General features: G+C 43.3%; 1 protein-coding gene across 5 annotated transcripts; it reads right to left on the bottom strand.

Annotated features, from left to right (window-relative positions):
* Window positions 1-11,780: 11,780 nt before the first annotated feature.
* Window positions 11,781-101,820, bottom strand: CROCC2 (ciliary rootlet coiled-coil, rootletin family member 2). Of its 5 annotated transcripts, XM_077349013.1 has the most exons (36): window positions 101,655-101,718; window positions 92,027-92,079; window positions 90,241-90,391; window positions 87,411-87,556; window positions 83,485-83,643; window positions 81,385-81,468; window positions 79,684-79,790; window positions 78,650-78,815; window positions 75,052-75,158; window positions 73,812-74,009; window positions 73,276-73,372; window positions 72,988-73,077; window positions 71,120-71,332; window positions 68,641-68,840; window positions 65,624-65,806; window positions 63,817-63,961; window positions 61,346-61,492; window positions 59,526-59,756; window positions 57,670-57,863; window positions 55,609-55,736; window positions 53,516-53,685; window positions 51,469-51,648; window positions 48,663-48,797; window positions 37,772-37,915; window positions 33,092-33,330; window positions 32,805-32,964; window positions 32,031-32,198; window positions 31,083-31,434; window positions 29,902-30,086; window positions 26,481-26,601; window positions 25,178-25,341; window positions 23,271-23,711; window positions 20,380-20,529; window positions 13,787-13,918; window positions 13,138-13,317; window positions 11,781-12,885 (listed from the first exon to the last, which is right to left on the bottom strand). In XM_077349013.1, the coding sequence occupies exons 4-36, from the start codon at window positions 87,525-87,527 to the stop codon at window positions 12,802-12,804; spliced, it is 5,571 nt and encodes a 1,856-aa protein (XP_077205128.1). In that variant the 5' UTR covers window positions 87,528-87,556; window positions 90,241-90,391; window positions 92,027-92,079; window positions 101,655-101,718; the 3' UTR covers window positions 11,781-12,801. The 5 variants fall into 5 exon arrangements, with proteins under 5 accessions (XP_077205128.1, XP_077205126.1, XP_077205127.1 ...); XM_077349011.1 differs by lacking the exon at window positions 92,027-92,079 and having other exon boundaries at window positions 101,655-101,820; XM_077349012.1 differs by lacking the exons at window positions 83,485-83,643; window positions 92,027-92,079 and having other exon boundaries at window positions 101,655-101,820.
* Window positions 101,821-102,259: the final 439 nt, after the last annotated feature.

Raw genomic sequence — 102,259 nt, 5'->3', positions numbered from 1 at the left:
TGAGCTCCCGGACCGTAGTAGCCAACGTCGTGGGGATATGGAGGCAAAAGAGATCCTTATCCCTCAGGGCTAGTGAAGCCATTCAGCTGGAGACACTAGAGGGGACTACTTCCCCTTCCCTGGAGGGAAACTCGCTTCAGATTTGAGGGAAGCTGTGGTCAGGCCTTTCCTGGATTGGCCAAAGGTGATCTGGCCATTCATAGACCTGGTTTGACTCCCCACTTTTTAGGCAAGATGGTTAAGTCAGTGGTGACCTACCAAATGAACACGTACCCCAGACATTTATCTGATGGTGCACCTGTGTGTCAAATGGAGAGTGCTTTAGTTCTGATGTCAGAACTGGATAAAGGCTGATCATAATGGCTAATAATCGCATCTGTCTGCTGCCTTTGATATAGCAGAACATACCATTCTGTTACCATGAATGAAGAGGCTGATAAAAGAAATGGGTCCTTATATAAGTCTTCTTTTAAAATAAAATCTAACCAGCTTCAGAGGGTTATCATTGGACATTTAGCCTTCTGATTGGGATTTAGAATGTGGAATACTGCAGGAAACTCTCATTTCCATCATGCATTTGGGTATCGTCAATATGTTGATGATGATGTTACCAATTCAGTCGATATGTTGACACTCTTTGACTAGTTCTGGAAGCTGCAATTTCCTTTCTTATTCAGTGCCTGGAAAACGAATCCAAACAAGGCTGAAGTGATAGGCAGGGAAGTTAAGTCACCTTGGAGGGGAATGATTTCTGTCTGTGGTGTGAAAGAGAGTATTCTGTTAAGCGATTAGGAATCGTTTAGAACCTTCTTAGTTATTGAACAACCAGGAAGCTTTAAATAGCTCAAAATGTGGCCCACCTGTTAGTATGCTTTAAAATCAGCTACAATAACTTTTTATTTGCTTCCAGAGTCAAATAAAGTTTTTGATTCTTATCATTAAAATCCCACATATTTGACAGACCGTCTCTCCAGTGTGGTGCAGTGGTTAACAGTGGTGGCCTCTAATCTGGAGAACTGAGTTTGATTCCCTATTCCTCCATGTGCAGCCAGCTGCAGTGACCTTGGGCTAGTCACAGTTCTCTCATTCAGCCTCACCTACCTCACAGGGTGCCTGTTGCAGGGAAAGGAAGCCGCTTTGGGACACATTCAAGTAATGAAAATCAGGATATAAAAAAACAGCTCTTCTCTTTGCATGAACCAGTTAGGCATCCAGGTTCTGCAGATAAAAACCTGTTAGTGGTACATTCATTTAGAGTGCTTTGGATGGCCACAGATTTCTCATGTGCCTTTTCTGTAGCAGCTCCACCACTGTGGAATTATTCCCTCTGGAAAGTCTTGAAATTACTTCTGAATTTGAGGAGGTTTGTTAAAATCCCCCCCCCCCCAATTTCAGATGACTGTTTAATTAGCTCTTTGTGAATTTTTTTGATGCATTCAACAGGATTTTATGTAACATGTTTTTAATTTAATGTTTTATTAGCTACCTTGGGCTCTTAAGAGCTAAGGCAGAATATAAACTTATAAAATAAATGAATGTTTCTATGTTCCCACTAGCTTGCTAAATTGGTAGCATGGGAAGCCATTGTGCAGCTGCATACCTTAATCACCATACTCAATCTGAAATCATTCTTAGGGTTTGTTATATAACAAAGCTAACTCTTATAGAGTCCATTATATTTTGCTGGGTAAGGTGGCTGAGTTTTATTCCAGGGGACATTCAGCAGAAATTTATTCAACAGGCTGATTGAGGCACATCACGCGCACAAGGGAGGCAAGCCTCTTTGCTTTAGCACTTTCCCTCTGCTATCATCAGAAACGTAAGCCCCAGAAGAGAAACATGGAGATAATGGATGAGGTTTTTTAGACCATTTCCCTTCTTTGGGGGCTCCTGTTAGAGCAATAGGCCTGTGATAGGTAGTATACATGGCCTAAATTTGAGTCCTGGGTTGTCAAACTAGATGACCCCCCTAGTATTCTTTATATTTGTATGTGTAAATTGTTCATATTTACCAACCAAATGAAGAGCCTCTTGTGGCGCAGAGTGGTAAGGCAGCGACATGCTATCTGAAGCTCCGACCATGAGGCTGGGAGTTTGATCCCAGCAGACGGCTCAAGGTTGACTCAGCCTTCCATCCTTCCGAGGTCGGTAAAATGAGTACCCAGCTTGCTGGGGGGTAAACGGTAATGACTGGGGAAGGCACTGGCAAACCACCCCGTATTGAGTCTGCCATGAAAACGCTAGAGGGCGTCACCCCAAGGGTCAGACATGATTCGGTGCTTGCACAGGGGATATCTTTACCTTTACCTTTACCAACCAAATGCATTCATATTGTTCACATATTCTGGGCCTGCTCAAAGGTGAACTTTCATGTAACCACTGGAATTATCATATGAATTGTGGAAATCTGCCCCTAGGGTTTAATCAGTTAATTGGGTAATGTTCATGCACAAAAGCTCAGGACAAGCACTGCCTTCCTGTGGTTGGGTACAATTATTAAAAGTGGACCAAATTGGTCTCATCCTAACTTCTTGGTTAGTGCTATTTAAATACTGCAATGAACAGCTAAGAAAGATTTACATTGCAACATGCTTGGATTTAACCCGGCTTCGGAATGAAAAGAATACAGATAGTATCTAGTTATAGAAGCTGGACTAGGCCCTATCCTTACAAAATCACACAATTTTCCATGCCTTCTACTAAAACTTCTAAAGGACTATTTAATGGACCAAATGTGGGATAGTCCCAGAAAGTGGTAGCATGATGTTTAAATGCAACAAATGTGCAAATAACAACAACAAACAAATAAACAAAGGAGTCTCTAATTCTTATAGTTCTCCCTTATTGTTCTTGGTGTTCCTGTCTTTAAATATGAGGGCATGTGGGTGCACATGAATACAGTGAAAACTACAACCACAATGTGTGTGTTTATGTGTTTGATTGGTGCTTCTTTTCAAACACCTAAGCTTTGTTTCCTTGGCCAGTTGTCTCCCTGTCATGTTCTCACTCCTCAAGCTTACCATAGACATAGAATACATATTAATTATCCTAAAAGGTTTACTGTTTGCAGAAGGCTGCCAATTTCCATGGCATCATCTGGGAAGGCAGAAACAAACATAGGTGACTAGGGTTGTGTGATGGCTCATGGCATGGAATATATTTAACTGAACAATTTTAGGGTGTTTATCTGAACAATAATCTAACAGCAACCTATTGCTAATTATTAACAATGTTATATAGATATAGTTGCCTAATATAAATGTCTTGTCTGCAAAGCCTATACATTAAACTTCATATAAAATATTCACAAACTAATTAATATGAATAGAGTTTGGAGTCCTGATTATTAGGCAAGAGAACATACCATAGTTTCTTTTCACCCAAATTGGACAAAATGGAAATGCAGAAATCTTTAATCTACACATGAAGGGAAGTGTCAGGGGAATGCAAAAGCCATAAAAACTTGTACCCATAACAGCAAACTGATTTGTTGTGTGTCTAAACCAAGCCTCTGCCTTGGGCCTGTCTCCCATTTCTACTAAAGAACAGATCTTGGCGTAGCTCTTTAGAGAAAATTATAAAATGACAATGAATTTCTATGATGACTTAAAGCACTCTGGCCCACATATGGCAATGTGAATTAGTAGCACAGGACTAGGAATTCTGTGCTTTCTGTTATTCAGTGCTGATTTTTATTGCCTCTTCCATTTTAAAGAAATATTTTGTCAAGTTTATGCTTTGCTTTGAGATGCAAGAAATGGTGTCCTGTTTGCTTCACACATCCTCAAAGGGCAGGTGGGTGGCTAAAGGAGCTGTAAACTAGACAGGAAGCTCAACAAGCTTATCTTAACTGACATGATGCAATTAGAGGCTTCACTCTTGGATCAGGATTAAACAATTTAAAAAAGGATTAACCTATTCAAACCATTTAGTAGCAGATTTCCATAGCTGACTAACAACTTTTAAATCTCATAATACGGGCAAATTATGACTCTGGTTCTTCAAACTATAACCAGCAAACCATAACAAACTATACTAAGTAATACTTTAAAGTGCAAACCAGGTTTCTGGGTTTTGTTTCACATGTTTCTGGAATTTTCCAAAAACCCAAGTCACCCCCCACCCCCGAAATCTTACCTAATCTTCTGAGACTTCCATCCGGAGAAATCTGATTTGCTTATGAGAATAGTGCATATTTATAGAAAAAAATTCAATCTTCTCTTTCTCTAAATTGTTTCTATTATAATAATGTGCTTGCTATCTATATAACTGATTGGATCTTAACTAAATATGAGATAATCAGCACAATTGCAAATAAGTCAATCAGCAAGTGCATATGAATTACATCTGATTTAGCAGGATACGAAGGTGAATCTTAACTCTTAACCTATTAAAAAGCAATTAATCTAACTTTTCGGTAACTGTTTTGATTAACTGCCAAAGAACAGAGTAAAGCAAACAGTTCACTAACAATTGAAGAGTGTACGAATTCTTGGTTAGCATGGAAAATCAGCAAGAAAAGATGATGACAATGATGATTTATTAGACTTATATCTCACCACTTTCCGAAGACTTGTGGTGGCTTACACAACATAAAACTCCCCATAATCCCCACACAAAACTCGTTATACCCAGGGCTCTCAGCCCCCTACAACCACAAAAAATTGACAGCCTAAAAATCCCTCCCTCAAGCAGTAGAGGTGGGGGGTCAAGATGTAATACAACTGAGCCTGAATTGGTGAAGAAATAGTTACCGCTACCATGACTTCCTTTAAAGAACCCTGGAAATTGTTGTTCAGAAAGGATGTTGAGAATTCTGCATTTGTTGTTTTGGCAAGGATGTGGAGATTTCCATCCTCACTCATAAAACTTGAGATGGCAAGCATCCATACACAGAGGAATGGTTGTTAAGCCAGTTTAAGTCTGCAGTTTAATCAGTTTAAATTTCCCTTTAGGAAAACTATGATTTCTACAGGCTTAGGAAAGCCTTACCTACTGCATATCTTCATATTTATAGCTTACAAAGATTAATCAATCAGCTAGCAGAAGTAGCTGTATAAGGATATCACTGGGGAATCCTGTATATACCTTGAGAAGGAGAATAGCATACAAATGAAACAAAATGAAAAGTTAGCATAGTTCTCCAAGGACATACTTAATATTTTTTCTGCCAGGAATCCTACTTCCAATTTGAACATCAAAGATCCTGCCAGAAGAAATTCTATTTATGCTCATCTTAATTATATGTTTCATTGTTCTTCCTCCATGCTCTTTTCCCAGTAGACACCCACCCCAGCTACTGTTAACTCTAGTAAGGAAAAAGATGGGTACCCGACTGAGACTACCTTGAGACATCACAAGAAATAGCAATAATCCAACTATGCACAAGCACAGCAAGCTCCTTCCATTCCCCTCCCCTCCTCCTTTGTGTACAGAGTTTGGTGCAAAACCTCATGGTTTGACAAAGCTACAATTCACAATTATTCAAAGCAACTGCTTTGATAATTTGGAGTTTGTTTTCTCCACACAAACTGGGGACCCAAACTTTAATTTCAATTTACAATCTCAGTTTGTGTGGAATTAACCAAGGCACCTGCATTCCCAGGCAAACTGGACCTTGAACAAACATGGCATCAGACTGCATGTACAAAAGGAGGCAGGAGATCTAAAAGACACACCCGAGTGTAATAGAAATTTGTGCACAATTTGTATTTATAGTTTGTTGTGATCTCTGAATGCAATTTCCCCCTCTTGTGCAGCAACTTCAAGGTGTATATTTATAGGTGAAACAGCATGCAGGAAAGAGTTAACCCATAGCCTGCCCCAGCCTACTGTTTCAATCCCCCCTGCCCTCCCTGCTGGTTTTTTACTTAAGCAAAATGTTGGGTGATCTAATCACTCTAATTTTTGCTTCATGCCTGTGTGTGTTTTAAAAACTGCCAGTGCCAAGTCTGGGTACATAGCAGTTATGTAGCAAGGAATTTTGGGTAGTGGAATTTTGTTCCTTTTTTATTTAAAAAACCCAAAAATGTAGAGGTCATTAAAAAAAAAAACTTAAGGTGCTAAAAATATGACCAGGAAATTCTTTTTAGCAGTGCAGTGGCTTAAGTTACATGTCAAACTCAAGTAGCCCTTTGTCTCAGCTAGTACAAAAATAATGACATTTATCTTAAAAGAAAATTGTTTATCAGGCAGGCTCAAATTATTTTTGCAAAGTCAGCACAAAGGTCCCTAACAGAGCTATGAAAACCCCATGGCACTGTCCAGTATAATATAAATACATTTAAATACAAGTTCAGTTGAGATGGAGTGGTGATTTTGTGCTAAATGCACTCCGTCTGCCTATTGATTTTAAAATATAACCTGAATTGATGTTTAAATATGACACAAAATATAAATAACTACTTTGAAATGATGTCAGATTTATGATGCTATAAAAGAATTTATTCATCAGTACCTAATAAAATCAGTAATTTAGTATATGTGTCACAATTCTTTTAATTTTCATCCTGCTTTTACAGCCATATCCTACAAATAATTATGAACATACCTCATAATTTGAGCAAATCTCATCTACAAATCCCATCTACAAAAAATTGTAACTTATTCATAAGAGTGTTCTACAAGTAATATTTTTCCAGATTTGTGACGGAGAGCCAGTGTGGTGTAGGGCTTAGAGCAGGGATAGTCAAACTGTGGCCCTCCAGATGTCCATGGACTACAATTCCCATGAGCCCCTGCCAGTGCTCACTGGCAGGGGCTCATGGGAATTGTAGTCCATGGACACCTGGAGGGACGCAGTTTGACTATCCCTGGCTTAGAGTGTCAAACTAGGATCTGGGAGAACCCTTTCTGCCATGGAAACTTGATTAGTGACCCTGAGTCAGTTATACATTCTTGGTCTAACCTACCTCATAGGGTTGTGAGGATAAAATCGAGAAGAAAATTATAGAGGCAACTTTGGGTCGTCACTGGGGAGAAAAGTGGGGTTTAAATGAAGTAAATATATAGATAAGGAACACCTGTGCACAGATGCACCAACCAACAAAGAAGGGAGGAGAAACACATCTGGAGGAGTCCCTACCAATAAGAGGGACAACCAGGATTTCTAGAAAATATTGCTTTCAAAGAAAAACTTGCCTCAGACTGTCTCCTGCCCCCAAGTTGCCAAGTATTGAAGGCTACACATGCAAATGCACTTGTGAATTTTGGCAACGAAGAGCAGCACTTGAGTATCAGCCTTCAGCCACCAAGGCACTGGGGCTAAAATGTGGCTTCCATTCAAGGCCCAAATAGTGTGTGTGTGTATGATTGTGAAGGGAGTATTGTGCTTGCAGAGAGAATACACCCTCAAGCATGCCTGCTCAAAATCTAGTGTTTGAGTGTTCAGGCAGTTGGACTCTTTATCTTGAAAACACTTGCAGGGATTTGCTGCCTTCATCAAGGGAGGTCTTATTCCACACCTGGGGCAAATAAAGGCCAAAGCTTCTTACGATGGGTCTTAATGGAAACAGGTACTGTATACCACATGGTTCTCAAACATTGTACAAAAGGTCCCTCTTTCTTCTAACTCTTACCGTTCCCCAACTCATCCCTAGTGGTGAGGGGAACTCTCTTTGCAGGGTCAGCTACTTGGTGCATTCTGTTTAAACCACGCTGCTCAGCAGAATCCCAGACTAGTTCTCCCCGCAATTTCAGTTGCTTGGTGGGCCCATGAGGAGAGTTCTCCCTACAGGATAGGCTGCTTGGTGGGCTCTGTTGGGCAGCCCTGTTTAAACTGGCCTGCCCAACAGAGCCTGTGGGGAGAACTCTCCCTGCAAGATAGCTGCTTGGCCATTAGGTGATATATTAGCTGATTAGATGATATCTTATTAGGTGATTTCTCCAATGAAGGGAAATGACCGGGGATGTTTTTCGTAATAACCAATCTACTTTCAAAGTAGGAGAACACTGGATCTCTCCATAGGCAAGGTGGTGGAAAGTGTCATCAAATCACAGCTAACCTATGGTGACTTTGTTGTTTTCTCTGAAAGCCCTACAAACAGAGATAGTTTGGCATTGCCTGCCTCCGTGGAACAACCCTGGACTTCCTTGGTGGTCTCTCATGGAAGTACTAACCTGGACTGACCCTGTTAGCTTCCAAGATCTGATGAGATCAGGCTAGCCTGATCTATAGAGGTCAGGGCTTCATATGCATAAGTGGTGGAAAAGAAGACAAATTTGAAATGGAGAGCACTAGACAGAGGGGCATATCACTGTGCTGCCTGGAAACATCTTTTAAGGTTCCAAAAGTCCACAGAGTTGGTTTCTGAGAGTCTGGTAAGAGACAATTGTTATATTTCTTGTTCTAGGGATAGATGTTTATTTCCACCATACTCTGTTTATGTATTTGTAAGCAAGTGGATTTCTCACTGGTCAAGAAAGTGGGGAACAATGATCATGAATCTCCAGGAGGTGAGAAAAGCATTTCCCCAAATACATCAGAGAACTTTTGTTGTGGTTACACTTAACAAACAAAATTTTTCTCATTAGTAATTTGGAATCTGGTTAACTGAAGCAACACAATCACTTTCAAACATATGGTGTTGTTGAAGTCAACATTGAAAGGCAAATCCTGACATTCTCTTTTGTGGCTTTATCCCCCAGGGAAAATGGGAGCTCAAATAGTCGACTGTGAAGTCATCTAATTTCCTATGTATATGTATTCCTGGTATACAGCTCTGGTACCATCTGTTTGTTCCTTCATTCTTCCAGCTTTGGAACATTTTTGGGGCCCAAATTTTGCTGCTTGGCTCTCCCTGAGGGTCAAAGCAGAAAAGATGCTAGAAGATCTGTGATCAGATTTTTCCCTGTGATTTTTTTTGAAGTACAGTGTTCGAGGGCCTCAGTCTGGCTAGTAGCCAAAGCACATGGGAAAGAAGGGAATCTACCCTTAGTGAAGCTTGACCTGGATAAATGTTTGGGAATACAGACTCTAATTTAATGTCCAGTCCGCTAGGAGAAAAAAGTGAGCATAGAAAATAAATGAAAAAGTTATATGAGAATAAGCTCTATGTACACGGAGCCCTTAAGTACATGCCTTACTTCCAAAGATTTGACTAATCTTTTACAGCACAATCCTAAATACAGTTACACCCTTCAGTGGACTTAAAAGGGTGTAACTCTGTTTAGGATTGTACTGTTCATTCTTTATTGTGTTTTTTTTTCCTGCCTGTTTTCCTTCTGTTTCTTTCTCTCTGCTGTTTTTTCATTAACCACACTTAGACTGCCTGGACCTTCTCTTTCTTGTTATCTAAATTACATACCCTATTTAGCAAAAGATTCTTAGCTGGTATAATCAGATCAGTTTCACTGATACCATAGCATTGTGCTGATATACAGCAACTAGGGGTTGAGCTAGCTGTTGTGAAAGTGGACTATACAGATCTGTGGAGAGTTCAGACAGTGGTGAAGCAGTTGTGTGCTTGCTGCACTACATGTGACCCGCCATGAATCTATGGGTTTTATGTAACCCACCACGAGTCTACGGAGAGTGGTGGGATATAAACTGAAACAATAACAACAACAACAATAAATAATAATGTCACACATAACAACTTTTCCATGCCAGAATCCAGTTTGGAAGACTAGGAAAAGGAAGCACTGACCTGGATAAGCCAGGCTAGCTGGATCTCTTCAGGGCTTAGAAGCTAAATCAGGGTCACTCCTAGCTACTGTATGGATGGGAGACCTCCAAGGAATACCAAGGTTATGATGCAGAACCAGGCAATAGGAAGCCACCTCTGAACATCTCTCAATTTGAAAACTCTATGAAGTCACCATAAATCAGCTGTGACTTGACAGCACTTTCTACTACCACCAAGGAAAGAGAGGCATATTTCACTCATAAAGTATCACAAAGCTAATAAAATGGTGGCACAAATTTGATTGGGTTGCAAATCTGAACTTTGCTAAGCTCTGCATGTTCTCAATTTGTATTCTCAGGTGGTCAATATGTTCTTGTCCACTGGCCCTTGTGCTGCAGTTTTTTAATATATTTAGCATAATCCAGGTAATACATGTCATAAATAAAGCTGCAATCCTTTAACTCAGAAGTAGGCCTCCCTGAAATCAGTGGAAATGTCTTTGGAATAAGCATGGTTGTTGGTCCTGTTGCTTTCAGTGGAATGCACACCATGATTATGTACATATTGGCTGCAGATCAGTCCCATTAAGTATGTGAAATGCTCCCACTTAAACATGCTTAGGATGGCACCCTTAGTTGCGACTAACCTTTGCTGGGCTGTACCCATTTATTTCCAATGTCATTAAGGTCCATGCATTTTGGGTAGGTCCCCCATTCAAGGGGTCTAGAGTTGACTGCTTCAGTGCTATTATCTTGGTCAGTGAAGTCTTCTGCAATGTTCATGGTACAATGAGGTTAGAAGTGGCATAACAACACCGGCACACTTTAATCCTTTGTATTCTTTTCCTTAAAGCCAACACAATTGTTAAATGCTTACAACAAAAGGAACCCTCATGATTTGTTGGTAGCGGCAATGTCAAGTTTAGAAGATAAAACTATCTCTCCGCTGGGAACATGCTTTGACATTCAGCTGGTATTCAATTAAAAGGCAATAGAAATATCAGCCGTAATAATTACTGTAAGGTCCGTTTCAATGCTGAAAGGAAGCCAAAGAACAGATTCCTATGCAAGGCCTGAAACTGAGCAGAAAAGAACAGCAGGGCTCAGAAGGAACAGCAGCAGATTAGCCAAATTCCCCCATGAAAAGTTTCCTTCACTGAAGCTAAACTATGCCAGCAATGCATAGACATTTGCTGGGATTCCCAGGTCTCTATCTGGTGACAGAAACTGGGCAGTTGCCCATTTCTTCTAAAACATCAGCAAACAGGACTAGAGACATCCAATCTAGCAATTTTCTTCCAATCTAGCAATTGTCTTCTAGGCATTAAAATGTTAAAAACATCTGCTACTGCTTCTGTGCAGAGCCTGAGCTGTTTGACATTGAGTGAACCCCATTAAATGAATTATTATTTTAGACTTGTTATAAGAACTGAACCAGCTATCTTTCTGGTGTGTACTGCCGTGTTTCCCAACCATCAGTGGAAGTGTGGTCTGACACCAGTTATAGTGGATCTGCATATCTCAAATCAGGCATGGAGCTACAGCAAGGTACAGCAGATTCAGCTGCTATAGAAACTGACCCAAACCACTGCAAAACATCACTGGTTACCAAATGTGTTCCATCTTGATGTGGGTACATACACTCTTATGAATGCAAACCATCCTGAATAGGATTTAAACCATCATGGCTTTCTCCAAATAAGTCTAGAAACATAGTTTTATGACAGTGGTGAGTCCCTTAGTAAATATTAGCTACCTTTACAGAATTATACTTCTCTAGGTTCCTTCTCTGGGAACCATGTTCATTAACATGTGAAAGTAAGCCGATAAGCACCAGAACTGAGTATCAATGAGAACGTGTCTGAATGTGTGTGAAGCAGTATCACTGATTTTCTGTTTGAGTTCCCCTAAGACAGTACCAGTAAGCAAAGTTGTTACATCCACCTCTAAACAGAGTTAGATTCGTAAAGTAAAATAGTCTGGTTTATACTATATGGGGCCACTTTCCAGTTGTGCATCTTTTTCTTATGTTTTGTGGTACAGGATTCAAGGCTATATATGAAATACTAAGAAAATTAGTGTGGAAATGAGCAACAATGTTAAAAAACAATGGAAATTAATTGTTTTCCCCCTCAATATATTTAAGAAATGTTCTTTATTTCAATAATTTGCAGTGCACTTCAGGAAAAACAAACATTCATGAGGAAAAAATGTGGAACAATACTAACAGGTGATGTTCACAGTAATTCCAATATGGTTCCCTGTTGTCGCCATGGAAACCAAAGTTTGATTCCTAAAGGGATTTCCTTGGAGCCTCTCAGCCGGCAGAGTGGGTGGAATGTTGAATGTTAACACTCTGACATGTCTTGAGGCCAGCGAGTCATAAGATGATTTGGCTTTGAGCTAAGCTCAGCCACCTGCCACCATGAAAATGGCTTGAGGTTCTTAGACACAGCAAAGGATTTGATCCCTCCCGGGGGTGTGGTGACACTGTGCTTCCCAAATACTCTTTATAGCGCACACATTGCAATTTTGATGCCAGTGGAAATTACCTGCCATGTCCTGTTTTCAGAACAGCTTGTTCATTGTGATCTATGAGACACTGAAACTGTGTGGGCACAAACAAATAGCCACAATTTGTGCCCACCGAAACAGGATACTACATGATATGCTGTCTCAATACATCAGAGGCAACTAGACAGTAGTTCTCCAAACCCTGACAGAAAGATAAAAGAACTTGATGAGTGATGGAAATGCAGAGGTATTTCAATAATAGGTGCTTCTATTTGGCCCACAGATTGTTTTAATTGTACAACTTGCATTCATAGCCCCATGGAGATCATATGGGGATAGCACTACACAGAAACCCAAACAACAGAGAATCCCCTCCTTGTTAAATGTCCTAAATTAATTAGTTAAGCATCAGTGCCCTGGTTTTCAAGCATCTTAGAGACAACAGCTGCCCCCACAGCAGGGCTTCCTCTTGACTGTATTCTGCCAACTTCTTTTTGTCACTCCTTCCAAGTGTACAGGGTGTGTTTATTATTCAGCTGAGTGCCCTAATGAAGGAGATGGATGAGTCCAGCGCTTGAGTCCCACAAATCCTGCTGGTTCTGATCTATGAACCTCAGGTCTATCTGGTCACACAAGACCAAAGCATACTGTCCAAAACTGAATCATTTAACTGTAGGTAGCATCTGGCTCATGTAGGCTTGTCTTCTTCTTACTTCTTGGTCTAGCTGGTCTTTCAAAGCATTCACCTGGGGGAATACAGCACAAGAACAAGGACAACTGACTGCATCGTGAATACTTTACTTCAGTAGTCTGTTCTTAGTGGACAGCTGAAGAGCTTACCCACTCTAGTTTTGTCCTAAAATCTCACATTTCATGGCAGGTTCATAACCACCACAACCTGATACAGGAACTTTAACTGAACAGTATGTTCCAGCCACCAGACTTGGACATCACTGTAGGATTTGAAAAGAGCCACCCAGACCATTCCTTTACTGTACCTGCTCCTCCAGGGCCTTCACCCTCTGCCGGTGGTTTCTCTCCCGGGACTCAAGCATGCGTTCAGCTTGGAGTTGAGCATTGTGCAGCCTCTCTGTCTCCAGTTCCATGTCCAGCTGATGCCTGGATGTCAGCTCCATTAGTCGCTGGGCATGTGTTCGTTCCAGCTCTGCGATCTGGGCCTAGAATGAGAATACAGTCCATTCATCTAGGATTCTGGTAGGCTGAATACCTCTGGCTGTAGCTGAATCCCCAGGAGCACTGAGATCTGTTTTGTATTGGCTATCAGCTCACTGCACAAGGAGAAGAATGAAATATGCCATCACCTTCCCTGGCTCTTTAAATAGGGCCATACAGCTCATGTGTCCCCCATGAACCTCCTTGGCAAGGGTTTCCCCCTCGCAGGACAGTGGGTATGTTAGATACAGATGGCTCCACCCTCCCAAACCAATAGCTGTGATGGGTGTGGCAGTTGCAAGACACAGCTCTGCATTCACACACCACCAGCCATGACAGGTTACTGCCATGACAGCTTCCCACCCACCTGTTCAAAGCTCAGTGTATACAAATGATGTTCAGGGGGATAGTATTATCCTCAAGGCATATGGGGCAACACGTCGTAACTTTCCAAATACAAGGACACCAGCTGACCTGCAAATGTTCATTCTGCCTCAGGGTGTCCTCCATTTCCTGTTGTAGGCTGCTCAGAGACCGGTCCAGTTGCCCCCTCATCTGACTCAACCTAAAAGTTTCATCTTCCTTCTTGAGTTTCTCATGCTCAACCTATGGAAGGCAACATAATCTCTTTTTTGTATTGATCTCTATATTTTTGTATTGTTCTCTGCATTTTTTGTCAGTTCTTCCAGTCAAAGTTTAGAATCAGAAAACATTTTGCAAATAAGCAAAGGCACAACACCTTTAAATTACTGGGGGAAATGTCAGTACCATCTCAATATTCATTAGAAATAGCAGACAAGTTTCATACCAGCAAATACAGTCCAGCAGACACAGCATATAGACAAGCACAGCACAATCGGATGTTGTTTACTTTTTTCTGTGTTTTCAGTTTAGTCTCCAATACGCAACACATGTGAGCTTGTCTCTAATGAACACAGAAAACACCACTGACTCTGCCATCTAATCCCTCCAACTGCAAATTTTGAGTCAATGTGGAGATACTGGGCAGACACGTTCAGATAAAGCTAATTATGGTCTGGGAAGAATGATTTCCCACGAAAATGTGGTAGGAGTAGCCAGAAAAGAAAATGAATTGAAGGGAATTAAATGTGATTCTTGAGGAAGAGGCTAATAAGGTCATATTTAGGTGAAGATATGGACCTTCAAAGTGAAAGGCAATCAATAAATCAAGCACGGCTTTGGTTGAGAGCCAGTCATGGATATTACAGGCTGAAGAGAGATGGGAAAGAACAACTGCAAGCGGGAAGAACAAATAATTCCAGCAGTTCTATGCACACTTGCCTGGGTATGAGTCTCACAGAACATATGGAGACAGAGCATCTGATGACAAGTTTGATGCAAGAGATGATTTGTTGAAGGGACAGGGAAGTTACAGATGAGTGAATGAGCAATGAACGGAGTCACAGAAAAGAAATTACGTGCAACAGTGATTGCTGATAGTGTGTGAGTGAAGTAGGGTTGATGTTGAGTTCTTATAACCAGAGGCTGATTGATAAGTTTCTCTATATTGTTGGCACAATACTGGCTGACTAATCTGAGAACTAAATTTCACAACCTTGTCCATCCTGAATCCTAAATATTGGGAGTTGGGTTGCAACTATAACCAACTTTCCAAACATTGGTATGCAAATTTCACAAAAACCCAGGACTTAGCTTGTTATTTCAATGGTTCTTTGGAAAAGCATGGTACTAGAACCCACGGAAATAGCTCACTCTCATACAGTGTGAATTAATTGTTTCCTTAAGGTAAATAATGAGTACTGGATGGGCACTGTTTTCCTCTGTAACATGACTGAGGGTGCAGTATTATCAAGAATAGGGGTGGCCAAACTATGACTCTCCAGATGTTCATGGACTAAAATTAAAATGAGCCCCTGCTAACATGCAATTCTGTGCACACTTGCCTGGAAGGAGCTCATGGGAATTGTCCATGGACACTGGAGAGCCACATTTTGGCCACCTTAATCTTGAAGAAGGCAGAAATCACATGAGAACCAAGCTCAGTCTTCTTCTCTGTAGTTGTTCAAGGACAACCAACCCACCCATCCAGGATCAGAAGACTGGAAAGGGAACTGTTAAGAGACCATCTTGTCAGCTACACATCATATCAGCTGTTTCTGTTTCCTACATGTCTGCATGTAGGAAGGCAAGGCATGGACCAGATTTTAACATTGGTAAAGCGGGACACCATTGACCGGGGGGGGGTTCTTGATTAAAAATTTGGTCTATATGGAGCAACAAAAAATTTCATAGAACGCATAGAATGAAAAAATAGTATTGTAATATATATATTTTTAATTTCAATGTAAGTACAATTTGCCAGTTACCCCCAGATGTACCTCCAAATGTGGGACAATCTGGTCACCATAGGGCAGAGGCAAAAGCCAAAGTTCATTTGGGCCTGCCTCCTGCAGCTCACATCTGCTGAACTCAGAAATGGCCTAGGACTGGGAATATCTACAGTTATTTCCTTGGTTTATTAGTTTATTTATATTCTGTGTGTTTTGTGGTAAGTTGCTTTGGGTTCCTTTGGGGAGAAAATAAGGATATACAAAAATAAACAAATAATAGATAACTAGTGTGTCATATTTTTATCCCATCCATCTTCCACAAAGCTCAGAAGGGCATACATGTTTCTGGTTTGGAGATTGCTCCAAGATCATCTGGAGATTTTCATGGTTGATTGGGCATTAGAACCCAGGTCCCTACTGTTTCCTACAACAAACTGGATAGTCTAGCAGCTGTCTCCCTCTGTAGCCAGTTATATACCTCTGGAAAAACTCATAAGCAGAAGAAGATGGAGACAGTCATCTCCTGCTGCTTGTCCCCAGCACACTAGGCATTAATACCTTTGAATATGCATAGCCACCTATCATCCATGAATTCACCTATTCCTTTATAGAACTATCCAAGCAACAGACCTTGTGAGACCTCAGAAAACTGCATTTTGCTCACTATGGTGGAAATATGGGCAAGGAGCAGCCATGTGTCACACAGTTCTTTGCTTTCTCTATCATAGCGCAAAAACTAGCCTTAAATTTGCCACCACAATATTCAAACGAAGGCTCCCTTTCTTGGAAATAATCAGTGTCAAGTTATGTAAGGCAGCCCCAGCCCTTTCTGGCTCCACTCCACTGTATTTGTTCATCTGAAGATGTCCAGTCATCTTCAACAGAACTGAAATCCAAAAAGGACAAGCCAGTTTGGTGCCCAGGTAGGAGATCTGACGGTAGACCTTGGAGGAGTTGGAAAGGAACCTCAGCAGGCCTCCAGTCCATTCTCCAAAGCTGTGATTTTCTCCAGAGGAACTTAGATCTGTGGTCTGTAGATCCATTGTAATTAGGGGGGGGGGGGTCTCCAGAGCTCACCTGGAGACTGGCAAAACTAGGTACTGGTTGCTTTGAGGGACAGGAATCAGAAATCAGGAGGGAAGGGAAGACTGCGTGAAAAGAAGAAAATTAAAGCTGGTGGTTAGTAGCATTTTGCTTTTCAGAGTGAGAGAGATTCTGAAATTCAATGAGGGTTGTGGAGTATTCTGTCCCTTTAAAACTTCATGCGAAATGCTAGAAGAAAATGTTAAAAGGAGAAGAGAGAGAGAGAGAGGCAAAATCCAGAATAAATAAACGGCCACATCCGGATTTCCCCTCTGGAGACATCAATAAGGAGTTTTATGAGCTTGATATGAATTACCCTCCCTGGCCATTTACAGCTGATCTTCTGGAACTCATTAACTAGCTTCTCCCCTTCCTTCAGCCCAGGGAAAGGGGTTGTTCATGGGGGAATTCAGGGGCACTGTACACAAGGCTGTTTTATGCTTGCAGAGATAAAGCTTGCAATTTATTTTTAGCATAACAGGAAAATATCACATTTGTCACTCTCTCCACTTTGTAGCTAGAAAAATCCATAAGTTCTAGCAGATGCCAGGCTTGACCCTTCCTACCACTCCTTGAGGGGCCTGGCAAGAACATTCTTTAACCCTTCCGAAAGAGGCCCACATCTGCTAGAGATGGCATGTCCACACACCAGCTGACACATCATTTTAACATAGATTGTGCACAAAGAACATTTCCAAGGTTTCCAACACAGAACAAAAATATTTTATAGAATCAGATCAGCAGAACTGTATCTCAGAATAAGAAAGAAAGAAAGAAAGAAAAGGATAGAAGGAAGCTAGCTAGCTTAAAGGGAAATTTGTCAGATTTTATCATAGTATGAAGCATGACAATAGATATACACATTGTGGGTTTTAAATAGAATATTATTTATTTAATTAAAATATATATTGACCACTTTTTCTGGAATCCAAGGCTTCTTTACAGGACATTCAAAAACATTGCACAAATTTACTGTTTCTAACAAAACAGCTCTTTTCATTAAAAGATCACCTCACTATTCATCACCCACAACTGATTTGCTTTTGCATGGTTCAGTCCATGCCATGGTAAACCATGGTTTAATTAAACATTGATTGGTGTGGCAACTTGATGCTGGTCACCTTACAAACTGCAGTTACTAGAATTCTTAGCCAGAGATGCATCTAAATCCCAATTTTGTAGTAAATCTGTTAATTATTACATCTGAATTCTCAGTTAATCCCAACCATTAGCATCCCCCCCCCACAATATACAGTCACAGCTACCAGGTGGCAAAAAGTTGATACTTTAGGGTTGCCAGCCTCCAGGTGGTGGCTGGAGATCTCTCACTATTACCACTGATCTCCAGGCAACAGAGTTCAGTTCACCTGGAGAAAATGGCAAAGGGGCTTTTTGCACGCCTTCAAAATAGCACAATGGTTGCCAATTGAAAACGCTACTGATTTGCTGTTATGCACAACGTCGTCGACAATCTGCCACACACCTGAAACCAATCTGCAAAAAGCGCTTCCTTGTAGCGCTTTCAGGGAAATCCCCAAAAGTGGATTCACCCTCCGGAAAGCGATACACTCCTGCAACCAATCTGCAACACTAGCGAAAAAGACCTGTGCGTTAACATTGTTGCCGTTTCTACAAAGTCCCTCCCCCTGGCTCTCTTCTCAGATCTTCCGGCGAAGCGATCGCCATTTTTTTTTCTCCGAGCGAGCGGGGATAAATGCACCAGCGAGCCTCTTTCAGTTTAGAGGCTTCCCCAGCTTCAGTCCCTCCCCTTCAGTCACTAAGCACAAAGAACAGAGAAGCCCGTTTGCTGATGTATTTTCACTTTATTTTTTACACATTCATTCAGCCAAAAATCGGGCCCGTGAGAGGGGGGGGGGATTTTTTTTTTTTTCACTCGGAGGGAGCGTGGCAACGATCAAACGACAGCTCAAACACACTAGGCAGCTAGATGGGTCTCTCCGTTGCAACGAATTAACACAGATTCGTTGCAATGGGTCTGTTTTTTTTTAAAAAAAACCTTTCTTAAAGGGAAAGGGGCTGTTTGGGAGCATGCTAACGGCTGCCCATTGGCGGCCAGGGGCGGGATGAGCTTGGCAATAGCGCTTCCTTTCTAGCGATTTTTGCCGAGACCGGAAGCCTGTGGGAAACGCTACAAAACGCAACTGGATTCCACTACAAAGGCATGTATGCATAACGACGAATTCCACTATTTTAAATGGCGATTTTTCATTCAGTGACCAATTTGCTACAAAGATCCCGGTGCGTAAAGCCCCAAAGTATCACTCTATGACATTATGCCCCAAACCCAGCCCTCCTCAGGCCTCACCCCTAAAATCGCTAGATGTTTCCTAACCTAGAACTGACAACCCTATGCTGCTCCCACATCAGGTTATGTATACTGGCAGCAGACAATCTGGGATTTCCACGGAGATGCTGTTTAGTTTCTGTCATCTATTACAATAACCATATAAAAGCTGAAAGTATCCATGGTTAATAGTGACAGCCAGAAATATGGAATTAGAGATGACTCAAAGCTAAACTTGCTCAAGGACCTCCAATGTATTCGCTACTGGACTTAGTTACGACTATGTCTGCAGGACCCAAGGCTAACCCTCTATTCTGCTGGAGCACATTTGCTTCCAAATTAAATAAATGTAGATATGGTCACGCTTGCTGAAAGGAGTGTCAAAGCACAGCAGGAAACAGGCTCTCAGCTATTCTTGGACAATGCTGCACATGGAGCTAAGGGAAACTATCAAGCTTCAGTGAGTAGAAGTATGGTTAAAATAAGCCTTGAATAATGGACAGTGCCATTGTAGGAACCCTTATTCGAAAATCTGGAAACCACTCTATGCTTTGGTGTCTCAGTATAAAATCTAGATGAAGTGGAAACTTGTGATTCCCCTTTCATCGCTGTTCTCTTCATGAAGCTATTGAAAGGGGCCAAGGGACCAAGCCCTATGAAGATAGGTTGAGGGACTTGGGAATGTTCAGCCTGGAGAAAAGGAGGTTGAGAGGGGACATGATAGCCCTCTTTAAGTATTTGAAAGGTTGTCACTTGGAGGAGGGCAGGATGCTGTTTCCGTTGGCTGCAGAGGAGAGGACACGCAGTAATGGGTTTAAACTTCAAGTACAACGATATAGGCTTGATATCAGGAAAAAAATTTCACAGTCAGAGTAGTTCAGCAGTGGAATAGGCTGCCTAAGGAGGTGGTGAGCTCCCCCTCACTGGCAGTCTTCAAGCAAAGGTTGGATACACACTTTACTTGGATGCTTTAGGATGCTTAGGGCTGATCCTGAGTAGAGCAGGGGGTTGGACTAGATGGCCTTTATGGCCCCTTCCAACTCTATGATTCTATGAAAGCAAAGTGGAAAGTCATTCCCAGTTGCAATGTATGGCGGTGAAAGTTGGACCATAAGGAAGGCTGAGCATCAAAGAATTGAGGCTTTTGAACTCTGGTGCTGGAAAAGACTCTTGCAAGTCCCTTGGACTGCAAGGCAAACAAACCAGTCAGTCCTAGGGGAGATCAGCCCAGACTGCTCCTTAGAAGGCCAAAATATTCTCCCTCAAGTATGAGCTGGAATCCCATCCAGGCTTGAGGTAGATATAAGAGAACTGCAGCCTCAAGAACCTTGCTTCTTACAATGCCCACCTGTCCTATCACTCCTTACCTCTTGAAGATGCTCAATCTGCCCCTCCAGGTTTTGGCACTGTTGGTCCACCTCACTCAGTTGCACTTGCAGCAAGTGTACTGTCTCTGTTAAGTTATGATTCTGCCTCTTGCTGTCTGACAAAGCCTGTCTCATGGAATCCAAGCGGTCCTGGCAAGTAGGAGAAAGCCAATAAAACAAAATAATCCGAAGTCACTTGATTCAGTAGACATAGAGGTTCTTTTCTGCTTGAGCTACAAAACTGGAGCCCCCCTCTTTGTTTGGAGCATCTACATGATGTTGTCTAATATTGTTCTAATTAGCATCTCTGGCACACTCTTCCTCTACCGGCTTTCCCCCAGTCTTTTTAGGTAGAATGCCATCAAGTGAATTGTAATTTGTGTACATTTTTAGAAGTCCTGCCCACATCATCAACATTTTCCTCCTGTCAGCCCATCACAGCCACCACTTCCCCTGTTGTGACACTGATGAGCTTTTGGGGGAGTTTTTGTTTCCAATCCTCAAAAAGCCGTTCAGTAAGGCAGTGAAAAAAAAGAAAAGAAAAATAGCCCTTAATGGGAATAAAGGCACAGAAAATTCCTGTGTGGAAGCTTCTTTGCTACTCTGCATAGCTCTGACTTAACCATGGCAATTAAGGCAAAATGGGTACTCCTTGCTGTGTGGATGTAGGGGCAGCCTTTTAAAAACAGGGTTCACTAGATCTACATAGCAACTCAGTGTGGTCCATCTACACCAGTAGTTCTCAACCTGGGGGGCGGGATCCCTTTGGGGGTTGAAGGACCCTCTTGCAGGGGTTGTGTCAGGGCAAGCAGCTTGGCCAGGGGGGATGCCACCATTGTTGCTGCTCCTCATGCAGGTGCCCGCGCATGGTGGGACAAGAGGCAGAACATGACTGAGAACCCCCTGAAAAAAAAACAATTTATATACAATCATGAACAATGGATCTTCACACCATTGGTCAATTTTGGTTTAATTTCTGTGAAAGAACACTTGCATAATTTTATGGTTGGGGGGGGTAACCACATGATGAACTGTATTAATTAAAGGATCGCAGCATTAGGAAGGTTGAGAACCACTGATCTACACTGTGTTTTCAGTTCAGCCCGGTGGAGAGAGAGAACCTGCCCTGCAACAGTGTGCCTCCTTTTATTCAGAGAACTATCCAAGAAAGAACTGTTTGGAGGCCTGTCTTTTGCCATTTAAAGGTCCAGACACAGAGATAGAACTGCCAAACTGAGAAAAGAATCTGAATTTTAGAATTTTCTTTCTCAGCAAAAAGGGCATAATTCTACTTAGTAAAAGTGCAGGGTATAAACTGCACGGAGCTTTTATTCCAATCCCAGGTCAATTCAGTCCCTGCCGCTTACATAGACGGGCAGAGTCTGCACTTACTTTGTTTATTCCATTGTCAATCCTGTTGAATTCAGATTGATTTTAACTCGGGTCTTCCTCTTCCCCCCCCCCTCCCCATTGAAACAGGAAAGTGTTCTGTACGTGGTTAGGGTAGTTCAGAAGGGGGGGGGAGCCAAACATCTTTCTTTTCTTGAAGGGGGGGGAGAGGAGCCAAGCAGGGAGCCTCTTTCTTTTCTTGGAGGGGGGGAGGAGAGGATCAAAGAAGGCAGAGGAGGGAGGAAAAAACCCAAGACTGACAGAAGTTGAGAGAAATTAGGGGCTTCTGCTTTAAGGCAAGCTTGTCACATGGCCACCTTTGGCCAAACAGGGCGTCTCTACCACAGAAGTTCAAAACAGCCTGCTTTCCTAATCTGAATCTTAAAGTATTGAGGTTTAAAAGCACTCTAAGATATCACACAATAAAGGTAGGGTCACTCCGGATCAATCCTTCTTGCTGCAGAAGGAAAATTTAAATCGCCCAAAATCAAAACGGAAATCGCATTCTGTGTAGACAGCAGGGACTGAATCAACCTGGGATTGGAATAAAAGCTCCATGCAGTTTACATCCAGGATGTTTGCCACATGGGGATGAGATTTTGTGTTGCTGATGTAGCTACAGATAAAGCATAACAGCAATGGGGCTTCCACATGGCAGGGTTCCCTGCCCCAATCCCATGGACGTGACTACCTCCCCTAACAGGGCAATGGCATCAGAATATTATTATAACAATATACTGTTGTAACAAAAGGTATAGCAGAGTCTCTAAACTTCCAGCTTTCATTTTTTTAAAGTAAGTCTCAAGCTCTAGCTTTTTTAGAGTGCTGGAAAAAATTCAGAAGTGATCTAAGTCCAGTGGTTCTCAACCTTTCTAATGCCGTGACCCTTTAATACAGTTCCTCATGTTGTGGAGACCCCCAACCATAAAATTATGTAAGTGTTGTTTCACAGAAATTAAACCGAAACTGACCAGTGGCATGAAGATCCATTGTTCATGATTGTATATAAATTGTTTTTCCCCCGTGGTTTCTCAGTTCAGTTCTGCCTCTTGTCCCACCATGCTGATCTCGCTCTCTTCCACTGCTCCAGGCAGACAAATGCTCTATCTTGATCTACTTTGCAAGGCTGTTGTGTGGATCGCGCCCCTCCAGCCAAGCTGATTGCCTGGCTTCGACCCCTGTGAAAAAGTTGTTCAACCCCCAAAGGGTTCCCGACCCCCAAGTTGAGACCTACTTATCTAGTCCCTTACAATCTAAGATAAAAGAGTAGGAGGACTTAACAGATCCCTTCCCTGGGGAAGAGGGTGCAAACCAAGTGCTACCAACAAATGCTTTCAGAACCAGGGATCTAGTAAGTACTGGAAAGGGTACTGGTGATGGGTCCAAGGCAAGATATTATGGCATGGGTCTGCACAACACTCGTTGCACATATGTTGTCTGGCTCAGGGTCACATCTATCAACAGGCAGTGTTTGGGTATTTGGAATATCTGGGATCTACTACCTGGAGCAGCCGACGGTCTTGCTCCGCGGCAGTCAGGGCCTTCTGCAGTTGGGAGATGTTCTCCTGCAGGGATGAGGATCCAGCAGTAGCATCAGACAGTGCTTGGGACAGACTTTGCACTCTGCCCTTGAGGTTGCTTTCAGCACTCTCTGTCCTGGACAGTGAGTGAGTCAGACGATCTAGCTCCTGCTGCAGAAGAGCAGTTTTGCCCTCCTTGTCCCCGAGCTGGCAGCGAAGGACCTGAGCCTGTTCCTGCAGGGACTGGACCTCTGTTTCCCGTTCTGTCAGGCTGAGGTGGGCACGCTGTAGCTCTCCTTCCACAGCTCTGCGGCTCAGCTCCAGCTTGGTGGCCCTGCTTTCTGCTGCTTCCAGGACTTCCTTTAATTTCCATTTCTCTGTTTCAAGCTTGGCTTCTTTGGCTTTCAACCTACTGACTTTTTCCTAAACAGAAAAAGAGCTTCAGGACTGCATGTTCCCCATGTATATTCCTCACTCTTCAGAAGTGGACGGGAAAACGAGGCGACCAAACATTGCAGGAGCCATATTAGGTACATCCCAGATCAAGGAAGAACACTTGGAATTGCTCTTACATCTGACATGAGTCACGTGAGGACACATGTACTTATCAATAAAGATTCAGAGATGGGTGAAGTGGAAGAAAGATAGAGACCAATTAAACGCAACAAAAATTTTGGAACAGAGAGCTTATGGGTAGCACTTCCTGAAAGGAAGGCCTTTATCAGTGCTTCTGATACAGCTATTCTCCTCTGCAAAAAGCATGCCTATTGGATCAGCAGTTGGAGATGAACTCAAGAATGCAATAAAAACAGCAACAATAAAATCCCTATATATTGAATTGCACAAGCCAGGGTCGACGCAACGTTCCTTGTCAGTAGTGATGTCGAAACCACTATCCAACAGCAAACCATGGCTGTCACACAAACAAACTGTACCGGCCAATTCAACTTACAGTCTTGCATCCTGATCAGAGTGCTGGGAAGCAATAATGAAATAGCACCCTGGAATGGCACATGCTATCATTGCTAAAAAAATAAATATTTCTGCACGTCGCCTGCGTGCTGAAATACAGGCTGGTGAACAACACACCCGTGCCCTTTGGCTTATAATTCCATGATCCGGGCAAATTAGAAAATTCAAAATGGCCCCAACTTTGACATTTTCCTCAGCCACATAAAGACATCACTTCTCGCTGCAATGCCAAGATTACAATGTGAATTACGGAAAGCATTTACATGGAAACTTACCACACCATAACTCCTTGGTAGCATCAGGGAAAGAAATGGAAAGGATCATTATTTTGTTGGAGACTGGATAAATTGTCATCTGGTGCCATTATCACTTAACATTTCATGTTAGCTTAGTGCAGTAAAACAACTGGAGCATTGGTTTAAAAAAAAAATCCCAGCCTTTTAAAATGTTGGGCAATTTATTCCTTAAAATGAAAGCACTGATGTTTCTCTAGTATTAATTTACTTTCTGTTTTAAGAACCCGAATGAATATTCAGTGCATATTAAAACAAGTTAGATTAATTTCACAGATGGGAAACTGTCCTTTAAAACAGTGGTCCCCAACCTTTTTATCACCGGGGACCGGTCAATGATTGATAATTTTAGTGAGGCCGGGGGGGGGGCAGTCTTTTGCTGAGGGTAGCCCCTGAGGCAGCAGCTGGGGAGGAGGACGAGGAGGAACCGCAGCCTGGTACCAACTGATCTACGGACTGGTCCCAGTCCCCGGACTGGGGGTTGTGGAACGCTGCTTTAAAAGACACCACCTTACATTGCTCATAATGATGGAAGTGCTTTAGAAGCAATCCGGTCGACCTGCCCTTACATGGCTTTTTCCTCCTCAAAAGGCAGCAGCAGCAACAACAAAAACTTTCACTCACCTGCAGATCCCTGTTTTTTGCCTGACATATGTGCAAGTTGTGCTCCAGGGTGATCACTTGCTCTGCACATGCCTGTCGTTCCCTCTCTGCTGCCTGAATTGTCTCCTCTTGTAGCATCAGTGCAGCCTGAGCGCTACTCAGACGTCCATCTGTTCCCCGTTTGCCTGGAGGTGAAATAAAAATGTGGGTTTTTAAAGGGAAAAAAAATCAGTATCCTCCCTATAGTTCAATACAAATTGACTTAATGGTTGTATTTCTGTTACTATTTCCTCATTTGCTTGTTTGTGTTCTTTTTCTTTAATATAATATTAAACTCTGTTTTACCCTGAGAATATTTAAAAGAGTTTGGACCTTGGAAACCCTGTGTAACTCTTCAAAGATGTAACTGGAAGATAATGGAGTGACCTTATTCTATTTTATATTTTTAATTTTATATCATTTATACCCTCACTCTGGGGACCCAAAGCAGCTTACATTGTTCTCCCGTCCTTCATTTTATCTTTGTAACAAATCTGGAAAGTAGGCTAGATTGAGACTGTGTGACTAGCCCAAGGCCAACCAGCAAGCCTCCACTGCAGAGTGGAGATTCAAACCTGGGTCTCCAAGATCCTAGTCCAAGACTCTAACCCAAGACTCTAACCCAAGACTCTAACCTATTTCACATACTTCTAAAATATGAACATACATTTGGAAATTAACATATTTCATCTGTAAACGTGTGGAAGATAGATGTGGGTGCAGGGGGAGCAGATAATAAAGGACCCCAAAATCTTTGCTGTGCCACAGCAATAGAACTTGCATAGGGCAGGCAAACAGGCACCCCCCATTTCATCTCTTTTGTAGAAGTGATTTTGACAGAACTCGCTGGTAACTTAGGACTCTGCCCTTCTGTTAGGACAAGGACATACCAAGATACCCTGACCTTTTATCTTAGATTATAACAAAAATGGACAATTTCTGCATTTCATCCAGAACCTAAAAATACTCTTCCAGCCTCAGAAAAGCAGGTGGCAGCAATATGTATTCTAAAATTTTTTGACTACACTTTTTGATAAAAAGACCTTGAGGCAGTTTACATATTAAAAAATAAAAGACCCAGTAAACATTCACCAGCGACCAGTGATTCAAACGTGGATCTCAGAGATTCTAGTCTGACACTGTGGGCTTCTTGTCCCTGAAGAGATAGAGAAGGGATGAGCTAAGGCAGAGGTAGTCAACCTGTGGTCTACGTCCATGAACATCTGGAGGACCACAGGTTGACTACACCTGAGCTAAGGTGTATGTGTGGGGGGATAGAACTTGCCTTCTTCACAATCTGCTAAGAATTTCTGAAGCTGCAAGATACGATTCTTTGTCTGGTCTCGGTCAGACTCCATTTCATTTATCTGACGGCTCATATTCATCACCTGAATCCTTAGGTCATCCTGGGGAAAAGAGAGATAATCGTACCATTAATATCCATAGTCTGTGAACAAAGAAGGTGGAGAAATACTATAAGGAGTAAGATATTGCATGTTATTGTTTTTTAAAATTATTTTTCTATTTCTAGCCTGTCACATGACTCAAGACAACTTACAACATTGTCAAACATAAACCTAACAAGAATATAACCCCTTATTCTAAAATTGAAATAACTAAGTACAATATTAATTTAAAACAGCCTTAAAATAATGCCCATTTGCAATAGTCGACATAATAAAAATCAGGTTGCGTGTCCTAATATCAATCAATTAAAAAAAATAGTAAGAAGAGTTGATTTTTATACCCCACCTTTCACTACCTGATGGTGGCTTACAATAATCACCTTCCCTTTCTCTCTCCTCTATAGACACCTTGTGAAGTAGGTGAGGCTCAGAGAGTTCTAAGAGAGACTGCTCTGTGAGAACAGCTCTATCAGGACTGTGACTAGCCTCAGGTCACATGACTGCATGTGGAGGAGTAGGGATTTAAACCCGGCTCACCAGATTAGAAGCCACCACTCTTAATCACTACACCAAGCTGGCTCTCTAAACATGTTTTCTCTGGGATGCTGCACAGGAATGCCACCACCAAAGAGGCCTTGTCCCAAGGGTTCTAGATTCAGAAAATGAAAAGCCTCTGCGCAATGCTGATCTTAGTGTGCTGGGGGGTAACGTAAAGTTTGATCCCCCTCAGCTGGCAAAGCTGGTTTCAGTAGTTTAGACTAGTTCTACCACTTATTGCAGTAGAAATGGATAGATAATACATTTTCAGATGTATTTTACAATATTACTATTTTAATCTGCACAAATGCACTACTTGGTGTATACGTCATCTTAATTCAGTGTCAGACAGTATTCTTCATCAAGTGTGATAATGGACATTCCTACTCAAAGGGAGTGGACAGCTCATCACTAGATTTCACTGGACTGGTAGTTTGCCTCTGAACCCATTTTAAATCCTAGGATACCACTTTTGAACATGTAAATAAGAAAAAATGCCTTTGAGATTGTGCAGATTGCCTTATCTTTAGCATTCAGCAAATGTAGCCAACAATCCATGTAATATCTGGGACTGATATGCAGTTTTCTAAAGCAGAAGATAAAGCTTAATGGGAAACTTGAACCTGAGGCCTTTCATTTTATCAATTAAGCCCCTCCTTGAGAGCTCGGTTTAAAAGCCATTGCCAAAGTATTTTCCTCCTTTCCTTTCAGGCCTTTAAAAATATATCCTACACTTCTTGCTAGTCTGTAATCCCTGTGTACATTACTTGGAAGTAAGGTCCATTGCACTCAGTAAGATCTGCCTTTGATGATGGAGTTATGAAAGTGTTAACTCAGTGATGTTATTGACTGTAGCTGTTTAGGTTCCTGCAAGCTAACCATCAACTACAGCATCTCAATGGACAAGGCAGAGACGGAAGGAATGCCTTAGATTTTATACAACCCAGAAGGAATTAACTGATTTCTCCATTTGTCAGAAAGGCTGTTGGATGATCTGGTGCTACAATTATTATGACAGCCCATGTTTTTTAAATTATTCTGGTACAGTATAAATATTTATGCATTTTTACAAGAGGCATGCTTTTGAGCAATAAATAGCACATGACAGAGAAAGGCTGAACTGCCCTTGGATGTTGTTAAACATATGTCTTGGGAGTCAACTTGGGGTCAAGCTGAGTTAGGTTGGCTCATGTGATCCAGCAGAGCAGAGCCGGGATAGGCTGATGGGCTTCAGTGCCAGGTACATGAAATGGATCCCTGAAAGAACCTCTGCATACTAGGGCTTCTGTGCTGAGTCCTGCTTGGTATCCTTCTCTGGAATTATACTCAAAGAAGTACAGATGCATTCCTTGAGAATATTATGCATTCATAACGTTTAAAGCCTAAAGTTGTGTTCTAGCAAATAATTCTGTGCCTGTCATCAATCTGGTATCTTTGCACATTTTTACTTAATGTGCACACTTTGGTCAAGTTGCAAAAATCTTTTGCAGAAATTTGAACACCCCCCCTCCCCCCACATACACTTTTTGTCAAGAGAGTCAGGTTTTTAGATCAAAATACTTGCAGCGTGGAGAAGAATGGCCATAAGAAGACTCTGGGAACAATCTACAAAAGTTGATTTCACATTCATCTTCCCAGTTATATTGTTGACCATTTCTATCGTTATCTTTCCAAACTGGAGCTCGATACAATTTTTATCTTTTTCTTGTGCACAAGGAGAAATGAGTCTATCTTATAGATAACTGTGAAGCTGGGAAGAGTGTTTTGCTCAAAATCTCATAATGTGTACAATCTAAGGGAAGACATCTTCCAGATTCAAATGTAATACATGCAACCCAAAGTGATTTTAAACACATGACTTTTGAAAGCCTGTACATTACATTCAGTGTCATATAGCCTACAGCTTGCACCATGATAAACATATATACACATTGTTTCACATCTTGCATGTAATTCTGCCAAGAGTCTGCTCTGCTATATGGCATAAAATGAATCTCTTTTTCTGAATTAATGGGTGCATTGATGGAATTAATTGGTGCATTGCTTTTGGGATCTAACTTGGCAGAACCAACCTACTCCCTACAACCACTTAAAAGCCACTGAATAAAACCAAGAGAAGATTAGATAGATTTTGTATTCACAGAACTCTCCAGGCATCCAAGCACACACATCCAGAGAGTCTGATAGTTCCTGGTAACACCCTTAAAGCTAACATGGCACTGAAAAAGCAGCATGGCATGTTATCTTAAATGAAGTGCCTGGAAACAGAAGTGCTTGCACGTGCACAGAGAAGGACAGAACAGATGGTGTTGCAAATAAATGAATTTCTGAAGCCACCATGCTTTCTTTGCTGTACCAAGGCTAATAGCAATGCTTGGTATCCTGCTTGGTATCTTTCTCTGGAATTAAGGTAAGGGACCCAGAGTGAAAAGGTTAACACTACTATGTTCCAGTGTCCAAACTGTGTCCAACAGCAACTGCCTTTTGGGTAGAGAAAAGCAGCATATATGAACCAACTCTTCTTCTTCAAAATCTGTAAGAAATATCACTAGTTATGCACGTAAACAAATGCTAGGGATTCTGAGAAACCTCCAGCCTGATTTTATGCAAGCTTGTTTAGAAGCTCCATTTACTCAACAAGGCTTTCAAAGCAACTGAGCACAGAAATGTAGTTGTTAGAATTGCAAAAGAAGGAGAAAAAGTGTGTGTGGGGGGGGAGACGAATAACCAATGGAAAGAGCCCAAAGAGGCTTTGTTACTCACCCTCTCTCTCTGAGTGTCTCGCAGCTCTTGAAGAAAGCCCTTCAAAGCATCTCGGACCACTTCTGGGTCAATTTCACTTGTGCTCTGCTCACCTCTGAGAGGGGATGCCTGATGACACGGGGAACGTGAGCGGCTCCTCTCAGGAGATCCAGTGTGGGAGGCGGGTGTTTGTCGGCCACTAGTTCCTGTGAAAATACAGCATTCCCATCTTTAAGCCCAAACGTAAAACATAGCCATAAAACAGGGCCCGAATCAATGTACAATAGCAGCAGGACAGCAATTCTATAGGCATTCTGTGATTATACTAATGTATGTGATTATACTAAAGTAATGAATTTAGTGTCAAACTATGAGAATCCATCATTCTGAGAATCTCTGCCTTGACTTTCTAGACCTTAAGATGCAAAGATAGCCTTGAATGTATAGAGACAGCAGCTGATGAAGTATCAAAAGCTAAACTAGGAGAATGAACTCGATTTTAATGGTAGGAGGGAAAGACTTCACTGTAGTTGTCATGTGCAACCACAAGGCAGCTTTAGCCAGGATCTGGCTTTCTACAGCACTCCACATGTATTGAAAAGGGAATGCCAAGGACAGGATGTTGTGTTATACAGATGGGTAGAGGGTGGGAGAATTTATGTTGGAAGTTTTTAGGAGGAGATTGGATGAACACCTGTCAGGAGTGTGTGATTTTTAAGTCTTCAAGAAGGGGGGGGGGGGCTGGACTGGATGACCCTTAGTGGTATCTTCCAGCTTTGTGTGATTCTGATTCAGAATAGAGACCCCTCTAGACCAGCAGTTGTGTTGTTAGGCATCAATTTTCCAGAGGAACTGGCCTTCTACAGTCTTGCTACTGGAACTTTGAATTGAAGAAACCAGCTGGATGATCCTGGAGTCTTCTGAACACAAAGCAGATGTTATGCCCATGTCCCACCAACTGTCTCACCAAGGTATTACTTAAGTAGCAGCAGCATACTTTAACTTCTGAAACATTTTTGATCTCCATCCTCTCTCTTCATCCCCATAATTCACTTTGCTCCCCATCACAGTTATTCAGTGAAGTTTTATTAGCGGGGCAGGTTCCCCTTTCAGAATCCAAGGATGACGACACTTCATTATTTTTCCCCTTTGCTGAAACTTAGCCCATAACTATATGGAAGTTAACACAGGAGTATTCTGACCTTTGACAGGGGAGCTGGATCGTTGTGGGGATGGACTCCGACTGCCCAGCCCAAGTGTTCGGCGCAGAGTTGAATGCAGTGCCACCAGCTTCAGCTCAACTTCCCTCTTAGCTGCCTCAGCTTTGGTCAGCTCTATGTTTAAGCCATGGGTGCGTCCCTCACAGGTGCTGAGGCACATCTGGAGGTTCTCGCTTGTCCTATTAGCCTCCTGAAGCTTCATCTCCAGGCTATGGAGATCATTCTTCAGCTTTTTCTCTCTGCTATGACTCTCTGCAAGGCTCTGCGTGAGATCCTGCTCTCGCAGCTGAGCCGCTGCCTCTGTGGTAGACAACTTTTTCTGCAAACTCAACACCTGAAAGAGAACAAGTTCTGAAGATGACGCTCCAGGGGAATTGATAGGGGCAATTTATACCACATTAGTACCTGTACATGCACAGACAGCTCCACCCATACTTGTGTTCATCCAGTGCTTTATCCCCATCCACCAACCCCTGTTGCTCAGTTAGCCAGACATCTGTGAGGAAACTCTTAGAAGCTCATAGCCTAATAGCGCAATCATAAGTACAGTAACACTCTTCTAATTCCACTAAAGTCTCAAGGAGAGGCTTAGAAGGGCGTCAATATGCTTAGCATGTGCCGTAAGCATATACAAAGGCACTTCCTCTCCTCTGCCATAAATGTCTAAAATATTAATGCTCTATTGTCTACGTCTACATGACCCATGCAAACACAAGCAGACATTTAGATGAGTATACATGGTCCTCCATGACTGATATATGACACCCAGCACACTGTTGCTGCTGCATAAATGTTATGAAATAAGAGAAATATACATCTGCACCATACAAATACCTCCTCTGTCCCTTCATGGACATCAATTCCTTCAAACTTTCCCCTATTGCCTTATCAGTTTTTCCAGATCACTCTATTCTTCTTCCCCAATGTTACCTCCTTGTGAGCAGATTCCCGGCCAATCTCCAGATTACTTATCTTCTGCTTCAGTTCCAAGGCCTCTTTGCTGCTCTGCTGCTCTTGCTGCTCTTCTTGCAGCAATCGATGCTGCAGCTCAATGATTTCTTGGCCTTGCTTGCTGTTCTCACTCTCTAGAGTCTTCACCTGCAAAATGACAGATGGTAAACAAGGCACACTCCAGCACACTATTCTGTCCTCAGTAGTCCAACTCACACATATGCTGTCTTCTGCAAAAAGCGTGCAAAATCTAGAACAGGTACTTGCTGGGTTTGTCCTATCAAAGAAAAAATTACATTGCACCACGTCCTTATGCTTAGATAAGCAAATCAATAAATGCTAATTTCTGCAGTGAGAAGATTTGGGCTCCACATATTCAGTGCAAATATAGATAAACCTGCTATAATCTGTTGAGGGCACCAGATTTGAGGAAGTTTCAGATGGAGAAATGTAGTACTGACAATCAGTGAAGGAGCAGATGCATAGATGTTAAAGTCAGGATTTATGATGGAGGCATGAAGGACTTGGGGCTTTATCAAAAAGCTTTTCAGAGATACATCAAATAAGCAAATATAATATTTGGGACAGCAATGCCACAGTTCACTCTGTTGAGGTGCCATAGAAGCATCAGAAGACTGGAGACTTCTGTGACTGAACCTCATATCTAGTTATCCCGGGGAATCTTTTTATCACAAAGAATGTTGGCTACAACGTTACATCCTCATGTTCCTAAAAGATGTGGGGTGGGCAGACCTGTCTGCGCAGTTCCTGAAGTTCCCTTCGGGCTTCCATGCGAGTCTTCTCCACTTCCCGCAGATTTGCTCGGAGCTCTCCCAGCTCTCTCTCAATGGCTCCTTTTGCTTCCTCCAGGATGGCAACCTTCTGCTCTTTCTCATCGTTCGATCTCTGCAGACTAAATCAGATGCATGTGCTGTTATTATTGTCAGCACCTCTCAAAACACAGTATAGTGGGAGAATCTATGGCAGCAACATACATGGGCTTCTCCAAACCAGCCTGTCTTAATTTGCTGTCTTCCTACCTGAGCCTCTCATTCTCTGCCTTCTTGACGGCTGCTCTGAGTTCAGAGTTGGACTTTTGTAGTGCTTCTTTTTCCCTGTTCTCATCTGCCAAAGCCCTCTGGATTTCCAGCAGCTCCTTCTGTTGATGATCACGGACCTCTTCAGTTTCCTGCAACCTAAAATGAAGTTCAGCCACTTCCTTACGAACGTCAGCATGGGTGTCGTCTGCCAACCGCAATTGTGCCCTCAACTGTTCTGCCTTTTAAGAGAGAGGAAAAAAACCACATTCTCCTAAGTCTGGAAATTTTGGTGTGCAGTGCATGCCTAAGCCAGTTTACTCACAAGTAAGCCAATTTGACTTTATTGTGACTCAGAATTACAGATCATAAATATTCTTTTTTTAAAACCGTACTGCCTGCTTAATGGGGAGAAATTGTTTGTCAATACATTTCTCCAATACCTATGTTCGCCATTTTGTGTGATTAGGGAATTGTATGTATTTCCCAACTTTGGTGTGTATGGGTGTGTATGCTTAAGATGTGGGTTTCCAATGGCATTTACCAAAACTGGAACATACAAGTGTCTTCCTCATCACACCAGATGGTCAATATATGTATTGAGAAAATCATACATAATGTGCTCTCCCTAGTGAGCAAGATAGAAGTGCCAACATTTTAATAATGACTGAAGAGGTACTGTGTTTTTCCCCCAGCTAATTTACAATTTGGAGTAGAGTCAGACAGAGAGAATCCTCTTAGCAATGACAGAGCAGAAGAAACAGTAGCCTAAACCAGGGTTTCTCAACTATGGGAACATGAAGGTCATTCAATGGTACAATAGTTTTCAAAATGGCAGCTGGGGAGTGTCCTCCCACCCAGTGCCTGCTTTTTCTAGCATTGAGTGAAGAGGAAGGAAAAAGAGGGTTTAATTTTTTAAAAATCTACCTTTATTTAGGCAGTTTGCCCTGCCCCCTCCCCAAAGTGTCCCATGAGGGAGTGGGAAGGGGAGGAGCCCAGCCATTTAAAACTCTGTTGGCTGAGGTTCCTCTCACTTTTTGTTTTGGGTGTGGCAGGGAGGCATGGCTAGCTGACATCCTGGTATCTTGAAATCTGATAAATTTTTCCAGCAGTAGCTCAAGAGTCAAAAGGTTGAAAACAGCTGGCCTAGATGGTTAGATTCCCAAAAGTATCAAGTTTGAATGTAGATGAAAGCCCCAGCGATGAGCAATGATTAGCCCGCAGTAATAGTGCAGAACACATGTCCTGGCCAATGCCAACTCAGGCCAAAAAGCTTGAATCCCAGTATAGTGTACTATAGTATAGAACAGGCTTTCTCAACCAGGCTTTCATGAAACCCTGGGTTTCTTGGAAGGGTTTCATGAATGGGTGGGAGTTAATTTATTCAAATATATGTGTGTGTGTGTGTGTGTGTGTGTGTGTGTGATAAACACTGAACCCCTCCCCCAATGGTCAATGATGGGCCTGGAGGGGGTGAGAAGGGGAGGGGCCCTGGGTGAGCATATACACAGCTATGCTTTCCAATCATATTTTAAATGATTGCACCACTTCTGGTGGCTCTCGAAGCCTGAAGAAGGTTTCAGGGGTTTCTCAATGGTAAAAAAGTTGAGGAAGTAGAGATTCCATAGAGGATTTCTGAGGATAATACAGTTATTTTCTGAGTTAGTACAGTATTGCTGCAGTCTTATATGCAGAAGAAAATAGGGCTCAAAGTTTTTTTTTTTTCCACTTCTCGGAAAAATCAGTATCCAGTCAACTGTACTACTTTTGCTATCTTACCTCGATTACAAAACAGGGACAGGGGATGGGTGGGCAAATTCTATGTGAACCCCAAATCACTGTTTCTTTTCTTCCTTCCCTGTTTTCTTTCCTACTAACTCTTTACTTTGAAAAGCTCTAACATTGTCCAGATCCTCCCTGTTGGCCTGGTTCATTCCACTCGGCTCTGTGTTATTGTTGTTCTGTTTTTGAGAAGGATTAGGGTGAGCCCCCTTCTCTTCTAGCCCCCACCCACATATGGGATCCACAAATGCACTCAACACTTTCTGCTGAGCTCAGCAGAAATTCACTAAGAAAGGTCAGTGACCAAAGAGAGGGACGATCCATCATAAAATAAACTGTTTTTATTCCCCAGGATAAGTTTTTTTGGGGGGAAAGGTTAGCAGGGGGTGAGACTCAAAAGAAAACATTGCATACGAACACCCACCCACCCCCTCCTTTCTCTCCCTCTCTCTCACACACAAAACCTCCTTCCTGTCCCTCTCCCCCAGTAAGGGCAGCTTTCCTCATTTACAGGAACATTGCAGCAAACCTCTTAATGTGATTATTATAATTATTTCTCGACTAGATTTTTTAAAAATAAACAGTCTCTTTTGAAATCATGCCTGGGCAGCCAAGTCTCCAGCTGAGTCCTGGACACATGGAAGAGGGTATTGCAGAGTAGGAGAGAAAGAAGAAGATATTACAGTGTTTGTGCGTGTGTGAGAGAAAGGAAAAAATATGTGACTCTCCATTGAAGTATTTGAAGAATACAGATGTGCCAGCACGCATGGGAGTGCCTGAAAACGCATGCAACTGTTTCTGTAGAAGAAGAACATGTGTCTTCTGTGTACAGGCAACCCAAGCTGATGTGTATGGGAATGTGTGTAGAGTCTGCATTGCTGTATGTTCGTCCAGGAAAGGGAATTCATATGTATGTGTGTGTGCACGTGTGTATATGAGGAATAGGGGGGGGGGGAAGAGAGCAGAGGTGCCTGATTTGAACATGAATAAGCTGTATGTGCATTAACATGAAAATCTGTGAGTGTGCTTGCATGTATGGAAAGGCAGGGCTGCTCAACGAACCTTACTTCCTCAAGTTAAAAGGCTGTGAAAATGTTATGGTTCCCATGGTGATAAGTAGGTCAATGCTGGCGCCGGTGAGGATTTTGCTCTGTGTTTCTTTGCCCTCAGCTTGTTATATTAGTCCCACAACTGTCCTCTCTCTCTCTCTCTCTCTCTCTCTCGCTGTTGTCTCTACACTCCCTGCCCATGCTGAGTTAATCTTTCTCTGCCCGTCCTGTACCCATCCTCTAACATATCTAGCCCCTTCACCCCATCCCCATTCCTTTTGCCCTCCCTATCCTCTGAAACAGCCCTCTTCAGTTTGCTTGTGTGGTCCCTCCTGGGGCTGGACTTTGAAATCTGTTGAAAGGAGGCCATTTTTTTGCCAAAATAAACAGCCTGTCATGTTAAATTACTCTCTCTTCCTCTTTTATGTCCTTTAATTTTCTATTTCCCCTCACCCCACCCCAGTCTTTTCAGGCTGGGGTCATTCTCCTGTTCTGCTGTTTCTGTGTTTGTAGAGAACTAGAGCCCTGGAAGCATCTGGCAGTGGGTGAGGGTTACCACCTGGGGATGTTTTTCAGAGCTGCAATCTCCCCCCCCCTCCAAGAATTACCATCTAGAGATTGATCTTTCAAAGGGGTAACATGTCTAGATGGGCAGCTATCCCTCTTTTCACTTCAGCCAATAGTAGACCATTGTGGATATAAGGCACTGATTGGCTAGGAGCACTGATAGTAAGTATAAAGCAAAGCCACAGAAGGGATCATTGGCTACTAGGGATGGGCACAAATCTAAAAATTTTGATTTGGGGCAATCCTCGAACCAAAACCTGAACCAGACCAAGCTTGAGTATTCCCGAATCAAACCCATCACTTCAGACTTCCTTTGTCCTGGCTACAGCTTCCTTGGATATTCCCAGGAAAGGTTAAATGGCTGGCTGTTTGAGCCTGCCTTGATCAGCTGTTAGGTTGGAATAGCCTGAACAGCCAAACTGGACAAATGTCTGGTAAATGTTCAGGGAAGTCACCTTCTCTGAACATTGGTTTGGGGGCTACGAACTGGCCGAAGTTCATGCTGAATTTTGTTTCATGAATCAATTCATGCCCATCCCTATTGGCTACCTAGGCTTTGTATTATGCCACTTTCATCAGTGTGACTCTGGGCTAAATACAGATGGTAATTTTTCAGAGTGGAAAGTAGTAGGATCTCCTTTGTGTTGTGCATACCCATTCATTTCCTTTGTTCCTCTGATGTCTTCAGTCAGAGGCTTATGAGCAAAAATCTACAAAACTAACAGTCTAGCAGAGACAGTGGTGTGAACATGTACACCACTGACAAATCTGTTTCCATTTTACAATCTGAGTCTGAAAAAGCAATCATCCATCTCCAACATAAAACCTGAGGAGAAGCGAAGGCTCAATAGTACAACATATGCTTGGCATGCAGAAGGTCCAAGGTTTCATCCCCTGGCATCTCCAGTTAATAGGATCCAGCAGTAGGTGATGTACCTGAGGCTCTGGGGAGCTGCTGCCCATTGAGAGAGTATCTTGATAGACCAATGGTGTGACTTAGTGTAGAGCAGTATCACTAGTCCATGTGTCCAACTGCTAATGTAGTCCACCTGACCTTGTTCTGCCTGACATCCTTTAGTGATCTTGACTTTAGTAAGAACAGAAGACCTCAGATTTCTTATCTACTGTCTATACTGTTGGAGACTGGATGCCCTGAGAAAGGGTATGTAGCTTCCAACTACAAAGCATTTTTCAAAGGTTTCATAAGGTGGGTTGAATGTTTCCCTGCTGAATATGGAATATTCAGGCTAAAGGAATCAACAAGCAGCCAAAGGGACATACATACCTCCCTCCCCATGAGTTCCTTTTCTTTGGCCAGCTCCTTCATATGATCATTCAAGCGCTTGAGCTCTTTCTGGTGGGCAGCCACTGCATCTTCAAACCGTGCCTGGAAGGTCCGTAGCTCATCAGTGATGCTGGCAATTGTGTTCTGCATAAAAGTAAGATGCAGGAAGAGACATGGCATGAACTACCTTGACCTTTGTATTCCATAAAGAACTGAAATGCAGGGACTCATCAAGGCTATAGGTCCTTTGAATATTTCCCCCTCCCACCACACATAAAACTTTCCATGCAGAGCTCAGTTCTAGAGCAGTACAATTAGAAAACTGTTGGCAAGAGGACAAGATGGATGACCTTTTAGGATAACAGTAGGGCAGCGACATTACACATGTTGCCACGTTCTTGTGTTAGTGGATGACAAAAGGATTTCTTATTGGATGTGTGATGAGAGTTATGTGCCTCCACGAGGCACTTTAGCCCTTTTCTGCTCAAAAACATAACACATGGGAGGACATGTCTTCAGCCTTCTCACCCTGCACCATTTTCACATTATCAAACTGAATTACGGAACCACTATTGGCTCCTCTGTGAACATTACACAAAACTATGTATAAGTTGTGTGATTTTGCAATGGCGGTAGTTACAGCTCTATGACCATTTATGCACTGGGAACGTCACTGCCCCAGCTCTTGTGCAGGAGCACAAATCGGGGCCGGATGAGGCACACTGGTCCAAATACTCCCCCGTGTGGGTGCAGGAAGAGGTGGGGTAACCTGCCACGACTAAATCACCAGCCTGCAGCCCCGCATGAAACCTCCAGTGCAATCTCAGGATGCAAAATAAACATGGGAGGGGAAGTTTGTGATGCTCCTTTATCCTACACACTGTGGTCATAAAAAAGGCCAGAATACATTTTGGAAGCACAAAATTCTCATCAAGCATCTGATATGAGGTCCTCATGCACACAAGGACCATAACATGTAGCATAACATATACAGTTCCATGCAATTTCTACTGTAACATATGTGGATCCCAGGGATACTGAATGGCCTCTGAACATTTTCTGAAAACCTGTGGGGCAGTTACTCTAACAGTATGGGCTTCAGTTCAGGGCCTGCCAACATTTTTCTGCAAGGGTGACGCAAGTAAAAATCCCAAGTTTGACATTGTACCACTTCAGGGTGCATCGTTGTACATATGCCACTTAATGACAAAAGGGAGGGGGAGTTCAAAATGGTGCAAACCAAGATTTAACCTAGGGCTTCACACGTTTATAAAGACAGGTCTGCTCTTTGAGTAGGCAAATGTTCAAAAAATACTGTTTCCTCATTTACAACCCCTCTCCCCCCATTTCTGGCGCACTAAAGGCTCTGAGCCAAGGAACAGGCAGCAGCATTGCCCAAGAGCTGCTAACATATTCCTGCCAAAAGCCCCACTCAGAGGCACTGTTTGGGTCACCCATACTAGAGGCCACCTGTGCTTTGGATAAGCAAGTGTCTCTCATGTCATAGAGCTCCTCTATCTGCCTAGTCACACAATAGTGACCCTCTATTCTTTCTGATTAAGGAAGGTTCTTCAAGAATCATTCCCAAAAGTTCACTTAAGCCTTGCACTCTCTTTACCCAGAGCAATGTTGTCCCAGAGGGCAGCCTTGAGAGGCCTACCTCACTGGTATTACCTCCAGCCACAGCACTGTTGCAGCTAGACCACAGATGACACTGGAACATTGCTAACAACAGCATGTCAGAGCATGGGAGCAACGTCAGAAGTATGGTTGCCAATTTCCAAGTGGTGTCTGGTGTTCTTCTGGAATTACAACAGCTGATCTCCAGACTCCAGAAATCAGTTCCCCCAGACAAAATAGTTGCTTTGCTCTATGATACCCCATTGAGCCCCTCTCTTCCCCAGCCATGCCCTCCCAATACTCTGTCCCCCAGATCTCCAGGAATTTCTAATCTTGAGTCAGCAACTCTGTCTGGAGTAAGATGAAGAGAAGATGTAGTAGCACTGGTTCAGTAAAGAGGGTACAGTGGAGAGAGGAATAAGATTGTGGAAATGTGTGTGACAGGAGTCATACACAGCCAGTCCCCATGGCTCAGTAGTGAAAGTCAGTCTGACAGAGCAGTGATGTGGCCACCTGTCATCTAGTCCCATTACCAAATTACCCACCACCCATCATTAGACCATCCTAGAAGCAAGAAAGGAGCTAGCATGATCTTGAATTTCTTACTGCAGACCAAAAAGGCCTGCCAATAACCTTTATCATTAAAATGTTACAAGGCAATGTAGAATGCCTTCCATAAATTTAATATCAGCTTCATTTATTTTTTCCCCTCTCTGTAAAAATCAGTCAGTGATTCTACAAGTGGAACTACATTTTATAGAAGCACAACATGCCAAGATGGAAAGTGACCTATTAGATCATCCAGGCCACCCTGTCTTAATGCAGTAACTTCCAGGACATAATTAGGACTCCAACAGTTGCTTTGGGTTTCACTGTGTAGGCCATGAGCATATTTTGATTCCAGAATGAAAATATGCAGGGTTTGGTCAGTGTGCTGTTAACATAAACTCTAGGATTGGGTGAATCGCTCCTAATCCCTCTTTAAAGGACAAGCAATGTCCCGTAGTCAGCCCTGTCTGCCACCGCCACCCCCATCGACTGAAGAGAAAGCCAAAGGAGGCAATAAACATCCAGGGCATTAATGAGCAGAATTACTTTCACAAATTTAAGGAAGCGTAATGTGGGGTCATGGAGGGAGAAATAAGAATTAAAAGAACAGCCTCGTACAACCCATGGCTTGTGTCCTCTCTCCTCAAGGCCACAGGCTCATTTAAACCAACAGAATTGTGACATGCAAATCAGTCATCCAACTGTTGATTGATCATGAGTCTTCTTTATGGGAAACTAGATTTTAAGCCCATTTTACTGTAGATAAAATGGGCGCTAGATGTCATTGGCACGGGGCAAGGGTAGGCCTGGCTGGCGTAGCACAGGGCAGCACAGGGCCGCAGGAGGCTTGCCCCCCTTCCCCACGGCGGAGCGCAGAAGGTGTTGGGGAGGGCCGGGGCTACATGGAGGGGAAGCGGCGTACCTTTTGTCGGCGTCGGCTCCTGATCTGGCAGGCTTCTGAACGCCGTAGTCCGGGCGGAGGTGAGGTGGGCGGCGACGCTGCGAGGCGGCTCCGCCTGGCGGCAGAAAGCTTCCCGCCCCCCCCACCCACCGACGCTCCCGAGGCTCTCTGGAGCCTTCTGCGGCCCACGGCAGAAGGCTCCAGAGAGCCTCGGGGAGGTGGATGGGTGGGGGGGGGACGGGAAGCCTTCTGCCGCAGGCCGTAGCATCTACGATGCTGTCTACGACGCTGTGCGCCCGCTACGGCCTGCGGCAGAAGGCTTCCCGTGCCCCCCCCCCACCCATCCACCTCCCCGAGGCTCTCTGGAGCCTTCTGCCGCGGGCCTGCGGCAGAAGGCTTCCCGTCCCCCCCCCACCCATCCACCTCCCCGAGGCTCTCTGGAGCCTTCTGCCGCAGGCCGCAGCGGGCTCACAGCGTCTACGACGCTGTGAGCCCGCTACGGCCCGCGGCAGAAGGCTTCCCGTCCCCCCCCCACCCATCCACCTCCCCGAGGCTCTCTGGAGCCTTCTGCCGCGGGCCGCAGCGGGCTCACAGCGTCTACGACGCTGTGAGCCCGCTACGGCCCGCGGCAGAAGGCTTCCCGTCCCCCCCCCCCACCCATCCACCTCCCCGAGGCTCTCTGGAGCCTTCTGCCGCGGGCCGCAGCGGGCTCACAGCGTCTACGACGCTGTGAGCCCGCTACGGCCCGCGGCAGAAGGCTTCCCGTCCCCCCCCCACCCATCCACCTCCCCGAGGCTCTCTGGAGCCTTCTGCCGCGGGCCGCAGCGGGCTCACAGCGTCTACGACGCTGTGAGCCCGCTACGGCCCGCGGCAGAAGGCTTCCCGTCCCCCCCCCACCCATCCACCTCCCCGAGGCTCTCTGGAGCCTTCTGCCGCCGGCCGCAGCGGGCTCACAGCGTCTACGACGCTGTGAGCCCGCTACGGCCCGCAGCAGAAGGCTTCCCGTCCCCCCCCCACCCATCCACCTCCCCGAGGCTCTCTGGAGCCTTCTGCCGCCGGCCGCAGTGGGCTCACAGCGTCTACGACGCTGTGAGCCTGCTACGGCCCGCGGCAGAAGGCTTCCCGTCCCCCCCCCCACCCATCCACCTCCCCGAGGCTCTCTGGAGCCTTCTGCCGCGGGCCGCAGCGGGCTCACAGCGTCTACGACGCTGTGAGCCCGCTACGGCCCGCGGCAGAAGGCTTCCCGTCCCCCCCCCCACCCATCCACCTCCCCGAGGCTCTCTGGAGCCTTCTGCCGCCGGCCGCAGCGGGCTCACAGCGTCTACGACGCTGTGAGCCCGCTGCGGCCGGCGGCAGAAGGCTTCCCGTCCCCCCCCCCCACCCATCCACCCCCCCGAGGCTCTCTGGAGTCTTCTCTCGGCCGGCGGAGCAGGCTCGCAGCGTCCACAACGCTGCGAGGCCGCTCCGCCGGCCAAGAGAAGGCTTCCCGGCCCACCCCCCAGCCGAGGCTCTCACCAGGCGGGCCGCCATTTTCCGAGGGAGTGAAGCAGGCAATGGGTAGCCGCGCTTCGCGCGGCTCCCCATTGTCTGCCTGGGTCGGGATTGACACTCGGAGGGGCCAATCAGGAGCCGCTTCGCGGCTCCTGATTGGCCCCCCCCGAGTTTTTATCCCGGACCGGTCCCGCCCTAACTCCTCCCCACTACCCCTTACTCCTTTATACAGTCCGTGGCGCCCGTGGCGCCACGGGCTGTTTACAGATGACCCACTTGGCAAATAAGGGAGTGAAGACACAGGAAAAGGCAGCCAAAAATGCATGGAAGTTGGGAAATTGCGCTAGGATACAGAATATATATATAATTTTGCTGTTGCAAACTGATGGCAAGAAATAAACAGCTTTGGGGTATGGCACACAACCAGATATGTCTCACAAATAAATACAAATAAAATCCTTTAAGATACCATAAGGCTCCTCTCTGTCTTTGCTGCTAACATCACACAAACTTTGAACTGGACTTCTGACAGATTGTATGCTGAACATTTATGAATGACAAATAACATCGTTGCTTTGTAGGGAAAATCATACACCAACCTGTGTTTGAATTATATAATGCATGTGGATTTTCGGTAAGACCTGTTCCTCGTTTCAGCTAAAGTCTGGTTCAAATCTTTCCAAGGAAGTAAAGGGGATGTCTACATGGAAACCCTTTTCAACAAGGCAGCATCTAGAAATACCTTAACATTCGGAGCCTGCTTGCCAATTAAGATGTCACACGTCTCTTGGTCAGAAAATGCCTGTCCTCCAGTCAAGTTCTGTTAAGACCATGCAAATACTACCTGTTAGCTGCTTCATGGCAGTAGCCTCATGCAGGAACAAGCATTACTCATGTCAGAAGAGATGCTCAGTCATTCCCGAGAGGGTATGTAGATGTCCCAGAACATATTGCTGATATGAAACAGCTAAGAAGCACCCAACTTGGGTGTATGTGAAGCACCCAACTTGGAGGATAGGACAGGCAGTAGTACCATTCCCTGAACAGAGAAGCCATAGGATGGATGGACTTCTATCGCTCCATGGTCAGTTGGCATCAAACTCTCATGAATTTCACTTCTACAAGAACTGTCTATTTCACCATTGAATTACTCTTTCAAATGTAATTATTGAGTGTATCTGTGTAAAGTGCCATCAAGTTACAACTGACTTATGGTGACCACATAGGGTTTTCAAGACAAGAGACATTCTGAGGTGGTTTTCCATTGCCTGTTTCTGGGTAGCAACCCTGAACTTCCTCAGTGGTCTCCCACCCAAGTACTAACCAGAGCCAACCCGTCTTATCTTTCGCGATTTGAGGGCATCAGGCTAGCCAAGGCCATCTAGGTCAGGACAGACTGCCCATTAGCAACTGTTAAATTAGGGTGTTTAAGGTAGTTTTTCTACACATTCAGCTGCACCCTACCTTTCACTTTACAATTCCACCATCCCATATCCTTCTCTACCACCTCAAATTTTCTACAAATCCTCTTCATTATTCTGACATGAGCAGTTCCAAGCAAATCAAATACTCCCCCCAGGTAAGAATTGATTAGTTTGGGATCTTCAGAATGCCTCATACCCCAGTTAGCCCATTACTCTCTTTCTTTGACCTTCTGACTCCTCACTGTGCTGCCTTTCCTAGATAGTGCTGGGGTTGGTTCACATTTAAGTTTTTCTTTTATATTTTCATATCTATTCTCATAGCAGAAGTACTCTTTGGACTACATACAGGATTCACTAGTGGATCCTGAGTGCCCCCTAGTGCTATCAAAGCAGCAACTTTAAACATTTTGGCCCAAATCTGCCCACAGGACATAGCCTACACTAGGCTCTCTAGCTAAGCCATTTTTAATGCTCTGTAAGGTGTGCAAGACAGCATGAGTATGGCATGCATTAGAATTACAAGGATGTGGTATGGCCTTTGGGTATCTGGAAGTTCAAATTTCGATCTCACCAGGGTATATGATTGGGGAATTTGATTAGACCAAATTAGGCTTGTTCCCTTAGAGATGTTTAGTTTTAGGTTGACTTGTGTCAATTATTGTAATTCCTTTGGCCTACAGGTACTGGATGTTTCTAAATAATGCAAAGTATATATTGCAAATAACCATTTGATTCTGATAAACAGGTGATGGGAACCACGAAGTTACTGTTTGTGGTAGAATAAGAACATGCTATAATTGACAGAATTTAAAGGCCAAACTAAACATGATTAGAATAAGGTTCACCTGTGTTTTGCTTTTTATTTTAAGGTTCCTTACAAGGAACCTTATTTTAAGGTTCCTTAACAGGACCTGGAATGTTATAGTAGATTCCTTAACCCTTTCCTCCCATACTGTGAGAAGAGGAAACTTCCCCTACAAGCTATTTCTTGCAGCTGCTGTTTGGCACTGGGGAACTATTGAAAAACTTGAACATGTAGTTTGGCCTAAATCACTCTCTCTTATCAAAGCTCCTATTAATTCCAAGGGATGGGGGAGGCAGATGTTTGAAATGCAAAATGCAAAATCCAGCTGAACCCCTAGCTTTGCTCTCCAGAAAGACACTGGATCAAAACCTTCCAACAATATACTACAGCATTACCCTTGGTCAGAGCCTATGAGGCTGCTAACTGAGACAGTAGTGGTTAAGAGTGTCGAATGGGTGTCTAGGAGACCTGGGTTTGAATCCCCACTTGTGCTATGGAAACTTACAGAGTGACCTTGGGCCAATTACATTCTTTAAGCCAAAACCTACCTCACAAGGGTGTTGTGCTGATATAAGCCACTTTTGACCCCCTTTAGAGAGAAAGGAAGGCAGGTGACAAACTAAATGAATAAACTTTTCTGTGTCAGGTTCCTGAATATTTAAAAATTGTGATACACAAAAATTAAGTTGGTAGAGCTTAATCATTGCCCATCAAGAAATGTAATAATAATTATAATGGGAAATTGGAAATTGGGGGGGGGGAGGGGACACAATTCCTGGGGAAATCACTGTTAGGGATTCTTGTTTCCAGAGTGAAAAAGGGAGACACACATTTTGTTGCTGAACTTGTGAGACTGTGTTTTGCCATCAAGGCTGAAGAGAGCTCCTCTGGGGATTCAGGGAGGGGGAACTCCAGGAAATGAGAAGCTCTTGGGCAAGATCTTTTCTTCTGATGCCAGGAACTTGCTCACAGCACTGCGAGCCACACACAAGCTTCTCCAAGGGGGAGAGAGATCGGACCATCCATGGAACATAGCCATGCAGCTTCCAGCGATGAATTGCAACATTTCCCTGGCCCTGGGGAGACATGCCTGGCTTGGATTCACTACCTCGCCCTGCTCAGTCCCATCCTGGAAGGGCCCTCCTTGTCATGTATGACCTTATAGAAAATGGCACACTGTTCCGGTCTCTCTGTTATGATGGATCACAGTCATCTGTGTGGATCGAGCCATTCCACTGAGCAAAAAGGCAGAGGGGCTAACCAGTTCTAGACTTAGCAGGCCGCAACAGCTTTCATCCACCAGAGACTGCTAGGAAATCCCCTTGATAGTGAGTCGCATCCACTTCTGTCATTCTGCTGTTCTAAGAGTTTGGGGTGGGGCTGCTGTTTACAGTCCTTTGGAGGAATTATTTGTTTTAAAGCTGGCTTCCCTCTGGTTCCCAGTCAGTCTTTCCAGCTGAAATGCTTTTCAGATTTGTTCTGGTGGGGATTTCTCGCCCTTATTGTGCTGTTTGTTTGGTTTGTCTTAGGAGGCTCTGCCTTGTGTGCCTGTGAACTGATCTCTCTGGAGATATGAATGGGCCCCAGCTGATATTGCCAATGTGTTTTGTATTTAAAGGCAGAACCAAACAATCCCATAATGGGCTATTTACACACAGAGAGAAAGTTTATGGTATGTTTTGGGAAGCAAATAGTGGGGAGAGTCAAGCAAGCCCGTGACTAGCAGAATTTTCTTATACAGTTCATCCTCTAGACCGGGGGTCATCAACCCCTGACTCGACGGTGGGCTGCAGCCCCTTCTCCCATGCATGCGCATTTGTGCAAATGCGCATGCATGGCGGGTCCACGCATGCGCATTTGCGCTGCCCCCTGGGTCGCTCTCTCCCCCCACCCCTTGGCAGCGGGCCGCAACCTTAAGAAGGTTGTGGACTGCTGCTCTAGACCACACCCCTGCATCGCTGCTGTCTGATCAGCTTCTGCTTTTAGAGCGTATTACACTTCAATACGTAGACAGGGACAAAGGATTTGTACCAGTTGGTTTATTTCACAGAAACGCTTTTGGGGCAGTGGTTCCTTCTTTCTTTCTTTTTTCTTTTTAAGAGAGATGTTTATTTATTAAGATGAAAGGAGAAAAAGGCCACAATAATATTACGATCAAATACATATGAAAATGGGGCAGAGGGGAGAGGGAGCAGAACATCATCTTTAAGAAAGACATCCAAGCTATAAAGTTACTCTTTTGAAAAGAATTCATAGACTTGGATTCCACAGTACATCTCTGCTTGCAGGAGGCATTCCTTGCCTTCTTCTTCCCACTCGAGTTCTAAGTGTTGCCTAAAACACGGCTGCTGGGGGACAGGGGACTTCAGGAACAGCATGAAAGGCAAAGTGAAGTCTGCACTGGTGCTAGTGGATGTGTTCGTGGAAAATTACCAGGGGCTCCAAGCCATAGCTGTATATGCAAATGAAATTTGCTATTCTGATACATCAAGAAGAAGAAGAAAAAGAGTTGGTTCTTATATGCCGCTTTTCTCTACCTGAAGGAGGCTCAAAGCGGCTTACAGTCACCTTCCCTTTCCTCTCCCCACAACAGACACCCTGTGAGGTGGGTGAGGCTGAGAGAGCCCTGATATTACTGCTCGGTCAGAACAGCTCCATCAGTGCTGTGGCAAGCCCAAGGTCACCCAGCTGGCTGCATGTGGAGGAGTGGGAATCAAACTCGGCTCGCCAGATTAGAAGCCACTGCTCTTAACCACTACACGCTGGCTCCCAGAAAATGTCTCCATTTGATAGTTAATACCTAACGTTCTACAACCTGTTAAATTAGAAGGCAATAACCCAAATCCAAAAATGATGTGCTTATCATCATGGGGGATTGGAATGCTAAAGTAGGAAGCCAAAAGAGAACCGGGATAGCAGGCAAGTTTGGCCTTGGAGTACAAAATGAAGCCGGGCACAGGCTGGTAGAATTTTGTCAAGAGAATACAATGGTCATAGCAAACACTGGCTTGACTCAATCATTTTTCCAGCCCCAATAGCAATGATAAGCTCTTAGTCATGAGCAAAGCTCATTCACCAAAGGAATTCATTAGACAAAATGAGAGGAAAGGAACTGGATATGCTAGTATTCTGTACCTCAACTCATGTATTTTTAGCTTTTTGAAGAGGAAAAATCTTATATATTGAATACAATTAAAAGCAATAGTTGTTGTTGTTAGTTGCGAAGTTGTGTCCAACCCATTCCAACCCCATGGACAATGATCCTCCAGGCCTTCCCTGTCCTCTACCATTCTCCGGAGTCCATTTAAGTTCGCAACGACTGCTTCAGTGACTCCGTCCAGCCACCTCATTCTCTGTCGTCCCCTTTTTCTTTTGCCCTCGATCGCTCCCAGCATTAGGCTCTTCTCCAGGGAGTTTTTCCTTCTCATGAGGTGGCCAAAGTATTTGAGTTTCACCTTCAGGATTTGGCCTTCTATAATATTGCTTTAGAAGCAATATTTATTGTACACTAAAAATGGAAATTTGCCAAAAGACAGCTGATATTGGGTTGCTGTTTCAAGAGCAGTAAATTCCCATCCAACTTTCAGAAAGTAGAAGACGGATCAGATTAACACTGAGCTCTAATAAGCCTCTGAGTGTTTCTCAGAGTGGCAACAAGTTTTTTAGTCTTAAAATCTGCGCTCTAACTTCCTTTCTAAAGCAAACATTCAAGGAAGGATATAGCCATACAGATTTCCATGCAAAACCAATACATCATTGAATAGTTAAAAAAAAACCCACACAACATAAAACCAGCAGTGAATTAAGCAGTAAGAATTTACACCAACTCCTTTCCACATGCCTGGCAGAACAAAACAAAAGTTTTCAGCAATTTTCTAAAAGTCCTCAAGGACTGACCCTGGCAGCCCTCCACTGCAAGGAAGTTCTCTAAACATGGTGCAAAGGAGATAAATGATTCCCCCCTCCCTTTTCTGCATTTGTAATGAATATGAGAATAACTTCTTGTCCAGTTTAAACAGCACAGGCCTGACCTCCCCAGTTATTTTGGCTATTCTGCCATTGCACTCCTGTCCTGAAAATATGATCAAGAATTATGCTCACCTTATCCTGCTTATGCCGATTCTGGGCTTCCAGCCTCACTCGGTCAGTTTCTGCCCTGATAACAGTAAGTTCCCGCTGAGCATCACTCAGTTTTTCCAAAAGAAGATTCTTCTCTACTTCCTTCTGGGACAAAGCCTGGAGACAATGAACGGGCAAACCCACATGTAAGGGGAAGACGGTCCTAGAGATTACCTTGGCAGATATTTGACAAGTTCAGGAGGAAATAAGTTATTTAGTTTAAACACATATTTAGGCATATTCAAACCATGCTCAGAAGCCATAGGTAAAGGTAAGGGTATCCCCTGTGCAAGCACCGAGTCATGTCTGACCCTTGGGGTGACGCCCTCCAGCGTTTTCATGGCAGACTCAATATGGGGTGGTTTGCCAGTGCCTTCCCCAGTCATTACCGTTTTACCCCCCAGCAGCAAGCTGGGTACTCATTTTACCGACCTCGGAAGGATGGAAGGCTGAGTCAACCTTGAGCCGGCTGCTGGGATCGAACTCCCAGCCTCATGGGCAGAGCTTTCAGACAGCTGCCTTACCACTCTGCACCACAAGAGGCTCTTTCAGAAGCCATAGCTAGCTTAAATTTATGTGCCTCAGCCAGGTTTCCTCTCTATTTGGAGAATACTCCCAAAGATAGGGCAGAATATAAATTCCATCATCAAATAAATCAATTAATTGGCATTTAATACAGAAGCAGTTCCTGGCAAATAGAAGGGGAAGAAATGGAGATAGTGACAGATTTTATTTTCCTGGGCTCCAAGATCACTGCAGATGGGGACTGCAGCAAAGAAATTAAAAGACGCTTGCTCCTGGGGAGGAAAGCTATGGCAAATCTAGACAGCATCCTAAAAAGCAGAGACATCACCCTGCCAACAAAAGTGCGTTTAGTCAAGGCTATGGTCTTCCCAGTTGCAATGTATGGCTGCGAAAGTTGGACCATAAGGAAGGCCGAGCGTCAAAGAATTGAGGCTTTTGAACTCTGGTGCTGGAGAAGACTCTTGCGAGTCCCTTGGACTGCAAGGCGAACAAACCGGTCAGTCCTAGAGGAGATCAGCCCTGACTGCTCTTTAGAAGGCCAGATCCTGAAGATGAAACTCAAATATTTTGGCCACCTCATGAGAAGGAAGGACTCCCTGGAGAAGAGCCTAATGCTGGGAGCGATCGAGGGCAAAAGAAGAAGGGGACGACAGAGAATGAGGTGGCTAAATGGAGTCACTGAAGCAGTAGGTGCAAACTTAAATGGACTCCGGGGAATGGTAGAGGACAGGAAGGCCTGGAGGATCTTTGTCCATGGGGTCGCGATGGGTCGGACACGACTTCGCACATAACAACAACACAGAAGCAGTGGAAGGAATTCCTCCTGTACCCCAAGTTAAAATGGTCAAGACAAGAAGGACTGGAGGAGGAAATAGCAGAAGCAAATTAAGAAATCTCTGCAAAGCTACAGGCTAGCTGGGCTGAAAAGTTTCCTGGATCTACATCAGACAAAAGATTACACAGATACTTTTCCTCAATGCTCTAGAGCTCTTAGTGTCCTCACAGGTACCTGGCTGGCACCTCAAAAATCATTAGAGGACATATTTGGGCTTAAAGTGAAAGCACATTCTCCACTCGTGCAGAACCTCGTTTTAAGCTGTAGAAAAAATTTCTCAGGGGAATACCGTTTGATTTATGATATTATGAATAACAAAGCAGGTAACTATGGGGGCCATTCCACACATTGAAAAAAAATAGCATTACACCAGCTCAATGGTGTAACGCTATAAAAAATCGTGCCTCCAGCCATTCCTCACCTCCTGGATCTCTCACTCTCCTCTGCCACCTTCTCACACTTCTTGGCACTCCACAAGCCTGCTTGAAATGGTGGAGGAGAGGAACGCACTATACACTTGACTCTCCTCTGCCTGTCAATCAAGCCAAGTAGCCAATCACTTTTCTCCCTGTTTCAGAGGGACTGTGATTCAAGCTAATTATTTTTTTTTAAGTAAAACTTCTTGGTTGCTATGCATCTAATTATAGAGGCATAGTGATTACTTTACTGTCACCCCTTTTGGAATAAAGAGCCTTGAAGCTTTAAAAAAGTAACGTTCCCAAGGGGGGGTTAGAGAGGCATGCTTTGTGTGTTAACTGGTGGGGGAAATTTATTTTGTTCTGCCTGAATGATTTAATGCATATTCGTTGCTCCAGGCAGTTTGCTTTAAAAAAAAGCTCTGTCCTCTGGAGAAGGGAGAGGGAGCTGGAGGCGGAAATAGCGTTACTTTGCCTCCACACCTTTCCTTAGCATTTGCTAGTTTGCTTTCCTCTCACTTGTGCTACATGGCTGGGCTTCCACAACTAGCGCTTTAAAATGGAGGATGTAGCTGCCAGTTTGCTGCTGGGGCGCTGGATGCTGACGACGTGTAAAACACCAAAAAATGGCATCAACAAAAGATAAGCCTTTCACTATATTTTCTGGGTGTGGAATGGCCCTGAATTTCTGCAACCACAATAAAGCAGACATGCAAAATTTGTGACTAATACACTGAATGCAGCACAGCAATCATATGATGTGGCCTGCTGGATTCACACAACTGGGTCAGTTTATACTGACTGTGGCAAAACCACATGTTCCTGCTGGGTTACCATACAAGACTCTTAGGTTGCACGTTGACTGGTGGGTCACAAGTTGCACAGACTTGATCTATATGGTTCAGGAATGACTTAACAGATGGCCACTGTAAAAATGGACAAAGAACCTGGGAGGAAGTGGCAGTAAAGGAGGATGTTTCTTGCTATTGTCCTTTTGTGGCTGTCTTCTCACCTTTTGTTTTTCATTCTCTAACAGGAGAAGGCTTTCTTCCTGGTTCTGCTGCAGAGCAAGAATTTCCTCCATGAGCTCCCTCTTCTCGGCTTCATTTTTGGACACCAGTTCTTCTTTCTCCTGCTGAAGTTGATGTACAATCTCATCCTTTTCTTCAGTCAAAGCTTGACGTAGGGTCTCCTGGGGAGACAGTATAGCAGGGTATTACCAAGTAAGCTGGTAGACAACCTAAGTAAGATTTCCCTGACAATTTCTGACTCTGCATTTGGCTGAGAAGAGCAGAGTACTATGGAGAAACCATGACAAAGAAAACAACCATCCAAACTGTACACTACTGCTTTGTGCTATACGCTCTGTATTCGGGAACCAAATTTCTAAATACTGAACACATATGCAAAGGATATTTTTGTGTAACGATCACAGCTTTGTAACACACAAAATGTGCACTTTACAGATGCTATTGTTATACATTACGTTTTTTATTTTATCATTATATTTATATACTCTCCCAGTCTTCCTCTGATCTCCTCAGGACAGGATGCATGGGGTCAAGAATTCCTGCGTGGTAGTTTAGATTGAAAGAGGTGACTCACCTAGACTACCCAGTCAAAATCACAGATAAATATGGATTTGAACCCGAATCTCCCCAAATCTCCACTCTGGCTACCATACCACACAGGGTTATTCTTAATTATTACTGCCACTACAATTATATGGTTAGATAACATGAAGTCACACAGAGGGTACCTAAACAACAGGTAACTTTACTGTAACCACAAAGGTACATTGAGAGGAAACCTTGAACTGACAAAGCTTTTTCTGACACACGTGGGAATGCACTGGTGATTTAGAGCTGGGCAAAAGCAGAGAGTGGGGGCCTCTGGCAGTGCATATTTTAGAGGGTGGGCTCCAAATCAGATAACTTTACATTAGAAAGACTAGTTGGAGCAGCACCTAACAGATTTTTCTTTACTTTTTGATTTTATGCATGAGTGCATTCCTCACAATAATTTGACCACTGAGGAAGAAACGTGTTTGCTCCATTCTGTGTTGGTCTATTGGTCTAGAAATGTGATGCTTTTAAATTATGATGACTATATTTTGAATATGTTGAACTAGTGCACTTCATGTATAAATATTTGAAAATTTAAAACATTATTTTTGTAGCTCAACCTCAGGACAAGATCAGACAGAGTGAAAGATATCTCTACCTGGTGGTATGACAGAGTGGTTTAGCTCTAACTCTGTGCGAGAACAAATAACCCAGTTGTTAGCTCTTTCTCTGGTAATGAGTCTAGATGTTGTACCATTTGGTCTGTCTCTTGGGAAAGGGCAGGCTAGTGTGGTAGAGGACTCAACATAGTGGCTAGTGTCAGTCAAAGCCTGTTTGTGCCCTAAGCAATGAAGAAAATTCAAACCATGCTCAGAAGCCAGAGCTAGCGTAAATTTATGTGCATCAGCCAGGTTTCACCAACTATCTGGAAACCTGTGCTGCTATCTGTTCCTTGAAACCAATCTGTAAATAAATAAATCTTCATTGTTACTTATATACATCTCCTGCCTCAATGATCCCCAAGTTCTACTTGCTCACCACAAAGCTTGCCTCATGGCAGAGAACCCAATGCTTTACACTTGCTACCTAAAGAACATCTGGTAACTAAGGGGAAGGTCCAGAGTTTAAAACAAACCTAGTCCCCGAAAATCATAGGAGGCTGTGTGGGTTTCCTCTATTGGCAGAAAAGGCCCGCTACGCAAACTAGGAAAGCCAACATCCATCATTAAAAAAAATATTTTATGCAAGATGTCACCAGGATCCTCTGGCTGAGAGTACAGCCTGGAATTTGCAAAATGGAAATTTAAACAATATACTAGGATAAAACCAAACCCATATTAACATGTATTTTAAGGGAATTATTCCAATAGGTACACTTTGTAGCTGAAGTAATGTGTATGCATTTTGTATCTGGAATGGCTCCTGGAGATAACTGCCACTGTGTACTGTTCTAGCATTTTTGTCTACGTAAGGTTGGAGGCCTGCAGCTCTTACCTTCTCTTTTCTGAGGCACCCAAGGTCCTTTTCAAAAGTCAGCTTCTGGTTCTTTATGGCCAGCTGGTATTCTTGTTCTACCTCAGTTAGCTGGTGCTTCAACATCTCTTTCTCTCTTTTCATTGTGGTTTCCTGGAGCTCCAGCTCATGTCTAGCTCTCCCTAGTTCCACTGGAAAGAACACAAGGCTTAATTCTGGACATATCTTTGCATGCTCTCTAATACAACCAGTGGCAAAGCAGTAATACCAAGTTCAAAACAGGGGAAGAAGGGTTCCAGCATGGCTAGTAATGCGTCTGGAACGCCTTGAAGCTAGGAGTAGCCATTTATAGAATTGTTATAATGGTCTTATTCTCTGTTAAGAGATTGTTCTTCTAAATTGATGTTCCCAGTTGAAAACATTTTGAAATGGATGTCCCTTGATAAAGCTATGCAGTAAAATGCATTGGGGTTTATTTAGAATTCTGGATATTAAAGTATCAACTGAAGTTTGAAGAGTCCCTGGAAATCTGTTTATTATGCTGAAATATTTGATGTACCATATTGGAATCCCAGTGCCCTATGGCTTGCTTTCAGTTTGATAACTGTCATCTTTATCTAAAGGAAGCAGATTTTAAAAAAAAACAACAACATGGGGTTGGATCCAACCAGCCCATTCTGCACTCATGAGGTAATGCAAAAGCACACTGAAAGTACATTATCCAATGTGTGCGGAATGGGCCCTGCTGGTGAAAAAGAAAGAAGGGGTCCCTTTTGACCATGGAAAAAGGCTATGCTGGTGGTGATGGGATCTGCATGTACAAGAGCCATGAGGGTTACAGAATACTACCCCCCTTTTGTTAGGGAAGGAACTGGAGAAGATCTTGCTAGATAACAGCAGCTAAATAACATTTCACAATTTTATTCTCCTCCTTGCACATAGACATTTAAGACCTGAATGTGTTCAGAGAGAGAGAAGCTGAGTAGTTCTTGTCCTCTACACTCTGAGGGTTGGATCCTAGAGTTGGGCAGAAAATGTTTATGATTTTAAGTGTGTTATTGTATACATAAATGTTGTGAACTGTCCCGAGACGCCTGGCGCAGTCTAGAAATGTAATAATAAATAAAAAAATAAATAAGATTAGCTAGCAGAGAGAGAGAGAGAGGAACTGCTTGACAATCAGAAGCATCCCCTCCCTTTCTTGTTTGTTCTATTGTATTTTTCTCTGTGTATTGTTAGCTGCTTTAGGTCCGCACTGGGGAGAAAAGCAGAATATAGATGCACCAAACAAACAAACAAACAATATAGTAAGCATGATAGATGGGCATGGCTTAATGAAAAAGCTTGCTGGATCCAACTCAAGGTTTTTATGTTTTCATTAAAGCTGGTTTTGCATGTGTGCTTGATACATAGCTATGCTATAAAACACATTAACAAAATGAAGGTGGAATAAAAATGTTTTCAACAAAATTACCCAAGCAACTACAATCTGGTCATCTCTCACAGTGTTGACTATGTTGTAAGATAGTCAAAGTTATTTAAATACAGGCCACCAACCACCCATCAGCAAATGCAAGCTCATCATAGCCAGCTCAAAGGTATATTCTTTAAAAACAATCCCACCCCCAAGCACATGTAGGCTAAATTAATGCATGTCACAACACAGTTTTCAGTCTTTCTCCTGTTATCAAAGTATGTGAGAAAAACAGAAAGGCAATTCTAAATAACAGAACCGCAGTTTTAAATGTGCTGTTTCTGAATTAATAACAATAACAACAACCTTATTTGTAGCCTGTCTTTCCCAGCTGGCTCAGGGCGGGTAACAACAAAAAATATACAAAGTAATTTAATTTACATAATACAACAATTTGTCATTTTGTGCCAAGGTACAGGGACTCTGTTCTTCCTTGGTGGTCTCCCATCCAAATGCAGACCAGGACTGACCCTGCTTAGCTTCCATGACTGGATTAGCTGGGGCACTTAGAATGTACCTTACTGTAAATTGTTTATTTACAATTTAGGTAGGAGATTCTCTTCCTCTGCAATGTAGCAATTAGTGCAGAAGTCAAGTCTACACAAATTCTTATTTGGAATCAATAGTGTACATACTGTACCTTGCAGAGTTTGCTTGGTAAGTTCAATGCCTTGTTTCTCTCCTTCTAGTTGTTCCTTGCGGGACACCAGCTGAGCGATCAGTTCTTGTGCCTCAAAAAGGCTGGTTTCCAAGGATTCTTTCTCCACTCTAAAGAATATCAGCAAATAATCCAGGCTTATCAACTAAGCTTTTATTGTCCTTGGCACAAAATCTAGAGGTGATTTTGAATAGGGACTAATTTTACTGGTGAGCTCCTTTACTGGTGCTCATCCTTCCCCATCCTCAGTATCGGTTGGTAGTGATTGCAAGTCTAATGCAGACTTTGCAGAAGAGGAATTGTACAATGAGCTTATCGGGAAAGGCACATCTTTGAAGGTACGTTCTTGGCTAATTTTCTAGTCTAGACTAGACTAGCATTGAAAGACAAGTAGTAGTAGGAAAAGAGTTTTATACCTTGCTATTCACTCCCTGAAGGAGCCTCAATTCAGCTTAGAATTGCTTTTTCATTCTCTCCCCACAACAGACACTCTGTGAAGTAGGTGGGGCTGAGGGAACTCTGACAGAATTGCTCTGTGAGAACAGCTCTAACAGGATTATGACTAGCCCAAGGTTACCCAGCTGGTTGCCTGTGGTAAAATGGGGAAACAAATCCGACTCCCCAGATTAGAGGCCATCGTTCCTAAGCACTACACCAAGTTATATCTTGAAGCTGCCCTCTGGACAGGCCAAAACAGGAGAAAGGAAAACAAACCTGGGTTAAAATGAAGACACAAAACCCAAGATGTTGGATAATTAACATGTCATGAACAAACAAGTGCCTTCAAGATACACCCAGACCTGGGTATTTGTTGAGCTTCTGCACTCTCTTCTCTCTCACTCTTCTTCTCAAGTGCTGCACTGGACAGTGAAGATCGAAGTTTTCAACTAACTTCAGTTTGTTCTCTTCCTAGTAACTGGGATTCTTAACCAGGATTAAATTGCAGTTAAAAGTCCCGGTGACATTTAGACATTAGAACAAATTGGAGATTGCTGGAAAGTTCTCTCTTCAGTCTTTTTATGACACCCAAAAGTGGAGGAGAGAGAAAGAGCACCAGCCTGACATTTAACTAGATCCATGTTAATCATGAACAAACTCTAAGATGCTTTGTCTGTATGCAGCCCGTGGGCTGAGTTGCCTATGAACTGCATATCATTTTTACCACATTGTATGCTGTGCTTCTGCAGAGAGGTCTGTTAGAGCAGCTGTCCCCAACCCCCGGTCCGTGGATCAGTTGGTACCAGGCCGCGGCTCCTCCCTGACTGCTGCCCTGCCACTCTGCTGCTGGCTCACCTTTGGTGCTTTTGGGTGGCTGCCATGGCTGGGGCTCCCCCTCGGCATGGCACTGCGCAGCTGCTGCTGGCAGCCCCCCCCCAGTGGGCAGTGGGAAGTCAGCAATGCTGGCGGGAAAGCAAGCAGAGCAGGGACTCAGGCAGCAGCGGCGACGTCCCTCGGCAAAAGACTACCCCTTCCCCGGGCCTCGGTAAAATTCTCAAACATTGACTGGTCCCTGGTGATAAAAAGGTTGGGGACCACTGTGCTAGATGACATGGTATACCATGTGGCTCCATTTTTGTTTTTCAGTCGCTGTACATGCCCTATATGGTAGAGTCCTGTAGAACTGGAGTTCAATGAACGATCTACTGAAACTCTGCAAGATGAAATTACTAGATACCTTGAGAATATGTCCCAAGCAGCTATTAAAAATGGCAGCACAGAAAGAACTAAAGGCCAAAGGACTTCCATGCTGGGTCACCAGTTACAAATCAAGATGTAAGAACTAAACTGGTTGGTTCTAAAAAAACCCAGAATGACTGCACAAGGGTTGAACAACCCTTACAAGAGCCTTGCTTTTCCATTTTTGTGAACTAGATCTTTCTAGCTTTGTCACTTATCTACAAGATCTTTCATTAAAACAGGAAGAAGAAAGGCATGTAAAGACCAAGTCTTTTCAGATCATATTCAACAAACAATACCCTGAATTTAAGGAGCGGGGGACCCCCTGTTACTCCAAGTGCCTTCTTCCTGGGAGGTGAAGAATACCTAATCGTATCTGCCTCTTCTGTTAGCAATTTCTTCTGTCTCTCCAGTGCAGTGAGCTCCACAGCCAGTTGTGCCTTCTCTTTAGCCATCTTTTCTTTTTCCTGTAGTGTGCTGACCAAGGAATCCGCTTGCACTTCCATGTCTCGGTGGCTGCGGGCCAGTTGCTCACTGAGAGTTTGTTTCTGGCTGCTCAGCTGGTACAAAGCAGAGAAAAACAGTGGGAAAGGAAGGCACCGGCAGTCTTGATTATGGCTACTCAACAAGATAAACACTCCACATTGAAGACACAAGTGTGGGCAAACTATGTCTCCCTCTCAGAGCTGAATCAGTTAAAGAGGTATTATTACATAATCAACAAAGCAAGCCCAAATCATGAGAGTATATCAATGGCAAAATACAATATATATACAATATATATACAATATATATACAGTATATACAATAGCAAAATACACATGACGAGCTCAATTATACACATGTTGCATGGAAAGGTTTAAAATGATCTCAGGAAGTTGGAAGGTCTCTGCCTGAAATGTTGAATAGGTGCTGTCAATTTCAGTGGACCAACCTGGATTGGATGACTCAGCCATGTGACCCATCTCTTTTGGGGGTCAGTAGAAGTATGGAAGGAGTCACTACATAGACCCATTATGCACGGGGGGAATAATGCACATTCGGGGTTGAATGGCGGCGACTAAAATCACCGATAACGCACGGTGCCGGCTGCAACCGGCTGCAGCGTCGCTGCATGCCGCCGAAAAAGCCGCGTCAGTGAAACGCGGAAGAAAGCACAGCTTCCGGGTGACCGGGGTGCAACCAGAAGCGGCGCCAGGATCGCCACGTGCATAATCGGTTACTCTGGGTTTTGCCGCCGTCGCGCCCCGTCCCATGCATAACCGGGGTGCTTCGCGTCTTCCCCCTCCGCGTTTTCCATGTGACCCGAAATTGCCGTTTCGGCGGCCGTGCATAATGGGCCATAGAGAAACAGGAGTCCAAACGTTGTTGTTTTGCACCAAAAGTTACAAATAGCCAATCAGTATGATAGAGATATTATGTTATTATGTTATAATACATATCTGTCCTCTGTCCTGACTGGCTGGCAGTGCAATGGATTCAGCATTTCCCTAGTTGAATTTTAAAACATAAAGAATATTTAACTCCATCACCCAAAATGCAAGGGATAGTCCTAATCTGTTCAGCAAATTTACAGGGACAACTAATAGCATAGCAGTGCCATCCTATGTTTCTTTGTTTTTTTAACAAAGGAAGTTTCATGATTGCCCCTTGGAAATACTTGGCACAGTTACTGCTAAAGATTTAGAAACCAAACAGAATTCAAGTTGTGCTTTCTATGGGTCCCTATAACTTGAAAGTTCCTTGTCACAGTGCTCCCTGTGGTCCAAAGTTCTTATGCATCTTATCCCAAGTTTAACAGTGCAGTCTTAAACACAGTTACACTCTTCTAAGTCTTCTGCATTGAGTGGGCTTAGGAGGGTGTAACTCTGCATAGGACTGCACTGTAAATAAGGTCAAACCAGCTTTGCCAAAATCTAAGCAAAGATTCGGAAAAATTATTCCAAGTTAAGTTATGCAAATCCTTTTCTCACTTTTTTTTTCACAACTAGGAAGAAAGCATAATCAATTTTGCATATTTCATTCCAAGTTGCAGTTTTTCCTGGTTGCAGAATGTGGAATTGTATTTGTCTAGCATCAGCTTCCAGAGGCATTCAGATGGAGGCCAAATGCAAAAACAGGAGGACATGAGATCCAAACAAATTATTTTGTTCTTATCCATATCCTAGAAATATTTTGTGCAAAAGGAAGTCTCGTGTCCTCTTCTGATGCCTTTCTCCTACCTGCATTACTTGGTCCTGCAGCTGGATTTTCTCCCTGCGCAACAAGGAGATGTCCTCATCCAGTCTCTCCTGCTTCTCTTCTGAGGCCTGGCAGCTGTGCTCCAGACTTTGCTTCTCTGCCCGTGTGTGCAGCAGCTCCTGCTCTAAGTGGGCTAGCTGGTCACGCAAACCACTTTGCTCCTGTTCTAGTTCCCGCTTCCTGCTCAACAGTCTGCTCTTCTCTTCTTCCAGCTACAATGCAAGAGAGCAACACATGGACTTACATGGTCTAGATGGGTAGGATGGTACAGGAAAATGGAAGGCAGAGTAACCCTGGAGTTCTGCCACCTGAAGGGGGTGGTTCGTGGCTCACTGCTGAGCACACAGCAGCACTTAGGTTTCTCTATCTCCTTCTCTCTTGTTTTTATGGTACTCACAATTCTTAGCATAGAATTGAAAAAAGAAGAGAGGCATCTGCTGTTCAAACGAAGATGATGAGGTTTTTTTTATACCCTGCTTTCCATTAACCAAAGGAGACTCAAAGCAGCTTACAATTGCTTTCCCATCCTCTCACCACAACAGGCACCGTGCGAGGTAGGTGAGGCTGAGAGAGCTCTGAGAGAATTGTGACTGACCCAAGGTTACCCAGCTGGCATTCTGCACAGGGAGCCTTCTGGGCAGTGCAGGCTTCACATTCATATTAAAAACATGATTTTATCAGTTTAAAACTTGTGTGTGAAAATGCAGCAGTCATGCAACAGGGATCTCTGATGTCTTTTCTCCCATTTTCATTCTGATTTTAATTTTGCCGACTTCTGCTAAAGTAAGGAGCCTGGTTTTGCCAACACACTGCTATCCAGGGGAGGTATCTAGATAGGAATCATCTCAGTTTGTAATATCATCATCTTTGCATCACCTCAGTTTGTAATATCCAATCTCACCCATGGCTGAGATTTTCATACAGTTCTGAGCTTCAGAATCCCTTTGTCTTATTTTCCTTGCCGTGATAAGAGTTTGCAGAAGAGAGCCCCCCCCCCAAATCTTCATTCCACCACCATTGCAGCGGATTCATTGAGTGCCCAGCCCTGAAGTCCATGTCAGCAGGATCTGAGTAGATTTCCTCATGTCCTATGAAGGCAGGTTACAAGACCAAGCCTGAAGCCTTCCGGAAGTTATAAATGCTGTTGGCATAAGCTGTGGAGTGTGTGAGCCTTGCAAGTCCCCCCCATTTCAGGCCTCACTGCAAGTTACAAGCTCTTGGCAGTTATGAGCCCTGCAGGGATGGTGCTCGTGAGGCTGAAAGCTTTCTGGCACATCATGGGTGTAAAGAGGCTCAAGGAAAATGTGTGATTTGGCAGCCAAGGAAACTACTGATGAGAGCTCTGTTTGCTCCCAGCAGTGGACTCTCAGCAGCTGGCAGGAGACCCAGAATCCAGGGCATACGCTTGCAATGCAGGGCTATCGTGGCTCTAGAGAGGACGAAAACACTAGATTAGGACTCAGGAGAACCACATTTAGTTTTCATTTCTGGTCATTCAGTGATGGGGCTGAGTCAGAAAGAGAACATTACAGGAATAATCCAGAGTTAGTTCGTACTAATTACGTATTGCCTTCCAGGAACAATTTAAAAAGGCAGTTTTAAACCACATCAGCTGTATCAACTTCTCTGCGATATGCAGTCTTGTATCAGACCTGCATCTACTACCTCAATTTGCTTGAAACCCACTGGTTGAGGTGGTTATTTTGTCATGCCTGGCCCATCTCAATTTATAAAACTGCATATGGTTGCTGGTGGTGTACACTGAGCTCTGCTCTAGCAAGCTATTCCAGGGTTTGGTTACCTGAAGGATTATGCGATTGAGGTCGACCTTGTCCTGAGCCAACCCTTCATTCAGAGCTCCCATCTTGGCCAGGGAATCTCTCAGTTCAGCATCCTCTGATTTCATCTTGTGGATGGAGAGCTGAAGCTCAGCATTAGTGGCTTCAACCTGGAGTAGAAAGAAGAGCGACACGTCCACCATGAAGTGGAGGGTTTGGACTTCGCATTAAGATTATTCAGATCAGGGGTGGTCAAACTGCGGCCCTCCAGATGTCCATGGACTACAATTCCCATGAGCCCCCTGCCAGCGAATGCTGGCAGGGGGCTCTTGGGAATTGTAGTCCATGGACATCTGAGGGCCGCAGTTTGACTACCCCTGATTCAGATGGTTGTAGGGATTTTTAGACTGTTTTTAAAGATCCTATCATGTTTGGCTAAACTAAGTCCATTCTGCTGACCTGAGCTTTAACAATGTTTAGATTTTATTGGTTGTGGATGCTTTTATGAGTCTGGGCTATAGGTGTCTGTACTTTTTTTTTTGTTTTGGTATATTTCATTCCCCCACCCCCCACCCCCACCCCAGTATTTGACATTGTTTGTTGGCTTTGCCAACCGCTTTGTGGGTTTTTATAGTGGAAAGATGAGGTAAGAATTTTAAAACGAAAATAAATAAATAAAAGCCCTGCAATTGTATTGCACATATGAATTACCCAAGGCTGGGATTTAAATAATAGGTTTTAAAAAACAAACTAACAAAGCTTTTTTCCCATTCCACTCAACTCAATCCTAGGTCACTCCCCACATTTAATTAGAAGCAAGGAAGGGAAGACAGCATTCATGTTTGCAGATGTGAACATAATAGGCAAATGTAAAACAAAACATTTTTTAAAAGATTAATTCATTATGTATCAGGCAGGCAACATTGTGTGAAGAAAATACACTTTGGCGTTTTCATCCTGGCCAATGTGTGGGTGGCAAAGAGATCGACTATTCACTTCAGCAGGGCCAATCTGAACACTTGTGCAGTTTTCAGAGGAATGTTTTACCAAAATACTTACTCATTCAGGACCTTCCCAAACACCAGATTGGATCATGGCCTTAGTGGGCATGTTATTTCCAAGAAAAGAGATTAATTTAGCGCACAGTTTACTGTTTGGAAATATCAAACTCTGATGATGTTATAGCAAGTGATGGTACCTCACCCATGGTTTCTTCCCCCCTCCAGATATTTATACATCAGGGCTCAAAGCTGTTAGGAAAGAATTCCGAGACTTCAGAAGTGTCAAGCTGTCTCAAACAGTGTTACTCTGACCTCCTGGCTGCATCCTTCGGTTTATAGCCAGAGCTGAAATTGATGGTCAGCACTGACTATCAGGAACTTACATTCTCTTCCTGTCCAACCCCCCCCCCCAAAAAATAGGGGGACCCACAGAGAAAGCAGACATTTAGTGATGTTTTTAGAGTAGAAGGGCATTCTGACATTCAGTCTGACAGTTTTGGAGTAAAGCAAGTTGCTGAAGTTCTCTGTTAAGGAGTTTTTTTCCCTAGAGTATTTAGCCCACAATGAGTTTCTGTGAACTGAGTCCATCAAAAACCCTCTGGTCTAAGCCTGGCCTAAGCCAATATTGGAAAGCTAGTCACAGTCCTTACTTTTACAGCAGAGGTGGAAACACTGCTCTGCCAATAACTTAATTTTCTCTGTGACTTATCTTGTGCTATTAAGAGGCAAGCAACCACTTTCCCAGTAATGGCTTCCTGACAGGCTTTCAAAAACAGAACTGATGTAGCATAAATGGCTGCTCCCTGGAGTTTTATCCTCACTCCCATCTGATGCTATTATCAAGGAATGCAACATAAACCTCAGCATTTATCTTCTGCCCTCCGCTATGTCTCCGCTCAGGATGCTTGCTTTCCTCCATCTGCCAAAGGTCCGGTTTCAGACTTTTATAATCCCTGAGTTCTGATCTCTTCTCATTTCTGCACTTGATTCTTACGGCTTTCATTCCCCCCCCCCCAATGGATTGGAATGTGATATTATGTTCCATCATTGGCATGGGCAAGTAATGTTAATGAGTCAGACCAAGTGCCAGTATGTCAGATAAAATGCACTTATAACTTCACAACTCCTACAGAGATTAATTTACCATGAAAAGTGTTATGTTTGAACAGACAAAATACACACAATAGCTATCCTTTCCCTATGGCTCAAGGTGGATTACAATATATAATGACAACATCAAACAACAATAAAACCTCTAAATTCCCTTCAACTTAATAAGATCTAATAACATCTAATAAAATGCCTGGCAACCTACACTCCATTAAATGCTCTAGTCAATATGCTAGCCTGCTGCTTCCCATGTCAAGCAAATGGAAGCTGTAGACAAAGGGGACAGATGCAAAATTAGTTCTAAGCAGACCATCTGAAGTAAAGACAATAGAAACAAGACCAGAGCCCTTTGGGAAGAGGGCTGCTCCCATGACCATCCTTACTTTTGATAGTGCTCCAGTCAGGCCTTCCTTAGCACTCTCTAGCACATCCTTCTCCAACATGGCCTGGTTCAAATTCTCCTTGATGGTCACCAACTCCTTCTTCAGGGTTGACATCTTTTCTTCCAGCTGTTCCAGGGACCTTTGCCTGAGGAAGAAGTCCAAGCCTAGCACCTCCTTACACCTTATTTAACCAGAGCACTTAACATTTCTGATTTAGATGGTCGTCACAACTTCTTGAGATTACAACCAATCAATGAGACTCATGTTCACTTTTTTTACTGTTACAATTAACTTAGCACTTTTTGTTCACAGAAAAGGGACTAGATCTTATTTTAAGACTACTTTAAAAAAAACCAGAGTAGATAACAAAGCCAAGTAAACCTATCACATACACATGAAACTGCCTCATATGGAATTAGACTACTGGTATTGCCTACTCAGACTAGCAGTGGTTCTCCAGGGTCTCAGGCAGTGGTCTGTTAAATCAGCCGCTGCCCGATGCTTGTAACTGGACATGCTGGAGATTGAACTTAAGACTTCCTGCATGCCAAGGAGATGCTCTACCAGTGCCCCACAAGCTTCCCCCAATGCTGCAGAAGGGCAGAGAGGGTAACAGTGACATTCTAAACAGTGTCACAACAGTCTTCTAAAGAACAAACTAGACATGTGAAATTTTAAAGATATGGATCCATGCACAAAATACACCAAGCGGAACAGCAAAAATGTGAAAATAACTCACCCCAGCGCTATTTTGGCTTGGAAAAACAGTTTGTGGGGGAAGCAAGAAACTCCTCCCTATGATAATGTTCTGAGTCCAAGGGGGCTCTCCTTAATTTTTTTAACAGTCATTTCCCACAGCTGCTATGTGGCTGCAAGGAATGCATGTTAGGTCCAGGGAACCTAGACCCTATTCTTAACCTGCACTTCTAGTTTGGCCCTGAGCCTGCCAATATAAATGCAACTCTATTTAGGATTGCGCTGGAAGAGATTGAATGACACGAATGCTGCCAAGGGCAATGTTCTGTCTCAGCTTTCCATCTGCTTGATACGCTGCAGGATGGCTGCAAGGACCATGTATGTGAAGTACTTTGAGAGCTTAGAAATGCTATATAACTAGTGAATAGTATTAATACAAATGAGACTCAAACGCATGAATTTTATGTGCAGACCACAAATATTTCCATAGATTTCCTTCTTAATCCATGAGATTGCAAGAGTGACAATAGCACTGAACACATGTGGGTAGTGAGCCCATATAGACTATCTTTGAAGAGGTGAGGTATATCATACCAATTGAGCAGTACCTGCTACTGAAATGCCTGGGTTTGCTAGTGAGTTTACTGGCTACTTTACTCTTACATTGGAGGGCAGTTCCCCTTCCTCTGCCAACTGTCCACAGATTTCCTCTTCCTTCTTCCCCTTTGACAGCTGGGTGTCTTTTTTTTTGGGGGGGGGGGATAACTGTCTTTACAAGCCAGCAGTATTTCTGCTGATCAGATTTATGGACAATGGTCAAGTGTGCTTGATTGGATACAAATTCAGTTTGCCTGCTTTACGGGTAAACTCAGGAGGCCCTGGCTTCAGAATTTTTGTGTTTGGATATACTATGGACTATAGTGCTGATCAGCCCTTAAAATGTCCATCAGTACATTAATTAGTTCTGCCTTGTACTACATATCTGATTGCCTACATTCCCTGGTCTCCTTGACCATCAGGACAATATCATTGTGTTGCTCAACACCAGCATGGTGTAGAAAGCGATTGCCTTGTACATCACAATGCTATGGGGACAGCTGCAGCACCTCACCCTCGCTCCAGCTCCTTCCTCGTTCTCTCCCTTTCCTTAATCACATCCTCCTTCTGCTCCTGCAGGAGTTTCCGCTGTCTCTGCAAATCTCCATTTGTAATCTTCAGCCTCTCCCCCTCCAGGTGGGAGGAGTCAAGCTGCTGAGTCAGGCTTTCCACTGCCAACTCCAAGGTTTGCTTCTCCCTAAGGGGATGAGAAACAAAATTATGAGAACTGGGGGGAGAGGGGGATGAGATAACACAGCCCTTGGGAATAAGCCCAGCCCTGGTTTATCTCAGGACAGAATAATATCTTTTATATCCACCATATGTCTTCAAAAATTGGCTATCGCTTCTGTTTTGTAAATTAAGATCAGGATGGCTTGGCTTCCAATGAGCAACAAGTGCTTCCATTTTAACTATTTCTCACTCCCTGCTCTATCCAAAGGTTCATACTTTTTTGACAAGAAAGGAATCACTGGTCTGGAATCTTAGGGTGGGGGGTGTGACACCTGTATACGTGAGGTGTACCAGAACATAAAAATTAGTGCGAGTGAAGAAAAGGGCTCTTAATCTAAAAGGCTAGAGCCTACAGCTGGGAGGATGATGTGCAAGGCAGAAAGGGAACAGGAAGATCTGCTCTGTTTTCAGAAACCCTTCTCCTACCTTGCTTGTTTTATTGTCTTCTTCATATTGCAAGACACTTTGTGTCCCCACTAGAAATGAAGCCTGGGTAATTTAATCACTACACAAGGTTAGGCACCTTCTCTATTGAAAACCGAACCTTCCTGGTCCTGTTTTGCAAAAGAGAAGGGATGACTGGCTTTCACGACATCTTGGGGTAATAAGTAGTCCTACTTCCAGTCCTTCTGGTATTTATTATCTGGGGAGAGAGAAAAGAGGGAGTGGAGCCTGAGCATGATCTTTAAGAAGGCTACCAGGATGTGGGATGCGTGGAAAGTCTGGTGTGAGAAGGGCTAGGAGTGGAAAGAAAGAACTCCAGCTATCTGACCCAAAAACTTGAGAGGAATCCTTGATTAAAAAAAAAAAAGCCTATCTAAAGAGTAGGTATCAGGTCCATGAACATGCCCTGCTTTCACTCAGCTTTCCATGGGTAAAGTAACATACGGTCCAGTAAGACATAATTGGTCTACCTATATTCGGGATTTCTCTGAACCTGCTTTCTACCTTCAGGCCAGACAGTGATTGGAATGTGAGTGTCCTGCATAGTGCATAGTGCAGGGTGTTGGACTAGATGACCCATGAGGTCCCTTCCAACTCCGGAGAGACTGAAGGAGGCTGTGATCAGGCAACTTTTGAAAAGTCCATTTCTGAATCCATCTGATGCATTCAACTACTGCCCAGTTTTGCATTTGCTGTTTCTGGGTAAAGTGGTTGATTATGCAGTCGCAAGAACAACTATAGAACTTCCTGTATTAAACATTGGTTCTTGATCCCAAAGCCGGTAATAAGCAACGGGCATTTACATTGCTAGTTTTAAGCATGAGGACAGAACATTTCCGTTCATCCAGGCTTTTAATTAAGGAGTCCGTCTTTTAACAACATTTTAGTGTCTTTTTAGCTGGAAACAGTTATTTTAAGCTGCACAATGATTTGTGTTTTTATGGTCTATGTTTTATGCTGTGGCTCGTTTTTTAATGATGGATTTTAATTAATATCACTTAATGTTTTGTTTTTATTTTGTAATTTGCCTAAAGCACTTTCCCTGGAGAGATGGCATAAAACTTTTCTAAATAAATAAATATTAAGAGGGAAAAGAGAGTTGTGCTCTATTCCCCCCCCCCCCACATGCCAAATGCTGTCATTTTCATTCTTTATGATTTCATGCCAACCCTTGTGGATCTGGACAGCTGGCTATGCATGATCCTTGCAATAAACCCACCTGCCATTTTCTGTGACTAGGACAACATAGGTATTTTCCAGCTTCAGTATAAACGAATGCATATCATCAACAATCTGGTTTCCATTCACATATACTGAAGCTCAAAAACCCACATGTTGGCCCCACCTAAATGATGGCAGGAGAGGCAGTCTAGAAATTGAATAAATAAATAAATTAAAAAAAGCAAACACATATTGAGAGGATCATGCAAGGCGCACTTTCCTGGCACATGTGGTAGCAGCACCAAAATCATAACAACTGAAAAGGGTATAAAAGAATGGTACACCATACTGAATAGCTAATCAATGGTAATTATGCATCCCTGATGCTAGCATTAGGATCCAAGCCCCCAGCCTCTGTTTATTTTTATATTTCTAGGCCACTCCTCTCCAAAAAGGTCTTGGGGTGGCTTACAAGAGAGGAGAATAATCTCATACAATTAAACATTTAAAACCTCAAAATTAAGCTAATAAAACATTTTTTCAATCCTGTCAGTTAAAAAATCTCCTGGGACAGATGTTAAACAGAGTAAATATGCAGGTTCCAGAACACATAAGGACTTAAATGTCAGAGCCAGCACCTTAAATCTGATCTGGAATTCAACTGGCAGCCAGTGCAGCTGCTGGAGACAGGTCAAATATAGGCTCTCCATGGAGTCCTCGTAAGGACCCATGCAGCTCCATTCTGAACCAGATGTAATTTCCAGATCAAGGCTAAAGGAAGGCCCATATTGAGTGAATGACAGTAGTCCACCCTGGAGATGACTGTCATATGGATCACTGTGGCTAGGTGTTCTGGGGCCAGGTAGGGCACTAGTAGCTTTGCTGGCATAAGTGGGAAAATGCCTGGCAGGCTACTCTCTTGACCTGCACCTCCATAGAGAGGGAGGCAGCAAAGACTACTTCCAAATTTCTGACAGCACATGCAGCCTGAAGCTGCACCCCATCAAGGATAGGGAGGTGCACAATGCATACACAATGCACCATATGGAGATTTTGCAGTCACAGCTATATAACACAGCTTCCTTTCTGGAATACAGATTCAAGAGTTACAACCACCGGGAAGTTGAGTTACAGCCAGATCACCTGAGAACGCAAACAGATCTTGAACCTCCCTTTTCCCCAGTCTGCCTTCACCTTCCTAGATTTTCCATGGAAGCTTTCCAGTGTTGCAGCTCCTGCCTGCAGTCTTCTAAGGCCCCAGCAAGCGCTTCACATTCCTCTCTCTGTTCCTGCAGCCGCCTGTTTGCTGCCTGGGTTTCCTGCTGGCAGTCAGAAAGCTGCTTCTTGACAGATCCCAGGGCATCCCGGCAAGACTCCAGCTGCACATGCAACTCCTGTTCATAAAAACAGTGATCAAACATGAGGCTCCTACCGTATCATATAACATAATATACACAGGGGATCAGACACCCCATTGAACAAATGGACCATGGACTATGATCAACACCTCCCTCCACTATGAGCAAAGGAAGCTAGATTTTTAAAGACAAACCTCAAAACACATGTTTGGGATCAATCTAGGAGTGCGTGAAAGAAGTAGCAAATACACATAAATAAAAACTAGGTCTGATGAACACATTAAGATACTTCCTACTGAGCTAGACATTGGCCTATCAAGCTCAGTGCTATCTGCTGTTATTTACAATGGCTCTCCAGGTTTCCAGGGAGAGGTCTTTCACATCACCTACTCTGGAGAGGCTGGGGATTCTATCGGGGATCTTCTGAATGCAAACACCCTATGCACTTTCCTGTGGTTGTCAGTTTCTAGTTGTGGTACCCTATTGGTGAGGGGTGCCTGCCTATCTTCCTGCCATCTAAAAGATAGACACACTGCAAGAGTCAGTGCAAGAAGTCATGGCAGCACCTGCCCTACCATGTGAAAATGGTAATGAAGACGGAAGACTTGCCTCCCATCTTTCATGTAAATTGCTCCAGTGCCCTGTCCTTAAGAGCGTCTTTTGCTGAAGCCTTGTCTTTGGGGGTATTTCTAGTCCCTCCCACAAGGTTCTCTACAATCCACAGTCCTTCCTTACTCATAATAATGTGTATTGTGCTAGTGTATTTTTCCCTGTTCCACTAAGTTCTATGTAAACCGCCTTGAGCCTCAGGGGAGGCCGGTATATAAATATAACAAAACAAACATGTAATGTTAAAGAAATGGCTTCTTTTGTCATTTATTGTTAACACAGACATATCAGTATACAAGGTACTATGCAGAAATCAGAGGTAGGCTCTGTACATAGATTACAATTCATCTCAACAGTGAAATGGGGACTGGGTGGGATCTCGTGTTATAGATATAGCTAAAGATAGAAGAAGAAGAAGAAGAAGAGTTGGTTCTTATATGCCGCTTTTCCCTACCCGAAGGAGGCTCAAATCGGCTTACAGTCGCCTTCCCATTCCTCCCCCCACAACAGAAACCCTGTGGGGTGGGTGAGGCTGAGAGAGCACTGATATCACTGCCCGGTCAGAACAGTTTTATCAGTGCCGTGGCGAGCCCAAGGTCACCCAGCTGGTTGCATGTGGGGGAGCGCAGAATCGAACCTGGCATGCCAGATTACAAGTCCGCACTCCTAACCACTACACCAAACTGGCTCTATTTTCAGGCATCCAAAAACTTAATCTGGGACTATTAACATTCACATGTTAAAAATAACAGTGATAAAATGATAGGGTATAGATACAAGTGTCCAAAGCCCAAAGGCAGTGTGACAAGGTTTGTTTTCCTTTGGATGAAAAAGCCCTGAGGACTTATGGTCTTTGCAATATTTGTCTGATACAAGAAATGCAAAATGGAAGCATGTAAGCACTACTTTACCAAACAGCAAAACTGCTAACACAGCATCAGGTTCCCAGAGAGAACCTCTAAACCAGGGGTTCCCAACCAGGGGTCTGCGAAGGTCTGCGGGAGCTGCAATGGGGGTCCATGGCTTTTCCTCTCCTGCCTTATTGAACTTGGCCACAAGCTAGGGAACTGGCCATCTCTGCCCAGAGGGCTGTAAAATTCAAAGGGGGGGGGAGTCAGTTGTCGTGTGGAATGGGGTGTCCGGGCTGTCTTCTGAGCACCTGCCCTTCTATCTGTCCTGTAAGAGGCAGAGCCACTGTAATAAAGTAATAAAGGTGCAAGGAGGAAATGAAAGGAGGGCGAAGGGTGTGGGTGGTTATGTCACTTCCGGGGGCATGGCAAGGAGGTGTGGCCAGCTGACATCACTTCCAGAGGTCCTCGAAGCCTGAACATTTATTTCAGGGGCTCCTCCATAGTCAAAAGGTTGAAAAAGGCTGTTCTTAAACCCTTGCACCTTCAGCCAACTCACAGTTTATTCCATCTTCAAGACTATAACCATCCCCAAATTATTTTGTCAAATTTTCATAAGTTAACCAAATTATCAGCAGAACCTTCATATAAAGCCATAGTTACAGAACATTAACTGAAATCAGGCCATTCACTGATAACATTATATACATTTTTTTAGGACTACAAACTGTACAATTGTACAAATATTTTAAAATAACTTTAAGCAATGTTCTTTTGATGATGGTATATTGCCATGTTATGTTTCTTTTAACCACAAATGCAGTGTGCATTACCATGAGACATTACAGTCAAGCCAACCTGTTCATGCTGCTGTGATTGCTGGATAACAGCCTGCACTGATTGCAGTGCTACGTTTGGACCGGGAGGACGCGTCCGGGATGGTGATGTCCACCGACGATGGGGAGAGCCGGAGCGCAGAGGAGATCTGCGCCATAGAGTCTCCTCCTCCACTGTAGCTTTTGCAGTTTCCAACGAGGTGAGTCCTGTGCTCTTAGATTCCGCCAGGGCCAACTATGATGAGAGCAGAGAGGAACTGAATCCCACACAAGCTGGTCTGCTAGGCACCTACATTTCGTCATTTATAAGATAGTTACCTTTATGGACTTTTGATACTAATAGACCCAAATTATATGACTTAAAATATAAAATATAAAAAATATAAGAATTAGGTAGTGGGTTGAAGACTTTGTTTGTATCCCTGGGGGAAAAAACAATTCAGAAATAAGTTTACTGAGGAAGTAAAGTACAAAAATGAGGTTTTTTTTACCTAGGAACTCGTTCTGAATAAAGCTTTTTGCCATCGCCAGCTTGGAAATTTCTTTCTGTTGATTAGGCAGCTACATTTAGCAAAGCTTTAAAACATGAGCATTGAAACAGATTTTAAATGCCTTTTATTTGTTAGTTCAGATGCCAATTTCACATGGCTTTACTGAGAACAGAAATGGTGCCATATCTAATTAAAATGATTTACTTTAAAGTTGCAAACAAGTTCAGAGCAGCACTGAAAATAATATAATTGATGGGTTATATATTGTTTCAGTATTGTCAAATGACTGCTTTTAGCTTTCTACTGTCACAATAAAGTAACAGCGACAAAAATAATTATTTAAAATTGTATTTAGGCACTTGGTTGCTTGTTTCATACATTCATATCTTGATTGACTCTTATGAGATCAATCCTGGGGAGGGGTGGGTACACTCTGTAGCCATTGAATTCTTTGAAACATTAATTATTACTAATTATGCATTAAAAGGCCTAAAGGTACAGCGGGCACTGAGGAGGGAACACCTCCCTTATGGCTGTTTAATCACAGGCAAGTAATGCTTCTGCCCATAAAGAGCTGAACTAAGCATAATGGATCCATATCCACAGGGCACAGCAAAAACCCTTTGAAGCCTAGGTTTTTTTGCCTAGGCTTTTGTTTTTTACCTGCTATCAATAATAAAGTCAATTCAAGTCTTGTGATCCAGCAAGGAACCAGTAAACTGTGCTCAAGAGAAACCTAAACATTCCTAGGCACTAGCATATCAACAAGTATAAGACTAGGGCACAATCCACTGAGTAGCCTCCTGCTCAACATCCACTGGAATAGACAGAAGCTGGGACAGATGACGGCAATGCTCTTGCGCAACTTGGTTCATTTCAAATGAGTCTTGTACAGGGGAACTTATTTCTATCTATTTAAACATAGGCATTGCAGAATTATCAAGGTGGCCTAGAACTCTTTAAAACACTTCAAAAATGAAATGTGGTCAACAATAATACAACGTTTCCAAAATTAGTAGCAGTAGAAAACAAAAAATTTAATTAATATTTACAGCTTCTGCGAACAGGATTAGACTTAACTTGGATAGCAATGATGGTGTCAAACAATTTCACCAAGGAGGAAGTTCCAAAACTGGAGTGCCACAACAGAAAAGGCTAGTTCTCCAGTAACCACCCACCTAAACTCAGAAGTCAGGGGTACCCATGAAAGACTCTTAGAAGAAACATATAACTCACGGTGAACTGTGTCTCATTCTTTATTAAAAATCATGATTTAGATTTCTATCATCAAATGACATGTAGTGAGCCATAGTTGTACTGTAAATGAACCTTGTAAAATGGATCTTCTGTAATTCCCTTCTCCTTTAATGTAATGAGCATAGGATGAAATTGCACGAACCTGCATAATGCTGTTCAAGGTACGCTGCAGAGAGTCAATTTCCTCCTTTAGGTCTGTCACTTCCTCTAGATCTCCAACTTTACTGGCCTCCTAGTGTTCAAAAATAAGCAGTCTCTCAGGAATGGACATGGGGGAAAGATCAAAGAAAGTATGAGAAGGTAAGTATGTGTGGCAGTAGGAACACATGTTTATGAGTGAATGTGTGCCTATTTGTGAGACCATGCATGTTGATAAGGGTATCTGTGTTATATGAGCGCAACATAAAGAAGGGTTTGTGGGTATGTGTACCAATTTCTGAATGTCCAGTTTTAGGGCAGAGATGGTCTTCTCTTTCTTTGTGTTCTGCTCTTTAAGTTTATCTCCTAAAGCAGTTAACTCTGTAATCCTGGAAGACACAACCAGATACAGATGAATTAATCACAGGACAGAAGAAGTAATCCAAAGAGTTCCATTTCTTGGGTTCATTAAAAGAAATATAAATTGAAATCATAGGGCTACTTAAAGATTTTTAAGGGAGGTGAAAGTGTCCTCCCTTCTCTAGTAGACACATGTTGTCTCTAGTAAAACAGGATGAACATAAAAACCTGCAAAACCTGTTAACTACAAATACCGGTGGGATAAGTGTTCAGGCTACTAGCAATGATCTCCTTCTTTGAAAGGGCCTTTTGTTTTGTTTGTCTGCCCCACCACAATATTATTTATTGCCTGGCATCTGCTGAAGTAGTCTGAGGGCTGTTTCTAGTCTATGGTAACAGAATAAGGAAGGAGTCAATCTATGCCTTTTAAGGCTCTCTAATGTTCCGACTCACAGGCACTCTTCTCACCTGGAGTTCAGGTCAGCTTTCTCTCCATCCCAGAGGCTCTGCTGCTGCATCATCTCCCGGACTTTGTCACGAAGCTGCTTCTCCAGCAAACAAACAGAGCTGCTTTCGGAGAGACGCAGGTTAGAATCCAAATTGAGACAAGCTGTCTGGAGGCGGCGGGCCACTCTTGCCATGTCAGTTCCTGTTTCAGCAAAACCTCTGTAATGAAGGGGTTAAAAGCTTTAAAAAAAAAAAAAAGAAATCAGAATCTCCACACATTACGATCTCATGTCTCCAAGCCTAACATGGACTGTTATCCACCATGCTCCCACAAAACTAGGATATCAGCAACGACTAAGAACACACATTACTGCTCTATTTGTGTGGGCATGCATGCACAAAAAACCAAAGATCAAGTATAACATAGTAAAAAAAAAAACCCCTCCTAAATTTTTTTACTGTTACGCCCAAAATTGTGTTGGTACCTTTCAGATATCAATATTTATTGATTTTAAAGAAGCGCACCCTGCCTTTTGAGCAGCTGGTTCTCAGGGGGGCTTACAAACTATATGTTAAATTCCATATAGATCCCACTGCACCCCAATACAAAAACTACAAGGGAGCTTTGGGGCCTCTAGTTGGTTGCAGAGGCCAGAGGGTCCTTTCCTTTATGGTCGCTTGCAATTTAGGAGCCAAATGCTGAAAAAGTATATCCCTGTATGTGGGGTTTTATTTTTTGTCAGCATATATCTGAATCACAATGATGTAAAAATCCCTGTCATCTGATTTCCTTTTATATCTTCTACAATGTAGTACAGCAGTTATAGCTTTGGCCTACTTTCGGGGAGACCTAGGTTCTTCAAATCCCTGCTTGCCGTGAAACTTACTGAGTGAATTGGGACCAGTCTTGCTCTTTCAGTCTGATCTATGTTAAAGGATTGTTTCATGAAATAAAATGAAGTAGGGAACTATGTATGCCAACCTAGTTCCTTGGAGGAAGAACAGGCCAAAATAGTACTAAATAAAAATAAATAACATGTTCTGTAAACTGCATGGTTACTCAACCTTCTTGGAGGCCACAGGAATTCCAATGACTATCCCCTACTGTAGTTCTGGAGCCGATGGGACTGAAGGTGTCTGAAAAATGAAGGACTGGCAGTGGCAGGGTCATCAGATCCTTAGCCTGTTTCTGTCCATGGTAATTGTCTGCTCAGCAACCAGGACTGCTTGGGTAGCAGGATCACTTTTAAGTTGCACCCACCTCTCCACTGTGGTGCGGAGCTCTGCAAAGTTGCCTCGAAGTGTTGCAGCTTGTCGCCATAGCAAGAGGATTCCACTGTGCTCACTGCTTAAATATGAACCATACATCTGGGAAGAACAATGGCAAGAGCATGACTGGCACAGGGCAGTCCCGACACTCCATAACTTTGTTGAAAGGCAGCTACAGAAATAAATCTCTTGCATTTGCAATACTTACAGTTCTAAAGTATCTTTCAAAGTCTCCTGTATGAGCACCAGAACCTTGTGTAAAGCCCTTGGAAATCTAGAGCTGGTGCCACTGGCACAGGAAAGCAGAGAGATTATAGAAAACCCTATTCTCATGTAACTGATTTTAGGACATTTCTTGTTCTCCAAGCTGTAATGAGTTTTCTTAAAATGGGAGAGAACATTCTAAAATGAATAAATAATATAAACTAACCTTCAGTTTCCAGTACACTGTACTTTCTAAGCAGGCAGGGATATTATGCCATCCACAAATACACACAACAACACTGCACAGCTAAAATGCAAACCAGGGGCTCAAAGAAATGCATCGCCTTCCAACATTGTAGTCAGGTTGGCATCAGCTCTGACTGAGCAAATAAAATTCTGAGCTCAGCACTTGGCCAGGATACAAAATGAGCTAATATTTTGCTGCATAAATGAGAACGTCTCAATGCTTGTAAATCCATATGTATGGATTTTTTTTTTATCCAGCACAATAAATAAATATAAGTAAATAAATTTCACAGTTTACAACATAGGCTTTCAAAGTTACTCACTGGATATAGGCTCCTTCTCTCAGAGGAATTATTTACAATGAGTTTTAGAGCTCCAATAGTATCTAGGTGGTCCTAAGGTCCGTGGAAATGTAATATAACTTTTAGCTTTAACTGAGGTACAACCACAGCAAGTTAGTAGCAGCTGGAAACACTACAGCAGTGGCAAAAATGACACTATTATTAACATTTGTATCCCACCCTTCCTCCAAGGATCTCAGTGTAGCATACATCGTTACCTCATTTTATCAGCACAACAACCATGTGAGATAGGTTAACCTGATATAAAATTAGTGCCTAAGGTCCTCTAGTAGGACGCTTTGATGTCTAAATAGAGATTTGAACCTATTTTCTATAATCGATCTACATCCCATGTTGATGACAGAGGTACATCCTTCTGAGGAAAAGTATCACAAAGAATGTCAAAAACCAAAATTTGCTAAAAGCTAGAAATAACTAACATACAGGGCAAAGCTATGCAAAGCTATTTTAAGAAATCAACAAACTTAGACAAGAGTAACTCTGCACAGGATTGTACTCAATGACCGATTATGCATGGCGGCAGCCATACTGGGCCACCACTGATTTCTGGTGGCAGGGCAGAACACTCTGTTGCTTCATGTGTACCAATGGGGGAAGATTTCTCCAACCGGACATGGTCTGTCCTGGCTTTTCATGTGTGCATATGAAGCTGGGGCAGAAATATTTTGCCGCACCTCGCTGCGGTGGTGGGGTGGGTGGGGTAGGGGTTTTTCACTCCACAAAGATGGGATAGCATCACAACAGTATACCACCATCATGGAAGTGAAAAAACACACACCCTGTTCAGCTCCAGGCATTGCAAAGCATTATTTCCCTATTAGGACACCTTAAGTGTGGGAGGAGCCAGCCCTGGAAGGCCCAGCTCTTCCCTGTATGCACAGGCCCAGCCCAGCATGGCTGTCAATGGCACCCATGTTACACCGTGGGGCATCAGAGGCCCTAAAGTGGGCCAGGGCTGGGAGGGGGCCAGACTGATGCCAACACCATGCGTCAGTGGGAATTTCCCCCACTGCTGCACAAGCACTAGCCTGGCTTATCCCTTCCATGCATAATCAATCAATAACAACTGAATATGGAGCCAAAAAACAACTGAGCTCTTGCTTAAACTTTGACAATGTTAAACTAGCAAGTGACAGCTGAAGGCCAGATATTACATATTCAGTGTACAGCTTGTTTACAGTAAGTATCTACAAGGAAGCTATTATGAAGATTATGAATATTATCTTTGAAGTACCACACTCAAGGTCAAATTGACTGAAGAGTCTAAATATGAGTGTTGGAAAATTCTCTGTTTGATGGCCAAGGATGGTATTGGCCTGCATCTAAAAATATGACTGATACCAGGCAATTTCAGATAGAAAGAAAATGAAGCTATTGATATAACTGAGGGTGAAATAAGTGAGGGCATAGATAACAAAGGACAGGCATAACAGAAGAATATTCTACATGATAGTTTTCTTGATGGGCAGCTTTCCAATCCCCCCTACTGAACAGGTGTACATAATGGTCTTATGTCTATGGAGTAGTGTATAAATAAATAAACAGCTGAAAGCATTGAATAAAAATGAACCACAATAATATTGTGTATTTTTTTGGTATTGGTCGAGGACCTTAATAAATGAATGAATGAATAAGTTGAATTGACCACAAGGTTACAATAGCCTGAACTCTATAGACATATAAACAAACCCCCATTTATTAGGAACTGTACCTCTGAATTCACTGATTATGCAATGATGGTTCTTAGAATAGAACATTTTCTCAGAAGCAACTCTTATACTCTGTGATCATGGATAAACTTTTCAAAATAATTTGGATTTTTATTGATTTCAGACTATAGCACTCATGCCTACATTAATTTTTCACAAAGTTAATTCCAACTGGGCTCCCCCCAATAAATGAAAAGCAGACTTCAACAAGAAAATAGACCTGAGTCACCCATACAAAGGAAAAACAGGAGTTATTAAACAAATAAAATTAGGGGAAAAAAGAACTTATAGGCTATGGCATTCTCAAAATATTTAATCAGGCAAAAATAGCAATTTAATATTTGATTCTGACACCTGCTGGAAACTGCCGCCTTGTTTGTATTCTGGGATACAGCAACACTGAAAAGAAGTCTTACATGATTTCTGCTGGTTTCAGGGACATCAGGAAGGCTGAGAGAGAACCAAATACTTTACTCCATTGTCTCTTTCCAACTGTACCAGCAGCAGGAAAGGGGGGGGGGTGGATAGGAGAGAGTTTCAGCTTTCTACCAGTTAGTGCTGAACTTTGCAATCAATTAACCATCTATCCATCTTCATCTGGATCAACTTCTTTATTTTTTTTAAGTAATCCATATTTAACTGATCCAGGGAAGGGGAATGTGACGGAGCAGGGACAGCTGATATTCATGGAATTCCCTGTTTGTGTCAATGGATTATTTTTCATGCCCTCTGAAATGGTAGCCCTCTTTGTTGGAGGGAAGGGTTAGAAAGTTTTCCGTCCATCTTGTTGTTTGGTTGGGGGGGGTTATTATTGTTACTGCTGAATGGGTTATGGGGGTTTTATGGTTTTATTCTGTAACCCGTTACAAGTCTCTGGAGAAGTGGCGGGATATAAATTTAATAATAATAACGATGATGACGATAGTGATGATAATAATAATAATGATAATATCATCATCAAACACTCCACTCCCATATCTCATGGAATATTCTGTGGTAACTGGACAATGAAATGTATGATTCTTAAAGCATGATTTTACAAGACTGTTACGAGGCTAATAGGCTTTACCTCCCTGCCGTTGTGCAACTGTGATTCCTTCTGTTCCATTTCACTCCTCAGAATTTGCAAATCCATGGTTGCCTTCTCAAGCTCTCCTGCTAGTCTCTGATTTGAAGACTTCATCTGCTCCAGCTGTTCCCGCAGTAGAGTATTCATTTGGGAAAGGCTGGTGCTCCTACAAATAAAAGCAAACCATAGACAATGTAGATTTCTATTATATTCTTGCATTCCTGTATGTCTCCCTGCCCATTCAGAAAAAGCATTTTAGTTGTTATACAAGTGGAACATTCCCTCTTACAGGGGAGAAACAAAACTCATCCTCTTGGCATAGACTACCTCCTCAAGCCACCAACACTGTCAAATAGGTACAAATAGGTATAATCTTCTCCAAAATGGTAGCTTATGGAACAAAACAGATCCAAGGTTAAGAGGTCATTCTCAATGGCCACTTAATTGAGCTGGCCAGCACTACAGACATAATGGGCAAAATGCCCGATGCGTGGGCGTGGCCCACGCGGGCCGCGGGCCGCACCCCAATGCCCTGCCGGTCTCCAACCTCAGAAAGGTTGGGGACCACTGCTCTAGATTCAATCTTCTCTAAGGCTTAATCATTCAAACAGAAAAAGTAGAATACCTCTGTCTAGAATGCATCGTGGCAGTGTTTTGTTTCCAGATGCTCAGGTCACAGCTGAGACCATGAGCATCTTTTAAGTATGTCTGGCACTCAAGGTGCACCCATTACTGTGATCTCACCTGAATTATCCATGACTTTGACCAACTCTCTATCCTTTACAGAGCATTTGTTAAATGGAATGGATCTGGATGGGAACTGCCCTTGCAAAATGTTCAAAAACACCAGTCTGTATAAAATACAATGGGCACCTTTCAACCTGATGCAGGCTGCAAAGACTGTACAACTCAGTCATGAAACATCTACCTATCTGGTATCCGGGTCCAAAACTACATATTACCTCAGCCTTCAGGACCTTTCTTCCATACTTTTCACCTTGGGTTTAATCAGCTTCAGCAAACTGCAACCTTACCTCTGTTGCTCCTCCTCCAAGTGTATAAGGGCACTCTCCAACTCTGTACTATGGTCATGCTCAAAACGACGTAAACGTAACTCTGTTGAGTCTAAACGCGTTTGGAGCTAGGGATGAAGAAGGAAGATAGATTGTAGAACTATACAGATTAAGGAACAGGATGATTTACTGGCAGGAAGTTCAGAAATGTATGATCTTTTAAAACATCAAAAAGCACAGAATCTCTTTAACACAGCATTAAGATTTTCTCAGAATACAGAAACCCTTAGCTGTTTCAAACCCTGCAAGCTCAGAACACACAGAAAAACTAGATAATTTTAGGCCAGTTTCTGATTAGATCAGGCTGCCTCAATCAGGGTTTCATGAAATGGGTGGGAGTTATTTTTTTTAATAATTAAATTTCCAATGGGTGGGAGTTAATTTTTAAAATATTTTTTTATATTTGTTAAAACATTTATCGGGTAAGAATGACAAGGAATGCAATTAACAGTCAAATGACAGTCAGCATGCTCACATAAGATTGACTTATCGAGACTGGAAGACTTGCATTATCCCATACCATTCCCACAGAATGCCCTGGACTTCTATGAGATTATCCACATTGACATGAAATAATAAGGTGCCTAGGAAGAGGAAGGGTCAGCAACTGGGGATATGAGTGGAGGGTGGACCCCAACTTTAAGGATATTCAAGTATGAGTATACCATTCACAAGTGGATAAGCTGGATGGCAGCTGGATGGAAGACAGGCTAGTTGATGGCCTAATTTAGGGAAAAGGGTTACACATTGGGTGGTGAGTGAACAAAGAATCTTAGATCCATGCCGAGGTTACTAGTTCCTCAAAATTTCAGCAACTACTGCCATATGCAGACAACCATCCTGAGCCACATGGATAATAACTTGGTTTTTCTGGGCCCTAATCTTCAAATACATAAAAGACTATTGGCAGCACTGCCACCACATAAGATGATTCTTCCCACTGTGAGTCCCTTGATTTTAGATACGAAGTCTACTGATGTAACAGAATTTATTTTTGCTATATATTCCCTGTCATGTAAGTAGATCATAGTCTGAGGAAGAGTGCTTGCACTCGAAAGCTCACGCCCTGAATAAATCTTTGTTGGTCTTAAAGGTGCTACTGGACTCTGATTTTATTGTCCCTTGATTTTGACACTCATCCTCAAGACCCTATGGTTTCAGTCTCTAGCATGAACAGCAAGATTAATAGTGATACTGAATGACCACTGCAGTCATGTGCTTGGGATTCACATGTATCTCACACTCATACAGAGACTTCCCTCCAGGAATGACAATCCTATCTCTAAGGCCTCATGTAGCCTGTATGTTGTACTCAAGCTCTTTGTTTATCTTTCAGAGATAGTCTGTATCCTGCTATGAAAAAGGCTCTTGTGCTCAATAATTGTTTCATGAAATAAAGTGCCTCGCTGGCTGGCTATATGGCCCACATATTAGTAAAACACTGGACATCCCAAAAACCTGGGAGAAGCCTTTGATATGAACTATACAAAGGAGTGTTTGTACCAGATATGCCATTAGCCTAGGCTGTCTGCCAAGTGCTCACTCCAATTAAATGTGCATGACATGATGGGATAGTGATATACAAATTGCACGTGGTGTTAGGAGTCAAACTGCCACATGTTTCATCATTATCATTTACAGCATGTAAAAAGCCACACGGACCATCTGTTTTTGATGCTCGCACTCAGAGGTTTTCTCCAGCAGTTGCTGCTCCAGCTCCCCACATCTTTTCTTGTATTGCAGCATCTAGGCAAAGGAGCAGAAAGGACAAAAGGTTCAGGCAGACAGAATAAACAAAAAAAAAAGCAAGAATAAGTAGTCCAATTAAGAGGGACCCTGATTAAACCTGATCTTTAGTCCTCCCAAGCAGGGGTAGTCAACCTGTGGTCCTCCAGATGTTCATGAACTACAATTCCCATGAGCCCCTGACAGCAAACGCTGGCAGGGGCTCATGGGAATTGTAGTTCATGAACATCTGGAGGACCACAGGTTGACTACCCCTGCTCCCAAGAACTGAAATTTAGGCCAGTAGTTTCAAAGGTGTCAATCTATATCCTAATAGCCACCTCATCTCATGCAAACTCCATATTACAGAACGTTTTAATCTACTTGTTTGAAAGTTCAAAGATTTTTCAGAAACATTTCAGCATGGCTGAAACTGGTACCTACACTGAATAAACAATCTCCTAGAAACATTTTCTAATCTAAGTCCTTTGGCCCCAGAAAATGTAGAATTCATATATGTAAAGATAATATTTTTAACAGTCTGCAAGTTCTTTAATTTGGGGGTACAAATTAATTCAGGATCATCAATTCAGGATGTTCCGTGTACAATCATTTACTTCCTGTCCCCACACCCTTCCAGTCAGTATGTCTTTAATTTACTCATTATGAATTGTTCCGGGAATACATCACAATGGTTATATGTTAAAACTTCTTTGGCACATGTTCCTTATGAAAAGTGAAGCCAACGGGTGACTGTTCTAGCTCTGATTCTCTTCAGTTGGTTGGGATGCACTTTGTACATTGGGGCTGCTGACTAATCATATTCTCCCTGCCTGAATCTGGCTTCTCAAAGATGGAGGAACAATTGCCAGAGTTGCTGTTGTTTTAATTTGTGATATGCTAGGCCAAGCCTACAGCCAGGACTACTGGGGAGCAGAAGTTATCTATCCCAGAAGCCAGAGAGAAGGGGAAGCTCATGCAGCTTTTGGGGTGGGCCATATAAAAATACCAATTGTTATAAGTGTTTAGGGAGAATGATAGTTAAAGAAATGGAAGTTGCCTTCCCTGCGGCATCCAGTGAGAATATAAACCTGAGAAAAACATCTGCAAGGGGGTGGAGAATGACAACCTTAAAGCAACTGTCAAGAAGAAATGCATTTGCTGCAGTCCTGGCTACTAGCACTGGTGAAGGGAAGCCAAGGCACAGGAAGGTCACAGTTCTGGTTGATTAAGCAGAATCCAAGAGAAACTCTGACTGCCAAGATGGTTAGGAATGAGAAGCATCCAATGAGAGACCTGAAGATGGAAAGGCTCTTTTGGACCTCTACAAAGAATGCAACATGTCCTTTTTAGTATCAGGACCACCATCCACTTTAAACAGCCCAAGGCTTCCCAGATACTTTGGAGAGATTTCTCAGGAATCTAGCAAGTAACTGACATTGTTTGCCAAGCAGCTTGACAGAGCCGAAAAACAATACAAAAAGCCATATTGTTTCCTGCAGCTTTAATGGGAATTGCTGCAACCTACTGATTGGTAATTCTTTCTTTTTCCATGTCACCCCCTCCATGTTTCAATCTGTAATCTAATCAGAAGTGTACTATGGGTGCCACTCTATAGCACCATGAAACATGTTCTCCCCTGCCCCTGACCTCAGACCAGATTGTATTATAGTCAGGCCAGATGGTACAACACAATCTGCCCTAAAGGGCATGCCCTAAGGGGATGCAAAATTGTAGCTTGTTCCCAAGAAAAATAATTTGGACAGCCCATGTGCTACATATAGGGCACATTCATAACAAAAAAAGAGCCAGCCACGCATAGTCATCAGATGAAAAGTGAAATAGAAAAAGGCCAGAGACATGTATAGGCTGCATTTTTCTAAATCCATGAGATATCCATTAATCCTCAAAAAACCTTCTGTACAAGGTTCCACTGCTCTGTCCTCTTGAATCCTCTTGAGGGCCTGTTCAGGATCCTCCTGAAGAGACCTCATCAATTTCCTGCCCAAGAAACCTGGCCAAGGTGTCACCACCCACCTTGTTCTGCATCTTCTCCACTAGCTGAGCCTGGCGCTGCTGCCCGTCCTGATAGGCCTGCAGCTTGTGCTTGTATGTCTTCTCATCCTCTTTGAACTGCTGTCTCATCTGCAGGTAAAGTGTGTTTCCTTCCTCCTCTCCTTGCAGTACTTGCTCCAGCTACAAAAGCAAAGACCCACCCATATCCAAATGGCAAAGCAAGGGCTAGGAGCTCCAGGGCTAGCTCCTGAAACACAAGGCAAGCCCAACAAAGCAGTATACAACCATGCAAATGAACAAAATAAACTACAGTTCCAAGGAGTTGCCCAAATTGCTGCCATTAGTCCATAAACTCTCAGTTTTTCTTCCAGCTCTTTCACGTTCAATACATTGAAATGAAACACTCAAAATTTACATACGTGCTAAATTAATACAGAACAACTTATTTTATATGAACTGGATTCTTTCAAATTTGTAATGCAATCTTTTCTGAAAGGTAGGTGGATTGACCTTACAATAACCTACAGAAATGACTGCAGACAGAATTGGATGGTCATATGTTGGAAACAACCTGACAGAGCCTAACAAAACTTCCCTGAAATCCACAGAAGCATACAGCATGTAATGTTTTGTTCAGAATGTACAATTTTGGCAGGAAGGGGAGGAGAGTTTCAAACAAATGAAAAAGACTAGATTTGTACACTCATCAGAACATAACTAAAAGTCATAAGGAAATGTGGGCCTTCCCCTAACACTGCTTGCTTATTTTCTAATGCAACAACAGCTGCAAAGGCTCCAAACGGGGTTTTAACAATGTGAAATTTAAGTTACAACTGTGCTTAGATACTGCAATATATGTAACTGCAGAAATTTGCATAAGGAATGGCAATATGCTAAATGCAATATGCTAAAATATCTGCTACTCAAATATTCTATACCAGTAGATGTAGGCAGGCTGCAACAGTAAGAACTCTTTGCTTGGAATAAGGCACTCCTCTAAGTAAACCTTTTCAGGATTGCTTCCAGTATATGGTGTAAAGTTTAGAATGTCATACTAGGATTTGTGAGACCTTGCCTCAAACCCCCCCTCAGGGGGCCTAACTACATGTTACTAAGTCCTTGGATTCACCAGAAGGACATGCAATCAGACATATTTTTGGAAGTTTCCCACTGTGAATTCAATTCCTGTGTGTGCAGGATCTGAATCCACAGCATGTCTCTTCCCTGCACGATTTTTCTGACATAAAACAATTCTGTGGGACACTCTTTGCCTTGATGAAGATTCCCCATGTCCTGATAGGGTACACAAAAGTTTTCCCAATGGAAAAAAGTTTTCCCAATGGAAAAAACAGCACACTCTTGAGGCTGTTTTGCATCAGGACAACAAAAGGGTAAAGATAGATCTGTTCCTACTAGTACAAGGGGCATCCTACAACAGATAAAAAGAAATCTGACTTAACACTGAATCGAGAAGTCTCCCATTCATTCTGTCTGTTTCTGCATTCCTATTCAACATGCATTCCACTCAGCAGTAACACCACCCTAACATAAGCAGCTGTGAGTAGGGCAGCAGTCCCAGGCCTACTGACTTTTGGGAAGGCTTGGTGCTGAGTCAGGCCTGGAACTTTGTGCCTGTCATGAGGATTGGAGTGAGGGATTGTTTGGACTTGTAATTATTTATGCTTCTCTGAATGGGAATCTTTGTTGGGCCAAGAATGTGCCGCATCCTTGTACTCTCCAGGCATCAAACCAAGCATGTTTCTCCTGAGGAAGGGAGCAACAGAGTTAAACACCATGACCAGCTGCATCTGCAGGCTCCAGAAAGTAGCAGTGTGTGAAAACAGGAGCTAACTTCCTGTCTGCTTGAGCACGCCTGAGAAGTTATCAATGGGCTATGTTTGCACACCATAATCTCCCAACATTTGTACACCAGAATGTGATTCCTGGCAGTTCCCCATCAAAAGGGCATTGCTGCAGCACAAAGCCAGAAAGCTGGTTGGGTTTAAAATGCAGCTGCTCTAACCATTATATTCCTGAGGTTACTTCCATCAGAAATGCTTCTTTAATTTTTTTTATTATCTGCCAGCAGCAGTTGCTGGGATCATTTTGCTTGAATATCATTTCTTTGTTTTCTGTCATTGGGAAACCAATCTTTCCGCCAAACAAGACCAACATAATTAATGAACAAAGCCAAATAGTTAATTAACAACCCATTGAACCTCATCTAGTCTTCCTCACTGTTCCCTGCTCGCATGCTGAGAAGCCAGTAAAAATGCCAAATACCTTTCAGCTGCAGTCCTAAGAACTCATTTTTGGAGGGAAGCCTCATTAAATAAAAAGGAATTTACTTCTGAGTAGGCCTGCCTAGAATCATTCCCTTCCTTCCCAGGGTGAGGAATAGCCACCCGGACCTGCAACATTACAATGCTATCAGAGGCCTTCCTTCCAGGGCAGGTTTCTCCTGTTTCAGTAATAAATCAGAGCACTAGGTCACCAGTAAACATTTTATAAATGAAATTATTCCCTTTATGTGACGTAAACTATTATCATAATTGATGACTTCGTTCACAGGACTTCAAGTACTTGTGGCAAAACTTGTGATGGTATGTTCTCTTCAGTAGGACCCAATTTCCAGAAAATACTTATGTTCATTTGAAGTCAGGGCCTCAGCTGTATCAACAGTCTCTGTCTCACAACAGGAGAATACACGTTATTTAAAAACTGGGGAGTTGTTCCCAGCTATTGCAAAATTCAGACCATTGCAGAGGCCTGGCCCATCTTCAAGAAGCTTCTCTTGCACTGGTTGAAGTAAGCCTTGGATTAATAACAATATTCACTCTGCCTGGGTGATCCTAACTTTACACATTCCCAAACTCTCACAAAGCCTAAATGTTCAGCTATAGGCTACTATATTACCGTAAACATATTAAACTTTTTTTAGGCCCAAGACTCATCCTGAACTCTGACCTGCAATATTTTATTCACTTTAAATTTATTTTCTTCATATGCCTGCTTTACCCTTTTGTTCTCTTTTTCTCCCTCTCTTAAAATGTACAAAACCCCAAAACAATGCTTTGACCCACCTGAAGGTGGGTTGCAACCTAATTATGCATATTCATCCACCAAATGAAAACCAATGCATCTAGAGAGATTAATACATGGGTTTATAGGCCTTGAGCCCAGAGCACACTTCTGTAATAAAGTGGAAAAGTGGTACAAAGTTTATCATCCCATATTCTTCCTAGCTGTTGGTTCCCAAAAGAAATTATTCACTCAGAATTAAAGTTGAAGTGGTGGCAGATAGGCATGTATGGATATGTTCTGTTTTGTTTCTTTTTTACCTGACAAAATCTTCATTTGTGATGCAGGCTTAGAATGGAGCAAGGCTGACTGCCACTTTGAAAAACTACAGAGTCCTGCTCTTACACTCTTGTAGAAAGCTTGATTTCTGAAAGTTGTACCACCAATCCTCCATCTTTGGAAATTTTTAAACAGAGGCTGGATAGCCATCTGACAGAGAGGCTGATTCTGTGAAGGCTTAGGGGGGTGGCAGGTTACAGTAGATGAGCGATAGGGTTGTGTGTGTCCTGCATAGTGCAGGGGATTGGACTAGACGGCCCATGAGGTCCCTTCCAACTCTATTATTCTGGGATTCTATGATTCTATGAATCCTAAATGCCTTTCCTCCCTTGAAACAGCCCTTGCTAGGTATAAGAAGATGTTGAAGAGCTGCCAAGACTGGGGCTTGTGGCAGGAGACCCACATTAAATACAACTGAACCCATGCCCATATTACTTGTCATGTTCCAAGCACAGGAACTGAGAAACTGGTGCAGGGCTAATTCATCAGTATGCCCTTCACTTTTACATTCATTGGGAAGAGAGACTGATGGATAATAATTTTGTCACTTTTATGTTTTGTGAAGAAAAAGAGAACCCTGACCTTACCCTTTCATGAATAGCCTGGTGTTTGCTAGCTAGCTCATCTTTCTCAGCACGCGTTTCTGCCAGCAGGTCTTCAAGGCGGGAGAGTTCCTTCTGCAGCAGGCGGTTTTCTTCTTGCATGTTCACTGGGAAGGTTGTTTCCAACAAACCTGAGAACAGTGGAAAAAGGATACGTTAGTTGAATTAACCAACACAAACTTGGGACTGATTTGTCCTTTGTACAGACCAGACATATAGATCACCCCCCCAAAACTCTTTTTAAAAATTAGCATGACATTCACTACTTTCCAGTTTTTAGGCATGGAGGGTGATTTTAGCAATAACTTGATCTCACTTAGAGTACTGTGTTTAGTTTTGGGCACCACAATTGAAGAAGGATGTAGACAAATTGGAGCATGTCCAGAGGAGGGCAATGAAAATGGTGAGGAGTTTGGAAACCAAGATGTATGAGGAAAGGTTGTTTCCAGTCAGTACAACTACATCATCCTCTCACACCAGGCCTTGAACTCCTCTGAGAGCCACAGAAAAGGAAATAGAAATGACCACAGCAGAAGCTAGAAGGTGAGCATAAATTGTCCATTTGCAGTGAGGTGTTCTTTATTTGTGTTGCTAGCAAAGCATTTTTTATTAAAACTTTAGTATTTTAATCTGGCACTGAAGAGCCCTGCCCTTTTCCAAAGGGACAAGGCCTTTGGACTGTCTTGTAAAATGAAAATATCAGGGTTTAGAAAAAGGCACTCCCTAACATAGGGGCAAGAGACCCTTTTTCTCCAGAAATAGATATCTGTGCAAGTGTGATATCAGCTTGCTCTGTATGTTACTAGTGAGAAAAACAGATTAGTGAATCAAGCCCTGACTCAAAGTATGTTCACCCACCTCATGTGTTTTCAAAGCTGTATGGGAGGCTGCCCAGAGAGGGCCTCTTAATCACAGGTGTCATGCTAGTCCTGCTTCTTATTATGAGGAAGAAAAATCACTCCCCTACATGGGAATTATGGGGCAAGAGACCTGGCTTCATTTTCTAAATTTAGGACAGACCACAACACCATTGGTTTGGCAGGTTGTTTAAATTTGCTTATCCTCGTATATACAGTGAATAATTTTCTCTTGTCTTCTGAGAACATATGATTTTAGTGCAAAGAGCTCTCATTCTCGGCTATCACTTAGACATTCATTTATTACTAAAACAACATTTCTAGGCTACTTTCTAAGCTTTACAAAGCAGCATACAGGAAAAAAACAATAAATGGACTGCTATTATTTGCCATGAGCAGGAACAGCTAGTTTTTGCATGACACCAGTACCACATGGGAGGGACTGTTTATCATAGCCAGGAAAGGGGAGGGGGCTGCAGTCAAAGCTACAATCAATATTGACTGAATTTACAAACTTTGATTCTTCTGACTCATCATCAAATCCAGTGCACACAGGCAGCTCAGGATGTTTCTTTGTTCCATTCTTTGCATCCATTCCTGCCTTCTTGCTCTGTCCCCAGGGAAGTGCTGAATATACAGGGCCATTTCGCACGGCTTCAAAGTAGCAGAATGGTTGCTATTTGGAAACGCTACTAATTTGCCATAACCCACGACGTCGTAGACAATCTGCAACAATCCTGAAACCAATCAGCAAAAAGCGCTTCGTTGTGGCGCTTTCAGGGGAATCCAGAAAAGTGGATTCACCCTCTGGATAGCGATACACTCCTGCAACCAATCTGCAACAGTAGCGCTAAAGACCTGTGCGTTACCATTGTTGCTGGTTCTTCAAAGTCCCTCCCCCTGGCTCTCTCCTCCAAACTTCCGGCGAAGCGATCGCCATTTTTTTTTCTCCGAGCGAGCGGGGATAAACGCACCGGCGAGCCTCTTTCTGTTTAGAGGCTTCCCTGGCTTCAGTCCTTCACCTGTAGTCACTAAGCACAAACCACTGAAAAGCCCGTTTGCTGAAATAAAGTCCCTTTATTTTTTACAAATAAATTCAGCCGAAAATCGGGCCCGTGAGAGGGGGGGGGTGATTTTTTTTTTATCACTCGAGGCAGCGTGCAAACGATCATACAATCAAACGACAGCTCACATTAGGCAGCTGGATGGGTCTCTCCGTAGCAACGAATCTACCTAGATTCGTTGCTATGGGTCGTTTTTTTTTTTTTTAAACCTTTCTTAAAGGGAAAGGGGCTGTTTGGGAGCATGCTAACGGCTGCCCATTGGCTGCTTGACGGCCAGGGGCGGGACGAGCTTGGCAATAGCGCTTCCTTTCTAGCGATTTCTGCCGAGACCGGAAGCCTGTGGGAAACGCTAAAAAACGCAACTGATTCCACTACAAAGGCAGGTATGCATAACGACGAATTCCACTATTTTAAATGGCGATTTTTCATTCCGCAAACAATTTGCAACAAAGATCCCTGTGCGAAAAGGCCCACAGTATACCTCTCTAGGTGGACCAAGCTAGTCCCATCTCATCAGATTTTCAGAAGCTAAGCAGGGTTTGCCTGGGTTAGTATCTGGATGGGAGACCACCAAGGTTACAATGCAGAGCCAAGCAATGGCAAACCACTTCTGAACATTTCTTGCCTTGAAAACCCCAAAGGTGTCAAACTAATTTGTTATGAGCTGGATCTGACGTTAAGTGCCACTTTGTCAGTCTGGACCACACATGTCATAAAATGTCATGCCAAATATCGGAGACATAAACTTTAACACAGTATCTCCCTGATGTTCACCATTCCACTTCCATCTCCATGGGCCATCTGTTTGACTCTCCTGTCCTAAGGGTGTCCATAAGTCTGCTATGACTTGATGGCAATTTCATTTTTTCTTTTTCCCTCCAGCAAAGGCAGTACCTTGCGATGATGGTTCAGACAAGCTCTGTGTGATGATCTGTCGAATTCTGGCTGGTACAGTTGTGGGTACAGCTCTATCTCCTTCGCCTCGCACAGTTAATGCTTTGTCGTCTCTACTAGCTCTGGGATGCAGCACTGTATCCTCCAGTTTCTGAAACACAGCCAAAAATCACAGCCTGATTGGAAGACCTACTTAGTCATTGTGGATGCCTGACCAACATTGATTTCTGGAGGATTTGGGGCTCACCAAAATTATTAAGTTATCAGCCCAATTTTAAAGGTGTCCTTAAGCCCACTGAAATGCGTCAAGTTAGGTTTCACTGATGCACGGGATAAGGCTTGTATATTGTTATACATAGTATAATTGTTGCAAATACATTCTAAAAATGTTAGCTGAACTAAATAGCAAACTTTAGAGCCAATCACAAAGTAGGTCTTCAACAAGGCATTATATGCAATGTCACAATTCAGAATCAGGTTATTGTTACTGCTATATTTAGCAGTACGATAGTATTACATTTTTCCCCATGATAGTATTAGATTTTTCCCCATGCAAGGGCCTCTATCCACCCTTTGGAAAAAATAAGGAGGGGTGGGTGAGTTTGGCCCTGATTGATGGGAAGGGAGAGCTAACCAATACTCCCAGCAGTGGCCTGATGAATCATAGAATCATAGAGTTGGAAGGGGCCATACAGGCCATCTAGTCCAACCCCCTGCTCTACGCAGGATCAGCCCAAAGCATCCTAAAGCATCCAAAAAAAATGTGTATCCAACCTTTGCTTGAAGACTGCCAGTGAGGGGGAGCTCACCACCTCCTTAGGCAGCCTATTCCACTGCTGAACTACTCTGACTGTGAAAATTTTTCCTGATATCTAGCCTATATCATTGTACTTGAAGTTTAAACCCATTACTGCGTGTCCTCTCCTCTGCAGCCAACAGAAACAGCATCCTGCCCTCCTCCAAGTGACAATCTTTCAAATATTAGAGGGCTATCATGTCCCCTCTCAACCTTCTTTTCTCCAGGCTGAACATTCCCAAGTCCCTCAACCTATCTTCATAGGGCTTGGTCCCTTGGCCCCAGATCATCTTCGTCGCTCTCCTCTGAAGGAAGTTTGGGAGGCCTATATGGACCTGCATCAGGCTGGTCCTCCCCTTTTGGACACAGCAAGTGCAGGAGGCACCAGTGGGAAACCAGGGAGGGATAATTCAACTTTAACAGCAAACAAATCTGTGGTTTAGGAATAATTTTACACATATTTTCAAGTTTAAGACATTTTCCCCAAAGCCATGTCAAAATCTATCACTGCAAAGAAAATTGTATACCACCCTGGTATAGAAGAATCAATAATACTATCCCAAAGTAATCTGTCACTTAAAAGACATGGAAGTCTAATACTGGAGCACGAAATTCAGTAGGAGTAGAAAAAAAGAGATATAAGGTTGTTCTGTAGAAAAAAAAAAGAGATATAAAAGATATTAAAAAAAAAGAGAGATAAGGTTGTTCTGTAAGAGCCTCTTGTGGCGCAGAGTGGTAAGGCAGCCGCCTGAAAGCTTTGCCCATGAGGCTGGGAGTTCGATCCCAGCAGCCGGCTCAAGGTTGACTCAGCCTTCCATCCTTCCGAGGTCGGTAAAATGAGTACCCAGCTTGCTGGGGGGTAAACAGTCATGACTGGGGAAGGCACTGGCAAACCACCCCGTATTGAGTCTGCCATGAAAACGCTAGAGGGCGTCACCCCAAGGGTCAGACATGACTCGGTGCTTGCACAGGGGATACCTTTACCTTTACCTTTAAGGTTGTTCTGTAGACTTCCAGGTAGGCAAAAGTAGGTAGCAGCCAACCTTTAAACAAATAAAACAAATCAGGAATTTATATCTCCCTTGCAACGATTCCCACGCCCAGTGTCTCTTTCGGTATCCCCTGGACATTTATGTATGTTGCTGCTGCCTATGATTTGGACTGCTAGCATCATTTTAAAGAAGTACTACCAGTGAGAAAACAATTCTCCCAAATTTGGTTATTAGTCTCTTTAAAAATACTGCTCACATGTAAACAGTTCAATAAAATTATGGGATGGTCAAAGAACAGGACTTTGTGTCAGGGATTCCAATGCCAAAGCTTAACCTTGGAATATACAATGTGCCAATAAATTAGCCCTAAATAGATTAATGGCGCCCCCTCCCTTGCCTGACTTAGTTCTATCCTGAGACCCCATATTAAATACAGTTATAAGCTTTTTGAGTGTGTGATTGGTCACAGTTCTAATGTTCTCCTGGCATCAAGCCTATTAATCACCTTGTGTGAAACAAACACTTCACTATTCTTTCAGACATTTGTAAATTTTTGATTGTAGGGTCTTCTATCACTTACTTATTGAATTTTTGTTGGTGGACTTTAAAATCTATTTTAATTCACTCTAACTCATGTTTGCTGTTTTGACTCTGTTTCATGCTGTTTTATGTTACATACTAGATCTAAAGCCCATTTCACTCAGGAATGAAATGGGCACTAGATGACCTGGGAGCAGGGCCACCCCCCACCCTAGGCTCTCTCAAGCCTTCTCCCGGCCGGCGGAGCGGCCTCGCCGCGTTGTAGACGTGGCGAGGACGCTCCGCCGGCCGGAGGAAGGCGGCCAGGCCCACCCGGCCCCCGAGGCTCTCTCGAGCCTTCTCCCGAGCGGCGGAGCGGCCTCACCACGTCTATGACGCAGCGAGGCTGCTCCGCCGGCCGGGAGAAGGCGGCGCGGCCCACCCCTCGCCCGTGGCTGTCTGGGCGGGTGAAGCAGCCAATGGGGAGCCGTGCTTTGCGCGGCTCCCCATTGGCTGCTTGGGGCTGGATGGACACTCAGAGGGGCCAATCAGGAGCCGCTTTGCGGCTCCTGATTGGCCCCTCTGAGTTTTTATCCTGGACAGGGCCTGCCCTAACTCCTCCCACAGTGCCCTTACTGCTTTATTCAGTCCGTGGCGCTCCGCGCCACGGGGCTGTTTAAAGACTAGATTGAAAGCCCCCCCCTCGGCGGCCGCCCAGCGCACCTGGTGGCCCAGTGAGGTGGGGGGTGTGCTGCGCGGGTCCCGTGGAAGCCACCCCCAGCCCCCTTGTCAGCGAGGCCGTGGCTTCCACGGGACCCGCCAAGCACAGTTGCCGCCTTTGTGAGGCGGCAGGTGTGCTTGGGGGGGGGGGAGGGTCAGGAGGCGCAAAGCGCCTCCCGACTGGGTAGAACTCTGTTCTGTCCTGGTGAGGGGCCAATTGGAAGGTGCTTCATGCCTTCCGACTGGGTCCTCACCCGACTGGCTAGAACTCTGGTCTGTCCTCACCCAGCCCACTCTCTGCCCACTTAGCCCTTAGCGAAATATGTATACCACTCTCTGAGCGGTTTAAAGATGTTTGATGCTATCTAATGCTGGTTTAGACTTTTTACAGTTTCTGTGCTGCTGTGCTGTTTTATTCCTTTTATGCTTTTCAAGTTTTTTTCCTGGTGTTATTGTTCCATCTTGTCTTACTGTATTACAGGTTTCATCATATCCTGTGAGTTTATTGTAAATCTCCTCAAGCAAAATTTTTGGAAAGAACAGTAGGCAATACCTGTAGTAAAATAAGTAATGTCCTGCATTATTCAGCTGCATCAACTCAGCTGCCTTAGCCTCTTCAGATGAATTTGCTCCCTGAAATCCAGGCGTTCAATACACTGAACAATACCCTTCACTTCTGCATTTTGGTATAAAACCCTAGATAATCCTCACAGCGCCTGTTAGTTTATGGTCTTTATAACTGGGATTTTCCTTCACATTTTGGCATTTGTTTTTAAAACTTAGACCTATCTTGTGAAGTTAGACTTAGTTTGTTTTTAACTTTATTGTGGCTTTACTTCTGGGTTGCCCATGTCCAGTTGTCAAACTCAAACATGTGTCTAACTTGTTTGGCATTTGCTGTCCTCTCAATGCTTTTGTTCCTAAGGATTTGAGGTATTTCACTGTTATTCTCTCAGGTTTTTAGAGCAAGAGGCAGACAATGGAATATGCATTGTGCTGCTATAATGTTATGCATAATGACAAAGGAAAAAGCACAACTGGGAAAGTATCTGCCATTAATTATTAACATGGATAATTTTATTTCTCCAATATTTTTGTGAACTACAACTAAACTCAAAAGGACTTATTAGCTGTTTTAGCAAAGAATTATCATATGGCAATAATATGGCTTAATATCTATGACACAGTTTACTAATTTGCCACAATGTACTTTTGCCCTATATCTGTACGTTTATGATCCTTGTTCCATTAAGCCTGAGAAAGAGTGCATGCACTTGAAAGCTCACACCTTGAATAAATCTTTGTTTGTCTTAAGATTCTGATTCAGAGTACCTTTAATGGCATAAAAATTTGTTGGTCTTAAAGGTGATATTGGACTCAATTTTTGTTGTGCTACTGCAGACCAACACAGCTAGAATCATAGAGTTGGAAGGTACCTCATGGGTCATCTAGTCCAACCCCCTGCACTATGCAGGACACTCACACCCCTATTGCTCATCTACTGTAACCTGCCACTCCCTTGAGCCTTCACAGAATCAGCCTCTCCGTCAGATGGCTATCTAGCCTCTGTTTAAAAATTTCCAAAGTTGGAGAACCCACCACTTCCCGAGGAAGCCTGTTCCACTGAGAAACTGCTCTAACTGTCAGGGTCTTCTTCCTGATGTTTAGACAGAATTTCTTTTGAATTAATTTCATCCATTGGTTCTGGTTCGTCCTTCTGGGGCAAGAGAGAACAACTCTGCTCCATCCTCTATATCAGTGTTCCCCAATCCCCGGGTACCGGGCTCCAATGGGGGGAGGGAGGTGTGGGCACCAGCGGGCATGCCTCCCCCCCCACAGTGCAGCGCTTGCTGTGCTGGGAGCAATTGGCTGCTTTGGTGGCCGAATCGCTCAAGCTGGGGGGGAAATGCAGGCGTGGCAGTGTTTGTGCCCGCTGGCAAGCGCCGCTCTCCCTCTCCCCCCCCCCAGTACCCGGACTGAAAAAGGTTGGGGACCAGTGCTCTATATGGCACCCCTTTCAATACTTGGAGATGGCTATCCACTTGAAAAGAAAAGGCAGTTGTTGCTATGCTGATAGAACTATAGCTAAATTAATGGCAATGCAGCAAGAGTGCCCTCTATAGGTTTCAGGTTGTTTTGGTTGCAGGGAACAAAGGCTCGCAACCAAATTCAGATAGACCACTGAAAGGGGTTCCATCTTTTTACCTCTATCTCCCAGCCTGAAGACTGCTTTATCAATATAATTTTAGACTGCAGATTTGATGACCTGGTCTGTTTTGGCTGACATATGGTATTTTTTATTGCCTTGTTATTTTTTATTGTAAGGTGCCACAAGCAATTTTCTTGAGATGTGGCACACAATTTTCTAAATAAATAAAAGTACTTTTTAGCTCCTTTCCAGCAGTTAACTTGCATGAGTAAACAACAACAACAACAAACACAGAAAGGCACTTGAACGGAGTTTCTGAACCAAATGATGTTCACGTAGGAAGGCTGATTTCTAGTTTTACCCTTCGATTTTATAGCATAGATATAATTTTAGTCTTTGGCCCTAGCTGCACTACCTTTTATGGGGTAAGGAAGGGAATGATCTCTCACTCAAAATACTACAAGAGACTAATGTGCTGTGTGCTACTCTTCTCAGGTCCTATTTCTGATATTCTCTGAATCACAGTCTACTTCCTATTTATCCCCTAGGAAAGTTAATAAGACCACTAAAAAGATGTTTTTACCCCAGATACATTGTTCATGTTTGGGCAATTTTCTCACAATGTCATTCACCACATCTTTGTTACTGAAGCCTCTCCCTCTATGTTTCTAGAAGCTATGCAATATACAGATTTCAGTAATTTACTCCACTAAATGCTTCTGACCTAGTACTTCACGGTTTACACATCTGGCGAACACATGAACATTAGTAATAAGACCATGGGGGTACAAAATGGCATAAGAAGTCATGCAACTCAGAATTGTTGTTTAGATATATCCCGAATATTCCAGCATGCTGGAAAGCTCACTGGGGCCAGCAAGCCGAAGATGAATTTGGAAAAGGTGGCGGAGGAGACACTGGTTGACCATTTACACACTGGGAACTTCACTGCCCCAGTTTCTATGTAGGAGCACAAATTGGGGGTGGATGAGGCACACTGGGCCAAATGCTCCCCCATGTGGGTGCAGGAAGAGGTGGGGCAACCTGCCACAACTCAAACTCCAGCCTGCAACCTGGCATGAAACCTCCAGGGTGTAAACGGTCGTTGATAAGGCTGATCTGATCTTTTAAAGGGAACTCTGTGAAAAGTTTTGATTATTCTTTTGGACCAGCTTAACTACTTGAAAAAAAAGCTAACAATGTCTAACTAAATACGGAAGTGATGAAAAGAAGATTTTCCCCAACCATTTTTCTACTCTTAGTTTCAGCAGACATTGTGGGGAGATGAAGGGAAGGTGATTGTAAGCTGCTTCGAGACTCCTTCAGTTAGTGAAAAGCAGGGTATAAAAACCAACTCTTCTTCTATAGTTGCCAGATCCAGGTTGGGAAACTCCTAGAGATTTGGGGATGGAACTTGGTGAGGACAGGGACCTCAGTGGAATACAATGCCACACCGTCCATCCTCCAAAACATACATATTCTCTTGGCAAACTGATCTGTGTAGTATGAGGATGAGCTGTAAATCCAGGGGATCATCAGGCCTCACCCGGAGGCTTGCACACCTAGCCCTTTGAGTAAAAAGCAAATAACTACAAAGATTGTGCATGACTTCAGTCCAACAAAACCCAGGAGGTATCACACAGAAGGGGCAGGCCCCTCGGTTCTTTCAGGGTATGTTCAAAATCATACCTAATGAATACCGGCTAATCTTGCTAATAGAATTATAGTCCTGATAATTACTGTTGCTCAGAAAACATCATTCTGACTTACAAATCTAAAAGGGCCAAGTTACAAATCTGATAGAAAAGACGACACTTCTTTTCCCTAATAAACTAATTGTGATTTAAAATCCAGCCCAGCATTTCCAGCACCCTAATATACCCCTGGATATATCTTAAGATTGCCTGTTTTTACACTGGGCCACCCTCTGTTATTTTTATATCAGTCTGATCTGTAGCAATTGGCATTTGATGTTATTTGTATCCATACTAAAAAACTGTAAACTCCCCATTTCCACTAATTAAACCTCTACTAACATGAGATGGATTGATTCAGTAAAGGAAGCCAAGGCCCTCAGTTTGCAAGATCTGAGAATGGCAGCTAACAATGCAATGTTCTGAAGGACGTGAATTCATAGGGCTGCCATAAATTGGGTGCATTCACAAAGTGGCAATATTTCCCCCTGTCTAGTTGCAACCCGAGATGTCCCAATGCCAACTTAAACTAGTTCTGTGCTCCCAAGGGGGCAGTACACATCTGGGTCTTTGATGTCAGCCCCACTGGGAGGAATTCCAAAAGAAGTTTGTGATATACAATGAACCATGTGAAGTATCTCACTCTTGGAAATAATCTGTGTTGTTCACTGATAAAATTTCTGACATACACCTTGCCTCTAGCCACTGGATCCCAGGCAGATTTTCTAAAGCATTGCAGATCCCAAGGGACTTTTGAACAATTTCTGTCTACCACACAAGAAACACAGAGTCCTTGCCAGAAAAAACAGCAACTGGCAGATCTATTTCCATTTCTCAAGTATCTTTATTTAGGGTTTTATAATGTGTAAATATGTTAGTGTTAAAAGCTAGACTGTTAATTGGGGAGAAAATAACTTTAATTACTCAAAAGCATTGTTTAGGCCTTGGAAGGCTGGTTCCAAAGAAATATTCTTATCCCACAGGAGAGTTTTAGAATGTTTTCTGATGAAGAAAAAGAAAGATGTATGAGCAGTATATTAGATACACACAGGTTCCAAGTCTTCTACAAGGATTATCCAGAAAAATCCATGCCAATCTTCAATTTCAATGTCATATTTTCCATAGCATTCCCAAAGGAAGGGTGTGCGTGTATGTGGAAATTTCCATTAAAACAAGCCCTAATAATAGATGGGTAAAAAAATAAAGGAAATGTGGTTTTATAAAGTGATCACATCCCTTTAACAACTCATCCATCCCCTCTAAACCATTTAAATGTCCCCCCTTTTCAAAACAACAGATGCCACATGTGAGCTAGAAAACTGCAAGATCTGCAAAAATTCCAGTGGTGTAACTGTAGTACTCAGGGCCACCTATCAGCAAAGGCACTGACTAAAACACGTTGGCTGGCTAATAGGTTTCAGCTGTAGCATGGAGACTGTGAACAGAACCCATGGAGATAGCTACTCCCTCTGCAGCTGATGATGTCAGCACAGCTGGGGCAGCTGCAGAAAGAGCAGCATTGGTGAGGTCTCTGCAAGTCAGTTGACAGTGACAATTTGCAAGAAAGAATAGGAAAGACAAGAACTGCCCACCAATGAGCACAATATTTTGCAGAAGTAGAAACTGGTCTCCTGAGAGGCAACAGAACTATAGGAAGTAGTTACTCCTTTTCTCAGGCAAGCAGGCCTAAGGGCAAGCGAGATCTATTAAATAATATTAATTCAATTTTATTTCAAGCAACATCTAAACATGGTAATGTGGGGGGAGGGGTAACTGAAGAAATTATCAGATGTTCATGTTTTCCTATGGAGGATTTTTTCAGATATGATGTTTAGAGCTCCTCTTGTAATAAGAGTGTATTTATTTAAAACATTTATTCACTGCTTTTCTCCCTTGCAGAACTCAAGGTAGCTTGCAATACAAATAAGACATTATCAAAACCACAATAGTCCCAAATTGAGAGCATTGCAATAGTCTGGTCTAGATGTAACCAAGGAATCAATCGCTGTGGTTATAACTTACCCAGGAATGGATGCAGCTGATGTATCAGCTGGAGCAGGGCACATGCACTCTGAGCCACAGTAGCCATTGAGTTTTCTATGGTGACAGCTGTGTGAAGAGGCACTCTTAAGCTGCAAAACTTTTCAGGGGGAATATTATCCCATCCAAGAGGGAAATCTGAAGTCCCTGGGCTGCCTTTCTACTAAGCCAGGGAACCTCTCTCTTGTCAAGATTAAATGTTATCTTTTCCACCATAATCCAGATCATTACTGACTCCAACCTATGGTTCAGAACATAAACAACATCCTTGGAAATAGGTGAAAAAGAAAGGTAGAGCTACATATCATCCACTGAAGACATTGCAGTGACAATGCAGCCCATACCTCCTGGTGACATCTCCCAACTGTTCCAATATTAAATAGCATGGAGGATAAGATGGAAACCTGTGGTAACCCACAGATCAAAAGCCATGGGGCAGAGCAGGAATATCCCAACATTGACTTCTGTGACCGACCCCTCCCTCCCTCCCCCATAGGACTTGAACCACTGTAATATAGTGACACTTACTCTCTGCAATGAGAGGTGAGTCAGTAGGATACTATGGTCAATAGTATCAAAAACTACTGAGAACTTAACTGAAGGTTTCTTCTCTAAAGTCACACCTCCTTTTACTCCAGGCAGGACTATGCAAATTTTGCATGATCTCTTGAGCCAGCAGGGGCCTGACACTCCAGTCACTACATAGCCCAGCTCCTTGCCATTTAATGTTTACTTTCTTCATATTCCTCCCCCTTTTTTAAGGTGGGAAGAACCCTTATGGTAAGTTCCAATGTTTTGTTCTCTTTCAGTGGAGGAAGTCATCCAAGCTGGTTACATACCCAAGTAGTTGAATGGGTAGGAATTTTATAACCATAAATACTTTAAAACACACTTTTTTTTCTCTCCTTGTTTGTTTGTTTTATCCCACCACTTGTTGTAAAACTCTTATGCCACATTCAATGAAATTTAACTGGAAATGTCTCACTAACATGGAAAATGCAGACCAAGTAGTTGCTCTGTAAATTTCCGCCACTGGTACCCTAGTTGAAAACATCGCCGACGTGGCTGCTGCCCTAGAAGAGTATGTTGTAATCTTTCTGGACTTTCTAAGGCCTGGTGTCTCATAAAGGTAAAGGTAAAGGTATCCCCTGTGCAAGCACTGGGTCATGTCTGACCCTTGGGGTGACGCCCTCTAGCATTTTCTTGGCAGACTCAATACAGGGTGGTTTGCCAGTGCCTTCCCCAGTCATTACCGTTTACCCCCCAGCAAGCTGGGTACTCATTTTACCGACCTCAGAAGGATGGAAGGCTGAGTCAACCTTGAGTCGGCTGCTGGGATCGAACTCCCAGCCTCATGGGCAGACAGCTTCAGACAGCATTTCTGCTGCCTTACCACCCTGCGCCACAAGAGGCTCCTATGCCCTGCTAATCCAAAATTTTATTTAAACCACTTAATAATGCACTGTCAATATTCATTGCTATTAATTTTATGAAACACTAAATCTTTAGAAATGGAAATTTTTCCATGATAATATAATGCACTGGAAAATTTTCCACCCCACATCTCTGTCTGTTCTCCCACTGGAATTCAGCCTGACCTGAGGGTCTGACAGCGTAGGCAATTCAATCCTAAATTAGCATTCCCATGCATACCGATTTGGGAGTAAGAGCCCTTAAATTCGGTGCGACTTCTAAGCAACATGTTTAGAGCAGGGCAGAAAATTTATAGTCCCATTTCATTCACCTTTATGAAACCACTTTTGTCCCATGCACCCATTTCTGAAACATTACTGCCCTCTAGTGTCATCTAAAAATGTCTGACTCCTCCAGAATGTTGAGTTTGTCCCGCAGAAGGCAAGCAATTGACAAAAAAGGCTGCAAGTATGAGATTTACTTGGTCATTTCTGGACATATTTCCAGACTAAGGGTGGGATGCTGCACTCACAACAGAATGCCTAAACACAACTGACATCTGGTCTTCTAGGATTACAAAGGATAGGAAGAAAGAGAAAAAGATCAGTCCAATCAGCTGGACTCAGGTAGGTTTAGCACAACCTAACAAACTTCCTAGGCAGCTTTAATTTCTGGACACACTTTTCTCACTGACACGCTCACCTCCTATCGCCAAATATACCAGTGCACGTCTATTGCACATTATCTGGGAAATCGAATCATGATCTAACTCAGGAAAGGGGGAACGGCCGCGAAAGACACTTCTTACAGTTTCTATGCATAAACGTCGGCTCCGCTGGGTTGAGAGAAACGTAACGCTTTCACCATGCTCGGCGTTCTTAATGTGCATTTAAACATTTGCGCACACAGTGTCGCTCTACAGAGCGTGTTCTGCAGCACCCAATATTGGGGGGCGGGTTTCATCGCTTCCTCTAAACCTGGGCATTAGAAGGCTACGCCCGGCACCGCCCGCCTCGCAGAGCCACTCCACTGAACTCAGCGTGCTTACACGCCGGGGGTGTTTCCGCATACCGTTACTGATACCGACTGACCTGGATGGCGGCCTCCAGTCTCAGTCCCGGCTTCTCCTCACTGCCCTCGCTCATCGCTCAAGGCCAGGCTGCTCTCGGAAGCCCAAGAGCGAGCGAGCCTCCTGAGGCAGAGAAACTGCAGGCCGCGAACGTCCCTTTGCACAGCCCCGGATCGTCCTCGCTTGCCTTCTAGAGTAGCCGAGGCGCGTGGCGGGACCGGGCGGTGGTTGCTGAGGCGACGGGGACGCTGAGCCGCCGCAGTTGCCGTGGAGACTCCAGGCGGCCCCCGAGGTTGCCGGGGAGACAAGGCACGCCAACCTATTTCCCCGGGCCTGGCGGAGGAGGAAGCGGGAGGATTTCTCTCCCCGCTAAAGTAGGCAAAGAGCCGAGGTAGCTCAGGAGTCCCCTTCACAGATATATGTGACCTTGTATCAATGTACACTTTTTTGTGTAGGAAGGTAGATTTTGTCACCCAGTTAACGTTGTGCCGGTTAATTACACGTTGTCCTTCTACAGTCTGCAATTCTAAACCCTGTTTGTGAATGTGAGTTTAGTGCCGCTTTAAGGCGACTATGACCTCTCCTTAACAGCTTTGTGAACCGAGGGCCCTGGCACCCTTTACTGAG

This window comes from Paroedura picta, chromosome 8, assembly GCF_049243985.1.
Source record: "Paroedura picta isolate Pp20150507F chromosome 8, Ppicta_v3.0, whole genome shotgun sequence".
NCBI classification, from domain to species: domain Eukaryota; kingdom Metazoa; phylum Chordata; class Lepidosauria; order Squamata; family Gekkonidae; genus Paroedura; species Paroedura picta.
The sequence above is the reverse complement of the archived record's forward strand: the minus strand, read 5'-3'. Positions and strand labels throughout refer to the sequence as shown.

What these genes read in the sequence shown, in the direction of transcription:
- CROCC2 (XM_077349011.1), bottom strand. Translation starts at nt 101,708, where the DNA reads ATGAGCGAGGGCAGTGAGGAGAAGCCGGGACTGAGACTGGAGGCCGCC. An exon ending in AACTGGACATTCAGAAATTG is followed by an intron (nt 73,078 to 73,275) that starts GTACACATACCC and finishes TTTGAACACTAG; the next exon opens with GAGGCCAGTAAAGTTGGAGA. An exon ending in ATCCAGCTCCCCTGTCAAAG is followed by an intron (nt 30,087 to 31,082) that starts GTCAGAATACTC and finishes GTATTTTCACAG; the next exon opens with GAACTAGTGGCCGACAAACA.